This window comes from Podarcis raffonei, chromosome 4 (assembly GCF_027172205.1).
Source record: "Podarcis raffonei isolate rPodRaf1 chromosome 4, rPodRaf1.pri, whole genome shotgun sequence".
Lineage (NCBI taxonomy): Eukaryota > Metazoa > Chordata > Lepidosauria > Squamata > Lacertidae > Podarcis > Podarcis raffonei.
This window is the reverse complement of record NC_070605.1, coordinates 48575132-48697027: the sequence shown is the minus strand read 5'-3', so window position 1 is coordinate 48697027 and position 121896 is coordinate 48575132. Positions and strand designations below refer to the sequence as shown.

Here is a 121896-nt window from a genome sequence, read left to right as displayed (position 1 = left end):
ATAAACATCAGGTGCTTCATTCTACAGCAATAATTGCCAAATGGCATGTATGATGTCAGAAAATTGCAGGAGCCGATAAACACTACAAGTAAGAAATGAAGAAGCACAAGAGCCCAGGGAAGCTTTCAGCATGCTGACATACTCCAAGTCCCCAAACTATACATGAAAACATGTCAATACTTACTCTCCTCCCTCCACAGTAGTTCACTAAGCCTTACTGTTCATGTAAAATAGACCTCTATGATTCACAAACATACAGTTCATTTGCAACCAAAATAGCCATAAATAAAACTTTTTTATTCTTTGATGTAATTTACAAGCTACCAGGTACCATGTATTTTACAATGGTCACTTTAAAATTGATGCAGTCACAGAATGGCCCAGACTGAACAGAAAGCTGTTGTTGATGAAGTGAAGGATCGTAAGACATAAGCAAAGTAATACTGTAACAGGTAGGTGGCAAAAAGCAGATTTGCCGTAATAAATCAGACTTGTAATGTTGCATGAGTTCTGGCTGATAACAAAAACTGAGTGTCATGCGATTCTCAGCTTTATTGCCTGCAGTCTGGCTAATGTCTGTACAGTCTCTTTCTTTCCTTGCGATTTATTAAAATGGAAAAGTTAAAAACTATAGCAGCAACAAGCAAACCCTGTGACAGGAAGGCAAGGGTTAAATAACTAAAAACAGTTTATACAGTGTGCTTAAGGAAGGTCTTCAGAGTTTATCTTCCGTCAGCTGGAGTTCGACTGAGTGATGACATGATTCGGGCAAATCGTTCGCACAGTTCATGGGTGGAATATGAAGGTAACTTTGGTGGGTCGTTGAAACCTTTAATTTCTGTAGAACAATCTAGCAATTTTGGCAGGAAGTCTGTCAGCTTTTCTTGCAAGTTGGCTGTAAAGAAGATGCATATATTTTTATTTATCTGTTTGTAACTGGCCAATAACTTAAACTGTGAGTTATCTTTGCGTGCAATTTTTTATTATTTAAAGGTTTCCTTTCCTTCTCATGGTCCCACTTGAGAAAAGGAAGCCTGCACTCTCTTAGCCATTAGCTATTCTCTTAACCACATTTACTCTTAAACAGCAGCAACAAAAACAGCTCACTGTAACTTTAGGATTAAAATCTATGAAGAATGTGCATTGCTTTTATAGTAAATAAGGCACTATCTTGCAGATTTCTGAACTATGCATCTCAAAATGTGCTTAAAGATTAATAAACTGATCACAATCTAACAGATGAACTCTCTCCTTTCATCCAACTTTTTTTATTTTGTTTACTCTTCCAATATCATTCTTCCAACTTTAGCAATACAGGCATACCATACCAATCTAAAGTTGAGATGCACCTTAGATTATAACTGATATGCGGAAACAAACTTACTCAGAGTTCCTAGGAACACATCTTATTACTGTATATGTATAAAAGTACAATTGTAAATAACATACGCTCCATTTCTTGTCCAAGGTATGAACACCATCGATTTCTCATATCTTCTACAGCAACAATATCCTTTTCCTCTGTTTCATCCACCAGTAACAATGGCAAACATGGAACAATAAGATCATTCATAATTTCCAGTCCTTTATTCACTTCTCGATCATCTCCAGATTCAAACTGTGCTGCAGCACACTCATTTAATTTCTATGTATAACATAAAGAGAAAAATCAAACTGTTAGTGTTCATATTGTGTAATAGTGTGTAACAGGTTCAAGTTACTAGTCCAAGCATTTGAGAACCAGGGGCAACTATATAATCAAATACTTTTGCATGGTGCAATCTCTAAAATGTCATGTAACTGCTGATTTATGCAGTGGTATTTTTCTGTTAGTCTACTTACGCCAAGTGAGGTTACCTATGTGTTAGAAAATGTGAAACAATGTTTTTATATAAGCTAACAATAATGTTTGTGCAGTTTCATTCCATCAAATATATTCATGGGAACCATATGCAATTCCTATCACATATCATTTACTGGAACAGCTCCTAGAACCGAGTTCTTTTAAATCCTTGGTACTTCAATTTGCATTCTGGCAGTCTTTTTCCAGAATCACAAAATAACCCATTTACATCCGTTCCATGATACAACTGGTTTTGCTAAGCCATATGGCACCAAGGTTGCTCACCACTGCAAATGTCACCCACTTGTCCTATGAAACAAGCTGCACAGGACACACATTAATGTATGCTAAAGTATGATGCATAAAGTATGATGCATAAGAATAACTAAAAGCAGAGAACAGTCCTTAGCCACAGACCTGAAACTAAATATAATTATGATACTGATTAGGACTACATGTTTAAAAAAGAAATCTGCAGTTTTTCCTCAAAAAATAAAACATTGTACAATTGGATTCCACTTACTAGTAAACATTCTCTTCTATAATGGGATATCAGTTCTTCATCATGACCTCTGTTTGAGCCTTTTGCTAAAAGTTCTTTGTTCTTATGGTAAGCACAGAGAAGGTACAGCAGGGCATTCTTAAAACTACAATAAAAATGAATTTTATTTTTTTTAAAAAAAAAGTACTAGAAAGGCATTTTAATGAGATTCTTGAAATGGTCTCTTAATGGCATACAATATTGTACAGTGGTACCTCAGGTTAAGTACTTAATTCGTTCCGGGGGTCCGTACTTAACCTGAAACTGTTCTTAAACTGAAGCACCACTTTAGCTAATGGGGCCTCCTGCTGCTGCCAGAGCATGATTTCTGTTCTCATCCTGAAGCAAACTTATTTACCTGAAGCACTATTTCTGGGTTAGCGGAGTCTGTAATCTGAAGCGTTTGTAACCTGAAGCGTATGTAACCTGAGGTACCACTGTATCTAAATTCAAAAACATACTGTATCAAATCCTGTCTCAAACACCAAATATTTAGATTGTCTACAATGTAAGAAAATATTTAGTGGGGCCAGCCCAATCCTATGGTTCTGTTAAGGCAGTAGCAGCTACGGCACGGATAAACCAGCTTAATATAGAAACAATTTATTCCTGTTATGGAAATGCCTGCATGAAGACAATTCTGCTAATTGTGGAATGCATATGCATTTATAATATTTATATCTTGCTTTATGTGAGAGCCAAGAGGCTCTTAAAGCAGCTTAAAAATAGAGTCTCAAATAAAAATCAAAATTCAAATCTAGTGCAGACCTGGTTGCTCAGTGGAGCAAGTATATATAACACCAATCCTGGCCTGGCTGCACTTCTGGGCCCAATTCAAAATGCTGGTTTTGACCTATAAAGCCTTAAAGGCTCAGGACCACAATACCTTAAGGACCTTAAGGGTTACAGATAGATACTTTAATGTCAGTAACAATATTTTTGCGAGGGGGACAGATTGTACAGATTGCACAACCCACAAAAGAATTTCCATGCCCAGTCATCCTTACACATTTGTATCATTTATCGCATATGGGGCCTATATAACCATTTGATTGCAAATGCACTGCAATACTTTGTAGATTTTAAGAGGTAGATTCCCTTACTTCTTGTTCTGGAAACATTCCAATCCCACCATGAGGTACACAGTTGTATCTCTGAAGTTTCTGTACTCTTGGTGCCACCACTGCATGTAAAAATAAATAAATATGTACGTAAGTTTTTTTATGATGAAATACTAAACATCCAATTTCAGTCCTGTCAAACTATGAGTTCAAAATGCTTTATTGCCTCCTTTAGATGGCCATGCCAATGAGAAAATCTTGAGTAACTCTGGATAGGGAGATTCAACATGTCATTAAGAACAATGCACTCTGTCCGCTGACTAATTTTCTGACTCCCCACCATTTCTGCACAGTCACTGCCTATTACATGCAAACTGCTTGCAAGTCCATTTAAAATCCAAATGTGAAGGCCACACTTCCCTGAAAATTCACAGCTTTTGAGCTCAATACTTACCACCTTTTTCAGGACTTTTTCAGGACTTACATTAAAACACACACACACACACACACACACACACACACATTCATTTTACCTTAGGATGAGTAAGAGGAAATGTTTCTGACAATACTGACCTCATAATCTTCCATTTTTACTTCATCTGGCTTTATCATTTCAATTTTGGCTCGGGCCACTTTCATTATGTTACGGCACCTTTAAAAAGGAAAAGGTTGTTACTGACTTTCTAAATCCTTCTTTGCAGCCATTTCAGAGCAGGAATGTGACCTTTTGTTCTAGACCAGGGGTCTGCAACCTTTAAGACAAAAAGAGCCACTTGGACCGAAGAAAAAAAACCATTGCGACATTTAAAACAGTGGGGAGTGTCGGGGCACACAATGCGCTTCCTCCCCTCGCTAGTATCCGCCCCGGAGCCGCGGCAAAGGTGTAAAAGAGCCACATGCGGCTCCGGAACCGCGGGTTGCTGACCCCTGTTCTAGACAAAAAGAGGAAGCTGCCGCTCTCCAGACACCTACTTCACGAGGGCCTGCCCTCTCAGGGTTAGGGTACATGTGAGTATGTGTTGCAAAACATCCCCTTGTATCAGTTGCAAAGTGAATTGGGACTGTTCCTGTGTTCGTGCAGATTGGGCAGGAAGATGGGAGGTTTGGTAAGACTGCCATTTTTAAAAAAATTAAAAAGGCATAGCACTCCTCTTCCTTCTTGGAAGATAGTATCTTAACCTGGATCTTGCATGTCTTCTCAGGTTTGAGACCTACTGAATGACTAGATATTATTTCTGTGACTTCAATTAGGACTGGCTGATTTATTTTAGATGGCTTGGCTTTATGGACTACAGTGGTACCTCAGGTTAAGTGCTTAATTCGTTCTGGAGGTCTGTTCTTAACCTGAAACTGTGCTTAACCTGAAGCACCACTTTAGCTAATGGGGCCTCCTGCTGCCGCCGTGCTGCTGGAGCACGATTTCTGTTCTCATCCTGAAGCAAAGTTATTAACCCGAGGTACTATTTCAGGGTTAGCGGAGTCTGTAACCTGAAGCAAATGTAACCTGAAGCGTATGTAACCCGAGGTACTGTAGTCTAATGCATTGCCTGAAAGTACTGCTACAAAAATGGCAGGGTCACAGGGGGACTCATCTTTGGTTTCATTTTTTGGGCACTTTTTTAATTCTTCAGTTTGTTATTAATCTCTCATTTTAGGAGCCTTCATGGTGCAGTGTTACTTGCTGTACTAGACAAAGCCAGCCTTAGAATGCATTTAAATTATCACATATACAGCATGTACTTTTCTCTGGTTTCTTCTGTTGATTACGGTGCAGACGTGTTTCGCTCAAGTGTAGGCCAGCAACTATCTTTAAGTGTCACAAGGTGGAGCTATAACACTTTTGCTACATATCTAGTGTTTTCTCATAGAACCGGGAGGTTTCTTTTTGAAAAACTCTCATTCTGCTTAACTGCATTTGCAGAAGGAAAGCTAAATAATTTATACCTTATTTCCTTTTAAAAACAAAAACAAACAAACAAACTAACTAACATTCTACAGAAGCTTTGCTTGAAGTATGTTGGACCAGACACACATGCATACATTACCTTTCATCAAAACTCAAATTGTGATCTGCAAACTGTTCCAGCAACGTTCTCTCAATTATTTTGTTTGGAGCCTGGTTTTGGATGAAGTATACAATTGCATGATGCAAACGGTAATCACACTCAGGCGACGTCTCTTGTTGGGCAAGTTTGAGTAATCGTGCATATTCCAATTTTATTGCCTAAACATTTTTTTTAAAAAAATGACAGCCATTTTTAACAGGACAGGATTTTTTAAATGAAAAATGTAAACTACGTTAAAAGCTCTATACAATTTAAATATCAGCATGACTAATAAGAAACAGGAATATTTAATTCCAAAGCCATTATTCTCTTTTCCAATGACACTTTAAACTATCCTGGATGAAGACAGAAATAAAACCTTAAAACATCATTTCAGCAATATGGCAAAAGTGCTGCAGTAGTAAGTATAAAGCAAACGTTCAGCTTCTAAAGGAAAACAGAAAATATTTTAAGCAGCAAGCCATCAAATGAAAGGGCTCTATCAAACTTAATGCTACTTGGAGTAGACCCATTCAAAATTAATAGGCTGGCTTAGGATACATGCTATTTCCCCACCCTCCTTGTATTAACCATCAACAACAAAACTCACTCTCTAGTTATACATTAGCACAAGGCTCCATTTTAATGGTATTTAACAAATCCCAACTCTCAGTGTGAGAATGGGCAATGACAGCATTAACTCTGGGCAGAAAGTATTCAAGAGCACTTTGATAATAATGTCATAAAGGTAAAGGGTAAAGGGACCCCTGACCATTAGGTCCAGTTGTGACCGACTCTGGGGTTGCGGCGCTCATCTCGCTTTACTGGCCGAGGGAGTCGGCTTTTGTCCACAGACAGCTTCCAGGTCATGTGGCCAGCATGACTAAGCCACTTCTGGTGAACCAGAGCAGCGCATGGAAACGCCGTTTACCTTCCTGCCGGTGCGGTACCTATTTATCTATTTGCACTTTGATGTGCTTTCAAACTGCTAGGTTGGCAGGAGCTGGGACCGAACAATGGGAGCTCACCCAATCCCAGGGATTCGAACCGCTGACCTTCTGATTGGCAAGTCCTAGGCTCTGTGGTTTAACTCACAGTGCCACCTGCGTCCCATATATTTGCAATATTTTAAAATATATTAAATCCTTCAAAATAATTCTTTTGAAGAAGACTACTGCTTATAAACAGGACATATCACAATTTCTGTATTTTCTTAGACATGTGATCCATAGAACTCAGAATGCTACTGCAATAACAGAGTATGCAGTTTATCTGACTGACGCTGTTTACTCACCACACTGCTCCATCTAAAAATATCTCTTTCACAAGCTACCACATGGGAGAACCAAACAGATACGACTGCAAGTGAAAGTCCTTATTAATGAAATAAAGTAACTAATGAAATCCACATGCAATTTATTTCTTGTACTAAAAGCACACTGTCAAAACAAGTATTAGATCTCGCCTTTAAAAGATTTCAAAAGTGAGTGGAACGTTATACGTAGCTTTGAGATACCTATATATAACATGATTTTTGAAAGTATAAACACAAAATATGTACACACATCTATTAGGCCTGCAGATAATCAGACTTGGAATCCAAGCAAGGTTGGCAACATCTTATTGAAAACACAGCAGGGAAAAGGCAATATGGAAAAATACTATCCTCCTCTAAGCTATAGTTCCATCTTACAGCTGTATTTCAACAGCAAGTGTGCAATGTTTAGTGCACCTCCTTTAATATACTTTAGGTCAAATGTGAGCCAGAACTTAGTAAAAATATAGGATACATACAAAAGAGAAAGCAATTTAAATTGAGGCTGTTCACTGACTTCTTAGCCTTCTCCAATGCAGTGCGCCCAGATAGTTTTGTACTACAACTACCACAGCTGATCAGACTTGTAGCCCAAAACATATGGTGAGCACAAGGTTTGGGAAGTCTGCTCTACTTTGTAGCTTCTATGGTAAAGGTGAAGGTAAAGGGACCCCTGACAGTTAAGTCCAGTCATAGAGGACTCTGGGGTTGAGGCGCTCATCTCACTTTACTGGCCAAGGGAGCTGGTGTTTGCTGCAGAGACCTTCCGGGTCATGTGGCCAGCATGACTAAGCCGCTTCCGGCGAACCAGAGCAGCACGGAAACGCCGTTTACCTTCCCACTGGAGCGGTACCTATTTATCTACTTGCACTTTGATGTGCTTTCAAACTGCTAGGTTGGCAGGAGCAGGGACCGAGCAACGGGAGCTCACCCCGTTGTGGGGATTCAAACCACCGACCTTCTGATCAGCGAGCCCTAGACTCAGTGGTTTAGACCACAGTGCCACTCACGTCCCTAGCTTCTATGGTAGAGCATCTCTAAAACGAAGTGCATGGATTGGATTCTAGGATGTTAAATTTTGCAAGGTTGTGGAAGAAAAGTTTCTCCTCTCTTCTAGCAGCTCTCCATGTCTGATTTCACACTGTTCCAGAGTCCTACTCAAACCTTCCAAAGAAGCTTTTTGAGTTCACAGGCATCAGTCATGAAGCTTTCCATTTATGAACAACTTCCTTAAGTTAACTTATCTTGGAATGTACTTAAGATCATTCCTGAGATCTTGGTTCCTTAAAAAAACAAATGCAATTTAAATTCTGACAAGTTATAAAGGACAAAAATATTGATTTTGCAATGATATGGCCAACTTCTATTAGTTAGTTGTCCTTCCCCTTTAATTATTGCATGTCTTAAGTAACAAAATACAGATCATTACTTTCCCCTGATATCAGGAAAGGTGGCAATCTACCAATATATGACAAGAAAATCATGACCTGCCTCCAAGCAATAAAGTTTAGATCCTTGACCCATTTGTCAGTAAAGCATGGTGTTGTCTAGAAAGAAAATATGAGGGTCAGGGAACAATATTTATATCAGTATGTCTTCTTCAAAAGGGAGGAGGAAGCAGCTAGGTGGGGAGCATGACTTATGGCCATGCCCTGTTAGGAACAGTGTAACTTAGTTGCCGTAATTGTTTCACATGGTTAAGGTAGCATTGATGTGCTAACTATGCATTATTCTTTGCAAAGAGGTTACTAGACTAGTATGGCAACCACGAAGCCTACTTTTACTTTTAAAATACCAACTGAAATAAACAGCACTTAAGTAATAAATCTTAATATGTGCACAAAACTGGAGCAAAGTCTACTGAATGTATTCCTTAAGTAGGTGCTGCCCACTGTAGCACTGGTATGTTACACTTTACAAGCTTTATTGATTAAATTATTAAGAATTCCTTCAAAAATATTGGATGGTGCTGTGTTAATTCTTAGCTTTTTCTTTCGAGAGAACACAGTTAAATGTAGAAATAAATGAAAACTCCAGGAAAAGGACAACTTTTAATTAGAATTCAAGTACAAAGACAGTAAGAAAAAAGGAAAGTTGAAAGTGTTAGGTGTACCTTAAAGAACCCTGCTTCTGGCCCACACCTGTCATAAACATTCGTGGCTTTACCTATAGCCATGATAATACCTTGCATGTTCGGGGTCAGCATGACCTGTTATAGGAGATTTAACATTTATATTTTGAATGAAGAAAAGTGTCAACAACGCAACTCAGTATGTGCCTTTACATACACATGCAACTGCATGCACCCATTGCAATGGCAAGCATTTCAGCGTTGAATTTGTGGCATTCACAACATTCTTGTCCATTTCCAAGGTAGTAAATATATAACTAGTAACACTAGATTAATAAGAAATACTTAAGGCATTTAAGAGGAAAAAAGAGTTCAAAGCTTCATGTACATGCAGACTTAGTCTCTTGAAGATGATAAGCTTTAACAGACTGAGTTAATGTAAGAGATTATAGCTTCTCCAGTAAGGTACAAAGTAGTCTATTTTCAGTTAAACATAATGACATAATTCTTCTATATGGTACTGGAAGGGACACAAAGTTAAGGGCGCTTTCCTAAGGTGGGAATGCAACAAAGTCTCTGTATTTTGGCATTCCATCTTTGCAGAGAACTGTGAAATTAGCATCCAATGCCTAAAAAAGACAAGTGAGCCAGCCCTGATTTTGAACTTATTTCAAGGTGAAAACCATCAATTGGGTATTTACTGGTAGTGGCCAGGTTGGGAATTGCAAGATTTTGGAAGTGGCAATTCTGACAGCATGATACCAAAAGGTGTGGCAGATTGCTTTAAATGAAAAACTTACAGATAAGCTAAAATGGCAAGGGGTAAAAAAGAAAAGAAAAATGCCACAGACAAATTTATGGCGGAATTGTACTGTTTTATCACGCATATGAACAGCAGACTTCCTACAGCACATAAAATCTTTTGGATGGTTTGATTTATGATATTGTGCTATTTTACTTTTATTGTATATGATAATCTAGAGTCTCTCTAATTTTTGATGCATTATAGGACATGGCTATAGTCTGTGTCACATCGTAGTTGCTGAGGGAGGGATTCTTTTGCTGTAAAATTAATATAAAATTAATTATTTGTGCAGATAGATTTTTTTTAATATGCATGCCTTCCATTATAGAACTAAAGGCGAAGTCAGAACATGGCTATTAGAAGAATCGGATAGAAGCAAAATGGGAAATCCCTCTAAAATCATTCACATTTTCAAACTGGGAATACATAATGCCAACAGCAGGGTTTCTTTCTGTTCATGAAAGGGACTGCAACAGCAGAGGCTTGCAGTCAAAAGGGGAAGGGGGAAGAAGACGTTATTTTTGCAAATCCACGTTTTCACAGATGAATGGAAAGAAAACACTGTCCTTTGTTACAGATTTATCAAGTGACCCACCTATTCGCGCTTCCAAGGCATGAGCACACGTATTTCATGCAAAGATCACTGTATGTCACAAGTTATTTTTTTCAAGTCAAACCAGTATTGCAATCATTTCAGGGAGGCATGTGGTTTTGGAAGGGGCCTGTATGAAAAGGCACTTGGAGGCCTTTTCTAAAGAGACTTCAGGCCCTATGCTAAAGCAGTAGACTAAAAGCACATATATATGTTTAATACTGCTCTCTTCCCCACTGTTATTTCTATGTCAAGGACTATTGATAGTTCACATATTAATTTTTATTATTGGCAATTATATGGTAGAAATCACATACAACTTTGTCCAAATATATATTCACAATAATACCAAGTTTCAGCTCCATGTTCTCAGGTTGCAATATCTGAACATTAAATGATGTTGCAACCTGCTGTAACACATGCTGTCTTAAAAATAATGGGTGCTTTTTCCATTTGTTTATTCATGTTCTAATTTATGATTGATGAATTAAAATCCATGTGACTCATCAACTAAGTTTTTTTAACTGGGCGAAAGTCTATCATAAAGACACAGCAAAAATCCCCTGGGATCAGAGCTACCTAGTTCAGAATCTAGTCTCCAACACAAGGAAGCCAGTTATTTCCAGTAAGTCCACGAGTAAGACATAAAGGCGCCCCTCTACCCCATTGTTTCTCCGTGTGTGTGTGTGTGTGTGTGTGTGTGTATGTATGTATAATATATACATATACATTGCTCCCACTGAGACTTTATTTAAGAATGCTGATCACTCAAACATAGGCAAGTGTAGGCTTGCCAATTTTTTAGACAGGGATGTGGATCCAAATGTGGATTTGAGACTACACTACATAGTTTTTAATGGAACATGCATTTAGATATTCTTCTGCAAATAATGCAGTTCACATAGTCAATGTGTATAGGGATCCACATTTGAACCCACACACTCTACCTGGGCCCAGGTATATTAAAGGGAAGACTGCACTGTGAAAACACATACCCATGTGGGCACATCAGAGAACTTCCACTGTAATCTTTGGATCTAAAAGGACTACTTGCCACCCTCTTGACTAGTAGCCCTATGGATCCAAAAGGCAAAACAAAAAACAAAAAAACAAACAAACCCAGGTGACGGTGGCCCAGAATGTGGGCCTGCCAGGGCCTGTTCTTGCCCGGTGCTTCTGTGGATGCACTGGGGTCATGTTAGCTGAAGCTGTCACTAAATATCCCCATCATTTAAACTGTGGCATATAAAACAGTGAGGACTGGTTTCTAGGCCTTTCAATGGGAACTGCAGGGCTACTCCATCAGCTCTGCCGAGACCAGCTCCCAGTTTAGTTTCTCTCCCTGAACTCTTTCCATTTAAGCTGCTCATTAAAAATACTGCATAACATTTAAGAACTGGGACCTGAATGCACTTGCTTTCCTCCCAATCTACCTTTCCTTTGTGCCATGTCTTTTAGATTGTAGGCCCGCAAGCAGCAACTGTATTGTTTTTAACATGTGCACAGCGCTAAGTAAATTCCCAATAGATTATTCATACTAAGAGCGGCTCAAACTCACAGGGCACTTCCAATCAGGATTTTTATAAAAATCAAAACAGTGATGGCTAACCTGTGGCCCACTGGATGTGGCTGTACTCCAACTCCCATCATCCCCAGCCAGCATGGTCCATGATCGGGGATGAGAGATGTAGTCTGGTGACATCTGGAGGGCCACAGGTCTGCCACCAAAATTACTTGCTTAGTCTTCAGTTACTATGGAGAATCTAAACATGATGCTTAAAAAGGCTCAGAACAAATGATCTTCGTCAAATTTATCTATTTCACACCGTGCAAAAACAAGAAAGAAGCAGCATCTATCAATTCTTGATGATTTGACAAACTGCAGAAAAATCAGCTGAGACTTGGGTAAGTGTTTAGGTAAGTGCAACCATGTGCAAGCATGCCAAAGACCACTCATCAGGCAGCTGTCTGCAGCACATGAAAGGTGCAGAAATATGTGATTACGGTGAAGGTGGTACCTCATCGTCATAACCTCCCTCCTCTGACTCAATCACATAAGTCCCTACATCAGGAATCGCCACCTCTACAACTTTCTGTTTAGAAGCTGTTGGATCTGGGGCACTATCAGAATTCTGTGAGGGGGGAAATGAAAACATGACAGGCTTTAGATTGTTCTGAGAATACTAGCAAAATCTTATTTTCCTTTTTAAATATATAAATATTTTTTAGAATCTCTGCTCTTATAATTGCAAGTTAACGGTTTACAGCTAAAAGTTAAGGCCAACACAGTAGGTTACATATACTTTATAATCATTTACATGGACAGCCTTATTATTCGGTAACTTTAGATTTCAATGCTTTCTCTCTTCTTAGCCTGGAAATGATCAGGTGAGGTAATTTATAAATAATATATTTTTTTCATTTATATACTGCTTTTCACAAAATCCCTAGAGTGTTTTACACAGCAAAGTATACAGTAAAAGCAATTTAACAATTGTAATTAAAACCCACATAATACACAACTGTCAGCAGAATACAAAATATAGCCGAGGAGAAAACAAGTCAAATAGAAATTATTGGGTGAAAGGGTTTCAGGGTGTCTTAAAGGATCTGGGAAACAGGTGTGTTTTAAGAGGGCACTGAAACTGATCAACTGTTGACACTTATCATATCTCCAGAGGTAAGGAGTTTCATAAATGGGGTGCTATACTGGATTCACGATATCTCCGCACTTCCCAGACATGGGAACTGCCCCCTAACAGTGTCTTTATTTTGTAGGGATTCAATCACAGTTTAATTGCTCTCATCCAGCCCATGACTGTCTCCAAGGTTTAGCACCTGCACAGCCACACCCAATTCAAACTGAATGGTGAGAAAGCCCCAATTCAAGCTGTAAACTGGCAACAAAAGATGCATGAAGATTTGGGCCCGATTTCCCCATATGGACATATTGCATCTTATTCTATTCCCCATAAACTTTGGACAATTAAATTCCCACTGAGTTCATGGAACAAAATCTAAAATCTAAACTGAATTATAGCCCCGGGATTAATACCCAATCCATGTAGGAAGTTTAAACAGTTTGATTATACACAGTTTTTCTTATTACAAAGGTAGCCTTCAAATGAGGGGCGAGAGCATAAAAAAGTATACACAACTGTTACTTGTGAAGTGCCACAAGCGTGTTTATTTCTGGCTGCCTATTTGCAGCAAAATGAATGCAGGCTGCACTTCACAAACAGCTACACACATTTTCTCTAAATGCAAAATTCATGTCTGCATAAAAACATTTACGTTTCAAGTCACTCACGGTCTATAGCAGGACAAGCATATACTTATTAAAAACAAGTTGCCTTGGTGTATAATGTAGCAAGCAGCGAAGCTGCAGGAGCTGTCAAGATTGACCTTACATTGCTGTACCGTAAGTTAAAACAGCCGCCTCTTAAGTTCTGAAACATCAAAATGACATTCCTTTTGGACTGAAGATATCATTTTAAATGGATGTTCAGAGGTGGATGCTTGACTGGGAAAATTTCAGAAATTTGTCAGTCAAAACGACAGTATTTTTCACTGTCTCAGAAGCTTCTTAATCAGGGGTCTGCAAACTTTTAAAGCAGGGGGCCAGTCCACTGTCCCTCAGACCTTGTGGGAGGCCGGACTATATTTTGAAAAAAAATAAAAATGAACGAATTCCTATGCTCCACAAATAACCCAGAGATGCATTTTAAATAAAAGGACACACTCTACTCATGTAAAAACACACTGATTCCCGGACCGTCTGCAGGCTGGATTTAGAAGTCGATTGGGCCGGATCCAGTCCCCAGGCCTTAGTTTGCCTACCCATGTTCTTGATCATAGGAAAATGTAAATTGCTATGGCCTCAGTAAATTGTAAATATACTTAAAATATGAGAGCATGGAAAGTGTAACAGTTAAATAATTGGTTTACTGCTAAGCAAGAAAGTGTTCCATTAAAAAGTAATGAATTATACCGCAAGTCAAATAAAATCAGGGTGAAACTTGGAGACATAAGGCAATTTCTTGTTTTTTCCAGAAAGTGGAAGAAATGTTTTGATGACACTTAAAACTTATTGATGTGTAACAGTTTCCCCTGATATCACCACATTTCCTTCTGTAAAAGTAATTTGCACAGGCTTCTGCGGATAAAGCACTCATCTCCTGAAATGGAACACACTTTCAACACAGAACATATAAGGGATGGACCCCATTGTGTAATATGCACAATGTATCACAACACTGAAACTTTTCGGAGAGAAGAGTGAACACAAAGACCTTTAGCTAAATCCTAATTGTTAGACAAATGGGTACAGGAGTACAGTCTTATTTAACAAAGTTTCTCTATGACTTACTTAATTGTAAATAAAACCGCTAAGCAGTTTACCAAAGTCAGGTATAAATATGATAAATCTTTTGCATATAAAGGAGGAAGATATTTTGCCTTTCCTTACCAAATGCATAATAGCTTCAGGATTCTTATCCTCTTGTTCAGTGAATGCTTTTGTGATTGCTCGTACAGAATCTTCTTTCAATTGCTTTGAGACATCAGTCCTTGAGGGTTGTTCCAAATATTCAGGTTCTTCTCCTTGAGTGGTGGGAAGGGGGAGAGGTAAATATTATGTGTTATAAATACATGCACAATATATCACGTTACAATGTTACAATTAGGTACAATGTTACTTAAGTCCACTATTTTCTGGTTAGGTTTAGTTTACTGCTTTCAATGGGTCAACACTAACTGTATGATTAACTGTATTGCAAACTTGACAAAAACGAAAAGGAATGATATCCTACATTAATGTTATCAGCATGATGTTTACCTCTCACAACAGAAGCTTAAGCAGCTACTGAAAAGAGGCAATAAACAGCAGCAATACATCTTGATAACTGGGGACACTTCTAGAACTGTTTAGGACTCTTGCACTGGACATTCTTTGTTTAACAGGTATATGTATGCTCTCACTCTCTGATTCTATTTGCAGGGAGGAGAAAGGGAAGTGTACATTTAAAGTAGCTTTTAAATTTACCAACCTTGTGAGAGGTTTTTAAGCTCTTTACGGTGTGTGAGAAGGGTGTTTGTTAATTTTTCTTGCTAAATAATTAAATGCCTTTATCTACATTTGTCTGTTTGCTCATTGTCCAACTGATGTGTCTGCTTTCCTTCCATCTACAGGTCTGGGGAGTTGCTGGTTGCTTATGAGCTGTAGTCCCTTTGCAGGTCTTGAATAATCAACAATTTAACCCCCTAACAGAAGAGAAAGCCTTACAGAAGCTGCTTTCTTTACTGACCTGGGGTAGTGGAAGGCATAGGCACCCCGGGTGTTGGGGATATTAATGTTTTGTCCTGTTGTGCTTTCAGAGCAATCTGTGCATCCCAATCTTCCAGCTCTTTTTCAAAACGCTTATTGTCTTCTTTGACATAATCTCTTAGATCAGGAGGTAACGTTTCCATTCCAACAACCATAAGCCCGGTTTCCTTGTTGAATTCCTCTGTAACAGAATATGATGTGTTTCATGCATCAAATAAAACCATGAAAGTGTGCACAAATTATTTTACAAAACATTTAAAGCCAAGTATTTCAATCAGTTTCACAAAGGAGTTAGCTCAGGATCTTTAGTAAAATAAGTTTCAGCTCCTTGTTTAAAAAATGGGGGGAGGGCACTAAAAAGTTGCATCATTGTACCTTTTACAGCAATGCAACTGTGCTATCATTTATTATCACGCTATTAGTTAGATGAGAGAGCCAACCCTGTATTTACTGGCATGTAAAACAGCAAGAGGAAAAACCATCTGGCAGGAAATGGGGTACTTAAGCTTCTTACTGTAGTCCCCTGTTCCCTGTGCCCCCTTCACCTTCTCCTCTGCAACCTGATTTTCTCCAGCTACTTTTATCCCAGCTGATGGTGCTTAGGTTTATTTGCCGGTCAGGTGGATAAAAGTGGTGGGAAAGAAGAGAATTGCAGATGGACGTGGGAAGTTTCCAACACCCCTCCTTAAATCTTAAATCTCCTTAAACTAAAAATCCCTTGTCATTTCCTTTGGTATTTACTTTATAGTAGGCCTGTTAAAACTCAAGAACGAAATTCCAACCCAGCCAACTAATTACATATATGTGTCCAATTTGCAAAGCAGAGTGCCTTGTGGGTGTCACACCTCCTTGGGTGTAAGGAACAACTAAAGTCACTGAGACATTAAACATATTCAACAAAACACAAATTCTGCATTTCATATCACTGTAATATTACCTTGTATCAAAAATGGTTCTTTATCATTGATATACATTAAGCAGTAAGCACTTGCATTCCGGTATCCGCCAAATGAGTCACGTTCAAGCTCTTCCCAAGTGGACTTTGTAACAGAAATATCATTGTACTTCATCCACCTCCTTTGGTAACTGTCATAGATATATGCCCAGTAGTGTCCTGCATTAGCCTGTCCTTCATGAACTAATACTGCATGTAACCGATACGGAACCTAAGTAAAATAAAATCAACGGGAAGTTAGGTCACAATAATCAGCAAAAAGGATGATGAATAAAAAACAGACAGGAATAAGGATTTAATCAGAGGCTTATCAAACAGAAAAACAAAGCTCGTGTAAAAATGTTTTCTTCTCATCAATTCCATAAAGTACTTGGCATCCAGCTTTACCTGCTCACTTCTACCTGCTCTGGATTAAAGGAAATACGAGTGGCTAGTTTCTTCCAGTGTCATTCTGAACTTTGTCACAATTTAGCAGAAACGTTTCCACATTCACAGCTACTCAAGTAGTTCTCTTAAGTATGCAGAGGACTGCAGCCCCAAACCATCACTTTAAAATTCTGCATTTGAGTACACAAATGATAAAGTATGTAGGTTGCAGGAAAGTAAGTTGTTCAAGTTTGAGCTGCAGTTACGCTCATCTGAAAAGAAGTTTAACATGGGACAACTAAAATGTGTGAATGCATTAACTTCCTCCCCACCTCCACAAATTGCAAGCTTTGTAGCTCTCAAGTTCTCCCTGTTATGCTTTCTGTATCTAAAATAGCCAATTTCAAGGGGAAAGTAAAGAAAAAGAATGGGCATGACAGTGATTCAAAGGAACTGAAACAGATTGCTGATCTTCCGCTTCAAGACAACGGTTGTGATCTACCTAAAACAAGGGTGAAGAAGCAATTTAGACTACAAAGGGCTGTGTGAAATACAGTTCCTGTTCAATGCATCTTCACTGGCTAGACCAGTTTACACATGGCTCCAGCATGCAGGCTGCATGCTCAACAGGGAAAAGTTTCAAGTCTCAGGCTTATATATACAACTTTTCATGTTAACCGATCATAAGTGAGTAGGTCCTGTCTAATGATGAAAAAGCATGAATGGATACAAGTTGTCTAGGCATTTTCATATCTGGAATTGCAGAAGTCGGAAAAACCTTAGAAAAAACTTTGAGGAGGAGGAGGAAGAAGAAGAAGAAGAAGAAGAAGAAGAATTTATATCCCACCCTCCCCGGCCAGAACCGGGCTCAGGGCGGCTAACATGAAAATATATAATACATTAAGACATAAAATTCAGCGATCGATTGAAATACAGCTTAAAATCAGATTAAAATCAAAATAAGATCAGATGGCTAAACGCAAATTATAACTATATGGGTTGAGAACCTTAAGTACTCACCAGGCTCAGCTATTTGTATGAGCCGGTGAAAAGAGTTAGAGAGGCCACTTATATGCAGGGTCTTGTAAAAGGAGAGGGGTCAGACTGAGCCCTGACCAAAGGCCTGGCAGAACAGCTCCATCTTGCAGCCCCGCAGAAAGATGTGAAGTCCCGCAGGGCCCTGGTCTCTTGCGACAGAGCATTCTACCAGACTGGGGCTAGGGCCCTGGCTCTAGTCAAGGCCAGTCTAACTTCCTTGAGGCCCAGGGCCTCCAAGATGTTATATAGTGCAATGGTAGCTGAGAACCAGAAGTAAACTCTCATAAAATACACAATTGGTCAGTATTATTGCTATATTATGGTAATAGATTCTCTTTCATATGGAAATGATACTTACCTGCACCATTGATTTGTCAGTGTACATTAACTCAATTGTCCGTTGTATTCTAGCTATGCTTTCTTGCAAATCTAGATGAAAGGAAAATGAAGTCATTCCCTCCAATATGAAAATTCACATTTCTACAGATAAACACAATTATTCTACTATTGGCTACTGCTACTACTACTAATAAAATTAATATTCCATCCTTCCTTCTGTAGGAGGTCCAGAGAAGCATTTACATGCCAAATAATTATGAATCATCACTTCCTCCTGCATTTTAAAAGAAATTTTAACTCATTCAGGTACTGACCATGAAATATATTCTCTCCCTCTTGAGAGCTTTGCCCAAATCTCCCAACAATGTCAAACATCCCATATATAAAAATGAGATCTACCGGTTAGAGCTTTACAGATCACCCATAAGACTTAGATGGACAGTGGTTTACCTGGCAACCATTTACTGACTGCTTGGCTTCCCCAATTGTGCAGGATAGACTGCATAGCTTAAACATAAAAACTGCTTCCATGTAATCAAAACTACCTATACTTTGCCAAGTACCAAGTCAGAAGAAAAAAAAAGAAAATTGCTGGATGTTACAGCCACTGCCAGCAAATTTTGCCTGCCTTGGCAAGCAACCCAAATGACACTTGCCAACTCCATCCCTTTTCAGAGACGGGAGGAATAGAATGTCACATTCAATATAATACTGAGCATCAACTAGACTATGAGGCTTAAGCTCAAGCCCCTGTCATGCTCTAAGCTAGACCGGGGAGAGCAATGGCTCCGGCCTGCCAACCTGAGCTTCTCTAAAACAAGTGCTTTGGATAAGGCATTGTCTAAGCTCCAGAAAAGAGTGAAGACCATGGTAATCTCTTGGCCTTGGCCAAACTTCCCAGCCAGTACCTCTAGTGTCATTTTCTACTTCCGTCCTCCAACGATGTAAACATCCCTCAAGAACTGAAAGCTCCTCTTCAGTTATGTGTCTTGGTGCTGGGTGCATTGGCAGGTCTGGTGGAATCCGAGATTGTGTGAATGGCTTGTGTATTACCGACCGCTGTGCAGGCGATGTGCTTTGTGTATCTGTAGAAGGCCCCTGTTGTTCTGTTGTGCTACATTTGTTGAAAAGATGAAACATTCAATCTAAGCAACTGAATCAATATATTATCTCAAAAGATACTACACATTGACAAAAAGGCCTCTGGATTCTGAAATTAATGCAGTTCCAAGCCATCTTTAAAAGACGTCCCTCGCAGAACACAATGTCTGAAATCTGACAGAAAATCTTGGGGTATGAACACAAGAACGTATACATTTTGTTCTCCCGTACCCCCAATTATGCCTATAAATCAGACTACCACCTCTGACATCAACTCCTCTAGAGTAAGTAGTATGCGGAACTTGGGACCCCTCCTAGTCTTCAGAGCTTTTAATATCAAACCTCATGTCTCATCGATTGTGCCAATGTCTTTTAATTTTCACTAATGAACTATTTTCTGGAATACATGTTAATAAATACATTTTTCTTAAACAGCATTTAAGAAAAGATACAAGGCAAATAACAAAATCAATGTAAAACAACCTCATTTGTACACAATTAGGTTGCTTAAAGTGAAATTCTAGGTATCTCACATGACTTTGTGATACAAAGCTGTGCAAACCACAGAGTATTTTCACAAACGGCTGCATACAAGGTCTAAAGGTACATGCAGTCAGCATTACCTAGAGAAACTAAGCAGGTTTGGGTCTGGTCAGTGCCTGGATAGGTGACTGCATGGGAACTACATGGGTTTCATGACCGATGAGAGGTAAAATTTAAATGCAGAAGCATAAATGAATAATTTCAAGTTATTTTTTAAAAAATAGTTATTTGGTCATTAATTGATTAATTAACTTCAGCTAAGCAAATCATAATTAGAAAGACTGAACACATGTGATGCATTTTTTACCTTGGTATTGCCTGTGTCGACAAAGTACCACTAGGGAGAGCACTAGTATTAAGATCCTCAATAGGAGACGTACAAACTGGCTTACTTGATGCAAACTCCAGAGCATACTGTAGGACATCTACCAGGGGAAATCTCTTAGGACCGGAACCGTAGCTTAAATATCTGCCAAAACATATTAATACCCTCATTACATGCTCAAATATCTCCAAAACACATGCTTCATATTCTACACTGACAGTGTGACTGTAGGAAAGAGTTTATTTCATCTGCTATGGATGACTTGCATCTTGCAGAGTGTTAGGTTCTGCGCACTGTGCATAAAGCTGAAATTGCATATAGCTAGAAGGACCCCAGAATTGCCCCTTTGTGACTATTACTACCTTTCTGGAGCTGGCAGGCCAAGTGGGCCTTGCACTGCACACAGGATGGAGAGGTTCAAAGCTCTTTCTGTGAGGGAAAACCCTGATGCGAAAAGAGCTAATTTGGGTTATTGTGTGCTGGCCAGCCACCAAGTGTATACAGTGGACGCTTGGGTTGCGAACATGATCCATGCGGGAGGCATGTTTGCAACCCGCAGCATTTGCAACCCGCAGTGCCGCATCTGCGCACGTGCAGGTCACAATTTGGCGCTTCTGTGCATGTGCAAAGCGCGATTTTGTGCTTTTGCACATGCACCAACACCCGGAAGTAACCCGTTCTGGTACTTCCGGGTTCAGTGCGGTGCGCAACCCGAAAACGCGCAACCTGAAGAGTCTGTAACCCGAGGTATGACCTTATAGTGTTTTGAGAGAATCAGCCGCCATGTAATTCTGGCTGATTTTTATATCAGCAAATTCTTCTGTCTACCATGGTTGCAATAGAATCATAGAATCATAGAGTTGGAAGAGACCACAAGGGCCATCGAGTCCAACCCCCTGCCAAGCAGGAAACACCATCAGAGCACTCCTGACATATGGTTGTCAAGCCTCTGCTTAAAGACCTCCAAAGAAGGAGACTCCACCACACTCCTTGGCAGCAAATTCCACTGTCGAACAGCTCTTACTGTCAGGAAGTTCTTCCTAATGTTTAGGTGGAATCTTCTTTCTTGTAGTTTGGATCCATTGCTCCGTGTCCGCTTCTCTGGAGCAGCAGAAAACAACCTTTCTCCCTCCTCTATGTGACATCCTTTTATATATTTGAACATGGCTATCATATCACCCCTTAGCCTCCTCTTCTCCAGGCTAAACATGCCCAGCTCCCTTAGCCATTCCTCATAAGGCATTGTTTCCAGGCCTTTGACCATTTTGGTTGCCCTCCTCTGGACACGTTCCAGTTTGTCAGTGTTCTTCTTGAACTGTGGTGCCCAGAACTGGACACAGTACTCCAGGTGAGGTCTGACCAGAGCAGAATAGGCCTGGACCACTTGGAAGTCAGTGCAAACAAATACCTATGCATCCTATAGAATGTTGAGACAGATTGGACAGTGATCTGCCTTGGTATAATGCGGCTTCCTGAGGTTGCACTACCATGGGGAAAAACCAATTTCAATAAAAAACTTTACCTATGACTCTAGAAAAAAGCAGCATAAAATAAAGGCAAAATGAAAGAAATTCTGGGGAAATAATAATATAAGGCCAAAACAGCTTCCAATTTGTTCATCTGAAATTTATCATGACTATTAATATCAGAATTTTAAAAAAACATATTACCGTTCTAGTCTCTGCTGCAATATTGTGAGGTATTCTTTAAGTCTTTTTATTTCTTCCCGCTTTATTCGTGTAATTTCTCTGTTTTTGTGCATATATCTGTCAAGAGGACAAATTTCTCAGTGTTACATTTCAGCAACAGGAGCACATAGCATCTGAACGCTTTCTTGTAATAATTTAACAATATTTTAATATTACCGACTTTCATAGAAAGATATTCAATACTGTTTTCTTGTTGCCTGAATAACAGGTGAATACATCAACTGGCTACTGATCATGAAAGAAAGTTATGTACACATAAACGATACAGTATATATTTCTAAACTATTTTCCATTGTCAGATTCTAACTTAATTGTCTAGAACTGTTATGGGAAAGTGAATTTTTAAAAACTTTAGGAAGCTTCCTCCTTCCCCTGGCATTAGGAATGTTACCACAAGCCGCAATCCTATTCACACTGACCTGGGAGTAAACCTTATTGTACTCATTGTGGCTTATTTCCAAGCACCTATTGCAGAGAATTGTGCTATGACCTATCTTTCTATTTTATCCTGAAGGTTCAAGATAGCTAACAATACTACTTAATTCTACGAAGTGTAGAGAGATGCAGAGTAGACAATAGGGTCAGAACCATCATCCGCTTGTCATCATCTACTATGCCTTATCTGAAGAAGATATCACAACTATTTCTGACATGCCCATTCTGGGTGAGCCTCGAGGCCAGTGGACATAAGGGGTCTTTCCCTGTCTCTCCCCATTCTCTGATACCCTTCGCACTTATTTTCTGGAATGTCCCAACCCTCTGGGGAAGATTTGGGGAAGGCAAGGTCTAAAGGGGGTAGAAAGGAAGGGGAAGTCCCACTGTGTCTGCTTGTGTGACGCTGAGTCTTGCCCTGAGGCTCACCCTGAGTGTAGCTAAGTCTTGTTAGGTAAGCCAGATGCCACAATTTGGTATCACCAGCCTCTATCTTGAGCACCAGCTTCCTGTACCTTGAATCTATTTGTTCCCCTGACGCACACAGCTTGCGCTGAAGTGAATCAGAAAGTTTTATGAATTCAAGTCTAACAGCGATAGTAACAGTGCAAGCAATGTAATTAGAAGCCACAGCAGATGTAGGATGAACATGTTTGTATTAATGGCAACATAGTTACAATATTCATCTATCTGTAGATGAAGAAATATATTACTGCCATAAAAAAACCTGTTATAAAAACATTAAATGCCATATTTGAGAACAAAACATGAGTTAAAGCTCACACTCGGGAAAAGAAAACAATATAAATGTTTTCACCTCACTGATTCTGGAAGTGCATTTTATTATATAGCTGATATTCAGCCTTATTTATTGAATATATTCAACTCCTGCACTTACAAAAGTCTAAAAGCAGTGGCTTTGGTTCACATATACAGTGTAACCCTATGGACAATTATCTGTGGGAAGCTCCATTGGTCACAATAGGATTTAGTTCTGACAAAACATGCATCGGATTGACTTCTATCATTTCCACATGGGAAGCCGTAAAAACTTTTCCACTGTGTAGAAAATAAAAGTTAACATGTCAGATAATTGGCTGCTACTATCTACACCATGGGTAGGCAAACTAAGGTCTGGGGGCCGGATCCAACCCAATCGCCTTCTCAATCCGGCCCGCGGACGGTCCGAGAATCAGCGTGTTTTCACATGAGTAGAATATGTCCTTTTATTTAAAATGCATCTCTGGGTTATTTGTGGGGCATATGAATTCGTTCCATTCCCCCCCCCCAAAAAAAATATAGTCCAGCCTCCCACAAGGTCTGAGGGACAGTGATCCGGCCCCCTGCTGGAAAAGTTTGCTGACCTCTGAGCTACACATTATAATTATTGTCCGTTATCTTTCGCAATATATTATTACACAAGCTTCTGTACCTGTCTAGGTATAGAACTTGAGGGAATTCTAATTTGTTGTGTATCTTCTCTGGTCTTCCCAAAGCCTGGTTGAATTCAAATCTTGAAAGCTCAAAGGTTAAGACAGGAGGAAGTTCAGTAAACCAGTGCTGAGAAAAAAACAAAACACAAAAAAGAGTGAATTGTTAAGGAATATGCCTTTCGACTCTAATTATTCAAGTGGGGGGAAAGGTATTTTAGGGAATAAATCAAAGTAAACTTTCCATGGTGCATCTTTTACAGTTGTATATCTAAAAAATAAATAAAATATTTACTTTAGGTCAAACAAGGAATATATATTATCAGGTTCCAGTATAATGCCAAGAGGTCTGTTCAGCATATGCTGAAAACAATGCAGCTCTGGGGGATCATAAAGATCTATAGAAATTGAAACCACACAAGTTGAGTTACATTAAGGCTTGTGTACCCACTACATCAAGCACTTAGACTAACACGCTGCTGTTAGGCTTTCTTCTAAAATAGTCTCTTTCTTTCTCACCTTCTTCAAGGTATGAATTTTTTTAGGGCTCACTTTATAAGCACTGTAATAGTGCTATCACTACATTCACATTTAATTGAATGTTTTCCTTTGATTTAAAATCTGATAGCATCTTGTAATTGCTGGTAATTGGTAACTGTACAGCAATGTATTCCAACATCATAATTACTTTTTAAAGTTTATTTACTACCACTGATAATTCCGTGAACTGAGTTGTAGTGCAAAAAATTAAGTTGATTAAAATCCAAAAATAGCTTATTTTCCTATATGAAAATTTGGAAAAGCATTGCACACTATCTTTGCTGTATTCATGTATTTAATCCAAACTACTGACCTTGGCATATAATAATCAAAATGTGTCAGATGCATGTAATTTTGTAGTGTCTGCTTTTCTAGAAAATGAACAGATCTGTTCTCTTTATTCCAACTCACTAGGCTGAACTTTGCATTGAGAAACTCTTTGGGAAAGATGTTATCCTAGAACCTTAGAGAAGATCAGGACAAAAAATAAAAAAAAATATGAAAAACACAAAATGATGTTATCTACAAAGAAAGCCCAATAGTTCTGGAAAGATTTCTAGACATACCTGAGAAATTACCTCCTATTCAAAGGAAAACTCATTTTATAAAACTGATTCTCACATCTTCTCCAAGTAGGAAAGCTTTATAAGTACAAGGTTGAGTGAGAAGATACAATTATTATTTTTTTAGCTTCCCTCATTAAAAGTGGAAGTGTTCTCCATTCCATTTTAAAATGTCAGAATTTGGTTTTGTAGCAAAGAATTGTATCTTCTAAAACTTAAAAGTCAAGTACAAGAGATGTTTCTTCATCTGAATACATGCAAAGTAGTGAAATCTTTACCCAAACTCTGCCTTGCTGTCAATTTGACACAAATTCTAAAATTTTAGAATGTTTAGGCCCATATATTAACAGGACATAAATCCACCATCTGCAAGGCATAAATGTATGAACACCCCTAGATAGCCAACGATCTGTTGACAAGTGGAAGATCCTGTTACGCACCAGAAATATTTACTCTCATAACATATTTCTACCAGGGCAATATAGAATTTTTGTGGTGTAAGAACCACTACCTGAAGATGACACTCTAAGTCCATAGTAAAGAATAAGCTGTATTTCCTACCTCCTGGATAGGAGATGTATTGCATAATTTAATTGACATAGTTTGATGCAATGAATCACTCAAAGTTTACTGGGTTGCCAAGAGCAAGCATAATCTAAATCCAGATCACCTTTCCAGTTCTGTGGCAAAAGATAAACCGTAGAACCAGTTGGAATGTACTAATTTAGATCAACTCATTTATTGAAATAATTCAAATGTTTCCAGCTAAACATTTCCTCTCTTGAGCTACCATGTCTAAATATTTTCCGAACTGGTGGTTATCCAAAAAATATCTGAGATGAAAGTGGGCAAGTCTTATCAGCGTAAATAAATGACCTGCCAAAATGACTTGCATTTGTGCCATCTATATTTTCAACTAGGTCAGCTTCATGGAAACGGTTACCAATGTCTCTAGAAGTCTAAGCATATCACTCACCTCCTGGCCGGACTTCCCAGAATTTTCTGAGTGCAAGGATTCAATTTCCCCTTCTATCATGGCAGCTTCTAGGCACTCGTGTAGATCTTTGAAGCCATTAACCTGAAGTGGGTACTGGCCAAACATCTCTGTATTTTCAAATTTCTTCCCTTATCAGAAGAGGGAGGAGTTAAGATTTCAACAATGAACATTTATCATCATATACACTATGAAGATGCATTTTATTTCATAGCAGCTCTTAGATGAAGCTGATTATAAAACTAACTCATTTATCTGCACGCTATGTGAAATGTCTGCTGTGAGCTATGCAGCAGGAGGTTGTGCTCTGGAGAGTGGAAAAGCAAGTAGGTGTCCTTTTTCCTTTTCATCCCCCTAAAACATCCTGATACTGTGCAGAGAGGAGCAGCACTTAAGCCTTACAGCACACCTCCCCTCAACCCTAATCACTCCCCACCTTTTCCAGGTTTCTTACTCCAAGTGGTTAGGGGCTGAGCAGGCCAATTTCCTCTTCCTCTTCTCCCCGACTCCAGTCCCCCACCCGCAGCAGCCCACTATTGTTACATCATGAAGCCCCATATATGGGAGGACTTCCCCACTGATCTCAAGTGGCTAGGGTAGCTCTGGAGGTATGGAAGTATGTTGGCAAAACTACTCAGCACTGATACTAAGCTTGATGCCTTGTAAACAGATGCACCACCTTTTAGCTTTCAGTTTCAACTAGATACTGCCAAACAAAATTCTGCTGCATTAAGACACCATTATCTGGAGTATTTAGAATGTTTTCCCTAGATTTTCACTTCACTGCTTCTACACACAGAGAGACTTGTATGCACTATTTTCGCTCATCATTAACATTTTGATTAGAGAGAAGATAACTTAAGACTGTTCCCACTCAAGAGCAGTACCTTCAAGAACTCCAACTGCTAGAAACCGCCCATAAAACAGCTCTACCATCGGGTTCTTTGGCTTTTCTCCATCCCTAAAAATACAATGATTAAAAAAACACACACACACACACTGGAATTACAAGAGTAATCTGCTTCAAGAAAATGTAAAAAGTCTGCATTCAACAGAGCCAACACTTATTTTATTGACCCTATTTTAATGACCCAAATGCTTTTAAAAGAACCAGGAGAATCTGAGGTGTGTGTTTTTTACAAAATTTATTGTTATTAATTTATTTGATGTGTATCCTGATTTTTCAAGCAGAGTCCACAAAGTGGCTGATATTAATAAATTACAACAGCTTCACTACAGATATTGCACTTAAAACTAGCAAAAAGCCAAAATGTACACATGGAGGATGCACAGTTCCTCTAAACACAGGGAAGCAGAACGAGGGACAATGCCAAGCTGACCCAGGGGCTGGTGGGTGATGGTTCTTTCCCCATATCCTTCCTCTACCCCCAGCTCTGTCACAGGGCAGTTCTTCACATGGTTGACTTGTGAGGAGGGGGCAAAAAGAAAATAGGTGATAGTCATCTTTGCTTGCCCTCTCCTCTCTCTGATTTGATATTACATGGCTGCTGTAATCACATTCAATCAGTACTGCCACTACTGGAAATGATTTTTATTTATTTTTCTAAGAATAAATGAGAAGCACATTTAGATTCCCGAGGGTGAAATTTTGAGCAAAGTCCTTCTACTCCAAGTAACAAAACTTGTCCTACAGGAAATCAGAAGACACTGCTGGTTTCTTAAAATGACTACTTACTGTTCCTCTTCAGCTTTTATTTGAAAGGCATCCTCTAACCAGTCTAATAACTTGTGTGTGAATTCACTGACATCTTGCTGTTGAGAGAGTAAACGAATGCACATTCAAATCTAGTAGTCAAGAAAATATTCTATCCATCAGCTATGATACTTGTAGATATTAATTCTCCTATGGCTAATATAATGGGAAGCTCACTGTATTGTGTGAACTGCTGTGAAAACACAGGATAGGGGTGGGTCCAAATACCTTACAAAGGGCTTTTGGCTACTAAGCAGTATTAAAGTAGTTGGCATTTTCCCATACTAACTTACTTTTCAACAGCTTATTGATTTTTTTAATTTATTTTTTATTTTTGGTAAACTGCTGCGATTTACAATCAAGTGGTATGTAATATTTTATTAAATAAATAAATGAACTGTAAAGGGTAGCAATCAGCATTGAGATTATTTTTACAAATCAAGCTATACATACATTTTCTGAAATAAATGAATATATAAATAAAACAGTCCTACTCAGAGTACGCCCATTTAAGTTAATGGAAATGGCAAACTTGGGTTCATTCATTTCAATGGGTCTACTCTGAGTAGGTTTGGTTGAATATAGCCTGAAGAATCAGATTCAATTCCACTACTATATTGCAAACTGATATTTTGTTTTACAAATTTAGCTCTGTAGGCAGAAATAATAGCCTGCTGCAACCGTTATTGACTTCTCAATCTTCTGTAGGGCTGTATCTATTAAGAGTGAAACCATAGCAGCTTCAGTGAATAGCAAACACAGTGCCAGTCCTTCAGATGCACTTATAGCATGGCAAGATGGTTTCTGTTACCTATTTCCTAGAGATTCCATTATTCTAACATAAGCCAAGATAAATACCAATCTATATAAATGAGGGACTTCAGCAGTTGAATAACTGAACTTCTATCCTTGGTACAGATGTGCATCAAGTAAGAAAATGTTACTTGGTTTTAAAATGTTATGCTTACTATTTGAAAACCCAGAACATAAAATTGAAATAAAATTAAAAAGTGTATATGGAGTCCAGGATGTATTAATAGGTGCAAAGACCGTGCAATTATCAGAATACTGCATAATATTTGATCACAGCAGGTAAGTGTGGTTTGTCTCATGAAGTAGCAGAAATTGCAACGCCATGTTTGTATGCTTGGTTCAACTATAATTTATATGGTTATTTCTATTCAAAGTAAGATAGAGTATTAACATTACCTGCTGAGAGTCATTAGATTTGAATGCATCTTTCAGGATTTCCACAGCTCTTGATGGATCAACATATTTTCTTTTTGAGCCAAAAAGAAGTGCAAATAAGTATCTTAGCTCACGCATAAAAGGCAAATTTCTATTTTCCTGTGTACAAAATAAACAAACAGTTATGAGGTTGGTTTTTTTATACTTCATATTGCCACATTATAATTTCTAAATTACTGCTGCATAAATAAACTACCAAGAATGCTTTTCTGCAATAGAAATCATAACCTTGTCTCTCAAAAAACAACTAAACATACAGTCTGGGGGGAAAACAGCTCAATGAATGACTACTACTACCACCAAAAATCCAATGACAGTTGTACCGTTTTAAGACAGGAAAAATACTTATTTCCCTGCCTCAATTCCATTCCACAGAAAGGGGACTAATGGCCTAGATAAACCAAGGCATCAGTTATACTAGTGTCAAATGATAAATTCTAGTCCTCTGCCATAGGGCAAATCCCTATCTTCCCTTTAACCATCCCACTATTCCCATGCATTAAATAGGTAATAGTTACACAGATATTGATATCTTGAAGCCCTGGAAATGTCACCAGTGATCTGCACAGCATGGCACCACAAGTCACCAGAAGAGATGGAAATGAAAATGAAGACTTCTCTCAACCCCTGAAGCTCAATTCTATTATCTGCAGCTGGTGTCCAAAGCTAGTTTTACTTGCTTGCCTTTAAATGCAAAGTAAAATGCGCTTTGCTGAAAGTCTGCAGCATTATCAAGAACTTAGATGCCTCTCTGCAGGCCTTAGAATGTACTAAAAAAACACACACCCCTGCCTCCTTCCCTACAGACCTCTTGGGCATTAAGATTGGCAGGGTGTAGTTCTAAGAAGATCAGGAGGTGGCAACCTGGGAGAGGACATTCTCTATGGCAGTCCCTCCCCACAGATGTGCATCAGGCATCTTCATTATGCTGTCTTTGTTGTAAGCTGAAGATGTACTCCTTTATGCTGGCCTTTGACAACCAAGATAATTATAGATTAGGTCCCACCATATTCTCATGGCTGTAATTTGTTTTAACTGATTTCAGTAATGCAGTTTTGAATTGTTGTAAACCACACTGAGGTCTCACAGTTAAGGGCAGGTAAGAAAACTAATAAATAATAGTTTCCATTGGCTGCAGCAGAACCTTGGTGCTCATGTTGTACACTGCTGAATATATGACCCTTTCCACACAATTCTTTCAATACCACACCTGAATTTTCCCAAACTAGGGCAAAACACAGTGGGGTATTCTGCATTAGGAAAAGCATTATGTTAGTCTATTGGTAATGCATATTTCTACTTATACCTTTTGGTTTCGGGGCAGATCTTGAGCGCCGGCAGGAGGACTATAATTCAAGACTAGCCTTCGGAATTCCAGCAGATTAAATAACGACTGAAAAAGAAAAGGCATTTTATATAACCTTTTAAAATTGCCGATCATTTAATGTGTTTGGTATTTACACTTTAACATACTTAAAAATACAGCAGAAGTACGGAACTGGTTTGTGGGTTGTAGCCCATATGGAGTGCCTTGTATGCTTTTTGCTTTATTCTGAAAAGCCTTGTGGAGAAATCACTTTTCTCCAACTGTATTTTCTGAGGGGGTTTTTTCTCTTAAAAGGAATGGATGAAGGTATTCAAAATGTGGAATGTAAATGGTTCATTGTACTGTATAAACAATACATGCTTTCTCCGGGAACTGTAAGATAGCCAGTATCAGAACGTGCAGATTGCTGACAAGAGTTAACTAACAGTAGATTTTGACTTGTCCAGTTAAGAGATCCTGTCTCATCCTGTTGGAGTACAGCTGTGGACATGAGGAGGGGGAATCCTACCCATATTTTAAAAGACAGTTGGAGGGCACTCCAAATGCAGCTTCAACATACCCTCTGGTCATATACTATGCTTAAAAATCCCCATATGACGAGCTCTTCAGAATATTTAACATATCAAACCTTAAGTATTGTTCCTTTTTTTCTGAACACATTTATACAAGCTCCCAGCTTTCCAAAACTATTTTCAAATTGTCTCACTGTTCTAGTTTGAGATTGCTGCTTTCTGCCAAGTCTACACTGACATCAAGTGCCATGGTAACAAGCTATACATAAAAACCTTAACGAATAGCAGCTTCCTAGCAACACACCAGTTCTAGCTCAGAGCTGGCGGGGGGGGAGGTCCATTATTTGGGGGGGGCAGGAAAGTCATTTAAAGAAGTTAGACATACAACTCAAACGCCTGCAAGTTTACCAAGAACCAAATCACACTATGCCCACGTGTACACAGTCTTGGGTAATAGTGCAAAGGACAGCAGCCTTAAAGGCATCTGAATTAAGTGGCAGCAGTACTCAGAGCCACTTCAAACATTACAAACTCTTGCAGTTCTCCCTCTTGCACCTTCTACCATTGCAGAGCGCTAGACTGACTTGCTAAGACCCAAATGGTTTCTGAATCTCGATTTGGGTGAATAATACAAATAGTATTTTAGATACTACTGAAGAAGCAAGGTGAAAAAAGGCTTAAGCTGCTCATGCTTCTTCCTTGTTTGGGGGTTATAATGGATTCAGGGATGCAACACACAAAAGAGTCAATGGCAATGTAACATTTGGCATCAATACTACTGCTGCTGGCTGAATCATACTTAGCTTTCACAAAAACTATGGCATTAAAGGGAAGAGCACACACCACACAAAAAGCACACTCTACAATATGTTACAGCTGAGACAGTGGGAGAGCTTCATGGGAGCCTATGCACTGCTTAAAAGGGTGGCAAATGATTAGAAAAGAACCAAGGAGATTCATGGCAGATATTTTTATCTTCTGATTAATGAAGACATTTATGCTGTTAACTGAAGATATGTTACTGTTACTGATTTTAGAACTATGCAGGACAAAAAAAAAGGATGAAAGGTAAGTACTAGAAAAAGTAAAGGGCTAAATAAATCTCGGGATATAGATGTTATATTCTACAAACTTTAAGAAGCATATTTTATTATGGCTTTGAGTGGGGGTCTTGGGGTCTTCATATTTAGTATTGCTCACTTATAGATGCACTGCTGAAATATATTTTAAAAATCACCTTCAGTGCTGAAGCTAGCATGCATGGAAGTTGTATGTAAGTTTCCAGAAAATATTGTATCCACACAGAGATTTGTGTTACCACACGCTCTAACAGAATGTTCAAAACAACTTTGCTTTTCTGGCAGATGATACTGACTGAACAAAAACAAACTTTTGGCTTAAGATGCAAGTGGTAGAAACCAAAGAAATGATCCATAAAAAGACAACCTCAATATAGCTAAACTTTCATTAGGACTAGTTTTGAAAGGGAAATTTGCAACAGCAGCGTAAGATTTGTTTTCGTTTCACCGTAGTACTATACCACACAGCACGTCATTGATTAATGAAAGCAACATTGCACATTGTTGACCTCTTATGAAAATGTGTCAGATTTCAAAAGACCCCTAGGGAAAGCATGAAATATTGTCCCACAGTGGATGCAATCTAAGGAGCCTATCAATCCTGTGGTTAAATAAATACTGTAGTAGGTAATGTCCAAATTTATCCCACATGAAGTCAACGAGGATGGTAACTTGAAACATAATCTGTTCTGGTTGTCAAACAAAACAGATAAACTTAAGAATCTGTATTTCTGTCACTACAAAATTGTAATGTATCAAACCTAGCATTCTGATAGCAATTTTAAGGCAATCATTTTATTTCAAATTTGTACCATGTATGTGCTAGATAGCAGCCAATATAATATGACTAAGAGGTATAAAGTTGCATATGGGTGGCGTTAATATGAGATCACAAGACTAAGGTCAGTTTTCAAGCCTCTTGACGAGATTAAATTTCCACTACTTGGACATGCACAACTACTGGAAATGTGGTCTATTGTAAGCATGAGGGAAAACTAGGATTTGAAAAGTTCATTAGTCCTTCTCTATTTGACTGGCGTAACACCATCACAGAGGAGAAGAAAAGAAGGACTACATAAAGGCAAAAAGGATCACCCAGATGTCTACAATGACATACTCCAGCACACACTGTGGTTTTATCACATTGTTTCATGGAATTGTAGAATTGGAAAGGACCCTGAGAATCATCTAGTTCAACCCCCTGCAATGCAGGAAAATGCAGCTGTCCCTTACAGGGATTGAACCTGCAGCTTTGGCTCTGTGCTGTGTGTCATAAAACTTGTATTGTTCCAGGGGCCTTCCTAGTGTCTATACAGGAGTGCCACATGCGTTTCACAAAGCAACTAAGTCAAGCCACAGTTTGGATGAAGCCAAACTAATTCATTGACTTACTCATTTTAATGCTCGATGTTTTATTATGGTTTTATATACGCTGTAAGCCGTCCAGAGAGGCTAAGGAAACCCAGCCAGATAGACGGGGTATTATTATTAATCATCATCATCATCATCATCATCATTGCATAATTATCTTCTTAATAGCCAAGATTTCTTTAGCATAAATCCCAGACTCTAGTGGCAATTCTAATGACAAATTGATTTTGTTAAGTGTAGATAATACTGAACATTTTCTGCTGCTTCGTCTTATGTTTCTGCACAGCATGTTCTTTGTGTGTTAAATCAGTTACTTGTATCTCCAGTATACATAGGTGCTTAATACATACCATGGTTCAATTTTTTACTTAAGTGTATAAATCCTCTACCTGTATAACTGCACTGAACCAGCATGTATTGCCAACGTTTTTCAATCCCACCGGGCAATTATCTTGACGTTTTCTATCATACGGATTCAGAGAGTCACTCCACACTTCCGGATGTGTCCTTTTCAAACTTGCTTTGTTTTCTGCTATGCTGGCTTCTAAAACTCTTAGAAATCAATGGAAATAATGAGAAAATGGAAAGTAAGCAACAATATATCAAGATCGTGTCATTACGGGAAACACAACAGCTCAGAAACTTAGGATACATCAGTACATATTTTTCCAACGAATAATGATTATGCAACTGGGCTTATATTGAGCACTTTTATTTATTTATTATTAATTAAATTTCTATACATCATCTGATCTGCATGCATGTGTTCTGTGTGCAAGAATGTGGGCTGGCCACACCCACTGTTATCAAGTGGCCCCTGGAAGGTTAGCCAAGGGTGAATGAGGCCCTTATGAAATAATAAATTTGTTGGCCTTTAAGCTGCAATAAGACTTTCTTGTTAAAGTTGCTATCTAGTGGCATATAGGCTTAATACAACTACCACCTCTCTTTTTTGAAAAATGAAAGTATTCAAGTATATTTAAAAAAACATTTTTGATTTGAACCAAAACATTGTATTTCTACAATATTTAGACCAATCTCCATGTTATAAAGCTTGAATTAAACCTTCTCTAATAAAGAATCATGAAGGAAAATTGTGTTAACATGTTATAAGGAGATACCACCACTGCTTTGTAATCTGCTGTGAGGATTTTTTCATTTTTACATACAGGTGGCATATATATTTTATAAAATAAATAAAACTATAAAATGTGATGGTGACAACCTGGTTTACTTTGACTTTAAAACTAGCACATAGCTCCCTACCATAGGATGACCATAACATATAGTTGCAAGATGAATTTTCCAAACCCTACGTTCCTTTTTATAGAACTTACTTCTCTAGAACACAATCTAGTATCCATTAAGAAAATAGACAATGGAATTCCCAAGAGGTACACATGAGCACTCCGGAAGCATACTTTAAAATCCCAAGACAAGGCAAGTCCTAGTTGAAGGACTCACTTGGAACGAAGACATAAAGGACATCCAGAAATAACAAACATAAGCAGACAACATGCACATCATGACAAAAGTAATGTCAGGAACTTTGTGTATATAATATTCAAAGACATGACAATTCCACACACATTGCTTTGTTGTTCAATATAGCAACAATGATACTCTGCAAATTTGTAGGACTGGCATTTGGCTACTAGAAATGTTTTATTATAAGTTTTAATGTTATTAATGTCACCATTTCAATGTTTATATATTTGTTTTAGCTATTTATTCTTTATAGGCACCAAAGGCTAATTGATGTTGACATGTAGACCAGATGTTCATCTAATCCAGCATCCTGTTTCCCATGATAGTAAAACAGATGCTTCAAGAAGGTCTGCCAGCAGGGAATTAAGGCAGCAGCCCTTACATGCTTTTGTCTCAAGCAACTAGTCCACAGTGGCATACTGCCTCTGAAGACGGGAGGTGTTATTTAGGTATTGGTCATTGATAGCGCTGGAATTTGTCCAATTCCAATTTTAATTGCAATATGAAACCATGCAAAATATGGAGCATTTTTAGGTCTAGGTGACTGAATGGGTCTGTCTTTTAAGGGCACAGAAGTGTATGGAGGAAGGGGAAGAAAACAGAACCAAGCATGAGGCTGACATGCGGTTCTCCAGATGTTGCTTAACTATAACTCTTATCAGCCAGCATGGTGCAATAGCTGGAAGGTTAAAAGTTAGGCATCCATGGTTGAAAGATACATTGCTTGTGCCCCTCAATATATTACAAGCATTATAAATAATTCCACGTTTCAGTGGGCCTCAGAGCCTATGGTATACTAATTCTGAAGACAGTAATTCTACTTTAAGTGGAAGCTTGCAGCAGCAACTAGTTTCTAGACAGCCAATTGCTGGATGTGGCTGTCACACACAGAGCCATAATAAATTTTAATACTGAAATATCTCAGATAAAGTTTAATGTCAAATTGACCTTCACAAACGCTTCTCTGAAGAATTACTAAAATATGTAGCTCTAACAAATTCACACGTATGAAGAGTGATTTTTAATATCTAGAGCATACTGCAACAAAGAAACTATCATTCATAAAGAAAACCAGTATTTGATTCTTATTTGCTTACCTGCTAATGGCCTGTTCCTCATCTGTTATGCCAGTCTCCCTGAATGCCCTGTTTGATTCCTCCAAACTGAGAGCAATTGCTCTCTGAAGATCATCTTTATCATCTCCTGTGAGATCAATCACATCTGAAATGCAAAACTGCATTTCTCAAAATTAAAAATGCAACAGAATGAAAAGCATCAACTTATCTTGTGCTAGTTTCAGAACAATGGTACAGGCTTGGGGGAAATTGGGTTTAATGTCCCTGACAATCCAAGCCAGGATCTCCACAAGGAAAACCAGTACACAATGGAAGAAAGGAAAAGGGGGGGGGACCAGAGGAGGAGCATGTGGTGACAACTTCATAAACTATGGCTTGTGAAACTTCAGATGATTATCCAATACAACCAATACTACCAGTGAAATATTTCTGACATGTACCACATTTTTCACTCTATAAGATGCACCTGACCATAAGACACACCTAGTTTTAGAGGAGAACAAGAAAAAGAATATTCTCTCCCTCTCTGCACAGCGCCCCTTCAGTGAAGCGGCAGGAGAAGCGGAGCCCCTTCCATTTCTCCCCCCGCTTCGCTGAAGGGGCGCTGCGAAGAGAGGGAAAGCTGCACAGCGCCTCTCCAGCGAAGTGAAGCCAGGAGAGCAAGAGGGATAGGTGCGTACCGATGCCTCTTGCTCTCCTGGCTTAAGCGAAAGCAACATGAAGCCTCCGGAGCGCAGCAGGAGCTCCCACTGCGTTCTGGAGGCTTCGGGTGGCTATCCCTGAAGCACTGGAGCCTGCATTAGCTCCATAAGACGCACACACATTTCCTCTTACTTTTTAGGAGGGGAAAAGTGCGTCTTATAGAGCAAAAACGGTATATAAAAAAATCTAATCAATCCAATTTGGGCTGCAGCTCATTTCAAACTACCAGGTTTGTTCAGAACCTGGTAACTATAGATTTGTGGTTTGGAAATAATGGGAAACTTTAGCTTATTAGCCTATAAACTCTTTAGCTGCAGTACTCAAGAAAGGAAGGGGACAGTACCAGGATGTAATGTGCAGGTGCAAAGCTCATGCATATCTTGGTCTAATAAGTTGGGATATGCATATATGACTAGGTCATATTATGCAGTGGTCAGTAAAGGTTAAGGTGGTTAACATAGGAAAGCCAGTCATCTGCAGGTTCTGGTGATCTGAACAGTATCATGCCACAAAACTGCTCAAAAAATATGTGCTATTGGTTAGGTTGCTAAAAAAAACCTAGATGCTGCAGATCATAAGCTTTCCACACAGAATGCTTCATGTATTTAGAGATGGAAAACAAGGTAGCTTTAAGCAGCTGCCATCACACTGTTTGGAGCTTGTCTGATTCTCTCCTAGGTGTGTTCCAAGGAAATAAGTCTTTCATTTCCTTTATTTTAACAAGAACGCTATCATTACAAATCAGACAACACTATCCATTGTTAAATATGGAGAAACTTCAAAATGTGCCAAGGACAAACCCTATTGGCTTTCCCAAAGCTTATACACTTTTCCCTTTCCTTGTTCCTGAACAGCAAGTTTTTCTGCCAACTAGTAGGAAAAAAAGCATCCGGAGTTCTCACACCTGTCACAATCATGACAGAACACAAAAATAAAATGCAAGTCTAGATTAACAAAAGGGTTGGGTGTAATGCTTAGAAATCTATAGTGTGAGCTGCTTCAAGTTCACTTAGCATTAAATATGAATGTTACAGGTCAGGCTTATTTACTGTTATGCTAGTCTTACTCAACACTACATACTTTTGTTAATCATAGAATATATTAACTTTTAATTTCAAACCTATGCACTGTTATTTGGCCAAATTGTGAGTTTTCTGGGATTCTGTAACACTTCTCAAGTTAAATGTGCTTGCCCTGGGACATATGGATTCCAAACACAAATAGTTATCACATGGCTTTTTTGATATGGATTGATATTTTACTGTTAAGCTTCACTAATCAGAGTAATATTTTCTTGCTTCATATTTTGAAGTAATTACCCATTTGGAGGCATTTCTAAAAGTACACAGATGGAGGTATAAAGATACTAGGTCAGCAATTTTCCAGGGCAGTGAAATCACAATTAGCAGAAATTAATGTTGTTTTTCAGACACAAATGGTGAAAGCTAAGTGCACTAGATGTACCCTCGTGGTTTCCCTTTTATTTTCTGTTATATTACTATATTATTTTGTTTTCAATAAAGACAAACTTCTTGAAAAATATATCACTTTAACCAAAACCTCCAAGATCTATAGGCATAAAGGAAACACTTTATATAAAATATCAGACTGGAGTGACAAGGTCTTCTGACCAAGCATTTAGTTTGGTTGGTACTTCAGTAACACAGAAAAAAACCACTTACTTGTATCTGCTTGGCTGCCTACGCTGATGTACCTGTCATTGCCAGAAAGTGCTGTTTGATAGTACGTTGTCTCTTCCTGCTGAGGAATCTTAGCATTCTTTGCAGTAAGGAAAGCAACAGCTAACTCCAAATTCCCATTGCTATCCTTTAAATGTAACAGAATAAACTTATTGGTATGCCATCTTACAACCAACAAATTTGGGCAGAGCTAGCTTCCAACACTAACCCGAATTACTTTACACCTGAACACAATGCATACAATTTCATGATTAGAAACTTACCATAAAATTATTTACATGTAAATTAAGTTGCACTAAAGAAGGTGATAGATTTGTGTACAGTCCCACTAATTTCAGCAGAAGCACTCTCTATGACTGGAAAACCAACAGAAATTAAAAGTGCTTCACTTCTTGTTGGATGATACTCAGAGTGTTTAGTTCCTTGGCTAAGCTGATTCCAAGAAGAATTTAAAATAAAAAAATAGTTGAAATAAGCAATCAGTTAAGCAGAGTAGAAAAATTCTAGTCCTCCAATGATGTCTGATGCAGGTGCCTAAGAATGTTGACACATACCCATGTCTTCCAATAAACCAGTTGATTACAATTTATTCTGATGACTTGGAATTAAAAATATTTTGCCAGCCTCGAGGATAATAATTTAATAACACTAAGGCAAAAGCTCAAAGCCTACATGCCATACTACAAGTATTTGGTGAACTAGCAGAACAAAAGGTCCTACAAGATTGCTATTTCTTGATCTTTTACATATTTGGCTTAAAATATTTTGAGATGAATCCACTTTTCTGTTATATACATTCTCAAGTAGCAAATCTAAGAGTAAAACAGCTTACAATTGATAAAAGCTGAAAAGAACAGAGAAAGCTGGTAAGATTTCGTGTCCATCTATGTGGTCTTGAGACACACCTTTTCCCTGCTCTAAAGTTCAGTAGAGACTGTAATAAAAGATACTTTTCCCAACTGAACAGCAAGAGGCGGCAGGGTCTTGTGCAGGTTGAATCTTAACCAAAGAGATCTTTTCTGGCTTGCATTGTGCATAGGTGAACTGGCAACATGGAGTCAAAGGTCAGCATCTCAGATGTCAGAAAGGTTTTCAGCATGGTATGCTCCACATACACAGTATTTCTTAGTTAGATAAACATCTTAGTTAGATGTTTTCATCAGCAGCATTATTTACAAAAACCATTTCGGAAGCCCCTTATATTTCCTAGTCCCCAGGATATGGTCAGATGGCACAAAAGGCACCACCTTGCTGAAACTAAGGCAGTCTGTATCTGGTGAATGCCTATATGTCTAGCACATATACGCATTCACTAGATGAAAAAACAAAAACAAAGGTAAGATACAAAAGGAAGGTGTTTTTTAAACCAGCCTTTGCCATACTTTACGTTATCTGAATTCCTCACTTAAATAATTTTAAAGTAATCCTATTAAAAACTTTCTGTCCACCAGAATGAACCTTATTTAGATGCCAGACAGATATAAACACAGAATCATCTTTGAAAACCACCATACCTTCAAGGCTTGCTGCAGTACTTGGGTGTCATTGATGCCAGTGATCTCTCTTAGCTGATTCAGAAACGTCTGCTGGTGCTGAAAAATAAAAAAGCTGGTCAAACACCGAAGACAAATTATGGCAAAAAAAACCCCTTTCAGCTTGTGGAAATAGAAGCTTTGCGGTGATATTTCTATCTGTCTGTGAAACCATGTATTACGGGAGAGCCTGAAGAACACGTATTTGCTTAAGATGAAAGAAAATACTTCTGTGAGAGCTAAAGAATTAGGGGACAGAAAAGGGTTCAATTCAATCTTCCCATGTCATTATACCATATTAGAAAGTGAGCTTCAAAGCATAAAATAGTGCCCTACATACAAAAATATCGCAGTGTACTACTGTGAAAGCATGGGCTAAGCCCATAAAGGCAATCATTGTTATCTCGGGATCTCAATATTTTAAATACTGCAATACAGAATGCTCCTATTTAAGTATCACTGCCCATAAATATATATTGTATAGAATCTAACTCAGAAATAGCTAATATGGTGCTTTCCAAGCGTTGTTCAACTGCAGCTCCCAACATTCCTGGACCCTGGCTATTTGTCATGCTGGCTGATGGGAATTTGAAGTCAAACAGCACTGGGGGTGGTTGGTACCCCCAGTCTAACTACATATGTCAAGTATGTCATGTATTTTAATATCATAGGCAACCATCTAAAAATGAACTGATGTTGTCAAGTAACTAGGAAATCTCATGAAACAGCCCTGGAAAGTAATTGTAAAAACAAGCAAACAAACAAACAAATAGGAGCTTTAATTTTGGTTCATATATTTCAATTTCAAACATGACATAAGACAGTAAATAAAATAATATCAAATTGTATTGGCATATTCCTTGCAAGAAAAAGAAAAGCTATCCATATAAGGTTAAAGGTAAAGGGACCCCTGACAGTTAAGTGTAGTCGCGAACGACTCTGGGGTTGCAGCGGTTATTCAAGACTATATACCACCTTTCCACCATAAAAGCAATGTTCAGGATGGCTCACAACATTAAAAAGAACCCCACACCTAAAAGTTGTGAAGCACAGTGCCCTTTAGCTTCACAGAATGCATAAACAGTGGCACTGAGCATGCTGAACTGATCAGATGGCAATACACAGGTACTGATAAAAAAAACCTTAGAAAAATGTTGCATTAATAAAATACAAGCTGCAAGCTGTAAAACAGTGATGTGGACCGTATAGAAGTACCAACACACACAATGGTTTTGGACACTGTTATATGCAATACAAGATTTCCACTATCCATGTGCCTAAAACCGCGACTGCATAATATGTCAGCACAAAAGGAAGGCTGATATGGAAACACTGAAAACTTAGTTTTTAAAAAATCTATCCTAGTAGCTTGAGTGCCTGCAATTTTATACTGTATTTTAAAACCTCATTTGCTGAACCTGTCAAAAATCACTGCTGATGTCACCAGATAACAAAGCACGAACATGTGTGCAAAATTTATTATAGTTCTTCAGGGAGAGGGCAGTCCCTTACACAAGTACACTTAAGGAATTATATGAAGTACTCAGTGTTAGGCTCTTACCCAAAGCTTATCTGGCCACAGCATAACCAGCAAAGAAGAAGTTCACTAACATAATAGCAGGGCTTAGCTACAATCTAAGTCCAGATCCCAAGAGTTGCTTCAGGTCACACAACGGATTGCAGACAAGCAAGTGGGATTTTTAGGTTTTCTCATTTAGCAGAAATCCTATCAATCTCAAAAGCAGTTTTCCTCTGCAGGAAAGGGGGCTGCTGTTAAAAATAAAAGTAAAATAAAAAGCTTACTGCCTCCTTGGGCTCAGAGAACCAGTTGCATGACTCTGTGGAACCTGGCTTAAGTGCTTAGATAAGGTAATGCTTAAAACCTACTGCCATGCTACTACCATGGCTGCTGACCATACAAACTTAGAATCTGACAGCTACATTCTCCAATTCACACCTTTTGCAGTGGGAGAGGTTTGTGAATTATGGTGGCAATGTGTGCATGTATTATAAACAAACAAGCCTTTTATCTTTTAAGAAGAACTGTCATTTTCCCTGACCTTATTTTGTACTAATGTTTGGGAAATGAGCAGTGTTATCTGTTTAAGGCTACTCAATCATTATGGAATCAGAAACAAAGGCATACATTAAAAGCCCTCCAAGTGTCGTTGTGATGTCTTGTTTATGCGCTTCATATCACAGTTACTTCTGTTTGCTGTGTACGTAACTGCTTCCTGTGCCTTGTTTAAATTATTAGTTCCTCAGGAACTAATTGTTAGTAAAGAATTTCCCAGCATCCAGGCTTGCATAAACAAAGTTATGAAGTACCTGGCATGAACTCTACAGCTTCCCCACTTTTACGGCTTTACATCTAGCTTACAGATTTACATTTCCCCCCATCAAGCCTTAGCATACAATGGAAATCCAATTTCTCGCTTTTTAACATAATATATTAAAGGGTGCACTTTATGCAAAGGCGATACTAATCAGCATCTGAACTGATAAATAAATATAGCCAGGTAAAGTGCCAACACAGCATGAGGGTGCCCTATGGCGTTTACTTTTCCAAGCTAATTCCCATTCTGCACTTTCGGCTGCCAAAACCCCAGACTGTGGATGTCAACTGTGTTAAGTGGACATTTATCCCTTCAGAACTGGAGAATCACCAATGTTCCCACATAGGCTGCCAAAAGAGAATCATTAGATGCTAACTATTTTCATTTGGACGCAGCATGAAGCAGGGTCAGAGAAGTGACAGAAAACATTACAATATGTTCAGTCTCTGAAAACAGAGAGAACACCAGCTTCTGGGGAATAGCAAAAGCATGCAACTGTGCTCATGTGCTGCTGTAGGCTCCTGGCTGAGCTCTGTGAGAAACAGGATGTTGCACTCTATAGGCTTTTAGTTTGTTGCAGCATGGCTCTTAACATGCTTATTTATTTAAATGTATATACATTTTATTGGATTAAACAAACATCATTATTTATTATTAATGACAATATAAGCTTTCACAGGTACATAAAATTCATTATTGCAACTATTACGCCATGATTTAAAGTATATCAGCACAAACCTTTTCAGTTACTTTTTAAGTATCTGGTTAGCAATTTGCTATTTTCTTCTTGTTGAGATTATAGGAATTATAACAATTTCTACAGTAATGACTATACAACATGTCAATCTAAATACAATTCCTGCCCCAACATGCAAACATGCAGAAATACTACGTGGAACACAAAGCTCCCAAGATATGGGTCTTTACATGAGTTGCTTAAGCACCTGTGAGCACTTAGAAAAGAATGCTGTGATTACTAAGATCCAGCATGGGTTTCTCAAAAACAAGTCATGCCAGACAAATCTTATCTCTTTTTTCATACAGTTACAAACTTGGTGGATCAGACAAATTCACTATGGATGCTAGTCAGTATACTATTACAGGCAGTGACTTGCGGCTGCTGACGTGCAGGTCCTTTTGGACCCAAAATAACTGGTCCAAAATGGATACCAGAACGGGGTCAGGGCCGGGCCATAATGGGGTGGCATGGGCTTTCATGCACCCCGACGCATGTGGGGGTCAGGAACTGTTGCTTGTACTGTTAAATTTGGACCAAATTATAAACTTTATCTATAAAAACCAATTTCCCATGCACTCTGAACATGTGTACTTAGTTTGTGAATTAGTAAAAATGTTTTTATATGTAGCTTTTAATATATATAATTTAAACTGTATTGGCATGTAAAATGTGAAGAATTGTTGGTATTCTTTGTTATATAAGAAGCCCTTTTGAACCTTAGTATATAGAATATTCTCAGCTCACTGACAAACACCTTTTGTTTATCTCTTGTTAACCAAAACAGAGTTTAACTGCTTCAATCACCTCATTAAGCTAATCTTGGTGAATCCAATTTTCAATGTCTGTACACCTCCAAAAGCCACCTTAAGAGTCAAATGGAATACAGCTATCAGCAGTTTTTTGCATGGGCAAATTGACCCCAAGCTACAGTTATCTTACTATAATGGAAAAGTGTGCAGTGTAGTGGCAAAACACGTATCCAACGCACAATGATTTGAAAGGAGCCATCTACATATTCCTCCACTTGCCAATGAAAGGGAGTTGCAGTTCCTTATTATTCAAGACCCGAAACAGTAATGAAATACAGAGTAATGAAATATGTGGCTGCTAGGACAGCCTTTAAATCTATGGACCTGTTTTTTCAATTATTTATTACATTCATATTCCACTTTTCCTCCAAAGAGCTCACAGTGGTATACATTGTTCTCCCCTCTGAAATTTTATCTTCGCAACAGCCCTGTGGTGTAGGTTAGACCAAGAGGCAGAGCTTGGCCCAAAGTCACCCAGTAAGCTTCATGTCTGACTGTTGTCTCTCAGGTCCTTGTCCAACACACTAACCATGCTGGCTCTCTACCTGTAGATATGTCTCTAGTGGCTCACCATACTGGAAGGCAAGACTATCATTTACATGTTGTGCATTTGTAATTCCATGCTTCTGGTCAGTTCCACATGTGTAAACAAATACAAAAAAAAGGGAAGCATCTTGTCATTTGTTCTCCTTTTCTTGTTCTTTACACATGTAAACAGGCAAGAGTAACCTCACGACTTGATCACGTCAAAGTACACACCGAAATGCAGGAAGTGTGCAGATGGGGAGGCAATCCCTTCTCAGCATATAACGACCCAACACAAGTGATACAGAATACTGACCCTACATTAATCAAAATTAACTTCTTGAAAGCAAGAGACCAGTTCAGGGTGGGCTGCAAATTTTAAACTCCTTACAAATGGAATATTTCTATCAACAAACCTAATGTTTTAATATACAAAGCAGGGTGATTTAATTCAAGACCTGTGCTCAACTGATCTTTGATTCCCCAGATTCCAAAACATTTGCGCATTTAGAGATGGAATTTTTTTAAAAACACTTTTAGTAAGAATGTTTTTCTGGAGCTGTGTGACTAATAACCCTGTACAACTAACAACAAAGAAATGCACAACTGCGAGATAAAGTGTGTGTGTGTGTGTGTGTGTGTGTGTGTGTGAGAGAGAGAGAGAGAGAGAGAGAGAGAGAGAGAGAGAGACCCATCCACATTTTATTTCGCTTTGCTCACCAACACTGCAGGGCTATTTTAGACTATGCAGAATAGATAATAAAATATATATTTAAAATCTACAATATGTACTACACCAAGGCTGTGTGGGATGCTGACACAACTTTTCCATTACAGTAAAATAACTATAGTTTATTTATTATGGAGAGTGGAAGAACAAATAGTAGGAATCTGCTAAAAAAAATAAATTAAACATGATTTTTTAAACCACGTATTCACCAAACCGATTTAAAATGTCACCCCACCACCAGCGCCACTTACCCTGAAAGGTTTGGACAATGGAACAAGCCAGACATGGCTTGTTTTACTTGCGGCACGACAGCGGTAGAAGTGAAGGAGGAACAGCACAGGAACATTTGAGCAGCAGGCACCAGCACACTGCTTATTCACATTAAACCATAGTTTGTTTTAAAAGATGGCTTATTAGCATGATATTATGAATTAGGCCTAAATCATTCTCATTGTTATCAAAACTTTAAAATAATGTTCGGAGTATATTATAATCTTTAGGGTTTAAATAGTATTTTTCCTGGCTTAAAGTGCTTCAGACACGTTCTCTGCACACTCTGCCAAACAGTGGGGCTGAGACTGAGTGCTGGTAGCCTACCTAAATTCATTCAGCAAATTTACTGTTGAACCCTTCTCCATGATAAGAATCTACTGGTCATCATGATACTCGTGGCATCAGAATAAAGCCTTACTGTGAAGACTGTGCAGTGATCTACACACATAAAACAAACAGGCATCTTCCAAAAACCCATCCTAAACCCAAACCCAAAAAAGTCCCATGACAATCAGCAAATGGTAACGGCGGCAGTTCCATAAAATCTAGAAGCCCCTAGTCATGGACCGGCACATGGGTGGTGGATACAGATTCAGTCATTCTGACTCAAGGAATGAGGCAGTTGAGTAGCTCAGAAGCTGTATCCATGTCTGAGCAGTCCTATTTAGGATCCAATCTGCTCATCCTGAAAAGCTTGATGCCATCCTATCAGAGGCACATGAGGAAGGTAAAATTAATCTCCTGGGTGATTTTAATCTGTGGCCTGGGAGTATTGGGAAAGAAGGAATTGGCAACAGCAACCAGAACGGAATCTTACTTCTGATTAGATGTGCAGTGCACAACCTTGTTATTACCAACACACTCTTTCAACAAAAATATAAATTTAAAACATCATGGAGGCACCCTCAGTCTGTGCATCAGAACCACTGGCATCTCTTAGATTATGTAATTGTCCAAGTAGAAGATCGCCATGATGTGCTCCTTACCAGAGCTATGACAAGTGCCAAAGACTGCTGGACAGATCACTGATAAATATGTTCTACAAAGATTTTAAAGAGTATACCTCAATGCAGGCTTCAAGGAAGGAAACCAAGGCATAAAATGAACACTCAAGCCCTTCAAGATCCTATTAAGCGGGATTTTTCCTTTTGTGCCTGCTTTTGATTCCCTGCTTTTGATTCCCAGATAACATTGAGGAACATGGGACTTTGAAGACGCTCAGACTCAGAACGAAAGGGAGAAACGTACTAAGAGGAAGGTATGTTTGGCAAACCCTCACCGTGATCAACTCCTGCCCAGAAACCTATGTCTCCACTGTGGAAGGACAGGTGGATCCTGAACTGGCCTCCACAGTCACTTACAACTCACTGTTAAGACAGTGTTCATGGAAGACAATCTTACTCGGCTATGAGTGATCACCAAAGAAGGTGATCAGGGATTTTCAACTCATAGCTAATCCAAAAGACTACATAATTTTTGTGACAGTAAGAAAATTAGTAAGGCACTTCTCCAGGATATGGTGACATACCATTCATTTATACAGTGGTACCTTGGGTTACATATGCTTCAGGTTACATACGCTTCAGGTTACAGACTCCGCTAACCCAGAAATAGTACCTCAGGTTAAGAACTTTGCTTCAGGATGAGAACAGAACTCCTGCTCTGGCGGCGCAGCAGCAGCGGGAGGCCCCACTAGCTAAAGTGGTGCTTCAGGTTAAGAACAGACCTCCGGAACGAATTAAGTTCTTAACCCGAGGTACCACTGTATAAGGTACAGTTTTCTAAATCTCAGGAAGCAATTTTTTTTAATTTAAGAAGGTAAAGAACATTTTATTCTTGCTCTGAGTACACTTAAATATTCTGTGTTTCATAATTCAGCACGTGTTTGCAAAGTAGGAAAATCTAAGCCAACATTCTGCCAGTAAAATACGTTTCCAACTAAATACTAGGAAGAACTTTCTGACAGTAAGAACTGTGGAACAGACTACCTTGGAAGTTGGTAGACTCTCCTTCAATGGACATTTCTAAACAGAGGTTGGATGGCCATCTGGGATTCTTCAGTTGGGATTCCTGCACTGCAGGGGATGGACAGATTACCTTTGGTCCCTTCCAACTCTACAATTCTATGTTTCTATGAAAAATAAATTCAACTGAAAGGTAAGGGCACAGTTAAAAAGTCAATATATATCACAATTTGTACAAAAAAAAATGTACAGCTGATGGTACATATCTTTGGCAGGAACAAAAATAACTACAAGACTCCTTTGGATGCTGTGGTGGGAACTCTGGACAGGGTACTAGCAGGATACTCATTCATTTAATGGCTCTTCAGGACACAAAATGAGAGCAGCAAAATTTTACAGATACTAAGAGCACAATCCTATAGACGTCTGCTCAAAAGAAAGCCCCACTGATTTTTCCACAAGTTGTTTATAGGACTGTAGCCTAAAGCTATGGACTTATGGAAAATCCCACCATTTGAAGGATTCTGAAAAAGCAGAAACTAGAAATACTCTTATTTTCATAAGACTACAATAGCTGAAAAATAAACTGACATCAAATTTAATCAACTTTCCCCAGAAATCTAGCAGCATAAAAACCAGTAACCCCGGGAACACAAACAGATAGGAGAATGTATAAATAGGAAAGAGAAAGAAAAAAACTATTAACTATTAACTATTGTTGCTCTTTTTTGTTGTAATATGAAAACACAATAAAAAGTAGGTATTGAAAAAAATCATCCCAAGTACTATAAATCATTTGTAACCTTGCAACCACTTCACTTTAAAATACCATCTCAATAGTCCCCCACTGCATCCCATTGCGTTTACCGACATAAGCAAGTCACAATATGAGGCCTCCAATTCTCCTGCCACCCTAACAGTTGGAAAGCACGTCAAAGTGCAAGTAGATAAATAGATCCAGCGGGAAGGTAAACGCGTTTCCGTGCACTGCTCTGGTTCGCCAGAAGCAGCTTAGTAATGCTGGCCCCATGACGCGGAAGCTGTATGTCGGCTCCCTCAGCCAGTAAAGCGAGATGAGCGCCGCAACCCCAGAGTTGTCCGCGACTGGGCCTAATGGTCAGGGGTCCCTTTACCTTTATTCTCCAGCAAAAGTAGCAATAATGTAGAAAACAGCAAATAAACTTTTTCAAGTTTATAAATACTGTCATGTACAAATAAAATACCTCTATAAAAAGACACATTCATGCAGATATTGTGAAATTAGATGGTGATCAAAGATAGTTCCGTATTGCAGGTCTACAAAGATCACAATCGCAATTAGTAACAGTTTCACATCAGGAAGGTTTAAAAGAAACAGTGAACACTATCAAATGGACTGCCACACTACCTCCTTCTCCATACAACTAGTGAAAACTGTCCATTTTAGAAAGAGAAGACTCCTGAGAGTCTTTCCTAAACACAAATGTGACTAATGCGAGACAAATTATAAGCATACTTTGCAGGGGGAGCCTGATGATCCCCTAGTACAATTAGGTAAAAGAAAGTATGTCAAGGCCCAACAGTGGAAAAAGATTCCTAATCAAACATCAAACTTACTTTTAAGAGAAAGCTGGGAAGACATCAGGTGAGAAAGAGAAAAACTACTGCTGCCAAAGATTTTGTAAAAAGGAGGGCAAGTGTCTTTGCTTTTGTCTGCATTCAGTCAGTAAATTAACAAAAGTTGGGTACAGGTTATAAGTAGGCAACAAAATGTCAGCATATCAGCAGCCTGCTCAGGGTGGGAGATGGGGGGGAAGGGTCTTCACCACTCAATCTCACTATTGGAAGGAATAAGCGGAAACTGCAAATGTTGTTATATATCTTCCTCACTTCCAAACAGGAGTAGGTTCCAGCCAGCCAGCCCTGCTCCCCCTTCCAGAACGCCATTAAACTGTAATGGATGGAAGCAGCGTACCTTACTCCTTACCCCACATTTCTTTTCCACCTGACAATAGTGCATGACTCTTTGAGGCCACTAAACTCATGTTCAATACCCACTGGCCTGTTCTGTGCCGCCTCCTTTTTAAATGTGTGTACAACTGCAAATATTACGGTTCCCCTGAGCATATAATTATTTCCCTGTTGTTTCTCAATGTCACAGTTTTGGCTCAACACTCACCACTTTGGTTTGTTACTAGAGGAAGTGACCATGGTGATGATGATGACATCCTAGTGAATCATATTTTGTTGTACAGGCAAGACAGAAGAGCTGTGGTTCTACCTCTGTGACCTCTCTAAAAGCATTGAAACAAGCTGGCAGAATATGGCTTGTGTAGCTCCAGAGGTTCCACAGGTTTAGAGCGGGAAAGAGCAGAACTGAATGATTTTCAAGTTCAGAAATGCCAAACATTTATTTTATCCCAAGTTAGTTTATTTAAACATTAAAGAGAGACTGAGCCATAAATAATTTGCTTACAGAACTATGTGGTTAAAGAAATGATGGAAAGCTGCAACATCCAAGGCAAAAGCTTTTGTCCTGGCTGTCCTGGGCTTCTTCCACTAATATAACACAACCATGTGTAGAATGCTGGCAGGGACCGTGAGACTACAAAAGAGATGCTGAAAGAGGAGAAACCAAACACCAGTATACTGGGGTTTCCAGTACAGTGGTACCTCGGGTTAAGAACCTAATTCATTCTGGAGGTCTGTTCTTAACCTGAACTGATCTTAACCTGAATCACCACTTTAGATAATGGGGCTTCCTGCTGCTGCCGCGCCGCTGGAGCATGATTTCTGTTCTCATCCTGAAGCAAAGTTCTTAACCTGAGGTAATATTTCTGGGTTAGCAGAGTCTGTAACCTGAAGCATATGTAACCTGAAGCGTATGTAACCCGAGGTACCACTGTATACCGTCAAAGGGGAAATAATTTTGAAATTCATACTTGAATGAAGCCAAAACATTTCATTTCTGACTATTGCACTCTGCTCTGTTGGACTCCAGAATAAATATATTTTATAGTTAGTACATTAAACTTACATTGTAAGTTCAATGTTTTCTCCACTGAGATTGAAGAACCAGCAGATATTTTAAAACCCCACTTCTGGAGCAAGAAGCATTGCATCTCCACACTTCTCTTGCCCCTCAGGATAAGTTTCCAAAAATTGTCATTATTCATGAGCATCTCTTCTCCAAGCAAACAGAAAAATTCATTGAAAAACAAACATCTCACGGGTTTGTAATGCCTCTTGCTCAGTGATACCAGAATCTAAAATGCAATCTCTGCTAGAGAACAATTAAATTATATGCATGAGTGTATTTAGCTTTCATGAACTGTGTATACTAGATTTAGACTGTGGTGGTTTCCCTGCTTCACAGTAACGCAAAAACAAATGCACTACTGGCACCAAGAAGGGCCCTTGTTCACAGCCGTCCTAGTTCACAAACCTGCTGAAATGCACTACACACACACAGCTTGAAAAGGGTGGCAAAATTGGAATGCCCTTTGAGACTCAAGGCTTAGTAAAATGCTGAAGATGTGAAGGAAGCTGGAGTTAAGGCAGGAAATTGTAGGGAAGGGCTCCCATTAGGCATGCCCTCTTCTCTGCAATCAATGAGCTACCAAAAAAAAAAAAAAGCTTAAAGGAGCCAAAGCAACAGATTTTACAAGCAGAGCAAAGTCCTTTCAGTTCTTTCAACTACTGTTCAAAGAAAAATAGAATGTATGCTCATCTCTCTTTGGAGAATTTCAATAATTTATCCCTAATTCTGAATGAATTTAGTATAAAGATGGTTAGTACATAATTACAGCAGCCTACTTCCATTATACAAATATACTAGTTCACTATAGATTTTACCAAATTATCACTTTATGCAGGACTTAGAATCATAGGATTGTAGAGTCAAAAGAACCAAGAGGGTCATCCAGTCCAAACCTCTGTAATGCATGAATCTTTTTGCCTAACGTGGGGCTCAAACCCACAGCCCTGAGGTTAAGAGTCTCATGCTCTACCAACTGAGCTATTAGAAAATATATTTAGCACATTTTAATCATGCTTCTTCTGCCTGCTGCTTTTATGTTCTTAACTGGCCACAGATTGTGTTTTATTCACCTCTTGGTACTTGCAATCAAAAAGAAGAGATGGTAGCTATAAGGAAAATCATTGTGTTATGATACAAAATCGATTCAGATATAACAAAAAATGAAGTTTCAAAAATGACAATTGTTTGGTACTTTATATAATACAATTTTTAAATCCTTCATATGTCAAAACATTTTACTTGTTCAACAATATTCTACCAGCTGTGTATACCAGGACATGTACTTAAAAAGACCAGTAATTATAGCAATAATTAAAGCCACTAAGTATACATTAAAGAAGTATGTCATAGTTCTTAAGTACCAATTAGGTGTAAATATCTCTATGAATGAAAAAATGAAACATACACAAAATAGATGCACCTAGCATATAGATCTGTTGAAAATGTGTTTTCAGTGACAACTGCCTTTGCTGTAGCAAGGAAAGAGACTGGAAGTCTGGAAAAAAGCAGACTTCTCCACCTCCAGCACCTGAAGCACATGGAACTCAAGTGCAGTCAGTGGAATTTCTTGTGTACAAGAGCCAAACCTAGCAATCCATACATTCCTCAACAGGGCATCCTGCATGTGTGATTTCTGGTAAGAATGAAGTGCAAACTGTCCTTAAGTGACCTATGGAGCAAAAACCAGGGAGATAACATTTCATACATTTTTCTAATACCCTTGACCGTAGTTGAGTGCAGAAAGTGACATTTTAAAACCCTAAACATATCAAATAACAAGCTATTTTACACCAATATCCTACCACTAATGTAGTATTTCGCTCTAGCTGTTTATGCTACTTAGTTCTACTTCCACCAGTGTTACACACAATAAGAGTCTCCATACATTTTAACGGGCCAAAGTACCAGCAAGAAGATACTCCTCAGTATGTTTCTAGGTGCTACCACAAAACACATGTATAGGGAAGGAAAAAAACATAAGCCTAATGTTCAAAGCTTTCACCATATCATGACCAGTTGGAACAAAAACAGCTCATGCCCAGGGGATTTGCAGTTTTCCTATGGGAAAACTTTATATGGAATGTTTTGCATGCTAAGTTCAGTACGCACACAGCATTTTTCTATGTTTTGCCCCAGTTATAGAATTAGAAGATCATTTGGTCTGCAGTTCTATTGAATCCTGGCTTCAATAGGACATACTTCTGACTAGAAATGGCTAGGACTGCATATCATCAAGTCCTGAAGAATTTCTGTGCTACAGACTTACAGAACAAAGCTGCTTCTTCAAATCTGTAGTACAGAAACTCTTCAGGAACTAGTGATATGCTAAGGTCTTCTGCTTGAATAGGTGGGACAAAACTTACTATTTGCATCAAGCATTCCATACAAAATTGTTGCATAGGAACTGCAAATCCCATGGGGAAAACTATATTAGTGAGATGCTTTTGTTTATGCTTGTGTTATAGACATAGGAAAGGCCTATCCTTTTAAATTGTCACTGTCATGGTAACAACACCCATCATCTAATAATCTACTATTTAATGTAAACTGTAGGCAACAAGTATTTTTATTTAGGAAAAGATATACTGACAGCTACTAGTAGTAATACATATCTGACAACATTCTTTTGTGGGAGTTCACTATGGGAAAGAATTAGTCAAGCCGGAAGGGCATGGTTCCCAAGCACTATATGTTTATGTTCTCACACTAAAGGCAGACACTTAAAAACAGGCAAAACTAACATGAGAAACTATAATTGGAAATTGCAGAGCTCTGCTTTGTTCTAGTAATAGGAACTTTTACTCTCAGAATAAACACAAGAATACAGAACATATCCTGCTTACCCAATATTAATTTAGATCATTTCACTTTATCTTTCTTATTTCAACACACACAGGTTATTTATCCATCTATCCCAAGAGGCATATTTAAAGGTTCATTCAGCAACACAAGCACAAATATTATTTTCACATATGAAACTGAGCTATATTGAGCTGGATTATTGGTCTATCTAGCTCAAAATTGTCTACACTGATGGGAGTTCTCTCTTGAACCTGCCCTACCTGGATATGCTGGGATTTCAACCTGGGACCTTCTGCATGCAAAGTAGATGCTCTTCCACTGAGCTACAGCCCTTCCCAAAATTACTGACTCTTTAGAGAACTCATTGGAGCCGTTTGGAACCAAAGAGAAACACCACTATGGGGTACCAAGCAGTTGTTTGTTGTTAAATGAACCCAGCTGTTTCAAACATCCCTGTAAAAACGGTTATAAACCAACAGCTTCTGGTCCTTTGGACTTTGAATTGGCCAGTGACAGGGGTTCAGCCAAATTCTTGAATTGATTTGCATCCACAAGCACATTAATTTGCATAGCATACTATGCACTGGAAAATTCAGTTTGCATCAGGAAAAATTCTGATGTCCCAGATCAGCCTTTGTCAAACAAGCGCCTTCCAGACATTTTGGATTGCAGCTTTCATTAATCCCATTTCTACCAGCCCACTTTGTTTCCATGCCTCCTGAATTAACGAGAAAAGTCTCTTCCTTCACAATCAGCACTGAAATGCTCTATTCCTCCTCCACCAATCTACTTCACAGGTGGCATTTTTTCTTCTAGCAAAGGAGGGCACTTTGCCTCTTAAGTGGTCAATACCAGGGGTCAGCAAACTTTTCCAGCAGGGGGCCAGTCCACTGTCCCTCAGACCTTGTGGGGGCCCGGACTATATTTTGGAGGAAAAAAATTAAATAATTCCTATGCTCCACAAATAACCCAGAGATGCGTTTTAAATAAAAGCACACATTCTACTCATGTTAAAACACCAGGCAGGCCCCACAAATAACCCAGAGATGCATTTTAAATAAAAGGACACATTCTACTCACGTAAAAACACGCTGATTCCCGGACCGTCCACAGGCCAGATTTAGAAGGCGACTGGGCCTTAGTTTGCCTACCCATGGTCAATACGGAAATGCAGATTACTAGTCTCTTAGAAAGCTAGTAAGACTAGTAACTTTTGGGGGCTTATTTACAAAGCTGGGTAGGATGTATGTTTAAACAGAAATACCCGTCACACTTTCTATTCAGTGCATCTGGGATGCAACTACTCATGACTTTGGTTTTAGCATGAATGCAAACAGCGCAAAGATGAAAAGCAGTTGTCAAATCCTCACAGAAGTACTCTGTTGAAGGTACTCAAGGAGTAGATTTCTACTGTTATGAAAGCATGTTAAGAACACACAGGTACTGCTTACTTTAAATATTGTATTTTATGAGACATTTTTGAAGGAGTTAGAAGCAGATATAAAAGGATGCAAAATGCAAAAGAAATGAGCAGGCAAGTGGAAAGAGGTAAATGTGGAAACAGAAGTGAGTAGTTATTTTTTTAACACATACTTGTTCAAATGGAACTGTAGAAGAATGTATAGCAACTTTGCAAGCCTTTATGGCTATGCATTTGGAATGTCCCTCTTCATTTCACACGAGTCAAAAACAAAAGTACAAATTTTTAGTGGCCACACACCTCTCAAATTGATAAGTTATAAACATGCTATATCAAAAAATGACCCTATTTAACTTATAGGGACGTGGGTGGCACTGTGGTCTAAACCATTGAGCCTCCTTGGCTTGCTGATCGGAAGGTTGGCAGTTCGAATCCGTGCAACGGGGTGAACCCCCATTGCTCTGTCCCAACTTCTGCCAACCTAGCAATTCGAAAGCGTACCAGTGCAAGATACCGCTGCGGCAGGAACATAAACGGTGTTTCCGTGCAGTCTGGCTTCTTGCACCAGAAGCAGTCTAGTCATGCTGGCCACATTACCTGGAAAGCTGTCTGTGGACAAACGTTGGCTCCCTCGGCCTGAAAGCAAGATAAGCACAGCAACCCCTTAGTCGCCTTTGATGGGACTTAAGTGTTCAGGGGTCATTTATCTATTTTTTACCTATTTAACTTATAGGCATCTGTGCTTGAAACAAGTCTATAAAAAATACTTGTTCAAAAATGTGAATGAATGGTTTCAAATTATCTGAGAGAATATTAGGCTTAGACCAGGGTTTCAAATCTTTGCTAAGCCTTGAAGCTCATTGGATAACCTAGGATCAGGCAGTATCTCTCAGTTAACCTACCACACAAGGATTTTGGAAAGACAAAACGGAAGTAAAAAAGAGCAGATGAAGGCCATGTATAGCAGCCTTCTTTGGAGTAGGATTATTTACACATTCCAACAGATTATGTACTTCACATAAATTCAAGGATACCAGTCTTACTCTTTATTTATATCGAAAGGTTCAAAGTGTTATAGAAAGGACAACTTTCCTTGGGACAAAGTACCATGAACTTTCTCCAGAATTAGATCATTCGGGTCCTATATCCCATGACATAGCAAGCCAAATCTCCAGAGGAAATACGTAACCTCAAAAGAAACATACAGTATATACAACTCAGAAGCTACTAACATAGGCCACTGTTATTAATAGTTAACAAAACACCTTCGATATAATCTACAAAATTCAAGTAAAGCATTCACACTACCAGCCACACTATACTTTTAGCTAACAACCAGATTTCCTGGCTCTGGGCAAAAACAGAAGCAGTAGCATTCTTCACCACCCCTCACGGGATACACATTTAAAGACTCATTTCAAAGCTTTACATTAAGTGCATGAAACATAGTTGAAGCAGGAAACCCGCCTGCTTCCTACACCTCTGAGTACTGTATTACAGAACCGGTTGGAAGAGCTAGCATGATCAGAACCGAGATGCGTCTCAGGGCGCCAGAATCGGGGGAGGATGAAAACGTCAATCCCTCTATTTAAAAATAAAGTGGCACTTTTGTGAGAGGAGGGGGGGGAGGGAAGGAAGGAAGGGCGAGTTGCGGATCGAAACGCCGGGCTCCTCCTCCGTCCCCCTAATATACCAACCCCCGTGGGCACTTCTCTGGCAAGGTAAGGAGGGAAGAGCAGGGCAAATGCGAGAGGAGGAACACGCTTCCAGGAACTCAAAGCGCGGACGGAGTGGAGAAGTAATACTGACAGAAAGGCAGTGCCGCTTCCAGAAGCTTAGCGGATCACCCCCCACCACGATCCCCTTCCCCAGGCCGGGAGGAGCCGCCCAACCGGCTCTCGCCTCTCCCTCGCTAGACGCAAAGGTCACGGAGGGAACCTGGGAGGGAAGGCGCCGACCCGCCTCGGCTCCCAAAAGCCAGGCCCTCGCGTAGCCCAGCAGCCTGCCCAAGGGCTTCCTGCCTGGGCCTGAGCACAGGGTAGCTCTCCCCCTCCCCGCGGGCCAGGTCGCCCCTCACCTTCTGCGCGTTGCTCTGCTGCAGCACATTCTGCTCCACGGTCATGGCCCCGGCCCGACTCCGGCTTCCCTCCCCGCCGGCCTGAGGAGGTGCAGCAGCAACAGCAGGAGACGGCGCTAGCCGAGAGTGGGGAGGGAGCAACGGCAAGGCCGGGCCGGAGTGGACGGGCCGCCGGAGGAGGAGCAGGAGGGAGACGAGGGAGAGGAGCGCGGCGTGGGGAGGCCGCGGCTCGAGATCCACGCAGCCGTGACGCGACGCGCCTGCCCAGGCAAGTGGCAGCCCTGGAAAGGAGCGGGGCGCGCTCAGGCCCGGCGGTGCGCCTGCCGTTTGCTAGGAGTGTACGCGCCGCCGCCGCCGCCGCCTCAACCAAACATGCCCAGCCCAGGAATGTGCTTGGGCTCCTCCCCTTCCCCGCCGCGCCTCCCTCCTCGGCGGCGCAGCCCTGCGCGCTCCCTACTCGGAAGTAAGTCTGGCCGAGTTAGTCCCGGCGAAGCGCGGGCGCGCAGGGATGCAGCCCGAGCTGTGAGGGGGCAAGTGAGGAAGGGAAGACGCCGCCCAGCTGCCGCCGCTACCGGGGAAAGGCGACTGAACGGGAAGCAGGAACTTCTCTTCCCGCCCTTATCCTGCGGCGGCCGTCCAGCTTGCAAAGCCTCTGGGGATCCCTTTTAGCTGCACGGCGGCCTTCCTTTCGGAACAAGGGTCGGGGAAGAGCACATACCGGCGGCAGGCGGGGCGAGCGGCTAAAGCAGGCCGAGTCATCCCTGGAAGTTTTACCTTGGTGGGGCGGTTGGCTGCTGCGGACTCCCGCGCCCCTTTCTGGCCTCCAGGCTAGCAAGAAACAATGCGGGAATAATGCAAGGATGCTTCTAGCCAGGTGAAGACACTCCAGGAAATTGTGGAGGTGCAGTAGCCCCTGGGACTGGGAAAGGTTTGGAAACTTTGCTAATACCAGAAAGCTCTAAATGGTTTGGGTACTGGAAGGATTACTTGCTTCCATATGATTCCACCTTCCTCCTGAGAGGGCTTCTGCTTCATATCCTGTTTCCGAGATTACTCTTATTAATAGGTGGGGCAGGGCCTTCGCCACATTGGCACCCAGGCTCTTGAATTCATCTCCGTGGGAGGTACATTTGTGTCACTTCCTGTTTTCTTTTTGACAGTCAGTCAAAGCTATGGTTTTCTGTAGTGTCTCTTGCGACACTGAGGCTGTTATTTTTGCCTCCTTGTACTGTGGTTTTTGCTGATATTACACTGCTGATTTTTGATCAGTAGTTTGGCTTTATGGTTTGATGGGTTTAATCATTTTTAATACATTGTACTGTGCATCACTTTGGACCAGAAAGCAGGATAAAAAGAAACTATGCATGATATTCAGTGATGTTATGCTCAGGGCACACCTAATGAAATCAATAAACACGTATTACTCACGTCAACTGATTTGTTTTTTTAATTAATATTTCTGTGCTGCCCCATAACCAAAGGTTATCTTGTCACCTTCCAAAAATATTTAAAATATTATAAACAATTTAAACCATAAAAATACAACATAAAGATGATCGGACAACTGAAAACTCAATCCCAACAATGATTATGCTCACAGAGCACAGACAGACCTCGCACAGCACAGACAGATCTTAATTACCAGACTTCTGAGATCCTATAAAACCTTTGGAAGACCTTTAAAAAGCAGAGAGAATTAATGTCTTTCCCTACTGCCAGAAAAAATACAAAGTATTCATAGCATGTGAGCCTCTTCAGGAAGGATGTTTTACCATCAGGATACTGTCCTTTTTCACACTTACCCAGGCTAAGGCACCCAGAGAAAACCTCTGACAATGGCATTGGGGAATGGGATGGTGTTTGTGAGTGAAGTGTAGGCTTTAAAGATTAAAAGCAGCATTTTGAATCTGGATTGGAATCCAGCTCACCTGAAACAAAGCTAATGTAATATACTGTAGTGCAGCTAGCTCTGTCTTGGACTAATGGGAGTTCCCTATCTGTTTTCAATGGTAGTTCCATATACAATCCTATGTATATTTACTCAGAAGAAGTCCTGCCTGAGTGCAGCAAGACTTACTTCTAGATAAGTGTGCATGTGGTTGTAGCCTTTGTCTATCCTCTCTCTGTCAGTGAATTTGGCATAGAGAAAGAGTATGTTGCAGATTAAGTGAACTACAGTGAGAACCATATGAAAGGTATTAACGGCCCCCTCAAAATGAGTTTTTCACATTCAGATATCATTAACACGTTAATACATTTTAATTTTATTATTATTATTATTATTTGCATTTCTATACCACTCTTCCTTCAAGGATCACAGGGCAGTTTACAAGAACACAAAAATACATACCATAGTAACAAACAAAAACAGTAACCCAACATGCAGTTTAAAAGGCCTTGAATTCTTTAATTAGCCAAAGGCCTGGGAAAAGAGGAATGTTTCTGCCTGGAGCCTAAAGATATGCGATGAAGGTGCCAGAAAGAGTGTAACTCCATCAAGAGCAGGCAACCTCCTATCCATCCAGTTTAGGGAGCTGCCCACTAACAGTGACTGTCTTATCTGGATTTGAGCTTTAGTTTGTTGGCTCTCAGCCAGTCCATTACTGAGACAAGGCATTGGTCCAGCACATCCACTGCCACACCTGCAGATGTAGATGAGAAGTAGAGCTGTGTGTTATCAGCAAATTGCTGGGAACCAAACTCCCAAACTCCAGATGACTCCACTTAGCAGTTTCATGTAGATGTTAAATGTTAACAGCATGGGGATAAAATCACACCCCAAGGAACCCCACAATGAAGGCTCCACTGTGCCAAAGAGCACTCCCTAAGCATCACCCTCTATAAATGACCGTCCAAGTAGGACCAGAATCACCACAAACCAGTACTGCCCAACTCAGGACAGTCACTCCATAAGGATACCATGGTTGATGGTATCGAAAGCCACTGAGAAGTTGAGGAGAATTAACGGGGACACATTTCCCCTGTCTGTCTTCCAACAAAGGTCATCATACAGGGCCACCAAAGCAGTTTCTGTGCTGAAACTGGGCCTAAAGGCTGATTGAAATGCATCTAGAAAATCAGTTTTCTCCAAGAGTGCCTGGTTCTGGTCACTCACTCAAGAAACTTGCCCAAAAAGGAGAGCTTGGCAACTGGCTTGTAATTATTTAGATTTACTGAATCCAGGGAGGGTTTCTTGAAGAGCGGTTTTACCATTCCCTCCTTCAAACACCCAGGGACCAGCCCCTTTTACAAGGAGGCATTCATCACCTCCCTGACCCAGCAAGCTATACCTTCCCTGCTTGTTTTTATCAGGTAAGACGAGCAAGGGTCCAGGTCACAAGTGATGGCCCTTACTAATCCAAGTACCTTATTCACCTCTTTGAAACTTACTAACTAAAACTCCCAAGATTCACCTGGTGTAACAGTGGAGTCAAGGTTCCAGTGGATGCAATTAATTTTATACTCAATATGTTTTACAAACAAATGACAGCGAGCTACTGTTGGTTTTATCATATCCATTGGATCAAACTATAGAAGCCAGCACACTATTTGGAAAAGCTCTGCTGGATGGCACAATGACGATGCAATGGAGGCAGCAAAGTATGACTTTTGCTGCCTTCACTGCCACTAGGTAGGCTTGATGATGAGCCCTCACCAGTGTTTGATTGCATTTGAATTGAGTTCTTCTCCACTCGCATCCAAGCTGTCTCCCACCTTGTTTCGTCATCCTAAGCTCTGGAATATACCAGGGATCCAAGCAGGCTGTATTAAGCGGGCCAGGGCTTCAAAGGGAGTGTCAGTCATATGAGCCGGAAAATCCCCCAGAGCCATCTGGAAACCCGTTTGATGCATCAGCCTCTGAAGGAGGACCATCTTAACAGGTCCCCGACATCTACAAAGGGAAAAAAGGGGTTAAACCTAAAGCTCAACAAGAAATGTTGTGACCATGACAGCGGACTGATATCAATATCCCCTACATTCAGATCACTCTGTTCCTACTGAGTTAAGAAAACAAGGTCCAGAGTGTGGCCTGCCACATGCGTTGGGTTGATGACATGTTAGGACAGCTCATGGTCATCATGGCAGCCATGAAGTCCTGAACTACCCCAGAGCCTCTTTCATGGATGTTGAAGTTCCCCAAAATCATCAGTCTGGGAATCTTCAACATCGCCTCTGAGTCCAGCTCTGTCAGCTCAGGCAGGGAGACTGCTGGGCAGTGAGGTGAGTGGTAAACTCCTTAGAATCTGTCCTGATTGTCAAGTGCCAGGAACACACACCCTAGATCACCCCCCAACTGGACAGAGAGCCTGGAGAGAGAAAGAATTTCTGTAGACCACAACAGTCCCTCCTGCCTGAGCCTCAACTATGTCCCAATGCTGCACTGAGTACCCAGATGGGCACAGCTGGGTGAAACCAACCCCAACCTACTCACCCACCCAAGTCTCAGAGATGCAGGCCAGATTGGCCTCCTCATTCACAATCAGATCATGAGTGAAGTCTTACTTTGATCTGACCTGGCATTCAGCCACAGATCAGAAAGCAATGAAGCCAATAATAATAATCATGCATGTCATCATGGCCCAAATCATACAATTCAGTGTTAAAACAGTGAGGGAATTTGAAGGAGTCCTTAAAGTTTTACGGTATCAGGGTTGTGTCAGAAGCCAGGAACTGTCAGCCAGTACTGAAAGGTAATCAGGTTGGAAGCACAAACTAGAAAGCAGGGCAGAATAACAAGCCAAGAGTCAGGACAAGAGATCAGGATTATAAACCAAGACACACCAGAGCTGAACTAGACCTTGTAAATTCCTCTGGGTAACAGCTTTTGGTTAAGGTGTCTAATAAACATTTAAATAGGGAAGCAACTGCATCTTAGCTGTCTGTAAAATGAGAAATTTTGCCTGATGAATTGGTTATGTATGGTACTGCCCCAAACAGTTTGCCACAGGGACAAATCTGATGATCAGGTGTATGAATTTTTCTCCTGCAGCTGATTGTGAGATGGATAAATCACACAGGGATAATTAATGTAATCAGCTTATCGTGCAAAAGTCCACTCAAGTCAGGAAAAGTATACTGTTTGTCACACATGGCAATCTTGGTATTTATGCAATTTTCTATGTAGAAATTACTGAAAAATATGTATCCCGTTGTAGCCTGCAAGTGCAGAAGACTGTTTACGTCAGAATTAAAAGTTGTCTTTTGTGCATAAGGGGAGTTCTGAGTCAGGGTGTCAAATGCAGGACCACATCGCTTTCTTAATCTTCTCCTGTTTCATGCTTCACCAAGTATACAGCTAGGAAATATATTGGCTGACAGCCCTCTTGAAATGCCAAGTCAGGAACTTCTTCATTACAGCATTAATTTCAACTGTTTTATTAAACAGCAATTGAATGACTACACTGCTAAGCATGCTTGCACAAAAATAAGACTCGGAATTTCATCCAATGGAACCAACAGGGCAAAATAACAGCTTTGGTGAAACTGATCTTCAGTGGTAAAACAACATGAGTGAAAAAATCAGCACCCGTTTCCCCATGTTCCACATTCCCATTCTCGAGGAGCCTGTGGCTATTTCTTTACAAAAATAAAATAAAATTATATTCCTGCGTTAGATGATCACGTGGCAGTGGTATAATCTATTTATGATCTAAGTCTCATTAAACTCATTGAGACTTGCTTCCATTCAGACTTGCTTAGGCTCTGGCTAGAAGTGTTTTATTTTGAGTGCAGGCAGGGGAAACACAGTCATCATCTGCATCTGACCATATAATGCAGAAATAAAATACTGCATAAGCTCAGTATTAAATGGCATACCAACTATGCTATTTGTTTACCCGTTGTGTTTCGTAGTTCTTTTGAATGAAAATAATGTTTCACCAATTATTACATCTGAAAATGTTAATTTCCCAGGAGAAAAGTAGTGAGTAGGTGTGTAGGGCAATGAAGCTATTTGTGCCCATCTTTTAATTGACAGTAAATCAGTAATCGCAAATCAGAGTTCAGTTATGCATTTCGGTAAAGGATTTTTTACCACCTGTGCAGGGAGAAGAAATGTTGTGTTCATTTAAAATGGAATAAACTTGAATTCTACAGTTTTAAGAAATGTGTCTATAATTGAATGTAGGAGGGATTGTGCTGGTGAAGGGCATAGGCAACTAATATCATTAGTTGTTTTTGTGTCAGCAGCTTTCTTTTGTACAGTCTGTATCTGATTTGATGCTTCAGCCTGATTCTCTATATACATCTTTATTTAGAAGTAAAGAAATGCCGTGGTTCATCTGTAACAGGGAAACTGGACACCTTAATCTGCCCCAGCTGCGGCAAACCATGTCTCTCCCCCATCAGCCTCTAAAGCCATAGCAGGCACTGTAACTCTCCAATGATCTGACTTTACCCCCAATGGCGCACTCTTACATGGTCTCTCAAGACAGACAGATACCAGCAAAAATCCCATGGAAATAAATAGGGGTTACCCACAAGTAAGTCAGCATAAGCACTGGTGGACTTTGGGCTCTCAAATTCCAGCAGTGCCCTATGTGGTGCTAAAATTCAGCATCCCCACCTCTCATGCTCCATTCTACAACATTGTTGTGGCATCCCCTGCAGCAGGGCACCCAGTGTGGCTGTACTGGTCATGCTACTCTGTCATAGGATTACAGCCTTGACCTGGACTACACATGATTTCATCCACAAGGCTTGTCAGAGGGATACTCTGAGGTCCAAGCGCCAAGTGAGCAGTGGGAGGGCATGACAAAGTGATGTAGCAACTGCCATATCTGTAGTTATGTTGCTTACAATGGCCAGTCTGGAGGGCAGGAAGTAAGCGAGAGCCTGCTCCTAGCCTGGAGCTAGTATAGCGAGCAGCCCAGCAGATCTGGGAGTGGCTCAGCCCCTTCCCTGGAGCACCCCATTCAAAGGTGGTCCTTCTGCTTGCTGCACTTCAGGTAGGTGGAAAGGGGAGGTCTACATGCTGGAGTGAGGCTTGCTGCATTCTGTAAACGGAGGTTGGCGGAACCGTCCTGGGCTGGACTGAGGAAAACCTCCACTCCATCCACGCACACACACACACACACACAGCAGTATGGTGGACTGGGGAGGGTTAGATTGCACTCATTCTTAGTAATTCCCAGAACAATGTTGTTACGCGCCCAAACATCAACAAACCACTATATAGTGATACCTCGGGTTACATACGCTTCAGTTTAAAGACTCCGCTAACCCAGAAATATTACCTCGGGTTAAGAACTTTGCTTCAGGATGAGAACAGAAATCTTGTGGTGGCGGCGGCAGGGCGGCAGCAGGAGGCCCCATTAGCTAAAGTGGTGCTTCAGATTAAGAACAATTTCAGGTTAAGAACGGACCTCCGGAACGAATTAAGAACTTAACCCGAGGTACCACTGTAGTATTCAAATCCCCCACAGTAATAATCATGTGAGGAGGGGGCCATGCTTATTGGCTCCAGCTCTCCTGTCTTCTCCTTGCCACCTTTCATCCACGTTTTGGGGAAAAGGTCTGATGTGGGGAGTCTGTTGTACACGCTTCCACATGTGGATCGTTGGGTGAAGGGTAGAAGAGTCAGTGGTGGAAACAGGGCTGGCAAATGCACGCCTGCTCTTCTCCCCGTACAGTGACCATCATGTGAGATCTGAATGCCTGAATGAGGCTTATCTCAGCTTGAAAGCTTCCCGTCAAGTGGTAATAATAAAGATCTACTTCACAATGAGAAAGTAATTGTAAAATGCTTGAAACACATAATATAACAATATGAGCTACACTAATAATGTTTGGCCTTCAGCATACAGAAGGAAGGAGAAAGGGAGGCCTCGCAGCTGTAATGGTGAGTAAAGTAGCAATCGGGCGTGCGAATTCGTACTTTGTAGTCCCACACATACCCCCACTGTACCATCCTACATATGAAAGCAGATTTTTTTCCTGTTGTTTTTACAACAAATTATATGTTGTTTTGTGCTGTTTACCACACTTACATTTAGACAACAAATGTCTGTATAGTAAAAGCTATGGTTTTCCCAGTAGTGATGTATGGAAGTGAGAGCTGGACCATAAAGAAGGCTGATCACCGAAGAAGTGATGCTTTTGAATTCTGGTGCTGGAGGAGACTCTTGAGAGTTCCATGGACTGCAAGAAGATCAAACCTATCCATTCTTAAGGAAATCAGCCCTGAGGGCTCACTGGAAGGACAGATCCTGAAGCTGAGGCTCCAATACTTTGGCCACCTCATGAGAAGAGAAGACTCCCTGGAAAAGACCCTGATGTTGGGAAAGATGGAGGGCACAAGGAGAAGGGGACGACAGAGGACGAGATGGTTGGATAGTGTTCTCAAAGCTACCAACATGAGTTTGACCAAACTGCGGGCAGTGGAAGACAGGCGTGCCTGGCATGCTCTGGTCCATGGGGTCACAAAGAGTTGGAAACGACTAAACAACAACAAATTATGCTTTCGTTATGTAAGGAACCACATTCAACACCAGTTTCTGTTGTTAAGTAACTAGTCTGCCACACTCTCTGTATTTGTGCAAATACAGGTGGTTAGTTGCCACAGTAACTAATTGCCAGATATGTCATTTTAAACAGTGATGTCAGCACAAGTAACACTTGTAATAAGTCCCTTATTAATTTGTCACGAAAACTCAACAGGCAGAAGAGTTCATTCCAGAGCAGACTTCAGTATATGAGAATGAACCCTGCGTAAATATTAATTTGGAGGATTTATCTGACATCTCTGTTAGGAAGGGACTGATTGAAATCTCAAGTATTTCTTAAATGAGTCAAGTATTCCTTAAAAGCATTAAGCAACAGTCAAGCTAGATATGATGGATGTTGGTGGTAGTCTACTTTTTTATACAAAAAAGCTAGCATAATGCCAAAAGTGAGCTGAATAGACAAAAATGAACCTGAAACAATGGAGTAAAGCAAGTCAGGGTGGTGCTACATCTCTTAATGAAAGGCAAATATATATATATATATATATGAGACCAGCTCATGTATGTAAATAAACAAACATGGTTGTCTCTGTCACACGTTCTTTGGATTTTATTTCATGACCTCAGCCCTTTGGAGTAGTAATACTGATCTAATCACAGAATTATTATAAAGGTTGTTGAGTTAAAGTATGCAAACCACATTGAAACACTATATACATATTTAGTATTGTTAGGATTATTTTGAAACTGTATATACATCAACATAGCTTTTCATTAAACTTAAAAGCATTAATAGGCACACTGAGTCTTTATGTCAGCTGTAGTCACAAACTGTAATCTATCTAAGAGTAAACTCTGCTTACTGACCTTCACTAGTATGGCATCCTAGATTTGTGGGAGCAAAGTATTTAAATGTTAAATCATGAACAGCTGGGATGAAATAGTAGACTTAAAACAGAGACACATTGCATAAACCTCAGCTCCAATGGCATGGGATGAGATCAAATTGTAATGCTTGTCAAAACTGTGTGATAAATGTCTCAGCAATGATTGCTATTTGCACATCCCAGTCATTGACAACAGTCAAAAATTGAAGTGTTATCTCTGAAATAGTTCATAATGGATGCTTAATCTGAGAGAAGGGCCAATATATGAGTATAGCTGTTAGTTCAGAAACCAATTATGATTGTACCACACTGATTCATGCCTGATGGTAATTGTGAAGTTAAAATTGGAAGGGCTGAACAGCATTTATGGGGCCTGAATTCCAAACTCAGCAGTGTTTTAGCAGCTCTGTAATGTTTGCTCTGCACTTAGATGATCTGCCTAATGTTTTCATGTTTTATTAATGGAATAACACAAGAGATAGTGACAGAGGAGACAAACAAGCTGAAATTAAGCACATTTAACTGTTTATTGAGCAATAAACGGCCTCGGTCCAGTATACCTGAAGGAGCGTCTCCACCCCCATCATTCTGCCCGGACGCTGAGGTCCAGCGCCGAGGGCCTTCTGGCGGTTCCCTCATTGCGAGAAGCAAAGCTACAGGGAACCAGGCAGAGGGCCTTCTCGGTAGTGGCGCCCGCCCTGTGGAACGCCCTTCCAGCAGATGTCAAAGAGATAAACAACTACCTGACATTCAGAAGACATCTTAAGGCAGCCCTGTTCAGGGAAGTTTTTAACGTGTGATATTTTACTGTATTTTTGGTTTTTATGGAAGCCGCCCAGAGTGGCTGGGGAGGCCCAGCCAGATGGGCGGGGTATAAATAAATTATTATTATTATTATTATTATTATTATTATTATTATTATTATTTATTGAGCAATGAAGGCCTAACAGTAGGGTGGCCCCTTAAACATTGCCAAAAAATGAGAAGCACATTACCATATATGCTATTTATATGTACATATGTAAATTCGGAAATAATTGTTATGATTTAAATAGAAATACAACACATTTCATTATAGTGGGTTCAGATGTGCCTGTTCAGTCTGCTGCCCAGGTGCTAGCTATTGATGGCTCTTTATTTTTGGACACCCTATCAAATAAGAAACTCTGTTGAACAAGAAGACTGTCCTCTGTAAACTGCAAACGTGACCATGCTATATACAGTATCACCCACTAATCATTAGTAGGCAATGTATACATTAAAAAGAAACACATAGAGAAGGATGAAATAAATAAATAAAAAAAGCATTGTAAATCTGGTATTGGTGTAAACCCATTGATACCGATGTCTTGCAAGAAAGGCATACAACTCACAGACCCTGAAAACGGCACTGGTAATGTCTATTTCTAACCACAATGGTTGAATGGTCACTAAAAAATGAGCAGTGGTTTACATTTTCTGTGTGTCCGTGGAAGATGGGGTTTTTCCCCTTCTGACAGCAGCTCCTCCTGCCTAATGTGCTGATCCCAAATTTCAGGAACTATGATCTGTCACAGGGTGGAGTTCTCCTATCTGTTCTGGTACATTGGATACTAAGCTTTATTTATATACAAAATCAAAACATGTAAAATTTCTGCTTGGTATGGCATTTATGATCATTAATTGTAAAACTAAATAGAGCTAGTTAATTCCTCAATGTGAAGATGTTTACGAGTTTTTCAAGTGTAGGTAGACATAGCGTATGGTATTCCATTTATATCACTGCTGCTCTGACTCATCCTCATCTACAAAGGTTATTTTTTCCTGATGCAGGAAGATGTCAGTTGTCAGATATACAACTGACCCTCTTGAGCACTGCTGAGCTACAGCCTGTTTCTAAGCAGGAGCCTATTATTCTCTGGAGAGAGAGAAAAGTATGCTTACCCACTTGGACCAGCATTTCTCCTTTGAGCAGCACTGCGTTCCCTTACCTTTGTTAAAACTTATTTTTAAAAAGTTGCTCAATTTCTACAGCACGACAATAGGCATGGGAGCAAAGCAATTAACCAGAGACAGTTGCAATCCTGCCTCCAAAGTCCACACAGATGCTCTGCAGCAGATGGGCTAGGCTCTTGGTAACAAATATATGCAATCCATAATAGAAATTCAAAAATGTAGCTTCTCAGAGACAGTTCCTGAAACTGTATAGAAGAGCTGGCATAGAGATGTGAGCCTGCCAGCATTATTTGTGAGTGTTTCTGCAGCATTTAGTCTACTGATAAAATCTTTCACTCAGAAAGCTAAAAATTCAGACTTTGCTGAAGCTAAACAGATCTGCAGAAAGACGAGTGGTAGAGAACATGTTTTGCATGTGAAAGGTCCAAGGTTCATTCCAAGCTTCTCCAAGTAGGACTGGGAGAGATCCCAGGAGTGCAGCTGCCAATTAGTCTAGGGCAGTCCTGAACTAGCTGAACCAAAGGTGCCCTAAGGAACAATCAGGGTGGAGCGGGTGGAGCGGAGTTGCTATGTTAGCTTCCTAACAGGTGAGTCGCTGTGGCGCACCAGGAGGGAGAGCTGTAAGACAGCGGGAAAGTCGGTGCGGTGCAAATGCACTAGCAGGAGCATCTGAATTGCTCAGCTGGTGCATTTGCACTGTGCCAACACCCCTACACTTTGCCCTCCCCTTCTCGGTGCACAACATTGACTAATGTGGAACGGGATGGGTGGGCGGGGGGCACCCTAAGCTACAATATGTATTTTGTTGACTTCGTATGACATGGTGGTATCTTCTAGGAAGAGGAAAAAATGGAACAAATCAATATGGAACAAAGATTCCTGTTCACTCTTTCCTATCCAGGTTGATTTCCCCTCCAATCTCTTACCCTTTCTTGGCTACTGCTACCATTGACTTTTGATTATTCAGACTGATTTGTTATATTAGGGATGGCATGAAAAAAATCACAGTCTTTTTGGTAGTAAGAATGCAACAAAAAAGTGTCCGGCAGCTTATTGTTCAGCATCCATCCATTGCAGGGGCCTGCCCTGGGGAATGGACATTCCCTTTTAAAATCCATTTTTATCACTTCTTTGAGCCTCACAGAATCATAACCTGTTTAAGTTTCATAACATTGAAGTTCTAAATACCTGAGTGCTGACAAAAATACACTGTCATATTATGCACTACTTAGATTTCATTTCCTCCAAATTCCTTGAAGAGTCTGTTCTAGCAAGATTATTTCTCTACATTGCATGTTTGCATGTATGTTCTAAGCAGCAAATATCAAATCAGAGTCCCCCCTCCCCCTTCAAGCCTTTTTCCACTATGGCCCATACATAATCTCTGAGTCTAAAACAAATGTAAAGTGTTTTGCATTTGTGTGTAAAAATAGTAGGGCCAAAGTCTGACCAAAGAAGAGTTGATAGAAGTCCCATTGGGACTAGCGTTTCTGGAAAAGGCTGAGCTATTCCTAACCTTCTTCTATCAGGAATGCTGTAATTCACTTCTCACTTCTCTGTTTTTATAAACCTTGGCCTTCTCAGAACTATCTGAAATCTAAACTCAGTGCTCTGTCAGGTTTGGTAACTTTCAGCCCAATTTAGACCACAAGATTGGTAAGTAGACACCAGCACAGCTGGCAGGTCTTTCTTACCGGGAGAGTGAAATGTGCTGTCAAAGATAAAGTCCTGCACCCAGCATCTGGAGGTACTTATACAATGTTTGTTGTTTATTATTTATTTTTAAATTTCAAATTTGTCTACTCAACCTAGCTCCAGTCCTCAAATAATAAAAATAAAACATCAAAACCGCATAAACAGAGGAACATACTAAGCTACACCACTAGTCCATCCAGCTCAGTATTGTCTACACTGAGTGTCAACGGCTTCCCAGGTTTTCAGACAAGGAATATTCCCAACCCTACCTGGAAATGCTACCTGGATTGAGCCTGGCATATTTTGCATGCAAAGCAGATGCTCTATCATTGGCCCTTCACCATAAAAGAAGTTATAAACACTGCAGATACAAACAAACAATGGAACATGAAGTTAGAACTGTAAAGGACCTAAAACCAGTAAGCAAAGCTCTGGTAAAATAAAAGGCATTTTTATTTGCTCCTTAAATGCTAAGAGAAAGCTGGCTCCTGTTAAGAGAAAGTTCCACAGAGGCAGCTATCAGTACAAAAGCTCTGCTCCTTGTGACCACCAGTTTGGCTATAGATGGCAGTGGGGTTCAGAACAGGAATTCCACCTGACATGACCACGGGAGGAATTCACATGAAGCAAGGGTTCACTGTGTGCACTCTACCAAGTCATGTGGCTTCTCTCTAACTTGCTTATTGGTTAATAATTTATCTAGAGTTAGGAGTGAGCAGTGAGGTGGCCAGATTTGCTGATGACACTAAATTGTTCACGGCTGTTAAAACAAAAAGTTTGCGAAGAGCTCCAAAAGGACTTCTCCAAACTGAGTGAATGGGCAGTAAAATGGCAAGTGCAATTCAGTGTAAAGAGATGCATGTTGCAACAACAACAAAATCTTAATTTCACCTATGTGCTCATTGGGTCTGAATTGGAGGTGACGGATCAATAGCAAGATCTTGGGGTCATAGTAGATAGATTGATGAAGATGTCGACTCAACCCAGTGTGGCATGTGGCCCTTGACCGATTATTCCTGAGGTATTGTGACCTTCAACAGAAAATAGTTGCCTATCTCTGCTCTAAGAGGTAGGGAATGCTGCCCCAATATATTTCCACCAGCTTTCAGTCACAGAATATTAAGGTTTTATATAGCATGGATTGAAACCTTGCTCCACTAATAATGGGCCTTGCTATCCCTTTTTCTGAAGTCACTTATTTGTCCTTCAGATTCTACCCCTGATCTGATTTGGCATACCTGTACTTTACAATGGCATAAGATGGCATATGATCAACTCTTACTAATTTGTTCTTTCCTGGGTTGGCTGGTCTCATGGTAAGTTTCTTTTTGTTCAGAGCAAAAGGAGGAGATGGTACAAAGTGTGACTGTCCACTTGATAGAGTCCAGTGGGTCTTTAGCTCTGATAGAATGAGCCAAGGAGATCTCCGAATGCAGCTGTTATTAAAGAAATATTAAACATTAAAGTATCTGGGATTTCTCTAAAACTTCACGGGAGAATTTCAGGAACTGTTTCTGATATGACACAGCGGCCACTGTTTAAAAATGGAGATTTTAAAAATGGCTAAATGTGTTGGATGCCAATTGACTATGTCAAAGTAGAAATCTAACTTTCCTTTGTTTCAGTGGATCTACTCTAACTATGATCTAGTTGGCTAATGCCTGGTATATCTTCAGTTCCACACTAGCATACAAAAGGTAAAAGGTCTATTCTACAGACAAACACTGACATCTTCTGGACATTTAGCAGTGGTGTGGTTCTGCCCGGCCTAATGTTTGCATAATAGGCTTCAAATATCTCATTGCCAGATCGTCATTGTAAAGAACACTGCAAAACTACAGATTATATAGCATAAAGGATATCAATATATTTAATTGTTACTAAATGAAAATTGCAAACAGTTTGAAAGGAGCTCTTAAAATTAAACACGTTTTGTGGAAAGCAAAGTTCCTGAACTCTGGGTGCAGCTGTATTTGGCAAGCCAACAGGCATGTAACAAAATTAATGAAAACCATTCAGCTGTATAACAGTGGGGCAGAGAAAGGGAAGAGATCTTTTGCATGTAAAGCTATTACACCATTCTGAAACATTCTACTAGTCCCAGTTAATTTCATTTAACATTTCACACACCAGGAAGGCATTATGCACCACTAGAGGGCTCCCTCATATTTTAAAAGAAAAGCTAGAAAATTTTTTAAACAAGAAACGTGTACGTCATGAATTTATTACTTCTAAATTGTTCAGATATCAAAAAGATAGACACCTGATAAGCCACACGCGCACTCAAAGGTTGACTGAACTGAAATAATGAATTTCCAAATGAATTTTGATTGAAGAAGTTTCTGGTTCAATTAACCAATCTGTGTAAGCAAATTTTTCTGCACCGATAATCTCACTGTGTTCCAGGGCGAATTTGATAGGACTGAATTATACATGATGCCATGAGAAATTAATTTTTGACTGTTTTTAGCTGTTCTGCACAAACATTTCAATAGGGACAAATGTCAGATTCTACACTTAGACAGGAAGAACCAGCTGCACACATAAAAGGTAGAGAAAGCCTGGCTTGCCAGTAGTAGTATATGTTAAAAGGATCTAGGGGTTTTAGTAAACCAGAAGCTTAACATGAGTCAACAGTGTGACGCAGCAGCAAAAAAGCTAATGCTATTCTAGGCTGCATCAACAGAAGTCTAGTGTCCAGATCTACAACACTTGCCACTTCATGAATCTGATGAAGTGGACTGTAGTCTACAAAAGCTTTTGTCAATAAATGTTGTTGGTCTTTAAGATGCCACAAAGACTCTTTGCTGTTTTTGCTGGAATACTGCAGCACAGCTTCTACCAGTTTACAATATGTTACATAGGGTGGCGCAAGGACTTTTAGCTGCGCAGTGGAACTTCCCCGCTGTCTCCTCTCTCCTTGCATGTTCCCCAAATCTGGAAGCTTCGGATGGACAGAGCATTCTATTTCACAGCAATGCCTAAACATCTTTCCTTTACGGAAGAAGACAATCTAAGGGTCACATGGGGAGAGGGAAAGGCAGAGAAGTTCCATTGCATACCTAAAAGTCCTCGTTCTAGTGCAATTGTTCAGCTGGATAGTGTCCCTAGAGATTTATTTACATGGCCTCCTAGGATGGGGATATTTCTGAGCTTCAGGTGACCAATCAAGCCCAGAAAACAAGGGCTTTACTGCTTTTCTAAGTGTGCAGTACCTATACTATCAGGTTATGTTGGCTGATGCATTTGCAAGTGTTTTATTGTGTGTTAAGTGGGGTTGACTTGGCTGGGGGGGTGGGAAGGGGGGTGGATGTGTTGTCTTTGTAACTTTGCAAAAAGAAAGAAAGAAAAAGAGAATCCAATAACATGTGACTGAAAGGCACGCTTGCTTTCTACCAATTGATTAGAGCTTAGACACGAACCTTTTATTCACATTTTAACACCCCTGAGCACAAAAAGGCTTCTTATTCAGATGAACATTCTGTTAAATCACACCTTTCCTGAGGTATCACAGGAAAGGCTGGTTGGAAGAACAGAACAATCCATCCCTGCTTTGAGAGCAGGGAACAGGAACTACTAGCAAGAGGACACCACTGTATTCTCTTGTTTGAATGAATTGAGAGTACATGTGTCTGTGCCATATGTTTTAGGGTTGTCAATTTCATGTTGAGGTACAGCTAACTAAAGGCTAAAGTGTTACATCAAGCTTGCCCAAGGGAAGAAGTATTCATTTCAGAATCTAGTGTGAAGGCTCGGCAGAGCTCAGAACGGGCAACGTGAATATAAGCAGAGCTGTGCATTTGCTTTGCCTTCACTTGCTATATTTAATGTATTCATGCCCATGAGAGGATTTGAGCAAAAAGAAGAATAAAGAGTCCAGCGAAAAGGAAAGATCGTGCTGTTTTGTTTTTTTGTTTTTTTAAATCTAAATACATATACTAACTAATGTGCTAGAAAAAGAAAACACTGATAGCTTATTTGTGAGGGCAAAACTCCGCATAAGAACTGAACGAGGAAAGCTTTCCGTTAATATTTGAACAGAGGGAAAATGCACCACCACTTTTCTGCTCCTGTGAGAAAAATAGCTGTTGCAACTCCTCTCCCCAAAATCAGTTGTTGAAATTAATCAATGCAGATTGAGATTAGTAAGAACCATATCAACAAACATCTGCCAGGAGTGGGGTGCATTTAACAAATTCTGCTTTTCCACTTGGGTAAATTATTAATGCACATTTGGTTCATAAATGTTGGTTGTTTATGAGTGTGCAGAACAAGTAGGATGTAGAATGTGGGGATTTATCATGCACGGCTTTTTTTTATGAGAGCCAGCATGGTGTAGTGATTAAGAGCAGTGGACTGGTAATCTGGTGAACCGGGTTCGCATCCCCGCTCCTCCACATGCAGCTGCTGGGTGACCTTGGGCTAGTCACACTTCTCTGAAGTCTCTCAGCCTCGCTCACCTCACAGAGTGTTTTTTGTGGGGAGGAAGGGAAAGGAGATTGTTAGTCATTTTGAAACTCCTCAAGGGGCGTGAAAGGCAGGATATCAAGTCCAAACTCCCCCTCCCCCTCTTCTTCTTCTTCTTCTTCAGTATCTGCTGTGGGGAAGCCTGAGTACTTTGGGGACATGAAAATGGAAAAGGGAAGTTTCACGCTTGCCACAGTGTTCCCAAAGGTAGCATTTTCATTTCAGGGGAAGCCTCCTCTTGGCACCAATGGTAGCACCCCCCCCCCCGATAATCCAAACAGTGTTTTCACTTGTATGGTTTTTGTCAGGTGCGTGGCAGGGAGAGAGAGTTAGACTCCCCTCTCCACCTCTGTTCAGACTTCCCCAAGTGGAACACATATAATTGTTGTGAAACCCAAAGAGACACTGGCACATAATAAGCATGACTATAACCTCAAATTTATGCCATCAAGATCGTATCTTCTGTGCATTTTTGAAGTTATGCAACACAATTAAAGATGGCACAGGGCAGGACAGCCCTGGGGGGATCTGAGATACCATTATACTTTATACCAGCCCTGTCCTAAGGTTTTAGAATTGCTGGAAGGTCCAAATCAATTACACAAACACATGCACACATACATCACCATGGCCAATGCAATATGGTGAGTGTTGAAGGATGGGGGAAGGAACAACATGTTAGAAGAAATGAAAACCCAGTTATTAATAGAGCATTTTTAAAGCTTCACGGTGCCCTTTATCAGTTATGTTTGCTGCTAACCCTAGAAGCAAGAGCAGCTCTCGAAACTCTATCCCACTTCCCAGATGCCTGTTTGTTTAGTGTAAACTCCCTGCGGCACTGATTGTCCTTTCACTGGACAGTACACAGCTCCGCAGCAAGAATGTTGTAATCCTATAAGAAATATAAACTTATTCGATGTGTCCTTTTGACTGCAGAGGCTCCTCATTTAAAACATTCAGGTGCATCATTCAGACCAATGATATGCCATTGTAGTTGCTGTGTGTGATTTTTTTTAACCATCACATTGCCTCATATCACAGCAGAAATAAAAGGTTGCCATTAGTTTAGAATGAGAAATTCCTCAGGATTTGGTTTATATGGAATTATATGCATGAGGCACATGATTGTTTGAAATTACATTACCATGCAATATTATTATTATTATTATTATTATTATTATTATTATTATTATTATTATTTATACCCCACCCATCTGGCTGGGTTTCTCCAGCCACTCTGGGCGGCTTCCAACAAAATATTAAAATACAATAGTCCTTCAGATATTAGAAGCTTCCCTAAACAGGGCTGCCTTCAGATGTCTCCTAAAAGTCTGGTAGTTGTTTTTTCCTTTGACATCTGGTGGGAGGGTGGCTAGTTATAGGATTAGATTCCCAAGGTTTTCAGTTTGGGTTTGAATAAGGATTTTTATAGGGGGTTGGTTGGCTTGTGAGCATGATTGTGCTTAAGGCTTATGTTCCCGGTAGAAATAATGTCATTTTAGAGCTGCTTTCACACATCCCTTGAATAGATGTTCTCACTCATTATCACATTTATTAGTAGGCATGCAAAATAATGAGGTGGCAATGAGGGAAGGCCCAAAATAATCTTGTTAAAAAAGAATGTGCTGAAGGTCATTATGAGGCAATTTGTCAAAAGTGGGGGAAAGATGGTTGCCAGACATTTGATCCTGAAAACACTCTATTGTTACTGGAATCACATTTCCATATTATACAAGTTAGTGGGGTTTGGTGGTGCGGGAAGCAAGGTGAGGTAAATGTAATCTTGAGCCAAAGGCCAAGTCAGAGAGGGAACCCAGAAACCCTTGACCCTTAGAACAACCCTGAGTTGGAAGCTTTGAAAGGTCTTTGGTCTTGGCCTACAACTAGTAAGACAAAGGAACATGGGAAGCCATCTTACACTGAGTTAGATCATTGGTTCATCTAGCTCAGCATTGGCTATACTGAGTGGCAGAAGCAGTCCAGGGTTTCATACTTTCCCAGCCCTATCCAGAGATACTTGGAACAGAATCTGGAAGCTCCTGCATACAAAACAGATGTTCTACCACTGAGCTAGAGTCCTTCTCAAAACATTGGGGTGGTCACTTTCAAGCCACTCTCTTTGGTAAACACAGCTTACAAAGTCATTTGCCAATAGGAGGACAACTGTCCATTCAACCAGTTTGTGTGAATTGTTAGTGTTCTTTTTAACAAATAAATTCCTTCGAAGCAAATAGAATCCTACAGTTAGTATTTTGAGGTCTGCTGTATTCATTCTTACACAGTTGTTAAATATGGAACTTAGAAGGGAAAAAAGCTTACCTTTCTTGAATACAGAATCCGAAACATCCCATAAGGCAAAAGAACTCTTATGTTAAAGCATTTCATTTTGTTCTTTTATATTTCCAATAAGTGCATCTTTGGTTTTTCACACAGATATTTTTTTTAATAGAGCAGCTTCCAAAATAAATGGGATTTAAAAATAGCTCACTGGTGTCATTTTAATGCATTATGTTAAAGGAAAATTATCTTACTCTTGCCAGAATTTTCTAAAACTGCTGCTTTAGAAGATTTTTCCCCCAAAGTGAAATTGAGCATGAGAAAAGAACATGTATTTCTTGCACCAAGAGTATACTTTAAAAACAATTATATATTTGTTGTGATCAATGCATTAAACAATTACATGTGCAGTAGTCACACATATCGAACAAGAGTTGTTTGTTAAATACAGAGCAATACATTTGGCAGAAAGTAGCAGAAACAGCTATTCAGTTGGGTTTGTCCAGGGATGTAATCTATGACTGAAATATAAGGCAGTTAGCTATGGCATTTTTCTGGTTCAATGTTATACCACAATGCCTGTTCAGCAGTTAGCCCCATGAAGTTTTGCAGTTACTGTGCAACCCAAAGCCTCAAATCTGCTGGGCTGGAAGAGGTTAGCGTATGGCACAACCAGGCAACCACTTGGTTGAGGGGCCCTTATGCCAGCAGAGATCACCACTGGTGGAAGTTCACCCACCTCCCCATAGCAGCCAGCAGATGGAAGTGATGCCTGTTGCCTATTTGCCAGTGTACCACCCAAGTAGGAGGTAAGGTTGGTAGGGGTGAGGACACCCAGACGACACAGCCAACCCTGATCAGATAATGGCTGCACCCTTGCAAACTGGTGGATTGTTAGCACATGGGGACATGCCACCTCTGGGATGGTACAGATGGAAGTAGATGGTCCAGGGGGTGTGCCACCAAGCTGTCCCAGAAGATACCAAAGCACCTGATTGTGGAAGACTACCAACATGTGGTGGGCTTCCCATGCCACTAGGAACCTCCATGCCAGGAACCGTCATGGTATGGTATGACATGGGGCCTCGCTCTTTGTGACTTTGTGGAGGCATGTATTAGTCTATGGGCAGGGGGCTGTGAATGGGTGTCTAGTGCATTCACAATATCTTGATAGGGCATGGTGCTGTGGAGTTGACCTCTAGGATGGGGATGATGGCTAACGCTGTGGTCACCTGGGTGGTGTGCGCTGGCTGGGGCTGCTGAATGCATGCTGACCACCCCAACCCCCACTTCTCTCTCCAGCCCATCTGCATGCATGTCCTGTCCTGTCAGCTCCTGCAGAGGAAGTAGATGACAGACAGGAAAGAGGACCCCACATTTCTCAGGAGCATGCTTAGTCTCTGCCGCTAAGCACCTTTGTGATTATCCCCAATTTGTCTCAGAAATTAAATCTTGCACTGTTTAATGAAGTCTTGTTACCCCCACTCTCTTCAAGAATACTAAGTTCCTGCCTGATGCCACAGATTACATTAAAGAACAGGCAAGAATTTTCTAATATGCCTCAGGAATCATTGGGCATTTAAAGATGGAACCCCCCTGTCTTCTGCCAGCACTCAGCGCTGCCTGAGAATGTGATTCTAGTCTCAAGGACTGTGATTTCATCTCTGACTTCCTTTCCAAACCATGAACTGAGCTAATATTGGCTTTAAGATTGTGCTGAACCTTTTATAACCATTTACACACTTCTAAAAGGATTATTGTTCAGTTGGCTCAGTAACTGTGGAAGTCAACAGTAGCAAGCCAAGGAGGCTTTTTCTTCATATTGGATGACACTATTACGAGCAATTCTTGATCCAGATATCTTAAAAGAGGTTAGAGATTTGGGAAACTTTAGCTTCGGAGGGAGCAGTTTTCAGAAGAATGCTAAGAAGTTAGCTGCTTCTTTACTGGTGTTCCGCCGAAACTTAAAAACATTTCTTTTCAGCAAGCTTTTAACTTTATTAGTGTTTGAGATACTTGTTAGTTTGCTCATTGAGTTAATTCCCCCCCCCCATGCAGCTTTCAGATTAGAAATTGTTATTGTAATTACTGGGGGTGGGGAGGGAAGGTTGTGTTACTTTTATCTTTGCTTTTGCTGTGTGTATTTTGTTAGCCGCTTTGAGTGTTTTTACTGAAAAAGAAGAGCAGGGCAGAAATCTTAATATAAATAAATAACATGCTAAGACAAAAGTGGCTAAGCTTTTCTGGCCCAAGGGCCACATCACTACCTTGCAATTCTTCTAGGGATAGGGGCTACCAAGGAGCATGACCACATAGCTGACATGCACTCATCAAGTGCACATCTGCACACGCCACTCACACAAACATCACCTACATAAAAGGGTTTCCTCACCAGCACTGCCCAACCTTGCTCAGCAGTGCTGTGAGGGGGAAGAGAAATAGCCCTCACTCTTCCTAGTATGGTGCTACTTTCCTCCTTCTCTAGTGACCTTACCACCATCAGCTGTGATACTGGCACTGGAGCTTTCCTCTCCTCTGTGCATTGCCACTTCTGGCAGATCAAAGTGCTCCAGACAGAGCACTACAATCTGCTCTGAGGTTTCCCAGAAAATCAGAGTGTTCTTTCCTGTTGCTGGCACGAGTGGATCACCCATGCTTTTTTCTGAAACGATCTGATCTGCTAGCAGTGGCAGCTTGCAAAGAGGAAGAGAGGTTCCTTGCTCAGGATTGATGTTGCTGCCATTTTGCCACAGCCAATTTTGATTCAGCCAGTTCAACCCTGCCCCCAACCCCGATAAAAGCAGTGGGCTATTTGTGTGTAATTTGGAGTTGGTGAAGATTAATTTTTTGCTCTTCAGTCTTTGTCTCTTTATTGCTCTTACTGTGATTTATATGGGGATTGTTTAGTTTTATTGTATACAGTATTTACTGATTATTTATTTATTGCTTATAGCTACTTTTGTAATATTTTTGTAATTATGTAACTTTGTGTTGTGAGCTGCTTTGAGCATGGTTGAAATATGGAAAGGTGGCACACAAGTAAACAATGATGCTGATGGCTCACGTGGAGGATAAGAATATCACTGAGTACTAGCCGCGATGGCTATGTTCTACTGCCACTGTTGGAAGCAATGTTCTTCTGAGTACCACTTGCTGTGGATCACAAGAGGGACTGGGAATGCTATTGCGTTCAGCTTCTGTTTGTGAGCTTCCCTTGGACATCTAGTTGGCTGCTGTGACCACATGGTCACAGGACCACATCAGGCCTGTGGTCTGATCCTGCAGACCTTTTCTTATGTTCTTACATCACCCTATCTTACTATCTTGGTGTTGATATTTCAATATAAGATGCATTCAGACAATCTAAGATGTTGGGGGCAGGCTCAGTCAGCAAGGAATGCACCAACAGGGACGGTGAGTGTGGCTCCACTTTCCTCCTCACACAGTTAGACATAATTCCTGAATTAGGCTATAGGCAGCATGTAATCTGGACCTAATCTGATCCAGATTTTATTCATAGAACTAATTAAATCATTTTAAAGGAGCTAACATGACACTGAATGTAGATATGTTGCTTGGTTGTTGAACCTTGTACTTCCTACATCATTTTAGTCATAGGGTGCTTCCAGATAGATGCTTATGGTGGCATTAGTGCTGCACATGCATCCATGCATGTTTTTCTCCACACCCACACAATGTCATCGAAGTGTCAGCCCACAATTAAATTCAGATTTACTATTTCCATGGAAAATCTGATAGCTTTTTAAAAAACTGTTTGGAATATCTGAACAACCCATTTTTGATATTAGGTAAAAAAAAAAAAAGTAAAGGACCCCATGACAGTTAAGTCCAGTCAAAGGCAACTATGGGGTTGAGGTGCTCATCTCGCTTTCAGACCAAGGGAGCTGACGTTTGTCCACAGACAGCTTTCCGAGTCATGTGGCCAGCATGACTAAACTGCTTCTGGCGCAATGGAACACCGTGACGGAAACTAGAGCACGCGGAAACATTGTTTACCTTCCTGCCACAGCGGTACCTATTTATCTACTTGCACTGGCATGCTTTTGAATTGCTAGGTTGGCAGGAGCTGGGACAGAGCAACAGGAGCTCACCCTGTCGCGGGGATTCAAACCACCGACCTTGCGATCAGCAAGCTGAAGAGACTCAGTGGTTTAGACCACAGCGCCACCCGCATCCCTTATTTGTGTTATTAAGGCCATCTGAAAGTACTAGCTAGCTCCCTGATACAGTATCCCTCATAGGTGACTGTCCAGACTTTGCTTTAAAACTTCTAACAAAGGAGAGCCCAGCACCTTCCAAGACAGTCAGCTGAAGATATGAGAATCTTCAATAAATTATTCTTAGGCTGCTCCTAGATTGTGACAATTTTCAAGTGGAGTTTAATCCCATATGGGCAAATTCAGATCTCGCTATTGGGCTGATTTACAGTTCAAGCCAGCTTCCCCCAAAGTTCAGAATTTTTTCTGGTAAGAAAGGTGATGGGACAATGCAGTGGCAAATGAGTGATCATGCTTGACACAATGTCATCTAGTCACCCCTCGAGCAAATCGAGATGAATGCTCATTAAATCGCCACCCATGTCTAATCTGAGTGAATGCTCAGTAAGCAGGTCACCTTGAAGTGACCCTAATGTTTATTCTAAAACTCCTCTCCTGGAATTTGAACCCTTTGGTTTGGGTCCTACCCTCTAGAGCGACATCAAACAAATTTGCTCCATCCTCTGTGCGACAGCCCTTCATATATTTGAAGATGGCTATCATATCACTACTTCGTCATTTCTTTTCCAGGCTGAACTTCCCCTACTCCTTCAATCTAATTAGTGTTTCCGAACTAAATGCAATTTATACTGTATATTGCAAAACTAGATAGAAACTCAAGAACCTCTCTCTTGCAGTGAGTTTAGCGTCAAATTTATTTTTAAAAATAGCAATTTTGAGGCCATACTTCCCCATTACAAATAGGCCTCTTACATGAGTAATAAAAGACAGCAGCATGCCAGAGATATACATTAAATAAATACTGCTGACTCAAGGAAGAATTGAGTTATGGGTTACAGTAAGCAGACAGAGTATTATTAAAAGTGAAATCGATGATTTATTTTTAACGAGTTCAGCCACTTGGCCCGTCATTCCTCAAATAGTGCAGTTGTTAATTTAACAGAAGTGATAAAAGACATCCCATTTATCTTAATTGTTTTAGTCAACTTGGTTACAGTGCTTTTTTTGCTTTTGCAACTATAGAGACAAACACTTTATATTGGTTTCTTTCAGTTGTTACAGTTTACAGCACTCATAAAATGTGATATGGGGCCAATTCTAAGAGAGGAGCTGCAATAATATAGAAAGTCATCTGAGATACCTTAGCTACAGAGATGTCCCATGTGAGACCATTGGGGTATCGTTGTTATGCTGTGTTGCCTATTCAAAAAATCTTTTTATTTTATTTGCAAATTTACAATCACTTACTGCACAATATTTTTATTACTATATATGTTTAATTGCTAAAAAGTGTATTTAGAATGGTAGCCTCATGGGGGAAGAGACCAACATTTCAGCCTATCTGTGTTATGTGTGTGTGATACACACATCCCTTTTGTTATTTCAAAAACAAGCAGGAAAAAATTGAGGGGCACTAAATATCTAGTAAACTTTCAAATATTAAAAATTACATACCATCCTTTTGAACTGAAAAACAAGCTTTGCGCCTTTGCAGGCCCTTAAAATCCGACACGGAACTTGTCACAACTTTTTCAGCATCATTATCTCAGTCTATTGGGGTGAAACAATTAACGTTAATGAAGAGAACTTTGTGGAGTGAACTTATCAAACCGAAAGTCAGTAATTGAATGCAAGGGTAGATTTACTGTAGAGAGTAATATTAAGAACCCCAATGCATTTGAAGTGACAGCTCACTCTCCACTAGGGAATATGTCATCATTTCCTAACTTATAGCAGCACATAAAACTGAAACGACCACATATTCCTTGCCCATTTAACACTTTCTCAACTTCCCTCTGTTTCCACTGTGTCAACTTTTGGCTGTGTACACACCATACATTTAAAGCAAATTCCTTACCACAAAAGAGTCCTGGGAACTATATTTTATTAAGGGTGTTGGGAACTGTAGCTCTTGGAGGCAGAAATGCCCTGGGATTATTTGGTTTAAATGCATGGTGTTTATGCAGCCTTAGATTGTAAGCACCTCTTGTTCACTGTAGAGCAGGGTGGTTGGGTGGGAGGCTGTAACCCTCCAGAGGTTGTTGGACTCAAACTCCAATCCACCCCATCAGCTTGGCCAATTGTCTTGACAATAATGGAAGCAGCAACATTTGGAGAACCACAGGTTCCCCTCCCTTGATGCATTATTATTATTTATTACATTTATTCCCTGCCTTTCACCAGACAATTCCCAGGACGGCTACAAAAATTTAAATTCAGTATGAAAAACAAATTACAGTCATAGGGACAGGATGAGTCCAGAAAGTACACGTCTCGAGTGTCAAAGGCCAGGGGAAAGATGCGCATCTTCAGCATTCGCCTAAAGCTGTATGGTGAAGGTTCCACAGCACACAGATGACACTATACAAATAAAAAAGAAATAACAGCCACTGTAGTTTGCAGTATAAAATGCCTGAATGCTGAATTGAGAGGATGAACTGCTCTGAATTAAGCCACTGCCATGTTGTTCATTTGACCACACATCCGAAATGCAGAACTTGCAGAATTGGGCCCAACATTGTGAGATACATACGCTATAAGCAGGGCTTCTTTCGGCCGGAACCAGGGCCGGATTTATGTATAAGCTAAAAAAAGCTATAGCTTAGGGCCCCACTCTTTTTGGGGGCCCCCAAAAATTTAAAGGGGCAAAAAACTGGATGTACATTTCCAAAATATAAGATAAGAAACAAGTAAAATAAAACCTACATACAGCAACAGTGGCAAATGACTTTAGATACCTATTAGGGCCATAAATTATCACAATGCATATATTCAGCACAAAAAACAGTGGCAATTTGTTGTTGACAAAGGACAGCTGGACATATAAATGGCCCCATTACCTTCAGTAGCTTAGGGCCTCATCAAACCTGGCCCTGCTTGGAACTCACAAGAACTCAGTTCCGGCGCCTCTCAGGTGGGCACCACTGCCATTATCAGAGAACAAGGTAGGTGTTCACGGTGAGTTCTGGCACTTATTTTTCTAGAAAAATAGCACTGAATATAATATGCAGGAAGCATGAGAAATGTGCATGTGAGTTACTTGCAGATCAGCTTTCTCTTCTTTGTTGCCATGTCTAAAATTACTCCTAAAAAGAAATGAGCAACTGCACATCATAATCCTGAACTTGGTGGCAAAGATGCAATAATCACATTTAGGCAGCAGCCTGCTTTGTTTGTTCTGCTGACCTCCATAATAAAATCATTTCTGTTGTATTTTGAAATAACTATACCATTAAGCAAACAAACCTACAACAATATTTATCAAGCTAGTAAATCCAGACACTTCCAGGATATGTTTGATATTGAGAAATGTGTTTTCTCTTGTATGTCTATTGATAAAATATGGTGTAATGATTATCTAATGGGCACAATAAAATGACCTCATACATGAATAAATCCTCTTTGTTCTAATTTATATCAGCTCCTTACTTGCAAGGAACTCATCATTAATAAACACTTGCTAGGGAAATAAACCTCTTATACATATGATTTTAATCTTTGAAAGGGCATAATATTGCATCAGGGATCTGGTTGTGGCATAAAGTGATTTGCAACTGTGAAAAGTGCTTTGAGAAAATTACAGACCATAAATTACTAGTTACATTGAATTACCAGTTGCCAAATAAGGCCTGTTTCCAACAATGAAGTTACTGTAGCAAAATGATTTCAAAGGTGGGAGCTTGCAGAATCTCAGAGTAGCAGTCAACAGAGAAAGAAAGGGAGAAATATCAAGTCTTCCTGATATATGTAGGCTTTCTGGATTCCAGACCAGCCGGCTCTCAATTTAAGCATAAGATTTGAAGGTTCACCCCCTTCCCCTCACTTTGAAAAGTGATCTTTCAAAGTTGCTCTTGTTCTGCTCTGCTTGACCTTCACTGTGTTTTCCTCTGCAATTAGTGGTGTACTGTGGCAACTGAGAATGTGAGCTGTGAGCCAAGTCCCCATTTCAAATATTGCCTTATTGCCATGAGTTCACTAGATGGCCTTTGACAAGCTGCTGTCAGCTCCAGCCCACCCCAGCCCACTCCACTGCCAATCTGCAAGATCAGGATAACAGGACTGATCTACCTTACAGGATGTTGTCAGAATTAACGGGGGCTATGTCTGTACAGTAAAGCAGAACTACTATACTTGTTCTGGTGAAATTGCTGCAATCCAGTTTCAATACATGTGATAATGGCTTGCTGCTTTAGCAATGAACTGCTGAAGAAGTGAGTGTTGCCCTTAAATCACAATAATGTGCTGCTTTCTAACTTGTACATCTAATTTCAGGCGCCATACCTGATATCGACTGTTTTTAGAACTCACAATAGGTGATTTTCCAGTTTCTGGTGGAAATTATATAAATAAAAGGAACAATCTCTTTCTCCTCCCTGTCCCCCTGCTTTATCCGTAAACAAATTGAAGGGAAAGAACATTAAAAAAATAAAACCCGGATCTCAGTTAATCACCCTATGTCTTCAGTAGTCTGCTTTTCAGCAGCATTTTAGAGCAAGAAAAATACTCTGCTATTTTAAGAAATATGTGGGGGTGGGAAGGGAAAAATATAAAATTCTGAGTCAGTGAAAAGTCCACATAAAGAATTGTATCCTGGTCTTCTATTAAAAGTGGTTCTCTGCCTGATCTGCAGGTCATTTTCACCAGAAATATTAGGGCTTAAGCTAATTCAGTAACATTATCTGGATTTTGGATAAGAATCAAATCAACAAAAAGGAATCCCAACAAATAAAAGGGCTACATGCCACTGGATTCAGTAAAATGGAAACACAACCAAAAGTGACACAAAACAGAAAAGAAAATGTTTAACATTATAGAGAGTTTCATGCAGGATAGGTGTATCAGTGGCTATCGGTCATAATAGCTGTGTTCTACCTACCCTCTCCGAGGCAGTATACCTCTGAATATCAGTGGCTGGGAAAGTGGTGAAAGTATTGTTTTGCTAATATCCTGCTTGCCATAGGCATTTGATTGGCTTCTGTGAAAACAGGATTGTGGATTAGATCAGGGGTAGGCAACCTAAGGCCCGGGGGCCAGATGCGGCCCAATCGCCTTCTCAATCCAGCCCACGGACTGTCAGGGAATCAGTGTGTTTTTACATGAGTAGAATGTGTCCTTTATTTAAAATGCATCTTTGGGTTATATGTGGAGCCTGCCTGGTGTTTTTACATGAGTAGAATGTGTGCTTATATTTAAAATGCATCTCTGGGTTATTTGTGGGGCATAGAAATTCATTCATATATTTTTTTCCAAAATATAGTCCGGCCCACCACACGGTCTGAGGGATGCTGGACCAGCCCACAACTGGAAAAGTCTGCTGACCACTGGATTAGATGGGCCTTTCACCTGATCCATGTTCTAGTTCAAACACAGCGGGGGATTGCTGGAGAGAATGTCCTCAGGATGAATCTTGCAAACACTGTCAACTTCTGAATAATTGTCTTTTCTACAAAGAAAAAAATGATCCTGTGTCTTTGGCTCTACTGCCTTACAAGCAAAGTCACATAGGACCAATTAGGTTTTTTTAAAATGTAAATGCACTTACCAAGCTTTCATATAATTGGAGCACATGATACATGCCCCTTATGTACAAACAGCTCAATACAGGCTTAACTGTGCTCACATAGGAAGACTTGAGGGGTACAGAATCACAGAGTGAAAAAGTGAGGGGGAAAGAGACGTAGGATTGTGAGGATATGGCAGGGTTTGTTTTATAGGGTTGGGAAGCTGGGACTCCATATGTTGGAGTCACCACTGCTTGAGAGATTTTGTACCTCGCAGAACACTAATGAGCCAGGAGACACACACAAATACACTAAAGCCTCGTTGACACCATACAGTTGACTTGCTATAGCAAAATGAGGTCCCTTGTTGGACTTTTAAAAGAGGAGTCATAACAAAAGAATGCTGGAGAAATGGTGGTCTCTCCATTATTCATGTGCTTCATTTTTACACTGACTTGCTGTGCATAGTGCAGCTGAATTATAAATATGGGACACTTTTTGTAACATTTAGCAGCAAGCACTCTGAAGAGAGCTTCAAAAGTAAATGGGAAGACTTGTCACCACAAAAGAACAGTTTTCCCTCTAGTTTCAGTTTACTTTCTAATTCATGTCTCTATCTGGAATCTGCCTTGCTGCCCCACTCCCCCCAGCCATACTTCTAAATTATTGTAATTTTCCAAGATTTAATGATCCTATAACTTCCAAGCCACCTCCCCCACCCCAAAATAAGAAACCTGGTGTTTTACAGTACTTAAAGTAAGCTCTCTTTAAGTGTATCCACATTGCTCTCTAGGATGCTGTGGTGTTCCATCTAATTAGGGTTGCTGTGGTGTTCAGTCGGTCTGGCTTCCTTTTTGCATTGCCACTTCATTGATGTGGCACTTCAGAGAACGGTTTTAGTAGAGCTGGAGTCACCAACCTTTTCGGGCTCATGGGCACAGATTCCCAGGAAAATGTTGCTAGTGATTTAAGTGAGGATACTCCGACCAAATAGAGTATTTCACTAAATGTCTTGTTTTTGTAAATGTCAAGGGTATTTCACCTTTTCCTATGACTGACTTCAAAAGCAGCGTGCACACACCCCATTCACACATTCTATGTACGGAGGGGGATTATGCATTAAAATACATTATTTCAATTTGCTCCTGACATCTATGCAGTGAGTCACTGTAGATATCTGAACCAGTGAAGGCTATGTATGTAGAAGTCTATGGTATATAGGTTTATTCAACTGAGACATCTATGTTCAACATGTGGCCATCTGGAGTGAGGTCAGCCATTGTTCATATACTGCTTATAATCAACATTTGAAGTGAGATAACCAAGAAACACCATTCAGATACTGTGCCTTTGAATTTTCCAAGGAGCTGAGTGAGGATATAACCACTGCACACTGCTACTGAAGGTAATGGGGCCCTTTATATGTCCAGCTGTCCTTTGTCAACAACAAATTGTCGCTTTTTTGGTGTTGAATATATGCTGTATGGTAATTTGTGGACCTAATAGGTATCTAAATCCATTTTATTTGTTTTTAATCTTATATTTTGGAAATATACATCCAGTTTTTTCCCCTTTAAATTTTTTGGGGGGCCCAAGAGAGTGGGGCCCTAAGCTATATAGCTTGTTTAGCTTATACATATATTTGGCACTGATCAAGAGGCACAATGCATGCACCTTTTCCCAGAGTCTTGAGGCAGGTAAATAGTACAGTGATCTGGCATCCTACATATGGGAAGAAACTTTGGCAATCCTATACTGGAAAAAACTCTGTGAGCAAAAGACCACTGTTTGATTAATTTGTATTCTCTTTCCAGCTTGCTGTAATAACATCAACTTCAAGTGATAAGGATGCTGCTAAATCTGCTTTAATTAATGTCAACTCTCTCAGTAATAAATCACTATTAATTCTCAAGTTAGTTCTTTTGGAAATGGCCTCCTCTTTTTGGCTGTCACTAAGATTCATTTGGAAATTGTCCCAACTATGGGATGCTATATTATTACTGCTCTTCTGTTCTTAGCCTTTCAAGGTGAGTTTCCATCTGGCTTGTGGACACCCATAATCATTCTGAGGCTTTTAGTAAGACGTTGGCCTATAACAGAAGTCCAACCATTAGTTATATCAAGTAGGAGGTGCTTACAGTCAAACACCCATCCATATTTTTCTACATCCAGACATAGATGTTCTATGATGCTAGTAAATAATGCAAAGACGTCTGTTTTATTAAAATTGGCTAAGATTAGTTCCTAAGTGCCAATATAGATCCCCCCAATATAATAATGTTAGATTATTTTGGCTGAAGTTATCTAGTGACAACAGCACTAGATTCATAGTGAAAGCCATAACAGGGCTTGAGATTCTGGACTATTTATGTATGCTACATTCAAAGAGGTTGGAAAACATGAGAACACATGAGCACCAAAGCAAAGTGATCTATGTCCATTTGGGTTACAGAGGTCATTCTCAATGGAGACACAGAGGTTGGTCTTCCCGAATCTGAGTATGATGGGGTTGGCCAACATCTCTAAGGTCAGACCCAACTTAATGCTGACCTGTTAGTAGATCTATCTAAGGAACCAGGAAGAAACAATAGTCATGTGAGCTATGCTTTTATTTTATTTATTTTATTTCAAATTTTCCTTCATCATTAGGTTACAGTAACATAAAAATGCAATATTAATATAAGTTAAAACAATTTACAATAAAGGGTGAGCATTTCCTCTTCCTCACTTCTCTGAAATTGATTTTGGTTTTGCTTCTTCTGATGGAAGATTTAAATAGAACAGTGCCATTTTTGGCCCATTTTCCTGAGTTTTTTTCCAGCATAGCCAGACTCTGTGCAGGACTTCGTCCCTCTTGTAGGTCCTCGAAATCTGAAGCTCTCCCCCCAACCCCTGCTCAGTATTCCACCAGGCCTTTGGCAAATCACTGTTTTGGGTGAAACAGACAGACTATATTCAGGACACAACTTGTGGCATAGTAATGAAGTGTAGAGTATGGAGATCACATTATGTAATGGAAATTCATCATTTGAAAATAATCAGAAGGGAGTTGAAGACATGGAAAATTCCATGCAGGCTCTGAAAAGCCAGCCAAAAATATACTAAACTACTCCAGATTGTTGTTCCTAACCATGAAACTAGAAATTTCTTTAAAATGAATACCCATGAGTTGAGCATGGACACCTGAAAAGGGAAATATATCTCTGAGTGTAATCACTCTTTAGATCACCTCACTCAATGTATGTGTTTTAGGAGGAAGCTAGGGAGGCTGCCTAGACAAGCAGTGGGACCCCATTTCCTGTTAATCTCATGGAGCTCCCTCACCCACAGAACTAATAGAAGAGGCTTAAGTGTTGAAGGTAGGTGACAAAAAGAATTCTCTGAGGACTACATGTTTCAGTGGCAGCCCTGGAACTGGAATCATATGTAGGTTTGCTTTTCAGAAATTGCATCTCCTGAGGAAAGAGCTGTTTGACAGCCAAGTGAGAATATGTGGAATTGTGATTGAATCCGGGCTGGGGTGGGGAATCAGCCATGGGAGAGATGTGTTCTGATGAGAACCAAGGCATGGGGGAAAGGGTATATACTATTCCTGGAATTTTATGTCAAATGTAAGTGAAGAATTTCATATAAAACAGGATTTGAAATTTTTATACCTACAAATTTGTATATAATTTTTAGTAGATACATCTCTCAAGATTTCTACTTTACCTTTGATATTTTCTTGCGGGTCTTCTTTCTATTGCCACCACATATTTCTTCAAAAGAAACTTTTCATCCTTGAAAGAGGCAATCTGCATTCTATTGACTCTAAAGTAGTCCTATTTATTTTAAGTAGCAAACCCCGGTATAAATGGGTCCTAGATTATAGGCAGTTGCCTGCAAAGCCATTAGTATGCAAAAGTTATTTCCATATCCTTTAGGTCCTTGCAGATCTTACAAAGAAGTTTGATGTTTTGTATAATTGCTTCTGTGATATTCAATAATGGATAGCTTCAAATTTTGTTAAACTTAACATAGACAAAACAGAGTAGCTATCGATTAGTTCACCGAGGCAGAGGTCTCAGGTGTCATCGTTGGTAGTTTCCATTTGTGGTGGTTCTTTTTATTCTTCAGATAATGCTTGTGACCTTAGGGTCATTGTGGATTCTGTGCTTTCTTTTGAAGCCTACATCAATCATGTAATTAAAGTGTCTTACTACCATCTTTGGAATCTAGCCAGACGGAGACCTCTGCTCTTTCTGGTCCACTTGTTAAAACTTTAATCCGTGGTGCTCCCCCCACCCCAGCCTGTAATTCTCTGTGTCTGTTCCTAAGATTATGTCCTGCAGTCTTTGCATTTGGAAAACAGTATTCTAAATATGTGGAACACTATCTTGGATTCTTGCTGTTTCAGTTTTACTAATTCCTACACAAAGTTTCCCTAACTTTAGATTTCTTTTATAGATGGATGCTTCTTTTATAGAACAAAGAAACTTCCTACATCTGTCTCAGGGGTGAGGAATGCTTTTCAGTCTGAGGGCCCATTCCCTTCTGGGAAATGATCCAAGGGCCACATGCCAATGGTGGTTGAGGTCAGAGGCAAAAGCGGACAGATGAATGAATGTAAAGGTTACCTTTTGTACAGTAAGCTTGTTAATGCACATACCCCCCCCCCCCACCTCTCTGTCCTCTATTGAGACAAGCAAGATGCATTATCAGAGATCAAGGGCACATTCTGGCCAGTCTAGAACACTTGGCATATGAGGCACAGCTATTGAGGAATACAGGATGGCCTGAGGAAAAGACATAGTTATATGATAACTATACTTGATGTTTCCAAGGCTGATCATCATCCCATGGCTTTCCTCCTCTTGTTCTATTGGAGAAGGATTTTGTCTTCTTTCAGTGTCCTGGATAAACAATTGTAGCAATATTCCCACAGATAAAAGAACATCTCCTTCTTTAGAGCAGGTGTGGGGAAGCTTTGGCAGTCGAGACATTGCGAAACTCCAACTCCCACCAGCCCCAGAAAGCATGGCCAGTAGTCAGGGAGGACACCTGCTTTAGAGTCTTGCCTGCAAGGAAGGTAGGTTCTACAACTGGAAAATGGTGTAGTGGAGAGGAGGAAATCCTTGCACATCGCCCCTGCTTTTCATTAAGAGGCAGAGGAGGGACGGGGAGATGGGGATCGAAACTAATTCTGAATAGAAATCAGGGGCAATGTGGGAGAATTTGACCCTCTACCCAACACCATTTTCCAGATAAACCTTGTCTTCTGGCTGCTTCCCTGTAATGATAAAAATAAAACTATTCTTCACCCTGTAGGGCAACCAGCAGCTAGAGAAGGAAATTATTTTTGATGTAAATTGCTTGGGAAGGTTAAACATCCCTTTTTCTTTTGCTCATCACCCTGAGATGCATGTGAGGAAGGCAACATCTGGAAGATCATGGGTTCTTCACCCATGCCCTTGAGCAGGGATTCTTTTCAATTAAAACTCGCTGGAGTTCAGTTCCTGCATCTCTCAGGTGGGTGCCATTGCCATTATAAGACAACAAGGGAGGTGTTCATGGTGAGTTCCAGCACCTCTTTTTTCTAGAAAAATAGCACTGGCCCTAGAGGGTGAAGAACTGTTCATGAAGTTCTTTGGCTTTTACTTACAGTTTTGTACAGCATACCACCAGACTGCTCTGAAGTTGGCTACAATCTCTTCTGGACGTTTGATGTGTCACCAGGTATTTCAAAAGCACCCTGTTTTAATCTGAAATATGTTATATTTTAGTTCACCACCACCTACTGAAATCACACTGTGCTGTCAGCAGCAACTTGCAGAGGACTGTTGGGTAATAAAATATGGTCCCATTTAGACCCTGTTTTTGAGTGTATGTCCACACACACACACATATACAGTTGTCTTATAAATGTGATAGAAAATGTCTGTGGGTAGGATGTGTCTTATGGCAAAACATTGTTCTTGTTACTAAGCCAAGATGGGGTGAACTTGCGCCGTAAATTATTCCAGACTGCCATTTTCATGAATTTGCCTCAGGAGCAGGCCTTGGGCATTTCCCCAGATTAATGAATGGGTGGATTTCACAGTCACAAACCACTTGTTAGAGAAAAGAAAAGCCATGCTCCTTGAGCTAAAGGGTGTGATTTTCTACATTGGTTATGTTGCTCTTGTTGTATGCATGAGTTTATGACTACCGTTAGTTGTCTGCCTTTTATTTCAAACACATTCAAGGGAGAGCCTTACAATTTTGTTTATTGCTAGGATAATAACATGCTGCACAATATGTTCTCTGTGTAAGGCTAGAATAATGGCATCAGGGAGCAATTTGTTCTCTGCTGAAACATGAACTTTCATCAATAACAAAGAGATACTGGAACACCCTTCTGCAAAGTTGGATGGTTGTCCTGAATCATTACAATGTTGTCTGGCAGCATCTTCCAGTGTTAATTGCTGCAATGAAAATATAATGTGGCTTCTAATTAGGGAGAGCAGACTGGACTAAACAAGAGGAGTATCCTGTATACTTGACTTGTCAGTACCCTTAAAGGTAATGGACACATTTGGAAAAGCATTCCCTGACCCAATAACCCAGGTGCAGTTCATAATATTTTCTTATTTTAGATGCAAATTAAATCTGGGGTACATCATTAATTTAATTGGATTCTATTTAATTAGATGCTAATTAAATCTGCGGCACATCTTTATCTGTGTATTGTAGCCCTTTTCAAATGTCAGGCCTCTTGTTCAAAAACCCCATATTCCCATCTAGCATTCATCAATGTGATAAGCGCAGCCCACTTCAAAACCCACTACCTCCATATTCTCCCCAAATCGTCTTTCTGTTTCCTCGACCCCTGGTTCATTCCAAATATTGAGGCTATATAAAGACAAACCAATCGGGGGGGGGGGGGGGTTAGTCACCTGGAGGACTGCTGCAGTTTCATATATTCTATCAAAATTCCCTCAGAATTTTGGCTAATATTTAACCTGAGGTGATTCGTTGGATTTTGCTTCAGGCAAAATTTGTGCTGTAACTATAATCAAAAACCTTAATCTCTTGCTGGGGGCAGGTACTCCTGATAATTTAATACCAGTAATTTATCCCTTCAGACACTATTTGTGTTAGGAGCAGTGCTTTCAAACTATGTTAGTATCTCTATGGCGAGATGCACCAGTAGTAGTTCCAGGTTAGCTAGCTCTGAATTAGACAGCGATTTTGAAAATGTGGCCTCATTTCATTTCTAACCCTCTTGGCTGAGTCCAGAGAGTGGAGGCTTGTATCGCCTTTGCACCTTCTATTTGATTTGGGCTAGGGGTGGGTGGGAAAGAGACATGAGTCTCTCACTCGGGCATTTGCGTGCCGTTCACATTCAGCCACAGCTAAAGGGCAAGCAGGGCAATGCTTGAATGCGGCAGCAATTGAAGGTAGCTTCCTCACATCGCCTCACACATTTTCTGAGGCTAATGAGGGAGTTCGGAGACAGCCTGTTTCTGGGTAGTCTGACAGGCAGATTGCCTAGAAAGCTCATTTAATTTATTTATTTAAATGTCTAAACTGCCTTCCCACTGACAATGCCTATGTTGTTTTGTAATCATGCACATGTTAAAACCAACTACATTATATATATATATATATATATATATATATATATATATATATATATATATATAAATAAATAAAATTTTATATATGACATAATAGATACCAAAAACATTTGTTCTATTTTTAGATGGAAGAAGCTCACAAAGCAAAAGGTCTGGCAGAGAAATGTGAATGCAATATCTATTTTAACTGCACCCTTTCCCTTTCATTGGATATGATCTGTTGTTCCTATTCCATAGTGGCTAGCCCCCCCCCCCAATGCCCAGTTCAGGGTGAACTTGAAGAGTGTGTAGCCATCTTTAGCAGGAGCTCAGCTCTAGGTCCTGCCACCATCTCTGTCTGAAGCTTTCGCTACCATGATTCCAGATCACAGTCCCTTCCTCCATAAGTGATTTTGAGACCTTGCTGGAGGACTTCCAGGAGAGACCAGACAGCCAATCTGTTGCAGCCTTTGATTATGAGCAGTTGCTGCTAATTCGTTATGTGGACTGGTTATTTTCTATTGTGTATTGTATTGTTAGCTGCCTCAGGTATGAATGTAACAGAAGAAAAGAAATGTATAAAATATGGCAGGGTGACACCAGGTTTCATATCTGGCTCGCACCCACTTCCTAGCATGTCTGGAGACAGAGAGAGCATCAAACACAAGGTCTCTCTTCAGATTTGAGTGCAGCCTGCCATTGATTCTTATACACTCATTATCCCCCAACTGAATGCCTAAAGATGGTTACTATCTTTTCTACATGCAGTAGCCACAATGTGCTGGGAGCAGGCTCACTGCTTGTGACAAAAGGTAGCCCTGGGGTGCCATGTGGTTTGATAACTGACAAGCACTTCCAGGGGCGGAAATGAAAATTCTGTCAAAAGATTTGACACCATCTGTAGAAATTTCTGAAAATACACCAAGTCTTTCATTAAAAATATAGCGTGTAATGAAATGATATCATTCACTGCATATTTACTTGAGCCAACAAAATGTGACTCAAACAGTAGCGGTTCTTAACTACATTATGCTATCACTGAACAGCAGCTGCCAGTATGTGAGAACCATAGGACCTGCCTTCTAGTAGTAGCTGCCCTGACAGCTGCGGTGTGTGCTCCCCACAGACCTATTAAATCTGCACAGTCCACTGCTGACTTTCACGTACACATTTAAAATCTGGTTATGAATGTCAACACAAGTCATTGTGCCCCACCCTACTTAATATCATCGGCAAATATCAGGGGTTTAAATCCATTTCTTTTGTGTATCAATAGCATTACTGTGTTTGCCCAGATGTCTTTTGGAGAAAAAGTCACACAAGTAATAAAGGACATTTCCTTACAATCAAGGAAATCTAGCTTCTTCAAACTGTCTCGCTGCAGCCTTGAGAAGGTTATAAGAACAAGTCAAGGGTGTTCTTTAGATCAAATGACACAGAGACCTTTTGCTCTTTAATGGAGGATGAGTTTTACGCCCTTTCCCCCTATGAAGTCTACAATTTAGAGTGACTGTTGTGTGCTATAGTATACTGAAAAGTGCCGTCCTTGCTGACCATGAATCAGAGATCAGACTGTACTTTGACTCTGTTCTGTCAAGAGGCATTGGCAATGAGCTCCTTGCATTCTCTCATCACTGACAATCCATTTTGGAATTCCAAAGATCAAGCTTCAGCCAGGCTGAGCAAATCTCTGTATCACTCTGAAGGAGAAAATAGCAATGTCATAGAGCAAACTAAATCAAGATCATCAGAATTTTTCCATCATTCCATCAAAATCATTTTTTAAAAAAAATATATAGAGAAAGGCCAAACCAAATACTGAAATGGCAGGGTCATGAGAATTTGATGTTCCCCTGCCCCAGACTTTTCTGTCAGCCTCCTACTCTCATTTTCAACAACAAAAGTAGCAAAAAATGAGGAAGATAATGGGATTTGAAGTACTAGCCAATTCCTTACAGTCCCTGCCCTCCACATGGTGTAGTAATATATCAGTGTTTGCCAAGGCTGGACATGGATCTTAAGGTCAGTTGGGAACCAGGAACCATGGGATGAAGGCAGTAGTCAAGACTGATGGGCAAGCCTGGACCAAAGACAAACTAAAGGATATAAGAGCAGGACAAAGTTCAGGAATGTATTGTTGCTTGAGCGAGACTGAAGTGGAAAAGTGAGTCCTTCCTGCCAAGGCCTACCCTGGGTGAGTGTGGTCAGTTTACAGGAGGGTTTCCCAGAGTGGTCAGTATTGGCCTCCAGGGATCAATAGGACTGTGAATAAAGACCTAGGGGGCAGAAAATGACCTAGACATAGAAAATCCATTTACCAAGTATAGTGTAAAATATTAAGTTAGGAACTATGAACCTCAGAAATAAAGAGCACGAGCATTTGCAGAATGCATCTTCCTTGCACCTCTGTATTTAATAAGATGATTCCACAACACAACACTATTTTCAAACCATGCTGCTTTATGGTTGGACTTTCTTATTTTTTACATTTCATAATTCCTAGTAACGGTGATGGATGACTAATGAATTTGGAGTATATACTCATATTTCTTCAGTTTATTTCATGTATGTTTCTAAGAATTTGGGTTTCCGTCAATGACAGCTTTATAAGCTCATCAAGGCTTCAGCAAATGCAGACATTTGGGAAACCCTAGTCTAGAGTCTGAGTATGCTATGTTGCTTAGAAAGAGACAGCAATGTGCAGTACCATGGCTCACCCCACCACTCTGGGCGGCTCCCAACAGAATTAATGATAATAATAATAAAAAGCAATAAAACATCAGACATAAAAACCTTCCCTAAAGAGGGCTGCCTTCAGATATCTTCTAAAAGTCAGATAGTTGTTTATTTCCTTGACATTTGATGGGAGGGCATTCCACAGGGTGGGTGCCACTACCGAGAAGGTCTTCTGCCTGGTTCCCTGTAACTTCACTTCTCGCAGTGAGGGAACCGCCAGAAGGCCCTTGGTGCTGGACCTCTGTATCTGGGCTGAATGATGGGGGTGGAGATGCTCCTTCAGGTCCCAGGTACAATCCCTGGCATTTCCAGTAAAAAGGGTCAGGTAGCTGGTGATGTCAAAGACCTCTGCTAGGGACCTTTTCAGAATAGATTATACAAGGCTAGATGAACAAGCAGTTTATGCTGATATAAAGTAGTTTCCTGTGTTTACTTAGGAATTGAGTCCCTCTTTCGTATACAGCTACTGTAGTTCTAATGCTAGCGAGATGAAAAGCTTTAGGCAAATAATACTTCTAGCACCAGGAAAAACAAAATGTTACTCCACTAGGCAGGAGGAAGCGGCAGTCTATCATTAAAAGAAGAAGAAGAAGGGAAAAGATTGAGAAAGGTGTAATTGCCCTGCCTTGTTCCCATCAGCCAATATCTATCTTGCCACCGTGTTTCTCAGCGTATTCCGTTTTGGCTGAAGCCTCCGCTGGCTTTGTCTCTTCAAGGCTAGAGCATAAGCATTAAACACTGCTTTTTGACTTTGGGGGTCTTCGGTCTATGGATGCTTGGGGTTATGATGATAAAATGCAGACTCAGTCAAGGCTTTCCAGCAGTCTTTTGGAGAAGATGGTGAATAACACAGAGCCAGGCAAAAATTACGTTCGCAAATCTTGCCTCTTCCCTTCAGTCCAAGTTCATCTGAACATGGAGCTGAGCAAGTCACTAGAGTTCCCCTAGCTTCCCTCTGGGAATTGAATCATGTCAAGCCTCCAGAAGAGACTCCCTTTGCTTAACTTTTTTTTTTAAAGAAGCTTAACTGTAAAAAGAACAGAGAGCCTATATATGTGTGATGGTAGTACACATCTTATATGTAAGGTCAAAGAATCCCCAGCTTTGTTCCCAGAATATAATATCCTCTTATTTATGTGCTTTGCTACTTTTAGCTGTCCTAAAAGCATTGCGGAGAAATATGTGCTGACATTTAGGGCAGTAAAGCAAATATGATATTACTTGTGCTAAGGCTTCCGGTGGTTTGTAAACTCCAGTGGTAGGCCCTGCTGCAAAATGAAGTCGGACAATGGAATTCATGAGATCAGAATGGAAAAGACATATTAGATACCCCCATGACCTCCTGAAGCCATTCTATCCTCCTCCTATTAATAGAAACCTGGGCTAACCACATGCATTTAAATTATTAGAGGTTTGTTTCTAATATTGTTGATTCAGAATCAAGTGTGGGACAGCTCTCTGCATTGAAGTGGCTAAGAGACTGAGCTGTGAATCATGTAGTCTAGGGGTGAGAACTCTGTAGATATCCTGAATTCCATCATCCATGCTGGGTGTTGGAGTCTAGCAAAATCTGAAGGGCCACAGGTTCCCCATCCTTGAGATAGTCCTTGGTTCATATTTCACCTTTGTTACAAAATCAGTAAATGGCCTTAAGCAAGCCACACGCTCTCAGCCTCAATTCCCCCACTGGCAACATGCGGGTTGGTAATAATGACTTCACAACATCATATTCCCACTATTCGCACATTTTGCCTGTGGTTCCATGTAAAGAAACATTAGTATACAAGTGCACCTGATTGTCCTGGGTGTTCAAATCTTGTGTAACCCTTAAGCTGTAGCTCTTTCTTTATGCTTTCTCTTTTGTCTTCTCTTTTGAATTGTGGTTTTCCTTTCTTTCTTTTTGGAATTTTTGTTTAAAAAAAGCCCAACAACATTCAGGGTGTCCTGGTTTTTACTTTTTGAAATATGGCTGAAGCACCGGCCACCCTTAGAGTGTCGTCTCTTTCAGTAGCAGCAAATGAAATAAGTAAATGTGATGTGTGGATCTTTTTCATTTGTATACACTATTTATCATTCTGGGTACAGTGTTCCTTCCAACCCCACCCGCTTCCTTCCTGGCAAGGTGTCCTTCTTTGATTGTATTTAAAAGGCTCTAAGAAAACAGTCTTCAGTGGCTGGGAATTGATGATGAGACAATGCAGCTGTCCAATATCATGAGGTGAGTACTGAAACTGCCTGCTTCCCCCAGGAACCCTTTCTAAAACCCTGAGTCACTGAATGTTGAATCACACTATTCCTGTCAATGTGGTCTCATTCCTCTCACATCTTGCTCTGCTTACTGTACATTACCTCACAGACTGTTTCCTGGTCAAATGGTGTGGCTTTTGCATAATCCCGAGGCATTTCTCCAGCTCATTAGGAGGGGCACAACATGAAGCTGGCTGTATTTACAGAGAGGAGCTGAAAAGCAAAGAATCCCATTGGCGTCTATCGCGCCATCTGTGCAAAGGCAAAGAGCCCTTAACAAACAGGTCAAGCAATAAGCTGTGTTTTCTGCTTTCCCCATTTCACCTATTTGCTGAAGCTCGTGATCGCCTGCTACTTGATTTCTGGAAGGGTCAAAAGGTTGCAGTATTAAGCATCACCCTTAAAAATTCATCATTTGTCTGACAAACAGTGACCTCATGTTGACTCTCTGACCAGCTGTAAACTCACTGATTGCACATCTCTTCATTCCACTCGGTTTAAGATCTCTGCGTAAGCCACTACAAGGAGCACTTCAAAATTTAGCAGGAAGTGATTGCCACCTATTAAAACAATGGTAGGCTATTAGATTAAACCATCTAATTAATGAATATATTGAAAGGCTTCACCTTTTACAATGGCTTCTCATTGGAGAAAGTCCTCAAAACAACACAAACATTCCAATAGTTTAGTAATTAGGAAAATATGGCTAATGGCATGGTTGACCATCTGCATTGGGGGGAGGTGTCACTCTGTCCTACAGGACATGATTTATGGGCCAAAGTAACTCTGTAGAAGTGGTTGAGCTCCGTAATAAAGCTGATGTCACGTAGCACCAAGCAATTTAACTGTGCAGACACTCTGATCTAGCACTGCATACAAATGTGATGCCAGTGAGCCAGTACGAACAAAAAGGGTTTTAGCATGGCATCCAAGGTTCAAAAGGGGAGGGGTCATATATATTGCCCTTTCTGGACAATTATACTAATTATACATGTAAAATCCATCTCATATAAAATATTACATTACTCGGTAGGACCAATGCTGTTGGCTCTTAGGTGGGGCAAATGCACAAGAACTACCCTAATAGCCTCCTTAATAGGGATGGGGAAGGGAGAACCACCTTAATAGCCTCCTTAAATCCTTTTAATCCCTGCACCTATTTCTTGATAGTGCTGGTTATACCTGTGTTAAAAAAAAGTATAGTATATCTTTGTCAATGGTGGGGAACATATGACCCTACAGAGGCTGCTGGACCCCCAACTATCATCATCCCTGATTGGGCACTGAAGTCCAGCAACATCTGAAGAGCCACAGGTGTGCCCCCCCCAGTCTAAGTTACCAGATGCTGGGGATAAACAAGAAGGGTTAGCCATCACCTTCATAGCTTGACTGCTTGTGTGTTTCTCAAGGCAAAAGCTGAATGCAGAACTCAATGGAGAACGAGACAATTATATTTATAAGAGGGAAAGGCAGGTGATGATCTAAGATAATATGTTAGAGATGTGTTAGAGATACAGAATGGTTGCAGATGATGGAACAATATGTGGCTGAAGATTCTGACCTCTATGTGGCTATGTGTTTTCTTACTATCAGCCCATCTCACCTGTTTTGCTGTGATTATTTTGATTTATTTTCTTCTTAAACACTTCCAATCCCTTCTTCTCCAGTTTTCTGCAAATCACGCACTTTGTGTCTAGTACATGCCTTCTTTCAAATCATTAATTGAAATGCAGAGCAGCGCTAGACCCAGCACTGAGCTGGAAATACCTTCCAAATTTGATGCTGATCCATTAATTACCCCTTGAGTGTAGTTTTTCAATCGAGTACTCGTTTAATGGTAATTCCTTGTAGTAAGGGTTTCTCAAGTACCCTTATGAGGCTGTCATATAGAACAATACATCAAAAGCCTCGCAAAAGATATATCGGCTGGGGTTTTCTTGTTTACTAATTCAGTCCTTGATCAAAGAAGGAAACTAGGTTGAGCTGGCATGGTTTAACCTCAATAAATCCACATTGAAGGAGAGTAACAAATATTTTGTTTTATCATTTCTCCAATAACTTAACTTTTTCTTTTTTAAAAAATAGGCACTATTGGGTTTTTGGCCTTTGCCAAGATAATTCTTTCAGGATCTTTGGATAAAGATCATTGTACTGTATTGACTTTGGCCGAGCAATCCTATATGTGGCAATTAGGCATGAGGATAGGCAGGAGGTTTGCTGGTGCTACAGTAGTGCATGGTCAGCAAATAGTAGAAGTGACCAATCCTGGAAGGCAGGGGGAAATATAATCTGAAAGCAGGGGTGGTAGGAGGAGCTACAGTCTTAGAGCCCTGGAATTATTCCAAAGGGCTTTTAACCAGGGGATGTAGTGCAATGGTATCCACATAGCTCCCTGTGCTATGACTCACAGAACAATGCCACAGCACCTCACACCATGAGTTCCATAGTCACAGGTGGCACTGCGGCATGTCCCCAAGCGTGTTCATACTGTTCATAAGCACCCTTTCAGATCACCATGTAAAGGAAAGGATGCACAGCATAGCCAGGAAGACTTTTTGGTTCACCCCTCCACCTGGTGACCCATGTGACCAATCCCCCCAACTATTTTGCCCCCCAATCCCATTTCCCTCTTTCCCCTCCCCTAAACACTCTTCTTCCCCTTCCTTTCCCGACTGCCTTGTAAACCCACGACAAGAACATTCAGCTCTCTTAGGCCCTCTGCCCCATTTCACAATATCGAAGAGCAGCTGGTGGGGCAGAGTCACCTCAATAACCTCCTGACAGCAGCATTGCTGCCTCTCACCAGTAAGGGGAGGGGCTAGGCAGTGGAGAAGTCAAAGCTGCACAGATGCACAGCCAGAAGCAACCAATTGGCTCTGCTGGTGCATCCGCAAAGTCCCAAACTGGCTGCCACAAGGTTATTGCCCTGGTGGGCAAGCTGCTCCTGCAGCAAACCAAACCCAAGTGAGCAGAGAATAGAGGGCCATTTGTCCAGATGACACTGAGGCCTGCTTTCCTCTTAGAATCCCTTCATGAGACCATCTTAAGCCAGATGATAGTAAGATGGGGGCGGGGAAAATGGATCCTTATCTGCACCCCTGTCTCCAGTAAAAAAAGAAAGAACGAATACAGCAAAGCGTTTTTTGATGTTTTTAAAGTGGGTGGATTTTCCCTAAAAATTCAACCCAAAGACAGGACAAAACAGCCTGTTTGTAGAGGAAATGAAACTGTCACAGGACAGAAATATGGTAATCCACCATAATCCATTCTGTGGCTTTTCACATTCTTTATTTGCACAAGCGTTGCTGTATAGATGTTCCTTTTATGCTACTCAGTTACTATTCCAGTGGCACAAATAATATACCGGTAACCAGCTTTAGAGAAAACAGAACTTGTTAATTTACATACGCCATCACAGATAACATAAGGGAGATAGTAACACGGGAAAGCCAATGATCACAATGTTAAGATAAAAGTCAAGTGACCTAAATTAGAAGAGGCAGTGGTCATGGTTAGCATGCCAGTTCCATTCCTGGCATCTCCAGGTAGGCTTGGAAAAGACTCCTTCCAGTCAGGGTAGTTAACAGCAAGCTAAGTGAACCAATGGTCTGACTCAGTATAAGGCAGCTTCCTATGTTCCTATACTGCGTACTTTACTGTTTGGAAATGAAAAGTGCAATTGCAAATGCACGTATTTGGAAGTATCGAGGATTCTAGGATTCTTATGAAAATGCTAATGTTGAATGTAAATCTCTATAACAAGCTACTCTATTGAGTAGAGAGGTAGAACCTTCATGAATACGTCCCATTGAGATGTGTTTTCTAACCTCCTCCTTGTCTCCTTAAATGCTCAAAGTTGTTTATGATGGAACAGCTCCCTCTTTGATGAAACACCCATGTGTTTAACTCTACTAATTTAAAAGGACCTCTGATTAATTGTTTGGTAAACTCATTGGGATGGAAAGGGAACTTGTTTAAATTCCTAATATTTTCTTTCAACAGTAAAAACAAAATTGCATGTTTCCCCCCCTCCCTCCTCCTGCACTTCCAGTAGACAGAACCACTGACATCACAAATCAATACATTACTGGCAATTGTAGCCTATTTTAGCTAAAGTGCAATTTTCCAAAGCAATCCCTCCAAAAAGTCCTGACATCAGTGATTTCCATGATAGAACTGAATTAAGCCCTTGGATCACAATGGCCATTGTCTGTCATTTCCCAGTTCATTAAGACACATAGCACACTCAGTTTTATTAGCTGTTGCCTGTTTGGAAATGGGCTTTTGTGGTCACAGGGACAAGTGTGGTTCTGGGAGGTGGATATGTTTGATTCCCCCCCACACTTTATATGAATATGGGAGGTTGAAGACAAGTGCTCCATGCCACAGCTGGCTCAACTGAAAGTCAACATGGCTGAAAGCATTACAGCAAAGGCTGGGCACTTGCCCCCGCCTCTATAGCTATGTAAATTTCAGAGGAGACAATGAGTGTCACAAAGCAGAGCTTCCCCTACATAGTCAGAGAGACAAGAGGCAGGATAGATGACTGGGACACTGTCGGGAGAATGGGGCATGGCTGGCTAGCATTCTCAGAGGCACCAACCCCTTCAAGGGGAGAATGGACAAGACACCTGGATTTTATGAGCTGAGACAAGAGACTGAGGAAGATGGATTGAGGTTTTTTACTGGAGAAGAAAAGAAGGTACAGTTATAGAAGAAGAAGACTTGAAGGTAGCCCAATGAACCCACTTTAATGTGCAGGTCTTGCAGCCAGGACAACCCCAGTGATGACCTAGACTTCTTGACTCTGCCCAAAGAGCAAAAAGGACCCTCTACAATTTTTGGAGTAAGAGGCAGAGATGGGGCTTAGATGGTTTTTATTTCCTTTTCTAATTCAGGAACACCTCACAATAAGAACCAGGGCACCAAATGAAGACCCTGATAGATGGCCCTATACATTTAAAATAAAACAAGTGATCATAGTATAGGGTGGAACACCCTCTGACCTTCCTGTGGTTTGAGCACAGCCTTGCATCTGATAAACCCAATCATTAGCCGTAGAAGCTGAGGTCATAATAAACCCTTTAATCTGTAAGATACAAGTCTACCAATTATTTATCAGCTTGCAACTATCTCCTACTTAATGGCTTCTAGGTTTGCTTTATAGGTGCATTAAACAGGGAAAGTATTGCCATTACACCAGGGACCAAAATAAGTATTGACTTCTTTGAACGGGAATAAACTCCCATGAGAGTTCATTTACAGGGCAAGGAAGAGTTCCAAGGAGAGGGGCACCATGGACAGCAAAGTGGTCTGTGAAGAGGATGGCAGAGGAGCAAGAAGAGAGTTCCTTCCTGTGTATCAAACTGAAACATTTTAACAATGGAATTCATATATATATATATATATATATATATATATATATATATATATATTCCACAGTGGAGGGCTGCCGGGGGTGGGGTAGGGAGAATGCTTTACCACCACCACCACCAACGCCATAATAATAAAAAATATTATCAAAGCAAAAAAGATAATGAGGTGGATGGCCAATACAGCTTTAACAGGAAGAGTCAAACTCCAAGCCCTTCTATGTTTGATCAGTGGGGCAGCAGGAGAGGAGGCTTTCCCTTACCCATAGAATTGTTTTTAAACTGCCTATGCTTTCATATTACTCAATATAAGAATGGTACCCCCCTTTTAGCAGGAGTGAGGTTGCCCCAGCCTGACTTGGAAGAGGTTTGATTTGATTTCTCCCAGAGGAGGAGGAATTGGAGTCCCATGGACAGGGGTGGCCAATCAGAAGGGGACTGAACTGCCTCTCGGTTGGTGATGTTGGGCCAGTGACCACCTCTCAATCCAACCTACCTCATCCTAACAAAAACACCTTAAAGAAAAAGAGGTAAGTAAGTAAGTAAGTGTCACACTGAGGCAGTTTTAGGTTGGGGGCACTGCAGAGTGATTACCTGGGATTGCCTGGGGCTTTGGAAGGTATTTCAGGGTGCCTTTCGAATCAGATATGGGCAAGTGGGTGAACTCTTGACAGCAACACCTAGAGCACATGTTCAGCTCAAAGGCCCAGGGCTCACCTAGGGAGAGGGAAATTTCCCTAATCCTATTGGCTGAGGAGCCACAGAATGTTGGTGCTCACATGCCCAGGGGGACACAAAGGACACTGCCCTCAAACCTCACCTGTCCTCACTTCTTTAACTGGCTTGTTATTCTATGGATCTTCTTATTGTTTTATCTGAATAAATATACCGTAACCTTTCACCAGTGTACTGCCTTTTGAGGTCATCCGGGCAATGAGTAGTAAACCAGAAAAAAATAGCTATCAGAGAACCTCTAGAGGTTGGTATGGAGATGTTCAGCTTGTCACAGAGCAAACGTTCCCCATTTCTTCCATGGTTTGACAACTGGTGGTTGGCTTGTGAGCAGATTTCCTCATAGTCACAGTGACTCTGCTGCTCCCAGGATGTGCCCTTCACATGCCTTTGTTTATCTTATGGGATTTGTGAAGCCTGTTTTCATCTCAGCAGCGTAGCAGACACCCCAGGAATAAAATCAGCAGGACAGGTTCTTTGTTATTAGAAGTCTGTCAGTTGAGAGCAAAGTCTCTTTCAGAGCTTTTGTTGTTGAACTAGTTTCATTCACTCAGGGACACATTCAACCAACACAGTTCATAACATGACTATAACATGAATAACCTATAAGGAAGGGTGTGTGAGAAACCTTTAGATTAAAAATAAAAGCACATAAAACTTTTAAAAGCCCAGATCAGCAGGCCTTCATGCATCATGCTATAGATTCACATATGACCAACATCACACATAGATAAGATCAAGGAATTATCAAGGGAGACTGATAAACCGGAATCCATTTTAAAAAAACAGTGTTTTCAGGATTCCAATTAGGATTATTGCACAGTTTAGGGAGTTCCATTCTGTACCCAAAGGTTTGCACATGTTAGGGGGATTGATCACCCCTGCTTTTCAGCGGTAGCTATCATGCCTGCATTGCAAATTCCCATGTTATATTACTTCCTTCCCATGTTGATGTTCCTGTCTGGTGAAAGGTTGCAATGGAGAGTGAGGATGGGATATGAGTTGGGGAATCACAATTTCTGCTGGACTTGTGGGATTATCCACACAATTCTTCAGCAGACATTGTTTTAAGGCTAATTCTCCCATCCTCAAAAGCAATTATGTCCCATTTGGCGTTCCTGCAATTGCTTGATGCTTAGGTTTTAATGCTCCATCAAAATGTACTTTGCTTCCAACTTGATTTATACTTCACTACAGTTAAGCCTAGGTTAGACATGTGTGTGTGATTATTTACAATATTTATGTATTGCCTTGTAGCCAAAAAGCAAACAAAATACACCCTTATTTACATAGTCATGACTGGACCTAATGGTCAGGGGTCCCTTAACCTTTATCTTTGGGCAACAGTTAAAACACTTAGGTTCTCACTATACATAGTTCATTTCCCTTTATCAGAACTGTCACAGTGAAGAGTCCCAGATTAGGCCCATTGCCATCATTTGATGGAAGCAGAGTTAGCACAGGATCCAGAGGATTCAGTGATGGCCCAGTCCCAGCTCCGTAAACATCCCATTTGGCAGGATGCTTCCACCCACCCACATTGAGACCCTGTGAATGCAGAATGGCCTCCCTGCCAGCTGTGGAGTCCAATGGAGCTGGATATCACTAGGTGGAGAGTACCTCTGCCCCATCTAAACCCCTTCAGAATAGTAGATCAGGGGGTTGGATTGCTCCGCCCAGCTGCAATCTTATACCCACTTACCTGCGAGTCTACCCCATTGAACTCAGTGGAACTTTATGTCTGAGTAGAAATGCATAGGATTGCACTAACCCACATCTGTGCGTACTTATTTCATTCCATTTTCAAAATAGCAAATACAGGGAGTCCCAAACCAGAGAGCAATGTTGACTGTCACTTAGATTTGTTTCAGATTGTTATCACACTTGGTAGAGATACTGGCTGAGGTTGAAATTTGAATGCACTGGAAGAAGTCGCTTGTGACATAAATAATTTGAAATAAAAATGTCACGGTTTTGACTTTTTGCAAATGACTGCACTGAACTTCCAAACTGTTGCAATTCAAAAAGCTAATTCAGGATTGTGTACATTAATGCCAATGCCCTATAAAACAGCCAGAATATTTTTTTAAAAAATAAAAAAAGTCAGCAAAGGCAGAGAGGCATGAGTTTTTAGCCTGTGTCAGCATAAAGGTTGCCTCAGTTGTTTCATCTCAAAACAGCTGCATGCTTTCATTGACTTTTTTTGCCCTTTCTTTGTGCACTCATCCTAACCTCTTAGGTTGTTTCCTGGCCTCACTTTGCTGACCTATGACCGGCGCTGACCTTTAGCTAGAGAATGTGACATTTTGTTCTCCTCTGGCGGATGTGTGAGGCTCTCATTATTCAAAGGTATGTGAAAATAATGACCTCTAGTGACCTTTCAGTTTCCTTTCATTTACTGGTGTCCTTTAGGTGCTTGTTCAGCATATTGCCATGCCCAGTCATTGTGTATGTCTGCTTAGTGGTGCTATATTAAAATTTCTTCAGTAAACATGCATCTCCTGTTTATTAATTCCATGCTTCATTTCTCTCCCTTATTGCCTGTTCAAGCAAATGCCATGGAACCTGACAGGAAGGAACAGGTGGGCAATTGGCTTCATAGGATCAGAGGACTGCAATGGAATGAAAAGCAAGCATATCCAAAGGATGGTCCCAACCTAAGATACGGTATCTGCCGGCTTCCAACAAATTAACCTCACAAAAGAGACAAGATCACAGCAGGAGCAAGAAATTTGCGACTCTCCAAAATGAGTCAAACATGGGAACCTTTTTCAGTTCAAGGGTCATATCTCCTCAGCTTACTACACTTTTGAGTGACAACTGATCCATGGTTATTTGGTGTACCTTTGTGGACATTTGACTTGCTGATGAAGAACATTTATTGAAACAGTCTGTTATTCCGGAAGTGCTGTTCTGTTGCTGTGTTTGGAGCACCTACCATCATTCTTCTGTGTTGCTGTGTTTATAGCACCATCTCGCTCCCCCTCACTTTTGGCAAAATTCTGTATTAACTTTGGAAGGCGTTTAGCCTCAATTCAGTGATTCTTTGCGGTCAAATACTAATCTGATCATTTCCTTTCATGGAATATCTACTTCACTCTTATTAGTTCGTGACTCCATGTACATATTATATGTTTTCTGATTGTGAATTAAGAAACAGTTCGATAGTGTTATATAAATATTGTTAGTATACTACAGTCATACTTCAGGTTGTATGTGCTTTGGGATGAGCGTGTTCGAATTGCGCTCCGCGGCAACCCGGAAGTAACGGAGCACGTTACTTCCGAGTTTTGCCGCTTGCACATGCGCAGATGCTCAAAATGACGTCACGTGCATGCACAGACATGCCGTCGCTGGTTATGTTTGCTTCTAGATGCGAATGGGGCTCCAGAACAGATCCCGTTCACATCTAGAGGTACCACTGTATTAGCCTACGTGTTGCTTTGTTTCTGTGGTGGTGGACAGGGCCAAAGGTAAAAGGGGGCAGGGGGCTCCATGTGCCTCTTTCTTTTGTACATTAGGCCACCTTTCAGCCACACAAACCAGAAATTTCTAGACACACCCTCACCCCAATTAGGCAAAAGTCACTTTCACAATTCAAAGACAAGTTCTAGCCAGGCAAAAGGGTGTGCAGAGGAGAGCTGTCAAGTCAAGTGAGGGACCATGGCTGAGGAAGAGACCCAAGGGCGTGGCAAAGAGGCCTGGACTTCCTGAAGTTCCTTACCCCTGATGTAAGCCCAGCCACACAGTAGGGATGGGGAAGGGAGAACCACCACAAAGCATCCCTCCTTGGTTGCCCAAACACAAATATAAACCCCGTTCATCTATAGGGAAAAAATGTTTCAAGGGTTGTACATGCCAATCAGCTGAGAACTACCTTCCATTCAAACTCATCCACTATGTATTTCACTGCGCATGCTTACTTGGAAATGACTGCTACTGTGTTCACTGTGGCCAGCTCCCAGGCAAGGGTGCCGATGACTGCATCTTAAGCACACCAGGGAGTCATCCCCATTTAACACAGTGGGGCGTACTTCCATGCAGCAGTGGTTCATCAGGTGGGACAGAGCTACTATGTAAGTGCTGTTTCATTGTTGCTTGCTGAGAGAGAGATGGGAGAAGCAGTCAGTGCAGTGAAAATGCACCAGTGGAGCCAATCTGGCACTCCTGCCAATGCATATGCACAATGCTGACCTCCCCAAAAGCTTCCAGTAAGCAAAAGCAAGCTGCCTGCCAAGAACCTATGGGAGTGGCTGCTCCCAGCGAGCCAACTCTGCTTCCAAGTAAGCATGGACAGGTTTGAGCTACCACTCCCCCCCCCCCCCGAGTTTGGCTATCCTAACCATATTTACTCACGGATTTTAATATGATGAGCTTTCAAGTAACTGTGCTTATGTGTGCCGCATTAATGCTTAACATGCATTAATACTCAAAACATTAGGCATAGCAAGCAAAAATAAAATTATCTGGAAGCCTCTCTTTTGTGAGGTCTTGTTTATTTCAGAACTCAAGCTGAAAAATTGCCCAGATAAACAAATCAACTAACTTAAAGAAACCATGGGACTGCAGTCTATATTTATTGTCACCAGTTCCATCCCCCAAATGTGTAGTGGCATTTTAAACTTTAATAGGCCACATCTTCTTGGCCAGAAAATGCAGACAAATGTATGAAAGGTATGAAAATAGTTACGTCAATTGTTGTATTGATTTACAACATTTTCATCTGGACTTTTCATAAAAAAGATATTCAAGGCAGCCAGTGAAATGTATGAATAAGTTAAATGACAGTCAAACCAAAGGCTACAACAACAATTCAAAAGTGGTATAAATACAGTAGCAGTTAAAATCCATTAAGATGGCACTTGACTGCCTGCTGAAAGGCAAGCTGTCCTGGGGACCTTTGGCAGATACATCTGTTTATTTAAATTGTTGATACTTCCAGCAAACGTTTCTCCTTGAAGTCAAAGTCATGGAGGAAGCTGTTGAGGACAAACTTTGGTTAGATTTGGAGCAGGACACAGGTGCCCTTGTTAAAATGTGGAAGTTGAAATGCAGAGGATGTGGACACTTGTATGTTGGAGAATTTGGCTGCCTTAGCGGCGTTGGACATGCAATAAGCAATACATGTTGTTTTCCATAGTGCTCTAAAGACATCTGAAGTTCCAAATTAAATGGAAAGACCAGCAACATGGCTCCTTCCCAGGGCCATGCATGGGAGTGGGCAGCAGGATACACTTGCCCTGGACCTCAGACGGCTAAACTGACCAGGGACCAGCTGCTTTTTTGTTTTATAATTTTATTCTAACAAAACTCTTGCCCCAGGCCTAAAACAAGCTCTGTATGGGCTTGCTCCTTTCTAAACCAAAACCAACATTTTACAGTAATTGAGCCAGTATCCTGGTTCATTCTCAGAATAATGTGGGAAGAAACGACATCACAGACTTATCCTGTGTTACCACTGTTAACAGCACAGCACAGGAGGGACATGTATGGGAGCAGCTGCCGCATGAGTAAGGTCATTCCGGAAGGGCCTCGAGTAAATCTTTAGCCAGTGAGCATAAATATTTTATATGCCCTACATTTAAGAAAGTTAAAGTGCTTCAGCTCTTTTATAGCCAGACTAGGCAGCTGAGTAATTCTAATCACTATTTTGGGCAAGCCTCATATATGTTCCATTAGAAGTACAAATACGTTCAATTAATGGTCAAATTCTTCTTGCTGCCATGTGGCCAAAGGAGAGTCCTGTGCACTCTATGGCATCTGAATAGATCTAGGAATAGTAAAGTTTTTTGAGGAATGTGGGAAATACCCATGAGGGAAGTGGCATACAGCACTGAGGAAGGCAAGGGAGAGGTCACTGTGACTATCCTACTGACTGAATGAACCCAAGTGGGAAAGAATGTCACACTTCTCTTCACCTTCTCTGTACAGTGGTACCTCGGGTTACAAACACTTCAGGTTACGGACTCTGCTAACCCAGAAATAGTACCTCGGGTTAAGAACTTTGCTTCAGGATGAGAACAGAAATCATGTGGCGGCTGGAGGCCCCATTAGCTAAAGTGGTACCTCAGGTTAAGAACAGTTTCAGGTTAAGAACGGACCTCCGGAACGAATTAAGTTCTTAACCCAAGGTACCACTGTACAAATAGTAAGCATGACTATTATAAAAGTCAATATCTAGGGTCTACTAGATATTGTATTTCCTCTTCCACCTTCAGCATGAATTTATATTTGTTCTCATGTCTTAAACAAGAATATTGTTCTCATCTCTCCCCCCCCCCCCATATTTATTTGCAGGGATATGTCAGAGCCATATCTTTCCCCATATCTTTTTAAAACACATATTTAACAACAAACTGAAAATCAGCAATATATATTTGATATAAATCTTCCCCTTCGGGTTGCTTTTTGCCTTCCTAAGGACATGCCCTCAGGCTCAGTGGTTTACTATTAATGAAAATGATTAAAATAAACAGGGAAAGATTGAGATTTAAAATAAGCACTCAGATGTGTTGAGTCAAATAAGAGTCTTCTAAAAAGTAGGCTAAAACCCTTTTAGCATGGAAAGATTATGCTCCCTCTGGATTTTGAATGCTTAGCACAACTTGTTACAAGTCAGTCAAATAGACCCGATAACCACAGAGAAGATTTTCCTATCACCCACATGACAAACCAAGTCTTGGAGTCTGGAGTCTCCATGAATCAACCTCAGTCTTGATGAATCTCCTGAGGACAATCCTGGAGATCTAACAGCCCACTGCTATTGTCTCACACCAATAGATGCTGGTTGGGTGTATGTGCAAGGTGCTCCTGTCTGGCCTTCACTAATCGTCTGAGCCTTTAAGAAAAGGCCACAGCTACTGGGGTTGTTTGTTTGATCCAGTTGTGGGCCAACTCCAAGTGGTTAAATGGTGTGAATCAAGTGGTCTGAGCATGAAGGTGCAGGGAATACAAGAGAGGGAAGAACCATGGAAACCAGTAGATGGAGGAGAAGAGGTGCTATGACAGCCTAAGGACAGACAGAGAAGAGCTAGGGGTTTGCTCAGCTGGGGATTCATTCATTCTCCCAATAAATCTGCTTTCCCTTCACAGACAAAGGGGAATTCTCTAACCTGGTGTAAGGAGGAGTGATAGACAGGCACTATTGATTGATCTCCAGCCAAAAAGAAGTTCCCTGTATCAGTTTCTGCAGTAAAGAGTGAAGCAGCCATTGTGCCAGGAGAAGGCCTCTCTGTAGCATACTCGGCACACACCTTTCCTTTTCTAAATTCAACAAACAAACAAAAAATCAGTCCATGACAGACAGCAGTGGAGGTGAAGGACATTTAGACAGTGGCACAGTAAAAAAAGATAAGGTATTTGTGTGGGTTTAAATGATGAATGGGGCAAGGAAAATGCATTTAAAACTTGGCTTGGCAATGTCAACACAGTTATAGCAAAAGGCACTTTGCCACCTGTGATTTTCAGTTAAATATGAGGGAAGAGAAGCAATGAAAAGCCATACAGAAAGCATAAAAGAATGACACGTGTCTCATCAGGTCATACCGAAAAAGGCTTATCCTTGCAGACAATAGCTGAAGTGGGGCAAATATATCACAGTATTTCCTACCATTTATATTATGGAAATCAAGGCTGTGCAAACAAATGCTTTCAAGAATATTGCCCAAATCTGAAAGTGCAAAAATATAAATATTTTGGACAGGCAACAGTTAACAGCATAACAGTACATATTTGACCATCAAAATCTCTAGAACATTTGCTGCTTCTGTGACCCTCGTTCACTAGCCAGGGGAATTCAGGATGCCCCGGGATCAAGTCAGAAGCCATGGTGGCTTTAGGAATTTTGTGACTGTCCTGGCAAAACTGAGGCACTTGGGGATTATGGAACACCCTTACCACAAAGGAGCATCTGTGGTAACCAGGCAGAAGGCCTTCTCAGTAGTCACACCCACCCTGTGGAACACCCTCCTGTCAGATGTCAAGGAATAAACAACTTTTAGAAGACACCTGAAGGCAGCCCTGTACAGTGGTACCTCAGGTTACATATGCTTTAGGTTACATACGCTTCAGGTTACAGACTCCGCTAACCCAGAAATAGTGCTTCAGGTTAAGAACTTTGCTTCAGGATGAGAACAGAAATCGGGCTCCAGCGGCGCGGCAGCAGCAGAAGGCCCCATTAGCTAAAGTGGTGCTTCAGGTTAAGAACAGTTTCAGGTTAAGTACGGACCTCTGGAACAAATTAAGTACTTAACCTGAGGTACCACTGTATAGGGAAGTTTTATGTTTTTTATAAAGCTGCCCAGAGTGGTTTGGGCAACCCAGTCAGATTGGTGGCATATAAATACATTATTATTATTATTATTATTATTATTATTATTATTATTATTATTCACTTTCATTATGTGTTTTCCGTCATATATTGAATATCTCTTTATTCTGGCATTTGACAGTTAAGGTATTTTGTTTTGTGCACCTCACCTCTTTTGCTGGATTTACGCTGTTTTTTCTGGATCAGGTCAAAGGCCCAACATTATGCCCTCACAGTGGTCAGTGAGGTGACCATGAGAAGCCCAGAAGCAGAACTTGAGTGCAAAAGCACTTCCCTCACCTGTGATTCCCACCAACTGGCATGCTGCCTCCAACAGGAGAAGGAATGAGAGGCAAACAGCAGTTTGGGATATGTGCGTGGGTGTGTATTTCAATCAAATAGACTGTGCCATGTGGGATAAACTTTCTCTTTACCTTGTGCAATGGCTTCATCTGATTCTCTCCCACTTTCCCTTCTACATGACTGCTAGTAATTTTTTTAAAAAATGCTGTATGGGAAAATCCTGATCATTGCACATCAAGATTACTTTAGCCCTGAATGAAACAATAACTTCTTATGCTCCTCCGAAGTTCTCTGCACTGCTTTGTTGCAGTGAGGATGGCACATAAGAAACTCCCCAGATGAAATACAGAGAAATCAGCAAAAAAAGATAGCAGCGTGGGATAGCCTGCAGGAAAAGCAACCTAAAATTGCAGAACTGAGAAAAGTTTCCTCACTCTCAGCAGCTGACCTAATTAAAGGGCAGGCACTGAGGAACGGCACAGGGAAAGCTGCTTGCTTCAGACTCATGTTCAATGGCTTTAGGCGCTGGGGGTTATTTTTAAAGGTTTGAATTCCATGCCACTAGCTTTCTAAGTGACCTGGGCACTTGTGAAATTGAAGGTCTAATATTGGAGCATGAGTAAATCAAAATTCAAGCAGGTGTTATAACTTCCCCTTGCCGATCTGTCAGTGCACTTTAAAACTTGACCTATAACGCCCTTGTTATTCTGGTTCCAGAATACACTTTTGGCAGAGAATGATCATCGTGACTAATTGCTTGAGGATATTAGGGATGTGCATGAGTGAATGTTTGGATGAGAATCTGTCACATTTTCATTCATGATTCAGGCTAGATAAATGTCTCAGGATACTGGTAACCAACCACTAGGAGCATCTGCCGCCACCCTTAAAAAAACTCCAGTTGGGCACCTTAAAATTCATGGCATTTAGAATTACAAGTACTTAAAAGAAGAAGAAAAGGCTATGAAAACTAATCTTGGGCATAAAATTTCAGTTCCAGAGCAAATTCTTGGCCCCTGTAAGTTAAAACAAAAAAAGAGGAGAAGAAGGGGAAAAAATATCTGATCCCAGATGCTCTTCCATCATAAATGTCTTTTAATGTGGGAAGGAATCTATGCAGTTCTTTTTTCAGCCTTTGAATCATAGAGCTCCGGAGAGCTCCAGGCAAGAGAAAATACTGTCAAAAGGGAATTGTCAAAAAGAAAGAGTTTTTTAAACTCAGAGTTCTATTCTATTTACTTTTATTTTATATAGCAGATAGTAATTATTATTGCATAAATTCCATTCACTGGGCCATTTGCACATGCCTCATGGCAGGTGGGCAAAACCTTTGGCGCGCCAGATGTTGCTGAACTACAGCTTCCCGGAAAGCAGGGCCAATGGTCAGCAATGATGGGAGCTGTAATTGAGTAACATCTGGAGAACCACAGGTTCTCCATCTCAGCCATATGAGGTGGAAGGTGAAGCCATTTTGCTTTACATATATATGTGGAAGTGAGTTGTGATTAGCTTATAAGGAGGAAACTAATATTATGCTTACAACCTGGCCGACATGCTCTGTTCTTATTTTGTATCAAAATGTCGACAATATGGTTTTTGGGTAGGGGATCCGTGTCTAAGTCTTACTCCTTCTCATTTAGTATGTGAGCATTTTTCAGAATCTAGTGATAACACAACATACAAGTTTCATTATTTGTATTTTCATTTAAAGCCACCAAAGGTGACTTTTTTCTTACCATTTTTTTCTTCCTTTTTTATTCAGTCACTTTCAGTTTGTCCTAAGACTAGCTTGTATGAAGTGAAAGAATTTTAATTGGAATGCCATTGCCCCCTACTGTTAAGCACATCTTTCTTTGCATCTCAAGGCGATCTGAATTTCTGGTATCATTTTATGTTTGATATTTATTTTGCCCCATCACCAATCCTAGATTGCCTTGCTATCTTTGTTTACCCTTTTACTGTCTATTTGAAAATGAACTGTTATTCTGACACAACAGGTCCCATTCGAATGTCCTGTATTGCAGGAGTTAGACAACATAAGGCCTGTCAGCTGCATGCAGACCAGCAAATGGATCACCCTTGGGGAAACCTTTCCTTCGGGTCAGGGCAACATGAAGGTATGGGCAGTATCTGGCTCTGAGGGCTAGAGGAGCAAACTGCCTCAGGTTGAGAGCATTCTGGATGTCATATATTGCCTCTCCCTTCCACAGCAAGTTTCAACAGGAATATGAGGAGCTGTTACAATTCCCATGGCTGCTGAAATATCCTCTTTACTGCCATCTGCATGCTAACATGACTGTCAGAGAAGAATTACGATACTGTTACACACATCCCACTTATCTGAGCAGTGAGAACTTCAGGACTGCAGCACACAGTCAGTTTCTGTTTCTTTAGGCTGTGTCATTTTTTGAGGTACTGTATAAGGTCCTATTTATAAGTTAAGTTTATATACAACTTAACTTAAATAGGTGTTCCAACTGGTTTCCATCAGATTACTAGAGGGAGACGACCTCATTCAAAAAATAAAAAATATAAAGTTATTATCCAATTTAAACAGAAATCAATTAAAACATAAGCATTTTTTCATACTAGTTATTGCCCTGCTTTTCTCTTGTTGTGTTATGTGAGTATATCCACTGATTCTGGTAGAATTTAGTTACATTAAGAAAAAGCATATAGAACATGACATATTAACTGCTTAAGAATATAAGGAGGAAGTCCTGCTGAATCAGACAAAGGGCCCATCTAATCTTGCTTTCCGTTTTCACAATGGACAACCAGGACAAACACATAGGATATTCCTACCTGGTATCTGAAATCATCCCAAGACTAACTAAAGGACCCATATTCAGTTGAGATTGCTTCAGCCCGATTTGGTTCTAGAATTAGGATTTGGCTGAAGCAATTGTACACCCCTAGAATATATACCATTTTATGTCCCAGTAAATATCATTATTTATTTTTAAAGACTATTTATATACCACCTTTCCAACAGAATATTGCTCACAGTGGGCAACAATGATAGGAAATTAATCAACCTTGAGAGTAAATCATATTAAAAAAGCACAACAAAAACCACACACCAAAGAAATAAACAGCACTAATAACAAAGATAACAAAGCTATAGTTACAATTAACAGAAACATTTTCAAAAAGCACACTGCTTTAAAAAATAAATATTTCAGTATAGAGTGAAACAATATGTTAACTTCATCTGCAACATAGACAAAGTTTACATGATTAACCAAAGAGCTGAGGATCTTGTGAACTGGCTCAAAACATGGATTATTGAAAGCATAAATAACAACTAAATATGAAGAACATGAACACAATAATGATTGTATCATAGGAAGAGCCTTTAGCAGAAGATAATGTTAACTTTTGTTTTGTTTTGTTTTCTCACATTTTCTCCTATTGTCAGATATCTCATCTGAGGACCTGAACTATTGGCCCATCCACTCTCTTCTGACCACACACCTGGCAGCCTAAGCAAGGCATGTCAGTAAGTCCATATGCCAGGTCCAGTATATCCAGCTCCTCCTCACTGATGGTGTTTGCTTTTATTAAAACACAACCAGATTCTAAATGAGTCTGCATGAATGCACTGGATGCATGTCAGTCTATGGAAAACAATCAATGAGATCAAAAGAGAAAGGATTTTGGAATGGATGAGAAACATCAACACTTTATCTTTCTTTCTTTTGGTTTGTTACTCCAATTGGGCTCAACAGAGCTTCCTATAGACCATTAAAAAGGCAGTTGGAGTTTTCAACCCGTTACCAGTGCAGAAATATCCAAAACATCCCTTATGAAACAGCAGGGGATCTGGCTGAAATTAGCACAAATTACAATATATCCTACTTTGAAGGTGAGGAAAAGAGACAAGGTTGTAATTATATAAATGACTATGGGGGGAAATGTGGTACTGTATACAGTATATTCAGAGTAATGGGAAACAGTAATTGGAGGCAACGTACATAGAGCTGATAATTTTCTCTTCTCTTTATCTGTTATACCCTTTAGCACTATCTAACTTTTGCTTTTATATTATTATTCAGATTTATAAATATGCAGTATTCCATTCCACATTATTGCAACATTGAGAAGGCAGACTGCATTGACTGCGACTGACGATGCTGCTGTGACTAAGTTACAGTTGCTGTGGAAACCAGTTTATTTTTACTTTTTTATGAATTTTGAAGATTACACCTTAATACCGCATTAACATGGTCAATGGAAAGGAACACAAAAATTGTCAAAAAGGTAATCCGTTTCAGGTTGGTATAAGAAAAAGAAGACAATCATATTATTACTACAATGAGTTGATAAGAACAGGTGAGCACAATAGTTCTCTTGCTAGGAAGTGCATTTCACTAAGAAGAAGAAACCGGCCATTGCTGGAAAAGGTGTGTTCTCCTCTGTCCACCCCACCCACCTCTAGGTGTTGACTATCTGCATAGGGTGAGTTAGATCTACGTAATCATCCTTTGTAATCATGCACCTTTCTTCCCAACAGCTTTATTGACTGATGGCACTGACAACTCTCAAGTGCTAACTTCCCATGGTAGGAGTACCCAGAATCTTTCAGTCTCTTCAGTCATTCCTTCAATGTGTGGAGCAGGGGAGGGTAGCTGGTTGCCTTCCAGATATCGATGGACTCTGACATGCATCACCATAGCTCATGGTATGGGAACCCCCCCCCCAAAGTCCCAGGGGTGGGTTACAACAATTAAACAATAACTAAAACATATTAAAATCAGTCTAATTACAGAAATAAGGTGGGTCTTACAAATATACACCTCAGATGTCAAAAGCCAGGGCAAAGAGGCATATTTTGAGCATTTGCTGAAAGCTGTATAATGAAGATGCCAGATGGACCAGAAATATCAAGTCAACAACTTCCTTTTTTAAAGCAAACCTTATTTCTTCAGTGCTTATTTCATTGAAATTCTGAAGACAGGGGTATTGGTATTTAAGGTTCTTATGATGTACATTAAAGTTGTATGGTATGTCTTAACTGTAGACTACAAAAGACTCTTGAAGAAAGAGGGACCCATGTTTATTTTTTTCTCAGCTATAACTTGGCATGTAGGGAATGGGAGGAAGCTGGCCAGGAGAAATCTACCCAGCTTCCTTGACCTCTAAAGAATCACTTGTAAAAACTTTTGAAAAGTATTGTCGTCAGTGATTACTTTTCCTATTTTTATTTTTAAAACTGTTTTGAGTATCGCTATTACAATAAACTTTTTGGCATAATTTCCTTTTAGATTTTGGACACGTTGCTGTAAAGAAAATAAGCTTTTTGTAGACTCTTGGTCATGGGAAACAATAATAGCACTGGAAATCCAATAAGCTTTATGATGTAAATATACATTCCCTAACCATTCTATAATGTACATTATAGCAATTTGAATTAAGTGACTTTTAAAAACATTGATTATTGATTTGCTAAACTATCCAGCAAGCCAGTAGACCTTACTTGTTTCTGTAATTTTATAAAAAAAAATACAAATACAAATTAGAAGTAGTGAAGGTATATCTATACCCTGAGTGATTTTAAATGTTGCATGTCTAGGCAAAAGTTCATTTTTAAAAAATTAAGAAGTTTTTAATGGATTCTGGTTTTAGGAATTGCTTTTAATCTATTCATTTGGAAATTCCTTGTAAATCTTTTAATGTGGAAATTACCATTTGTGCCACAGGCTAATCCACCACATCCATCTCTGTTCTATTTTGCTGAGAACGGCACATATTTCTTGAATGTTGTACATTTGTATCTTGATTGTCCTCCCAGGAGCTCAAGACTGTACATTATCTCCCCTTTCCCCTTTTTATCTTCACAACATCCCTGTGAAGCAAACTAGGCTGACGTAGTTCAGACACCAAAGTGGTGAAACAGCATATACATAGACTATTTCTTGCTTGGTATATCGTGTTCTCCCTAAAAGAGGGCACATGTTGCGGTGAGACCTGGAGACCAACCTCCTGTGCTGTGGGTGGGTAAGATTGGATAGCCACAACACCCGATTGGTAGATCCCTCGATGTTGGGTTTAATCTGGCCAATGGGGCACAGTCCAAACGGATCAAGGGACCTATAAATACCTATGCACATGACCCAGAGCTTCCTCTTTTGGCTTGTGCAGCCCACCTCTTCCTATATTTAGGGCATTTTGCAATTGGCCTTGCTATGCCGTCATGTGTCGTCTGTCATTGGGGCAGGGGCACAGCAGGAATTTGCCCCACTTGGCTGATTGGCTTTTGCCATTTGGGTTTCGCCTGCCACGTAGCAAATTGTCACAACTTGTAAGGTTGTGGATACGCACTGGTTCAGATGACAGGGATGGGGGAGCGGTCTCACCATCCCTATGTGAAGGGTATTCCATTAAAGGAATCCAGGGACTCAGCTTGGTTTGGTCAACCCCTGAGAGGGGGTTGTGCCTGTGCCTGAGTCCAGGGGAGCATCTGGGAAGTGGACATAGGCTGTACCTGGGCTTTCTACCTACCTCAAGTGTTCACCCTTGGCTGATCTATGATAGAGCTCTGGGTCAGTGCTACCTGCAAGGGTGCAGGGAGCTAGTCGAACCAGAGCCTATGCAGCCAGTCATTTTCTTTAATCAATAAAGTTGTGGCCTAAATTCTGCCAAAACCAAAATTAAAATTTGAGTCAAATGTGTCTTTATTTAGGGGGGAGGTCTCTGGGTCTGAACACACAATTATCAGACCTGGTATTTGTTTGTTTTTTGTGTTGTGCTGTAAATATCCAGGCTATGAAACATTGCAATTAAAGCAAGGAGGCTGCTGTCCTGGCTTTCTTTACATGTTTTGTGAATGACATTACATAAGAACATAAGAGCCCTGCTGGATCAGACCAATGGCCCATCAAGTCCAGCAACCTGTTCTCCCATTGCCAAACCAGATGCCTATGAAAAGCCTGCAGCCAGGACCTGGGTGTAATAACACTCTTCCTCTCCTACGCTTTCATGTAGCTAGTATTCAGAAGCATATCGCCTCCAGCTGTGAAAGCAGAGCACAGCCATTGTGCTGAGTAGCCACTGGCAGCCATCATGAATTTGTCTAATCCTTTTCTAAAGCATTGAAGTTGGGAGCCGTCACTGCTTCCTGAGGCAGTGTATTCCATAGTTCAACTGCATGGGATACATTTGTACTGTATCTGGCTTTCCCACACAGGAGACCAAGGCTGTGTATGTTTTCCCTCCTCTTCTCCTTTTATATTTTCAATAGCCCTGTGAGGTAGGCAAGGGTAAGATAATAAATGTACATAGTCATCAGTTCTTCTCAATAGACTGGAGGTGGGGGTGCAGGGCCTGCTTTCCACATAAGACATACTGCCTCCAGGAAATCCTGTTGGCATTCCTGTTTTCAAATGTCAGAAAGAAAAGTGTGGGTTTTTCTGTCTGTTTTGTGTGATCGTCTTTGACTTACTTGGTTTTGGGGAACTATGGACTAGAAAGTTAGACTATCTTTCCAGGTGCAAATTTATCTTGCCTATTGTGAGAATGACTTATTTCCACCTGGATCTTCAGCAGGTAGGGTGATCATGGCGATTATTTGCCCGATCTTGTCCCTCTACTTCCCAGAAGCAACAAGGTTATTATATATATATTTGGCACTGGCTGCTGCCAGATAGAAGAAGTGCTGTGCATCTGTAGATTTTGTTGCAGCACCTGCTGCAGATGAAACATCTGAGTTCTCTTGTCTACGGATAGCCATCTGGCTCCCAACTAATTTTTGCCATGATCTCATTTCCCCCCATTCTTACACCACTACTGACTTGGAAGATGTCGCTTCTCACCTGGCAGGCATCCTTCCAAGCAGGAAACAAGAGATGATTAATAATTTCCTGCATGGAGTAGTGCCTGACAGATAGGCAGTGGAGTTTGCATACTGCTTTGATCTGGCCACAACTTCCCCTTCTCCCTGACCAACAGAGTCATGCTCTGTTTCTTCCCCTGCCATTGGGCACACAACTGATTTTGAGAAATGACAGGTTGCCTTGGAGGCCTCAGCATCATTGCAGAGGCCCCTGAATCACCATTTCCCCTTGGTAAGGTTGCCCAGAAGCAGATTGAGAATCTCCATGTGTTGCTTCTGGACCAATTAGACTAGCCCCTGGGTCCAGGGCACTGTTGCTATTTGGCCTAGCAGCAGTGTTGACTGTCTCTTATCTGGCAAGATCTTGTACCACAAGGAAATAACACATAATCCAGAGACTTCTGCAATGATGCAGGGGCTTCCAGGGTAATCTAGTTTTCTGATAGGTTGATTATCTGCAGGCAGGGGAAGAAAGATTTTTCAATCTGGGGACTCCAAACTTTGCCCAACCAAGTTACTGATCCTGATCCTGATCATCTTGCCTGGCGAAAAAGCTGGACACCCGTGCACCATCCCATCTTCATACAATCAGTATAATTCTGTGCTAGAATCCAAAGAGTGTATCAAAGTTCAGAGTACTACTATCAAGTTGTTAGTGGTAGGCATGTCTGTGGAATGGAGGTATGCAAACACACTGGATCAGTGATTCTGTAATGATGTGTCAGAATCATATCTGTCAGATTCTTGTCAACATTTCCAGCCCTTGAGGTTTTTGGCAGGGAAAGTTAAGGCAGGTATTTACTGCTTCTAGCTTTTACTTGTGCACAACTCTGTTGAACAACTTCAGAATATTATCTTTCCACGTTTAAGCAGCTTGTGGAATGCCTTTTGGATGAATACATGCCACCAGACTATGTCAGTTGCTTTATCTACTGTAAGCCTTAGAATCTGGCTAGGAAAATAAGT

At 40.5% G+C, this 121896-nt stretch overlaps 1 protein-coding gene and 1 long non-coding RNA gene across 5 annotated transcripts; one reads left to right on the top strand and one right to left on the bottom strand.

Moving 5' to 3' along the window:
* Positions 1 to 276: 276 nt before the first annotated feature.
* On the bottom strand, positions 277 to 56908 carry USP25 (ubiquitin specific peptidase 25). 4 transcript variants are annotated; one of them, XM_053386504.1, is made up of 26 exons: positions 56378 to 56908; positions 39666 to 39743; positions 38134 to 38278; positions 35771 to 35894; positions 33575 to 33737; positions 30203 to 30289; positions 28858 to 28995; positions 27631 to 27707; positions 26822 to 26895; positions 25917 to 26065; positions 23840 to 23967; positions 21937 to 22032; positions 20249 to 20410; positions 19206 to 19411; positions 18317 to 18387; positions 16537 to 16765; positions 15580 to 15780; positions 14742 to 14875; positions 12292 to 12405; positions 8919 to 9014; positions 5491 to 5669; positions 4019 to 4097; positions 3488 to 3567; positions 2367 to 2490; positions 1450 to 1645; positions 277 to 895 (listed from the first exon to the last, which is right to left on the bottom strand). In XM_053386504.1, exons 1-26 carry the CDS (start codon positions 56420 to 56422, stop codon positions 723 to 725), a joined length of 3348 nt encoding a protein of 1115 aa, XP_053242479.1. In that variant the 5' UTR covers positions 56423 to 56908; the 3' UTR covers positions 277 to 722. The 4 variants fall into 4 exon arrangements, with proteins under 4 accessions (XP_053242479.1, XP_053242480.1, XP_053242481.1 ...); XM_053386505.1 differs by lacking the exon at positions 8919 to 9014; XM_053386506.1 differs by lacking the exon at positions 12292 to 12405 and having other exon boundaries at positions 56378 to 56906.
* Positions 56909 to 104009: 47101 nt separating this feature from the next.
* On the top strand, positions 104010 to 107801 carry LOC128412362 (uncharacterized). The gene is made up of 3 exons (XR_008330059.1): positions 104010 to 104283; positions 106725 to 106834; positions 107036 to 107801. It is a non-coding gene; the product is annotated as an uncharacterized LOC128412362 (long non-coding RNA).
* Positions 107802 to 121896: the final 14095 nt, after the last annotated feature.

Excerpts from the sequence above, each read along its gene's own strand:
- USP25 (XM_053386504.1), bottom strand. The coding sequence starts at position 56,422 with ATGACCGTGGAGCAGAATGTGCTGCAGCAGAGCAACGCGCAGAAG. Across the intron at positions 35,895-38,133 it reads AGGCAGCCAAGCAGATACAA|ATGTGATTGATCTCACAGGA; the intron begins GTAAGTGGTTTT and ends TTTGCATTTCAG. Across the intron at positions 33,738-35,770 it reads GAGGAACAGGCCATTAGCAG|AGTTTTAGAAGCCAGCATAG; the intron begins GTAAGCAAATAA and ends TTGATTTCTAAG.